The 121,896-nt window shown below is 37.8% G+C and overlaps 3 protein-coding genes across 3 annotated transcripts; 1 reads left to right on the top strand and 2 right to left on the bottom strand.

The window, feature by feature from the left end:
• Positions 1-15,902: 15,902 nt before the first annotated feature.
• ACADSB (acyl-CoA dehydrogenase short/branched chain) lies at positions 15,903-70,763 on the bottom strand. The gene is made up of 11 exons (XM_036734300.1): positions 69,938-70,763; positions 61,803-61,962; positions 59,251-59,351; positions 45,255-45,461; positions 37,794-37,964; positions 32,388-32,513; positions 31,250-31,342; positions 23,857-23,946; positions 19,815-19,952; positions 18,971-19,070; positions 15,903-17,697 (listed from the first exon to the last, which is right to left on the bottom strand). The coding sequence occupies exons 1-11, from the start codon at positions 69,983-69,985 to the stop codon at positions 17,627-17,629; spliced, it is 1,305 nt and encodes a 434-aa protein (XP_036590195.1). The 5' UTR covers positions 69,986-70,763; the 3' UTR covers positions 15,903-17,626.
• On the top strand, positions 70,324-106,524 carry IKZF5 (IKAROS family zinc finger 5). The gene is made up of 5 exons (XM_036734301.1): positions 70,324-70,483; positions 76,122-76,270; positions 96,593-96,756; positions 97,629-97,811; positions 101,548-106,524. The coding sequence occupies exons 3-5, from the start codon at positions 96,624-96,626 to the stop codon at positions 102,489-102,491; spliced, it is 1,260 nt and encodes a 419-aa protein (XP_036590196.1). The 5' UTR covers positions 70,324-70,483; positions 76,122-76,270; positions 96,593-96,623; the 3' UTR covers positions 102,492-106,524.
• A 120-nt stretch (positions 106,525-106,644) lies between these two features.
• On the bottom strand, positions 106,645-119,040 carry PSTK (phosphoseryl-tRNA kinase). Its single transcript, XM_036734302.1, has 6 exons — positions 118,755-119,040; positions 117,545-117,833; positions 116,854-117,052; positions 108,705-108,780; positions 108,043-108,136; positions 106,645-106,862 (listed from the first exon to the last, which is right to left on the bottom strand). Exons 1-6 carry the CDS (start codon positions 118,968-118,970, stop codon positions 106,663-106,665), a joined length of 1,074 nt encoding a protein of 357 aa, XP_036590197.1. The 5' UTR covers positions 118,971-119,040; the 3' UTR covers positions 106,645-106,662.
• Positions 119,041-121,896: the final 2,856 nt, after the last annotated feature.

Consider the following 121,896-nt stretch of genomic DNA (forward strand, 5'->3'; position numbering starts at 1 on the left):
AGAGACACAAGGCCAGTTACTTATTTTTAATTACCCCTTTAGTTATCCATTTATGCTTCGTTATAGTTAATTTTTAAGGGCATTATAGATGAAGTCTACAGATTGGAGGGTGGGAGGGAAACCAACCAACAGATTTCTTGGACCTCTCAGTAGTGCTGGGAGAAATTCACTCTGGCAGAGACAAAACATGCATATCCTTCAGGCAGATGCTCTATCTTTTTCTTTTCTTGGATTAAAAGTCCTATGTTAAAGATACCCTAGCAATGGCTCAAAGTAGTTGATGAATCCAATTTTATTCAACAGGGCACAGGAGAGCAGAAAATTCCTAAACAAAAAGTGGATGGAAACAGGTCGTTTCTCTCTTCTGCCTTCTGTGTGTGAGAAGTATTTGACCCAATAGTCTCTGGCTACAGAGAAAATGAAACTAACCCATGAAAATAAATTAGGATCTGTGATTTCTTGTGTCTGGACAAGTTTAGGGCTGTAGCTAGAATCATTGTCAATAGATAGACTGACCTAAATGTCATACAGATCATCTTGGAATACACAGAACAAAAGTCTTTGAAAAGGCTCAACATTTTCTGCCTGCAATATGGCTGGAAGCAGCAGTGGCTTTGATGTCCAACCTTTACCGTCGAAGGTCAGTGTGTTTCACCCCTTTGCTGAGGGGGTTACTATCGTCTGAGAAAAAAGGTTTTTTTACTTTTTTTCTGATCTGATAGAAGAGGTACAGGGAAAAATGAGCACCCAGCCTGTGTTCATTGTATGATAAGGGTTGGTTGGTTGGTTGGTTTTCAAAGGCCAGGTTATAGGGTTTAAAAGACTAGGAGTTTTGCCCTAAAAAGTCACGTATAGAGATGAAACTGATATTAGGGCACTGGGCCTAAAGAGACTGACCAGTAGAAATAATACCTCAAAATGTAGTGAAGCCAAGATTTACTTGACCCAACATGGGTTTCCTGATGCTGTTTAAGCCAGCTGCACAGGGCTTTCAAATTGTAGTTTTCCCTCTTCAGGAGACTTAAAAACTAGGCTGACTTAATAGATATTTGTCTTCTTGACAGATGGCCAAGCAGTACAGTAGGCTGTCACATAGACTGGTAGACCTAGAAGGCTCCTTAAGAGATTTAATCCAATGCCCTCCTTTCTAAAATGGAGACTCTGAAGCATAAAGTTAATGGAATTTGCCAGGGAAAGATAACTTGCAGATGGCAGGGGCCAGGAAGTGGATGAGGTCTTCTGACTCCAAGTCGTGGGTTCCTTCTTAACATCTTGGATTTCTCCTTAACACAGCAAAGATTTGGACCCAAAAGGTGCATTTTTGCATTAGTTGGGCTTTTGTTTTCTATCACACTTGGGATTAAGGGATGATTTGAACGTAAGGAAGCCAATAAAGAAAAGGGAGCAGAGAGTAAGGAGAGCAACGACCAATGATATGCTGTTGGTTTACAGGTCAGGCGTGTGTCAGGTAATATGGTGTAAGGAAAGAATCCTAGATCTGGAGTTGGAGATCTGGGTCTGAATGCTGACTTGGTCACTTCATAGCCGTGTGACTATGGATAAGTCCCTTCATCTACCCAAGCCTCAGTTTTCTCACCTGAAAAGTAGGGGTATTACTATTTGTAATACCTATTCTCTCTTGATGTAGGATTTTTGTTCAGTCATTTATCAGTAGTATCTGACTTCTCATGATCCCACTTGGGGTTTTTGTGGCAAAGATACTGGATCGGTTTGCCATTTCCTTCTTCAGCTCATTTTACAGATGACACTGAGGCAGACAAGGTTAAGTGACTTGCCTAGGGTCACACCACTAGTGAGCATCTAAGGACAGATTTTAACTCAGGAAGGGAAGGCTTCCTGACTCCAGCCCTGGCACTGTATCCACTGAGCCAACGAGGACTAAAGACTATTTAATATTTTTATTTGTTTCATATATTTATTTATTCCAGTGACTCTATAGTTGCAAACCATGAATCATCATCATCATCTCAGAAGAATCATAATGGCAAAGCAATGAGAAGATGCATGTAGATGTTAAGTAGGATCTAACATATTGCCAAGGATAATTTGCACAAGAGAAGTATAATAAAAATATAATTAATAGCTAACATTTACATTGTGCTTTAGGTTACATATGTTAGTTTACTCATTCAATTCTTGATGACCAGTAAAGGAGGGCAGGTCATGTAGTAAGATTAAATAGATGGACATACTGAGTGCTGAGCTGGTATCCACAGGATAGTAGGAGGTATAAAGGAAGACTGTGTGACTTGTCAGATCTTCTATGAATTATTTCTCAGAGGGCAAGGGCTAAGAATCACAGAGGATGATCGGGTATAGATGGGTTGCCATTTGTACCAACTTAGCGAGTACCCATACTGTTAAGCTATTAAAGCTTAAAACCACCCAAAGACTTTTTGGGCACCCTCTATTCTTTCTCAATACAGGGAGGGTCTAATGGGTGGTCTGAGTTTGAGCCTTGGGTAGAAGTTGACAAAGAGGTGGCCCTTTTTGCCAAGGGCAATCCTCTGTGGTGTGCACTTGAGCCCATCTCCTCCATTCTTCTTCAGCAGATCGCAGCCTTGTTTATTTACACCTCCTCATCCTCTCCCTTGAATCTTCAACCTCTCCTTATCTACTAGTTCCTTCCCTACTACCTTCAAAGATGCCCAATTCTCTCCCATCCTTAAAAAACCTTCAGTAAACCTATCATCCCTTTAAGCTATTCTCCAATATCTTTTTTTTTTGTTTTTTTTTTTGCTTTTTTTTTTGGCAGGGCAATTGGGGTTAAGTGACTTGCCCAAGGTCACACAGCTAGTACATGTGTCAAGTGTCTGAGGCCGGATTTGAACTCAGGTCCTCCTGACTCCAGGGCTGGTGCTCTACTCACTGCGCCACCTAGCTGCCCCCTATTCTCCAATATCTTTTGGATCGTTTTCTTATCCAAACTCCTGGAAAAAGTTGTTTATATTACGATGCCACTTCCTTTCCACTCACTCACTTATTTACCCTTTGCAATCTGGCTTCCAACCTCATCACTAAACTGAAACTCCTTTTTCTAAAGTAACCATTGAACTCTTAACTGCCAGATATGATGGTCCTTTCTCAACCTATCTGTTGTATCTGATACTGTTGAGCCCCTTCTCCTGGGCTTTTGTGAACACTATTTCCTTCTGTCTGACTGTTCCTTCTCATTCTCTTTTCCTGCCTCATCACCTATACAACACTACCTAATTGTGGTATTCCCCCAAGAACAACTGTGAGCAGTCTATCCTGGGCCTTTGCTCTTCTCCCTCTATGCCTTCTCTCTTGGTAACCTCATCAACTCTCAAGGGTTTAATGAACCTCTTTTGCAGATGACAAATACACATGTGTATGTGTGTGTGTTTATTAGAATATCTGATAGGCAGTTGGTGATTTGGAACTTACACTCCAGTCTCTTCCATTGAACCTTCCAAACGTCCCGATTTCTCTTGAAGGCATCCAGTCTCCCAGGTTTGTAACATTAGCATTATCCTTGACTTGTCACTCTGTTTTACTCCACATAGCCAATCAATCACTTGTCAAATCTTGCCTTTTTAATGTCTCTCGCATCTGATTTCTCTCTCCTCAGTTACCACTTTAGTTTATGCCCCGATCACCTCTTGCATAGATTATTACAAAATTTCCTCATTGTGCTCCCTGCTTAAGTCTCTCACCACTTCAGTCCTTTCGGCCTTGGTCCACATGTCCTTTCCCAAGTGTTTTCTTTTCCCATACTGGGACTACTGAGGGCTCCAACTGTGCCATTCAGTTTGCATTTGCTTTGTTGTCACATTAAAATACTGATACTACTCTGGAAAAACCGATGTGACACCTAGGATTCAGTGCCACAGGGGAAAACCTCCCTGTGCTCTGAGATCTACTGTCCTCCTGTACCCCTAACTTAAGAATCACTCATTTACTTTGAACAAAAAATTGATTGGAGGGATCTGTACCCAGAGCCCCAAAACATACCCTTGAATTGCCCAGGGACCTATACCCAAATACCCTACTTCGGATTCATTCCTGCTCCTTTGTGATACTGCACATATCACCTATTTGAGGTTTTACCCTAATTTTACATTTGTTTGTTTTAACTATAGCTTCCTTTATGGTATCTTCCACTGTTCTAGAGAGGTTTCCCTAGCCAGGGTTGCCTGAGCCCAACTGGGAAGCAGAAGATTCCTTTAGGGTCCAATAGTTTGGCTGTTCAGTAAGTCACAAAACTGGTGACCTTTTATCATCATGATAATAATAAACACTGACTAGTCCTTAGCCAGGAGTTTAGACTACTCAGTTTTCTGTGTAAGCCATGTTCCCTTGAACTAGAGTTGAATCCTGGCTTTAGTGGACCTTGAAAACAAGAGACTATACAACTTAGTGCAGTGGTATTTGGCTTCTTTCTCAGTATGTCAGCTTTGACTCACAGGCTTGTAAGATTGAAGCTTAAGGTCATTTGGCCAAAACTTACAGATTATCATCACCATCATCCCTGTGTATTTTTACTAAAGAAGACGTGTTTTCCTGAGGTCTCAAATTTCATCCTAAATTCACATCTTTTTTATTTTTTATTTTGGGCGTGGGAAATCTGAGCCTACTTTCCAATTTTTCATTCTCTGGGCAGTCTTTCCAGTTTTTGGCGGGCTTTCAGGCCCATTTTGCCTTGAACACTGATGGCTGCCAGGTGCCCTCCTATTCTATCTGAATATACCCTTGTATTCCTTCTGCTCTGAGTCTCTACATCAGCCTGCCAAAGTGCCTAAGATTCTCACCATTATCATGACTCCTTTGGGTTGAAATTGTCTCTGGGAAATCCCTATTAAAGTTGAAAGTTGGCTGCTTGACAAGGGAAACACATTAATTGATTAGAATTTTAGCATAATAGAATGTTAGAGAGACTTAAGAGATCATCCAGTCTAATGCCATCATTTTGAAGAGAAAAAAAACCAAGGACTCCAGAGGTGTGGTGAGTTGTGCAAAGTCTTACAGCAGTTGTTTGTTGTTATTCAGTCATTTCAGTCGTGTTTGACTCTTTGTGACATTTGCGGTTTTCTTGGCTGAGATACTGGAGTGGTTTGCCCTTCTTTTTCCAGCTCATTTTACAGATGAGGAAACCAAGGCAAACAAGGTTGAGTGACTTGCCCAGTGTCACACATCTAGTAAATATCTGAGGCTGGACTTAAACTCAGATCTTCCTGACTCTAAGCATGGTACTCTATCCTCTTCACTACCTAGCTGCCCCTATATCTCACAGCAAGCTATTGATAAAGATGACTATAACCTGCTTTCTGATTCTCATTCTGAAGCTTTATTTTTCACCACAACATACTGTGTTTCACGGCGTTTGCCTCAGAAAGGAGGGCAAGAGAGCTAAGTGGGGTGGTAATTGGGAAAAAAAGAGAAGAAAAAAGTCCAGAGCATAATGTCTCTGTCAGCCTAGCTCACAGAGAAGGAATTAAAATTGGGCAGCAGTGCCTGGGTAGCAAAAGTCTGAAGTTCCTCGACTACAGAGGGGATTCCTGATGGATCCTGCTGGTAAAAGCCGATACTGCTTATAGGTAGAAATTTCATAGTTTGCGTTTGAAATAGGTGAATCTGCAAATCCCAAACCTTTTTCCTTTTAGTTGACAAAACGTAGACCATTTTCCTATCTTAATTCCTATGGTAATATTTAAGTAAATGATTTCTTCTCTCTCTCGTTAGTAGAAAAAAAACCCCTCTAAACTCTGCTAGCGGCTTTTAGGCTTGTAGGCACAGATTTCGATTTGGAAGGAATCTTAGCCATTAATTCTAATCTCACTTTACAAATGAGGAAACTGAGGCACAGAGAAGTTAAGTGACTTGCTCAGGGTTATACAATATGTATTTGAGGAAAGACTTGAACTCAGGTCTTCCTGACTCCAGGTCCAGTACCCTAACCACTCTAGGAAGCTGCCTCCTTTACTAACAGTTGACTATTTACAAAGTCCAGCAGTCCGTCTCCTGCTTCCCTGGCTTGTTTCCCATGTCTGAAATGTACACCTTCTCTACTTCTACCTCTTACAATCTCTAGATTCCTTCAAGGCTCAGTTCACATACTAACTCCTACAAAAAGTTTTTCCTGATCCCCTTGGTTTAACAACCAAGTGTTCTCTCCCTTCTCCCCAAATCATCACGCTAAAATGTTTTATCCCTTAGAAGAATGTAACTTCTTTGAGGGTAGGGACTCATTTTTGTTTTGTGTTGGTACCCCAGAGCCTAGAGGAATGTCTAAGGGCAACTACATAGAGCAGCAGATAGTGTGTGGGACCTGGAGTCAGGAAGACCTGAGTTTGAATCCTGCCTCAGACACCTACTAACTGCATAACCCTAGCCAACTCACTTTGGTGTAGCTCCCTTTCCTCATCTGTAATAATGGAATAATAATAGCACCTATCTCCCAGGGTAGGTTGGAAGGCTAAAATGAGGTAACATTTGCAAAATGCTTTGTAAACTTTGAAGTGCCATGTAAACGCTAGCTATTAATTATTCTACATCGTATGCATTTAATAAATACTTCTTCAATTGAATTTAAGGCATCACATAATTAACCTGCAGCATTTATTGAGGTTCTACCAAAGTGGGGAGACAGTGAGAAGTCATTTCCCCTTTTCTGGTACCTTCATTTGTAGTATAGACTAACAATGATACCAGGTGGCAGTCAACAAGCGTTTTTTAAAAGAAATTTTATTTTTTAAATCGATGAAAATATGATTTCTCTCCCACCTACCTCCTCTCCTCCCATCCTCATTCCCTCAGCCACTCCAGAAAGAAAGAAAAAGAAAACCCCTTTTACAAACATGTGTAGTTAAGGAAAAAAAAATCCCAAATTGGCTGTGTCAAAAAAAAAACCGTATCACTTATCTGTCAGGAGGTGAGTGGCAACTGTCTTCCCAAGTTCTCCTGAATCAAGGTTAGTCATTGCATGGATCAGAGAGTTCTTAAGCCTTTCAAAGTCATTTATCTCTACGATATTGTTCATTCAACATGAGTTTGTTATGTGTTAATCACATGTAGGATACTGTGTGGGATGTTGAAGGAGATTCAAAGCTAAATAATATCTGTGTCCTATCCCTCAGAAAAATTTAATCTAGTACTCAAACAAACACTAAGCATCTCCTATTATCCCATGCCTAGGAAAAACAAGTACGAAATCAAGCCAGACTTTGCCTTCCAGAAGCTTATATTCTCCTGATTTGGGGTGAGTGGATGGGTCGAGAGGTATACAGAAAAACACAACATAGGAGAATATGATAAATCCACAGAGTATAAAGCACTATGAAATGATGAGTGAAAATCCAGCTATAATTCATCTGTTTAGTAAAAGAGCATTAAGCAAACAAGTTCTCCTAATCAAAGGCAGAAAAGAACTTGAGAACTTTAACCTTTCTATTCTGTTTCGTTCTCTCCCTCAAGTCACAGAGTATTTGAACTAGAAGAGACTTTAGACATCTGGTTCAATCCCTCATTTTAGAGATGAATAAAATGAGAGCACCAGGCTGTTCCCAATGAGTGAAAGTTACCAGGCGAGAATGAACTACATCTGAAGGGACTGAAAGAATCGGCATCCGTCATCACTGATGTTACTGATGATATCTGAAAGACTGTGGAGAGTGGGTTATTTTGGTTAGGGCTTGAAAGGAATCTTCAATGATTATGATGGATGGGGAAAGAGTAGCACTTTTTTCTACGGAAACCATTGTCTTTTTATTATCAATCAGAAAGAACATTGGGATCTTCCTATATTCTCTACAGCAATAGTTCTCAAGGTGCGGTCTGTGGATCCATGGGGGTCCTCAAGACCCTTTCAGGGGCTGTGCAGGGTCAGAACCATTTTCATAATAGTGGGACATTATTTGATTATTAAAATACTTTTTCCTTGTCTACCTACATATCCATATGTGGCTGGATTTTCTTCTTTTACTTCAACCAAACCAATATATTGCAGTGGATTAAATGCAGGCACAGATAAGATAATCCAACTTTCTTCTATTAAACCATTTTGTAAAAATACACAAAAAAGCCTTCCTAATTTTTTGTTTTGAAAAATATAATTTTTCACAAACATGTTAACATGTAGTGGGTTTATTATGGTTATTTTAAAATGAATGAATGAATATTTTAAAATCTATCCATTTAAATTTCTAAGATGGTTCTAAAATGGTAACTACTGCTAAATATAACAGACACAAACAAAAGCTCTTTTGGGTCTTCAATAATTTTTAAGAAAAAAACTCATCTTTTCAATGCCAACAGCATTCTACCAGTATTGCTATGAGATATGGGAGAAAAGAGACTTTGGAAAATTAAAACTTAATACCAAACAGAAGGTAATGGAGAGGCACATGGGGAGTGTGACCAGGCTGTAAGTTATAACCAATGAGGAACTTTGAAGGAGAGTAGGAAAAGATGTCATCAGATAATATACATTAGGAAGAGATGATGGGCCGCGCATGTGGCAAGAGCCAGGGATGATGAGGGAGGTAGCCAGAGTGTTCCACTAAGTGAGGAAGGACTCTAACATGTTGGGTGAATCCTTTGCGATGAAATTATGGGAAGACATGGACAAGAGTTGCAGAGGATGTGCAGGTATGGACAGGTTGCTATAGGCATCATTGGGAGGAACTGCCAGATCCATCTGAATAGCTGAGTAAGAGGAAAGAGGTGATGTGGAACTGGAGACAAAACCGATTTTTTTAATGGAAGAGGGTGCATCTACAAACTATGGGTTTGTGAGCTTAACTTTGATTCCTGATGAATAGAATATGTTGTTAAAGGATTCTAGAATACCTTGTTAAAGGATTTTTTTAAAAAAAAAGAATTTAGAATGGAAAATGAGATTACTGAAACACAGGAGAGCTTCAACAAGAAGGAATTAGCAGACTAACCTTAATTCCTTTTTTTGCTGAAGTAGTCACTATACTTGAATGTCAAAGGAATTCTATATTCATCAATAAAAACTTAAGTGCTTCCTATGTGCAAGGCTTTACACTATACCTAAATTTTAGCAGAGCATTTGGTTGTATTTCTTCATACAATCCCTGTGAACAAGAGGGAGAGCTGAAAGCTGGACGGTAGTAGAGTTTAAAATATTCTGAAATGGATGAATAAATGAATCCAAGTAGTAGTCATTAATGGGTCAATGGCAACTTAGCAGACTCCATTGGAGTATCCCAGGGATCTATGCTTCATTAAACTATCAAGATACACATAACCAATGACTTTGATGAAAGTGTAGATGATTTTCTTATCAAATTTTCAGATGACACAAAGTTTGGAGGGATGTCAAAGATCTCAAAGTCTAAAATATAATAAAATGAAATTTAATAAGAGATAAATACAAAATCCTACACTTTATAAAGAAATCAGCTTCACAAATATAAGACAAGGGAGGCACAACTAGAAAAGGATTCATTTTAAGGATATGTAAGGGCTTAGTGCCCTACAGTCTCAATGAGCTAACAGTGAGACACGGCAGCCAAAACAATCATACAACTTTTGGCTGCTCTGAGAGGATCAAAACACATCTAGATCCCAGCGTTCGGTTCTGGACTCTGTGTTTTAGAAAGGACATTGACAGCACACACCTAGAAGCTAATTCACTAAGTTGGTGAAGGCCCTGAAGACCATGTTATACAAGAAATGGTGTGAACTGGGAATATACACTCCTGACTCAGTCTTTCCCAAATGGCTCATTTTCCTCCAAACTCATTTCCCCCTCCAAATTTCTCTATTTCTGTTGGCACCACTAGCCCTTTCCAAGTGATTCAGGCGTGCAATTTCTTAATCACCCATGTCTGTTCCCTTTCCTTACACCACGATCTCCTAGTTGCCTTCAAAACACAGCTCAGGTGCTGCCTTGTTCAAGTGGCCTCCTTCCCTGGCCTGGCTGGCTGGTGCTCACTTCATACATGGATTACTACATAGCAGCTGCACTTGTCTGTGCACATGTTCTATCTCAAGTAGGATGTAAATTTCTTAAGCACAAAGCGCTCAGCACAGGGCTTGGCACATATGAGGTGCCTGATAAATGTGTGCTGAATTAGAGGATAGCTGGTGAGGTATAATGAAGGGCTGTCATACAGAAGAGGGAAGAAGGATTACATGATCTGTGAGGGCAATAATTAGGATCACATTTGTATATTTTAAGAAAAATAAATTTAAAAGCAAAAAAAATCAAGGCATCTTGACTGTCCTTATCATGTTCCCCTTTGCTTCCCCTAGTCCACAGGGCTGACTTATAGTAATAATTAAGCGCCTGAGAAAATGAAGCCTCCTGGGGAAATAAAGTTGTGATATACCTGGTAAGAAAGTAGATGCAAATAAGCAGGATGCCCTGACGAATCAAATGAGTTTATGGGCAACCAGATCTAAGGGTCTGGGCAGAAGGCAGGAGAGGAGTTCTTGGCAGCAAGGCAAAATCAGTGATATCCCCAAGGAGTCAGCTAGAACATATTTTCCAAGGGAGGCAACAGGTCCTTGTTTCACTCAACACCCCTACTTTTATTCCTTTCTCCATACTTCTTCCCAGACTTCCCTCACCTCACATTGTAACAGTGTTGTCATGAGGCAAAATTATTTCCCCCAATCAGACCTGATTCTGACTATCTGATTTTTAAAGGCTTTTGGTCCCTACGTGCCTCAGTTTCCCTAATTTTAAAATGGATTAAAAATAAAAATAGGAAAATAGGAACTGATACTTTACTACAGTACTTTAAAGTCTGCAAACTGCTTTATACACATTAACTTATTTGGGCCTCACAATTATCCTTTTAATTAGGAATTATAGGTATCACTGTTCCTATTTTACAAGAAAAACTGAAGAGAGGTTAGCTGATTCATACACACTCATACAGAGGAAGGCTAGGCGCACACAGTGCTTTTCAATTCCACGTCCAGTGGTCAATCCACTATTTCACACTGCTATACCAGTGGAACACAAAGAGCCCTCCCTGGATTTGGGGTGTGATGACCTGGATTCTAGCCCTAGCTTTGCCACTTAGTATGTGATGTTAGACAAATCACTTTACCTCTATGGGCCTCAGTTTCCTCATCTGTAAAAAAAAGGGGGAGTTGGACTAAGAAAATTTTTGCCTCCAAAATCCTATGATCCTCAACCCGAACACCCACCCACACAATACTTGTTCCTTTCCTCCATAAAAATGCTTTGTCATCTTCAGGTTTCGCAATTTCCACTATATTAAAGAATCCAAATTCAACATTTTGAAGTTGAATGCATCCAATTACCACGTAAAACTGCATCAGAGCTAGGAGCAGGGCAATCTGATTGCATCTCAAGGAGGAAGCTGGCATTATGTCAGAACTCATGGTTTTAGCGAATTTTCTTTTACCTACATTTGATTCACCAGGGGAGGCGGAAGAAAGGAAAGAAGGTAACAATTTTAGCACATCTGCACGGTGCTTCAAAGTTTACAAAGCACCTGCCTCACGACAATCCTGTCCTATTATCCCATAAACTGAAGCTAAGTTAGACAACTTGCTTAGATTCACAAAGTTAGAGTCAGAGCCAGGACTCACAGGAATGTATCATTTTAGAGTTGGAAAGAGATTCATCCAGTCAGACCTTCGGATTTTACAGAGAAGGAAGCTGGAGTCAAGAGTAGGAAAGTCAAACGAGTGGCAAAGCAAAGGTTCACAACCATTATTTGTGCCACGACTATTAGGTAGTGCAGCGGAGAGAACACTGGGCCTGCAGTCAGGAGACCTCAGATACTAACTAGGTATGGGACTCTGGGTGAGTTACTTAACTATTTGCCTCAGTTTCCCCATCTGTAGAATGGGAATGGTAGGACCTACCTCCCATGGCTGTTGTGAGAATAAAATGAGAATGTTTATAAAGCACCTAGCACAAAGTTTGGTTGTTTGGTCATTTTTCAGTCATGTCCAACTCTTGGTGACCCACTTGGGGTTTTCTTGGCAAAGATGTTAGAGTGGTTTGCCATTTCCTCCTCTAGCTCATTTTACAGATGAAGAAATGAGGCAAACAGGGGTAAGTGACTCACCCAAGGTCACACAGCTAGTTAGTGTCTGAGGCCAGATTTGCACTCCGGAAGATGAGTCTTCCTGACTCTAGGCACAGTACTTTATCTACTGTCCCATTTAGCTGCCTGAGCAGATTAGGAACCTAATAAATGCTTGTTTACTTCCTTCGTGGACCTGTTTGGTGGTCTGGTGGTCCCCTTCTCAGAACAACACTGTTAAGTGAATAAAAACCAATTATACTGAAATATAATTATCAAAAGAGCTAAAAAAAAAAATAAACCTAGTTCATGGACCCCAGGTTAAGAATTCCTAGTGCTGAGGATATTGGAGAAATGAAGGGATGTAAAGGAGATGTTTGTGTCATATATAAAGGCATGTAAAAGGAGGAGGAAATATAAGATGTTTATGTGAATTGAGACTATATTTGAAAAGGAACTGAAAGATGAGGCAGAATGCAGGAGGCCACATTATAGCTTCCCCCATATTTTATTTAAGATATGTCTTCCAGATGCTAGTAGAATGCTTTAGTCACAATTAGGAATTTTAACCTTGGGTGCACCTGACCTGGCAGAAGGGAGGTGGGCCCTTGGAAAGAGGTGTCATGGCACTAAGACCTTGGGACTGGGTGAGAAAATGGCACTGCGTTACACAGCTAAGGCCAAAGGAGGTAACAGGGAAGTGTTGCCTTATGTCTATGCCTTGGGGATCAAGGCCCAGTTACTGTCTCTATGCTGAGAAAATGAAATGCAGCATTAGGATGCTACAGAAAGTTCCTAAGACATTTCATTAATGAAGTAGTAGTGTCTGACTTGACAGAATATCTTGGACCTTTTATGATTTCTATTGTAAATTAGAAAAGAAGTATAGGAAACTGTCCCTGGATTGCTACAAGTGGAAATTTATTTTTTTTTAATTTGTTGGAATCAGGAAAACACGTATATTAGTTAATTAACTTAACATCTGTCTGCCTCAGTTTCCTCATCTGTAAAATGGGGATAATAACAGGGCCTGTCTCCAAGAATTGTTGTGAGATACAAATGAGAGATTTGTAAATACGTTGCTATCCATAAAGTGCTATGTAAATGCTGGCCATCCTCTATCCAAAAGGATTCAAGTCTGGTTGCACTGTCAGACACAGCCCTGGAATTCCTTTCTGTTCAATTCTATACTGAAAAAATCTTGCCTATAAGAAAAAACATTTTATTTTTAAAAAACCAAGTCCATTGAAATGTAAGCTCTTTACCTTTCTCTTTCCAGAGATGTAATAACTCTCTTGCTAGTAAAGGCAAAATTTCATTATAGCCAACTCTCTACATTCTCTGAGTCTGAGTGAACAGTGCATGAAGATCTGCTGGAAAAGGGTATTCTGGTATCTGCCAGAGAACAAACTAAGCATAGCAAAATTGTCCTTCAGCGAAAACCCTGCTTCTGAGTTGATTCAGGTTACCTGGCTCCTGCTGTGACATTTTCACCCTTGCTCCAGTTTTTGGATTCATATGGGCTCTCCTGCTAAAGATGTGGTCAACATTCCAATCCACTCTCACTGCTGTCACCTCTTGGCATGAAGATTAGACATAGTGACTCCTCAGAACTGAACTCTAGTGTTTGGCTTCTGGGCCCTCTCCTGAAGGATGCCAGCTGATGGGGATGTGATACTTTTAATTATTTTGTTGTAGTGAAATCAATTGTGGGCAATCACATTGTATATGTGCAGAACTAGGAAGCAATTTATGCCTCAGCTATACAGTGAATTAGTATTTTTAATTACATTAGTTCATGGCACAGTATTTTGCACATAGTGAACACTCTATAAATGTTCATTGAAGTAAATGAAATTAGCTCCCTGACATAAACTGCTTTGGGGAGGACAAGGACAAGAGTCCCATAGAAACGGCAGGCATGGACAGTATAATCTGTATTGCAAGAGGAAGTACCTATGTGGATGAGATCACAGATCCAGTATTAAAACAGAAACCAGGAGTTAAAAGAGGAAGATATTATGGCCAAAGGCATTCATTCCTTTCCTACAGATAAAAAGACTAGGACTTAGGCCTGACAAAAAATCTAATGCCTGTGTAGGATGTCTTCTGAATGTGCCTTATCTCTTTCAGCTGGAAATGTAACTCCTGAGCTGGTGTCATGTGTGACTTCGGTTCAGCTTGTGAGTATTCTGGTCTTCAGAAATTACAGTCAAGAACTCCCCGTCTTTTACCACCATCATCTCCTGTATGCATTAGCATAAGTCCTCATGCCTGGAATGCCCTCCCTCCTCCTCCCCTCTCTCTGTATACTGGTCTTTCTTCAAGGCTTACCTCTGCTACCATCAACAAAAGCCACAAAATCTTTCCCTATTTCCCTCTCAGTTTCCTCTCTCTCTCTCTCTTTCTCTCTCTCTCCAACTTACTTTCTTTAATATTTATTTGTATATATGCTGTCTCCTCCCCAGGGGAAAATTAGTTAAGGACCAGGGCCATTTTATTTTTGACTTGAGGGCTTGGAACAAAGTAGGTGCTCAAACCTATCTTCTCGTATCAAATCATGTAGATAACTGATTAGTCCTATGGCCAGATCAGCTTGCAAATAAAATGACATAGCAAATGAAGGGACAGCTGGGATAATGACACAAGAAAAAAGAAGGCCCCAATATAATTTAGAAGAAAAGGTAAAAAAAGTTAGATCTACTTTCAGATATAGAGTGACAAACTGTTAAGCAATGAGTATGAAACAGTATACCAGAGGCAGCAAACATTAATGGACAAAAAGCCAGTTGGGAATCAGAACAACTTGGCTTCAAGTACTACCTCTGACTCCATGCTGCCTGACAAGTCAATTTAACTTTCAGTGCTTCAGCCAGCTCTCTTAAGACTACAGTTAAAGCTCAGTTGGTGGCTGATCTCCATTCATGGAAAAGGAAGTTCTCTACATTAACAAAATCAGAAATCACCTATGTGATCCAAAACAAAATCACTACAGTTTTATGAATACAACTCTGATATATGTACTATCTGCATTGCAAACAAGGAGACCTTTCTTGCTGGGGATCTCTTAGTTTGAAACTAATGAAAGGGACAAGAATATTTTCTGTAACAGCTTTGCCTCGAGACCCAGAATGTAAAATTATAACCACTACTTAAGAATCTTATCCGAAAAATTGACAGAAATGGGTTAAATCAAGTATTAATTATTACTTAAAAAAAGCAGGGATCACAGATTTTTTTCTTAAAGTCACTAATATGGACAATAATAAACAATTCTGCATTTATCGGACTATTGACGCCTTAGGATATTTAGCCCTTGATTTTTCCACTTTCCATAGAGTTCTGATTTATAACTGTATCAACAATCCAGCTAGCAGCTTCTGTGGGGGTGTAGATCCACCAACAACCAGCACCCAGAAAGCTGCCAACACAGGTCCTTTTGAGCTGCTTTACTTAAGGAAAGCAACGTTAAGGGGTTAACAATCTTACTGTAATCCAGCATACAAATATCATTTGCTTAGTTCAGTGGAAAAAACCAGCACCCTGAATTACAGACCAAATACAATTCAACATCTGGGTGTACAGCTGGCCCAGAGTCACGCGCCACTGCTGCTCTGGCTCAGAGCTCTGAGTGAGAAAGCTTATATAACCTGTTCAGGGTCGGAGGGGCCTGGTCTCACCCTGGCTGGGTGTGGAGAAGTTCCCCACCTCCAATATCACATCAGATACAAATCAATGGCTCCCAATTGTCTCAGTGCTGAGAAATACAAAAACATCCCACTTTATCTGCCCCATTCAAACAAAGGCCAGAATCATTAAAGGTCAACAGCAAGAAGTCCCACCTTCATTACTATTAAAATAACACAGAATGGCACAGATGGATATTGTTTAGAAAGCAAAATTCATTTATGAAATAATTCAATGGCAATATTTATTAAAATACATTGTAATCACATGTCCATATGATAATACATAGTAATACTCATTTTTGACATAGGCCTAGTACTCCAGATCTCTCCAAGTGGCCGATGGATTTGACAAATGTTAAGATACGTAAGTCAAAATAATGCTGAATTAGCATATTCTTAATACTTCAGCATGCTGCTTGGAACATAGTAAGTGTTTAATATGTGTTTTATCAATCTACTTTTGACAGGAACCAGATTAATTCCTTATCAGTTAAGCTTAATATAATGCCGATAATATCACAAGCTACCCAGTGGTAAGAATAAAAGTTCTGACACCAATTAATTTCCTGTGTTCTAAAAACAAATCTCTAACGTCACTAATCCAATGATTAAGGAGACTGAAAACATTACTTTTGGGCATCAATCCCTTCCTCCCCAGACCAGCAAGGGTTGACACTATTGTGTATATAATTCTTTGGCACTATTAACAGCCCCTCTTCGATTCCTCGAGCATCTTAACTGGTAAATTGAAATACGATTGTAATGCCTTCTTTTTCAGGTTGCTCTGACTTCTTGCTCTGAAGGACTGAATGTTGGGACTTTCGTCACTAACTTTTTTATAGTACAGTAGATTGCTATCTTTTTTGAACTACATTTTTCTTTATTTCTCTCTCCATCAGTCAAAGATGGTTCCTCCCTTTAGGCTGTATTTATATATTTCAAATGCTTAACTATTATTGCATTAGAAAAGTTATTTTGAAAATGTACCTGTATACCAAATGTCAAAGTTCTCTGATTTGCAGCATAACCCTTTTAAAATAGAGTAGTAAAACATTCATATTTCACCATGGACTTGATTTAAAGTGTATGTTTTCTTTAAAAAATACAATTTTGAATTTTTTTCATGATAAGGCTCAACAAATTAATTAGGGTTAACAACATGCAATTTAGATTCAGAAAGATATAGAGATACTGAAAAACAGTGCCTCGTGGAGATCTTTAGTTTTACAAAATTAACTGATTTAAAAATATTTTACTAAGTTTCTTAACCACAGAACTTGAAAAGTGATACTGAGACTTTACAATCTGCTGACATGATTAGACCATTTATAATTTTTAAGTGAACTCAACAACAAACCACATTTTGTTCTAATTAAAACAATTAAATATAAATTAAACAGTTCCTTTAATTGACTTGCACTATTATGCTATGCAAATTTTTTGACATTTAAAATGACTCTCTTAGCTTTTCTTGATGAATTTCTATCAATTTCTGAATTTACCAGCATTAAATCTTTCAATAAACATGTGCAAAATAGATATGATACTAGGCACTGGTGAATCTGCAAAGGTATTGAATACAAATAACCTACTCTGATACCAATTTCTCTGATCTGTATTAGAAATATGATAGATTTTAAAATGAAGCTGAAATGACAATTTTTGTAATAATTACCTCAAAAGAAGTATCTTAATTTTGCCAGATGCTGGGAAAAAGTAACCTCTGTACCATGAAGAAAAGTTACCTGCTCTGAATCACTGGTGAGAAGCAAGAAGCAGAGAGACCCAATATGTTCCAAGAGAATGTAATGTAGAAAACTATTCCAGCTTGAAAGTACCCCACTGTTTCCCATCTAAGGCACTCGATTTATGTTTTACAAAGTGGCTGCAGTAACAGTCGTCATGTTCTTGTGACCCTCAGTATTCTTGACCTAACAATTTTGCTATGGTATTTAACTGGATATTTGATGTTCCTTCATATATTGTACCTAAAACACAGGGCAGGGTGGAAGGGAGAAACAGAAACAAGAGTAAGTAAACATACAGTGTCAAGAGTGTTAGGCAAATTTTGAGCAAAAAGCTTTACTTGCCAATTTTCTGCCTTACTACTGAAAATCAATGACGGAAAGAACAAACATGAAGACTTTAAGGTTATCTTTTAGTTATTGTCTATTAAAAATGAACGTGTAGAAAAAGTGTTCTACTGACGACAAAAATCCCATCTTAATTTTAAAAAGTCACAAACTGATAAAGGCTAGTATATGGTTAAGGATAAATAGTACAAAACTGATTTTAAATATCAAATTGCATTGTCAAAGAGAGAACTGTGGATGGCAACGGAAGGATTCTATTTTTGCCATGACACTTCTCTAAAGCATAACAGGGGGTTACTTTAGCTACATGAGAGCCGGTTCAAACAGTAAGGAAAGTAATAATGGCAGGAGTCAAAAATGTAGGAAGAAACAAAAATTTGGGCAACCTGCCGATCTTGATGCACCCTCTTGTTGAATTTTACTAATTTCAAACATTAAATACTTCTCTATTTGGCTTAAAGATTTTTAGAGTCAACATTGGAAACTGCAAGTTTCCATCTTTGAAGTCACAGAGAAGATGTAGAAACCTAGAGGAAGGCCTCCAGAACTCCGGACAGATATTCTGTGGGGGATTTGTGGGAAACCAAGGACAATAAGAGTACTGGGTGAGGAAGCATGATGGGTTGCCATCTTTATCAATCGAAGGAACACATATGGATGAAACTGAAAGATTCAATGAAGTATTCAAGTATAAATAAGAGTTGGCTCTATTATTATGGAATAGGTCATTATGAAGACACTGGAATTTTACCTGTTTAATTAGCAGGGAGAAGTCCAGAACTAGTCAGGCTCTATTAAACAACTAACTTCTAAAATTATAGTCATACATCAACAACTAAATTAAGCCACACCAATCATTAAAGAAATGCAAAGAAATAAAGATAAAATTAGAGTTCCTACTTGCCATTAAATTTGTTTTCATATTTAGGCTGTTATATAAACTATATGTATGCCATCTTAAGAATCTAAGTGCTAGTGATGCATTTTAAAGGTATGTTGATGCTTTAAAATTAATGTGAATTTTTTAAAGGAATAGGAAGGGGAAAAACCCTAATTAGTTCTCAAAATATGTTCTCAATATATGCAATATTCTCAATATATACAATGTATGCTAAGTAGAAGGTAATTTCTTATGATTAATTAAGAATCTAAGAATAAGCCAACTTACCAATCTTTGCATCTCGGAAGTATTTTTCCATTGGAAAATCTTTGGTATACCCAACTCCACCCATCCACTCTATGCATTTACTAGTTGTCAATCCAGCAATCTAGGAAAAAAGTAAAATATTACATAATAATTTCATCTTACACAATGGAATTAAACATTTTTACTATGAAAAACACTTGAAAAGGATGACATTTTAAAATATGTATCATTTTGTTTCTGTCCCCTGCTTCCCTTAAAATGTCTTGCCAGTCTGCAGTATTTCTTGGGCTCCAGAAAGCTCTTTCCTTCAGCTAACCAGGCCAAAGTTATGGTTAGCTTTCTGCTCTTGATTACTGGACAAACAGCCAGGATTAGCTGTTAAAATAATAACTATGTCATCCTCTAAGCCCCCCAAAAGGCCTCAAGTGTTAAATGTCTCATTTATGACATATATCAGAACAAAGGTTTTTTTTCCTTTGAGCACCATTAATATGTAATATGAGAAATAGTTTCTTTGTTGCTCCCTTAGATACTAAATAAAAACTCTCCATGTACTTTTATACATCCTGCCAAACTGAAAACTCTGAACTTGATCTCATCATTAATAAGTACCGAAACTGACTTGTGACTGAAGTGTTAATTCTATCAAACAAGTGAGTTTTAATTTAAGGATCCTGCAAGAGGCAACTCACTAAATTGACACGCTGTGCCCACAAAAATATCAAAATGTCCTGATCACGTTCAATTACCAAGGGCTGTCTATTTGAGTCAGTAGATTTACTTAGTAATTTTGGGTAAAAGTCTTTATAAACCAGTTACATGCACAATGAAAAAAAACTATTTGGAAATAGATTTCTATTCTTACCTCTGATGTAAAATATTTTGCCATGGAAGCTTCTTTTACAAATGGTTTCCCAGTTTCTGAAAGTCTGGCAGCATTGTAAGTCAGCAATCTTGCAGCCTCGAGCTGCGTGGCCACTTGAGCTACTTGATGTTGAATTCCCTACAATATTCAGACCCAGCATTAAAGTTATAATTGTAGTCTGCAAGAACATCTCTCATCCTTAAAGGAATGCCTTGCTAGGGAAAACTGCCAGACTCAGAATGTAGCAAAAGGAAATTCATGTGCATTACTTTTTAAATACTGCTTAATCTACATTCTAAAATGAAATATGATACCATATGCATTGTTAAAATCCTCTTTTCTTAGAGCATTTCAAAGTTCAAATAATTCCTCACAATAAATATTCAAGATAATAAAATATAAGATAGCACAAATTTAAATAAAAAACTTTTTAAACTTAATTATAATTTCTAATTCTTAAATAAAAGAGAGTTCATGGTAAATTCTAGTAAGGCCAAAATTTGGTTATATCCATTAATTTCATTATTTGAAAAAAACTTGGTTCTGAAATTTCCCAAAGCACTAAAAATTTCAAATATAAGAGTGCTAAAAACATTTTAAAACATTCATTATTCTCCTTGCAAGCAATAATAAAGTATGACTATCAAGCAATATAAATGAACAACAACAGTTTTCTTCCCAGGATGGAAGAATCCAGTAAAAGCTATTTTGTTTTGCATACTGCACTTAAAAGAACTGCTCGACCTGCATGAGAAGGTCACTATGAAAGCTGAATCATAAAAATTACAGGAAAAGATAAATCCTTGGAAATGTTGGCCAGAAATATTAATTGAAAACTGAAAGACTTCTGATGCCTGAACTCAATGACATAATTACCCATTCAACTAAGAGCTAGTCTTCCGTAATCAGACAGAGACTAGTGGAAGAGTGTTAGCCCTGAAAGTGACATACCTGAGAAACATAGAATACTGGGTGTTTAGAACATAAGAACCTCATTCAATGACGAATCAAAATTTCATATAAAACAGAAGAACAAATAGTTATAAATGAATAAAACAATAGTAGTGAAGAAAAAAGCAATCTTATTTTATAACCTCACCTGAAAACCTAAAATCCTCCAAAACAATGCTAAAATGTTTTTGTTTTGTTTTTTTTACAGGGGGGAAGGCAGGGCAATTGGGGTTAAGTGACTTGCCCAAGGTCACATAGCTAGTAAGTATGTCAAGTGTCTGAGGTCGGGTTTGAACTCAGGTCCTCCTGACTCCAGGGCTGGTGTTCTACTCACTGTACCACCTACCTGCCCCTAAAATGGTTTTTTTAATTTTTAAAATTATAGCATATAAACAGTTTTGCCTAAATAAAATATTTTAAAGAATTATGACTATTTTCATAAAGTGTTTTACCATTTTACATATGACTGAGTTTGATTCTCCCTACTACACAGAAACACCTCTTTCCTATGGTGTAAAAGAGAAAAGAACCTTGCTTCACACTCTTCCCTTCTCTGGTACTCTAGGACGTGACACCAATGGCTCTGTGGAAATAGTCCAGCAAAAAGAGCAGTGGACACCAAGAGTTTTAAGTCTGCTGGATAGCTGTGAAAGCACAGAAAACTCAAGACTTCTCTATTTTGCAGACAGTGATAAGGGGACATCATCATTAGCCTACTGATCTCATGATGTTGTTGAAAGAACTAATAAGGTTATGGATGTGAAAGCCCTTTGATAATGCACAGAGGCAGGGTGGTATAGTGGCAGGCAGTTCTGGGTTGGGGGCCCTGGGTTTGAATTCTAACTCCAACTCTTACTAGTACTAAGTACTACATAGAGTAATCACTGAACCTTTCTGAGCTTTAGTTTCCTCATCTGTACAATGGAGACAACACTCAGGTTATCTGCCTTGAAGTGTTGTTGAGAGTGGGGTAGTACCTTATAAATGTGAGCCAATATATCAATTATATATTTTGGGGGTTCCTATCTTATAAAGACCTGCTGATAGGTTCTTTAAGGACTGTTGTTCTGTCCCAAGAAAAATGCCAAGGGACTCACATGACTTGACTCATTCCTTGTGAAAGGGGGGTACTGTTATCCATTCACGCGAACAATATTTGTCAAATGCTTAGTCTTTAAAGAACATTATGATACACTTAACACACTGGCTAAGTTCACAAAAAAGGGAAATGACAAATGCTGGAGGGGCTGTAAGAAAAGATTCTTTTTTAAGTTAATGAATTAATTTATTTTTAGTTTTCAACATTCACTTCCATAAGATTTTGAGTTTCAAATTTCCTACTGCTGCCAACCCCAAGATAGCTTACAATCTGATATAGGCTCTATATATATTCATATCAAATGAATATCAGTATCTTCATATCAATATCTACATATTCATATCAAACATATTTTCACATTAGTCATGTTGTAAAAAAGAATTAGAAAATGGGAGGAACCATGAGAAAGAAGAAACAAAACCAAAAAAAGACAGCAAATAGTATGCTTCCATCTGCATTCAGAGTCCATAGTTCTTTTTCTGGATGTGGACAGCATTTTCCATCATGAGTCTTTTGAAGCTGTATTACATCTTTGTATTGCTGAGAAGAGCTAAGTTTATCAAAGGTAGTCATCGCACAATGTTGCTGTTACTGTGTAAAATGTTCTCCTGGCTCTGCTCACTTCACTCAGCATCAATTAATTTAAGTCTTTCCTGGTTTTTCTGAAGACCACTTGCTCATCATTTCTTAAAGCACAATAGTATTCCATGACATTCATATATCCCAACTTGTCAGCCATTCCCCAATCGATGGGCATCCCCTCAATTTCCAATTCTTGGACACCACAAAAGAGCTGCTATAAATATTTTTGTACATGTGGGTCTTTTTCCCATTTTTACGATCTCTTTGGGATACAGATCTAGAAGTGGTATTGCTGGGTCAAGTTTTATAGTTTTACAGCCCTTTGGGGCATAGTTCGAATTGCTCTCCAGAATGGCTGGATCACTTCACAACTTGAACAAAACCGCATTAGTGTTCCAATTTTCCTGTATCTTCTCCAACATTTATCATTTTCCTGTTTTGTCATGTTAGCCAATCTGATAGGTGTGATGTGGTACCTCAGAGTTGTTTTGATTTGCATTTCTCTAATCAACAGTGATTTAGAGCATTTGAGAAAATAGATTCTTTAATGAACTGTTGGTGTAGCTGAACTAGTCCAACTATTATGGAACAGCAATCTGGAACTATGCTCAAAAAGCTATAAAACTATGCATTCTCTTTGACCAAGCAAAATTGGGTCTATGTCCTAGAGATGTCAAAGAGGAAAAGGATTCATAGGTAGAAAAATATTTATAACCACTCCTTTTGTAAGTAGTAAGGAATTGAAAACTAAGGGGATCCTCATCAAATGGGCAATGACTAAGCAAGTTATGATACATGAATGTAATGGAATACTACTGTGCTGTAAGAAATAATGAAGAGGATGGTTTCAGAAAAACCAAGAAATACCTGTACGAACTGGTGCAGAGTGAAGAGAGCAGAATCAGGAGAACAACTTATACGATAACAATTTTGTTGTAAGAACAATCAATTCTGAAAGACTTAGGAACTCTGACTAACCACAATTCCAAAGAACTCATGATAAAACATGGTATCTACCTCCAGAGAGAGAAGTGATGGACTCAAGATGTAGATCAGAGAATGTTATTTTCTTTCTTTTTCTTTTCTTTTTTGGGCTTGAGCAATGGGGAACTTTGAATGACTACATATTTATAATGCAAGCCTTGTTCTTCTTGTCTTCTCATATTGGTGGGGAAGAGGAAAAGGGAGATTTTGGAACTGAAAATAAAAAGGGGGGAAAAGAACATTGTGGTAGACAATGACTAAAATACAAATTTTTAGATGAGATTTTTAGATATGGCTTCCATTTTAGTAAGGAACTTCTGATTCTTGATACCCTTACTGCTGCCCCATTTAAATCCTTTATAAATATATGAGGGATTTCTCTGATAATACAAATGATTAGGGTTAAATGATCATTATAAGTTTTACCTGAAAAGAAAATATTCTTTCACCAAACTGCATTCTTTCTTTAAGATAGGGAATGGTGTGGTCAAAACATCCCTGTGCCAGTCCTAACATCTGTAGATGATAAGAAAGAAAGTCAGATTGGCTTACATGCTCATATTTTAATTTGTCCACAGTGGTAGTCTTTTTCTTGGCAGATGTAATAGTCATTTTTGGAAACAATAATAGTTTTTGAGGCCGGGGGGGTTACTTTTAAAAATAGGAATGGTATAAAATGGCCTAGCCAAAACCCCAGTGACTGCAGGAAATATTATTGAAGACATATTGAACTATGTACAGGAAAATAAATCTTTCTGCACAGCAGAGCATCAAAAGATTTTATAATCAACCCTCTTAATTTCCGATTTTCTGATCCCCCAAATGTCCCAGTCAGATTGGTCTAAGGGGGTTGTCAGATTCTCCTCTCCTCTCAGTATCCTTCAAATCCTCACTTGGGAAGTCACTTTTGAATGTTCTGTCTTTGGACCCAGTCTGTCTTTAGCTTCTCTTTTGAATCACATGTGATTATGATTAATAGGATTATTAATGCTTTGGTGAAAGGGGCATTAGAGCATATAAGATGTACAGTAAAAGCACTAATCACCTCTAATTCACACCACTGAAGCTTTGGTGAGGAAAAATGTATTAAAATTTTAAATCTATTTTTTCCATACTGTCTCCAAGTGCTGAGCCAATTAAATTGTGACAAAATTTTATCTTGTGTATCCAAAAGTACGGTATAAGAGTACTAGATGTAGAGTCAGAAGACCTGAGTTCAAATCTCACCTCTGCCATATACTACCATATACTCTCTGAGCCTTGGTTTTCTCATCTATAAAGTGAGGAATTTAAACTGGACTGAAAGGTCCCTTTCAGCTCTAAATCTGTGAGCTCAATTAAATTATTATCCAATGACTCCACCAATTTTGAGTTGTCTGCTTTTTAAAGGGAAAAAATAAGAGTTAAACAAAACATTTTGGTAGAAATACCCTCAAACTCATCAATGTTCCATTAGTATTCCTTTATGTTTTCCTTTCATTTCTTGCTTTCCAAGGTACACGTAATATACAAATAATGTCAAATATAAAATACAAATAATGTCAAAAGCAGCATTGTCAATGAGATAGCAGGGTTATTCCATACTCTTATTATTAAAGTTTGCATAGAGGTAAATGGTATTTTGATTGATGTAGAAACTGATAAAAATCAGTTATCAATCAAAATTACAATCTATGGAAGTAAAAAAAAAGCCTTTAACTGTAAATATTGCAAAGCTAAATCCTCTACATGTAAAGTTTCAAGGACTGACTCTGTGACACATCCTCTCTCGCTAAAAGGTACCCAAAGTATTTAACCAAGATATAACTACATGACCTTAACTTTTAATTAGGTTATAAGAGTAACTTAGAGTAATTAAGAGTAAAGCCAGGGCAGTGTATTTTACTGCCAGAACACCTATATTATTTATATCCCTGGGAACAATGAGATCCAGTGCTGCAGTTTTTAATGCCATATCTGACAAAGTTTAATCATAGATAAGCTTTAAAAAGGATAGAAAAGCCAGTATCATACAGAAGCATATTATGTTGCCTTCTGGGAAGCCTGGGTTTAAGTCTTTATCTAAAACTAGCTGGCTACTTGGGTAACATAAGTTGAAAAAGGGGGGAAATCATCAGTTCTATAATAATGATTCACAAATTACAAGATACCTTTATTTTTGGACTTCAATGAATCTGTGATCTTATTGATGTGGTTACATCCTCTAATGATCAGATATCAAGCAATTCTCATATGCCTCCCCACCCTGTGGGAATCTTGTCCATGGTCTCTTTGTCATCTGCTGTAGGGGTCCAACTGATTGCCCCTCTTGTTCTGATATTACATGGAAACCAATGATGTGCATCAGTTATGTGGACTGACATTAGTTACCCTTCACTGAACCAGCCTGCCTTATTCTAGTCAAACACTTATTTGATGACAGCCTTCACATTACTTCTGCAAAATTCCTTGTTTTTAATGTGTTTACAATCTCTTCAAACTAGGGAGAAGCTCATGGTGATTAAAATAATTCAGCAATTTCCCTAAAACACAGTTTTCAGTTCTTTTTAGTTCTGGACCTAGCACTGTTCATAGGTAACCTATGTATTGATGATGATGGTGTATATTCCAATGGACTATCTCTACCACAGTATGAAAACCAGATATTCTTCATCTGTCTGGTTTTTCCTTTTTGGATAATTAGGCCAAACTTTTAAAAGTGATTATGGATCTCATTTAGAAGACTAGGCAACATTCGGGGACTTGATGTAATCAGGACTGCGTCATCTGAAGGAATTCATCATCTAAAAGCAATCAACTCTTCCATTTGGATTTTGCTCCGATTATCAACCAATTAAATGACAAGTATTTGTGAAGTGCTTACTGTTTCCTAGGTACTGTGGATATAAGTACAAAGAATGAAACAATTCTTAATGGGGGAGACAAACACCTTTAAAATATATACCCACAGCATAAATATAAAGTTTATAAAGACAAACATATTAAAAGTAATTAAAATACAAGTAGTTTGGGAGGAAGGGTACTAGTATTTGGGGGAGAAAAGGAAAGGATTTGTGTAGAAGATGGTGCTTAAAGTGCTTCTGAAAGGAAAAGACACCTTAAATGACAGTGAAAAACACCCCTGGGAAGCATACATCTTCCTGTTTTAGATTTCACTTGCTACTTATAGTCACAGAGTCATCCGGATTTAGAGTTGAAAGGGACCTTGATGTTTATCTAGTTCAAACTCCTTGTTTTTCAGAAGACTAAGACCCAGAGAAGTTAGATGATTCCATCAGTCATTTGGGAGTGGCAGAGCTGGAATCTGAGGGCATAGCATCTGGCTCCAAATCCAGCCTTCCTTCCTCTGTACCACACTGTCTCAAAGTTCTCTCTGCTGTTAAGGAATTCTAGGGACTCTCTTGTTTTCCTAGGATCAAATATAATTTCCTTTTTGGCATTTAACTAACTTTACAACCTGGACCCTTCTCTCTTTCCTCCTTTCCACATATGCTACAGTCCAGACTACATAGTCGATTACAGGGATAGGGAAACTTTTCATGTTGGAAGGCCACATTAATGCTTAGCTGTAATCAAATAGGCCACGTTCAAGAAACTTCAATTAGATATACTTCAAAGTGTACGTTATTTTGTAAAAATTTAACTATGTACTTAATAATTTTTTAAAAATGAACACTATTTGTTCATTTTAAAGTTAACTAATCCTTTAACAATTTTGTTTTGTCTACTTTTTTGTTGAAAAGCATTTAAATATTTGGTTGCAGCATGGAGGTCTGCAATTTCAGTTGATCCACTAGATGGGTACCAGTGATTTGTGACCTTAAGGGTGTCTTGATTTGGGTTAGGTAAGAGAATGTAGATTTGCCACAATAAGTGGTTGAAAAGCAAGAAAGCATTTTTGGGCATGTTACCAAGGGCGTGGGTATTCGACTGCATTTTTCCATATTTCAACTGGATCTTTAAAATGTCATCTACTGAGAGCTCAATCAATTACATCTGTAGTTCTTTAGGTACCTTGGTAATATCAACTAAGTGAGGCTGAAATGCCCATTTGAATGTGATATCATGGTTCTCAAAGTCAGTGAATCTTTCATCGTATTCTCCAATTAATAGGTTTATAACAGCTGCTATTCTTCAGATGATTCGCATATATCATCCTGCTCATCAACAACCTTTGCTAACTGGGGAAAATGTTCATCCAAAATTTCCTTTTGAAGAAGAAGTTTTTTGAAAAATGCTTGGATTTTTTGCCACATCATATATAGACTTAGTTTTACCTTGCAAAGAAATATTCAAGTCATTTTGATTTGACATGATATCACCCAGAAATGTAACATTCTTATAGAAATCTTCTTTCAGTAATTCACATTGCTGATTCTGTTCTTCATAAAATTTAACCACCTGTTCTTGCAGAGATAAAATTTTGGCAAATATTTATTCTTGTGATAACCAACCTGTTTTAGAATGATACAGCAAATCCACACTGAATACCTCATTATTTGACTCCAGTATGTTATAAAACTGATGATGCCATATTGTATTTGCATGAATATAGTTAACAAAACTTATAACTTGTTGCAAAGTGTCACTTAAAATAGTAGCTTTAGCACAGAGATTTTGCTAGTGCAAGATACAATGAAAAGAAAAGCATCTGGATCTAATATTTTTTTATCTGTGCAATAAACCCTTCATGTTTTTTCTGTCGTGGAAGGTCTATACATACACTCACTAAATTTATCAAATTCAGTCCAACTTCATGACATTTATTTTGAAAGCTATTGAAGCTATCTATTCCCCATGTTCTGTTCGCAAGAGTGCCCAAAGTGAGTTAACTGTTCATAGCAAAGAAAATCTTTGTTATGACCCAAATGAAGTATAAAACCTGTGCCAAGTCTGTAGTATCAGTTGATTCATCCAAACAAGTGAATAATATATATTTTCCTTTTGAAGTATTCCATGAAGCTGTTCTGTTAAGTTGAAGGCTAATTCATGCTGCTAATCAGTTATGGTTCTCCATGAAAGAGGCAGTTGTGTGTACTTGGAAACCTTATCGGACTCCAAGCATCCTACACTTTCAACAATTCATTCGTTCACAGTTTCTACATCACTGAATGGCTTCCCTTTTTCCCAAGTATATAAGCTATTTTACAAGTTGCTTCAGTGGCATTATTTCTAGGTCTCGTTGTTGCTTGAAAGAACTGTCTTTGCTTTTGTTTTTCATCTTTTAATTTCTTCAATACAACCTTTTGTGCTGCTCCCTATAATTTAAAATATTTGTGGTTCTTACGAGTGTTATAATGCTGATGAGCACTGAATTTCTTTAATAATGATATTGCAGTATCACAAAGCAGAATCTTTAGCAGAAACAAGATAATATTGCAATTCCAAATCCTCATTAAAAAAAAAAAACAAGACAGGCTGTGAAGCAGACAGAATTAAAAAATACTGTCAAACCATGAAACTATTCACAAATTCCACTTCAAACAGAGACACAGTACACTGCTGCCAAAAGTTTATGACAGACTAGTGTACTCAACCCCCATAAACTCTTGCCAACTAGCCTCGTGCAACAGTAGCAACAGTCAAGTGGAGAAAGTTAGAATTAAATTATGAGTGTAGCAGCCGTTAATTTAGCCCTTATGGGTTATTAATGTTCTAATTGTGCTGGTCAATCTGGGAGAATTATTTCATTGAAACTTTATTCTTTGGTATTTTAAATATAATCATTTTAAAAATAAAATTATATAAGATAAAAATGTATTAATAAAAATAAAAGGATTTGTTCTGTAAAATGTGGATTCAGTCAAAAGGGGGCACTTAAGGACCTACAAGACCACATGTGGCCTTAAGGCTGCAGGTTCCCCACCCCTGGTCTATTAAATTATTTGCTGTTCTGTAGAGAAGACATTCCATCTCCTATTCCTGTGCCTTTTCACTGGCTATCTCATGCCTGGAACACCCTAGCCCTCTGCATCTAGACCTCCCGGAATCCTTGGTTTCTTTCGATGTTCAGCTTAAGTGCCACCTTTTACATGATTTCACAGATGCTTGTACTCTCCCTCCTAAAACCACCTTATATTCATTTTGCATACATTTTATATATGCTGATATATGTACATGCTGTCTCCCCCATTAGAAATTAAGTCAGTTGAGGACAGAGATGGTTTCACTGTAGCACTGGCATTCCTACTATCTCACATCTCACATAATACTTGGCACAAAGTAGGCATTTAATAGATGCCTGCCAATTAATTTTGTCTCATTTTGAAATATGCATGAAGTCAACTCTATGTAGGAGAGTTTTGAAGATGGCATTCTGTTCTATTGAATCAAATATATCCTATACTCAACAAATAAGCCTAATGGGATATTATATTCTTTAGTCAATTCTGTATAAAGATTCAGTCTATTTAGAACATTATTGCAAAATCCTGCTTCTTTCTACTCTTTTCATACCTTCAAGGTACACTCTTGATGTGTATGTAGATTACTCTCATAAAATTTTGCAAAAATGAAAAAGAAGGAAAATAGGCCTTAGTTTTGATCCTGGTGATATGTCTAATATTCTTCTCCATCTTGGGAATACTCCCTTCTTTCAAATCCTTTGAGAATCAATAGCTTAATAGCCTCAAAACAGTGTTGCCTGCAGCATGAATCTCCTCTGTGTATATTTACTCTAGTTCAGCTTCTTTTCTCATTTTCGTTTACTTCAGTTTCACTCCCCCTTCCTTATGAAGCACATCAGGGACTGTGTTAGGGTCCAGATGTGGTGGCTCCCCTGACCTCACTGGTGAAAAGAATTTGTTAAAAAACATTCTTTGGGTCACTATACTCCCTGCCAAGATTTTATGCAAACAGAATAAGATGTTGGAACAGAGTATCAACGGAAGCTTCATTTACTTAACTGAGAAAAACAGCCATCTTCTATAAAAAGCAGTCACAATAGGAATCCTTGAGAGGTATATGGGGTAGGATATAGAGAACCGATCTCAGAGTTAGGCAAGCCTGACTTCAAGTCTTACTTCTGACATATTTTATCTGTCTGACCTTGAGGCACTTAAACCCTCAGTGTCTCAGACAACTCTCTAAGATTATAGATAGCAGAGCAGCTGCCTGGTGTTCTGCATTGGGAAAGGAGGGAATTCTTTACATTGAAGAACTATTGAAAGAACTCTTTTTACACTGAAGACATACAGGTCTGGACCAAAAAAAGAAAAGAATTCTTAGGGGCCAGTCTGATCAATTTTTAAATAGGACATTTTACATGCTTATTTAATTCTGATAATTTTATTTTATATGCCCATGTAAAATAATAGGTTCAACTTGTTCTTGTTAAAACTAAGCAAAGTAGCTCAAGAGTCCCAAAGGACCAGTGATATCTAGTGCCATATCTTAACATAGCTGATATTATTCATACTTGACCTTCCAACTTCTTTTTTTAAAGGTTGTTCAGTAAGAATTTTATGTTTTGAAAAGTTTTTTTAAGCCAAATTTAATTTTAGGATACATTTTAGAAGTATCAACATAGATATTATTATTTTGGTGCTCTTAAAATGGAGAAAAACTGCTGGTACTGAGATAACAGTTCTCCCCCCACCCTGGATATTTCTGCTTTCTTGCCCTTAATTTTAAATAAAGATTTTCTTTAAATAGCCATTTTCTTACCATTAGGTAAAAGAAGTGTGACATCTAGTGGCAGTAAGCTTTTCTAGAGGTCTGACTTGACGATAGTTCTAGTCTTATAGCCTTCCTAACTGCCAGAGCTTCACTGATTCAAGCGCAAATGATCTAAGTTTGAACATCAGAGGGTGCTACTCACCTGTGCAGCAATTCCTATTCTGCCTGCATTAAGCATTCCAATGGCATATTTGTACCCATGGCCAAGCTGTCCTAGGATATTAGTTTCTGGTACCTGAAGAATAAAGATATTCCACTATTTTTCATTTTATTTTCTCAAGATATATAACATACACTTTTTATATTCTAATTTTAAAATATAAATGTATCTGCACTATGAGAGCAGCCCAATACACTGTAGTGGGCATTGGATTTATCTCCTCTCTCGGCCTTAGCTTCTTCATCTGTAAAATGAAAGGATTGAATAAGATTATCTGTAAAGTCTCTAACCCAGGAGCATTACATAAAAAACTATAGGTAAGGAGGAAGTACTACTTAATATTTTTTTGATCTTGTACATAAAAATGAATACACTGCCTCTTAATTCATATTTCATATTACTATAATGTGAATAATAAACAGTGAAATGCTTACTGAAATTTAATTAAACACTGAATATATTTATCAGAGTGAATATGTAAGAAAGCAAGAGTGAGAAACTTTTCTTCTGAGGATCACTAATCAACAATAACAAAAAAATCAATTTAGGACCACATAAATAAAAAACATTTATTTTGGGGTTTATGTGACATGGAGAGATAAATCTAAGATATTTTATTCATTAGCTTTTAAAACTGAGAATAGGGAATATAAAATTTTATTTCATTTTCAATGAAGACCCTAACTCCTTTTGAATGCATTTTATAGGGAAAAGGTAAAACTTTCATAGAATAACATCGCCACCTTATGGCCCTCTATGATAATGCTGCAATGGATTTTTAATGCCACATTACATGTGAATTCAAAAAATCAACTTCATAATAATTGCATTTTCACAACTAGAAGCAAAATTGGGGCTACCTGGTAACTATCGCATGAGAAGGATATTAAGGTGTAGGCTAGGACCAAAGTTACAAGTTTAATCTTAAAGAAGTATACATTCAGGATCAGATTAAATTATTATTATTATTATTATTATTATTATTCATGAGCTTCATACACATAATTTGACATAACAAAATCTTACCACTGAAACCACTGTTTTTCATTATTCCTTATATCAAGTCTAACCAAAGCCTACTTTCACATTATGGTTTTATGGAAAATAGGGTCACACCCACCTTAACATTATCAAACATCAATGAATTGGTAGAAGATGCTCTGAGTCCTAATTTGTTTTCTTTCTTTCCTATCTGAAGTCCCTCTGTGTCACGATCTATTATGAAACAAGTAATTCCTCTGTAATCCTAGGAAAGCAGATTTTAAAAGCACAATTAGCACCTTGGGTTTCTTAAAATTTTGTCTCCAGAGACTTAAAGGCAAAAAAGAAACAAAAAACTTCTGCAGTAAACATTAATGGACTTCAAACTTTGACTTAACTATCATGATGAGAGAATGACTGCCATATATTGCATCACTTCCCTCATTTTCTTTTTTTAAATGACATTATTTTAAAAATATATTTAATATTTCATTTCCCCCAGTTACATGTAAAAACAATTTTTATTGTTCGGTTTTTAAAATTTTGAGTTCCAAATTCTCTCCCACCATCTCTCCTCTCTCTCCTCATTGAGAAGTCAAGCAATTTGATATAGGTTATACATGTGCAGTTATGTAAAACACATTTCATATTAGTCATGTTGTGAGAGAAAACATAAACAAAAAACAAGAAAAATAAAGTTTTTTTTTAAAAAGTATGCTTCAGTCTGCAGTCAGACTATCAGTTCTTTTTCTGGAAGTAGACAGCATTTTTCATCACAAGTCCTTTGGAATTGTCTTGGATCATTGTATTGCTGAGAATAACTAAGTCAGTCACAGCTGATCATCATACTGGTTGTGCTCATTTTACTTTTCATCAGTTCATGTAAGTCTTTCCAGGTTTTTCTGAGAGCATCCTGTTCATCATTTCTTATAGTACAACAATATTCCATCATAATCATATATTTACTTCAACTTGTTCAGCGATTCCCCATTTAATGGACATCCCCTCAATTTCAGATTCTTTGCCACCACTAAAAGAGAGGCTATAAATATTTTTGTACATATAGTCCTTTTCCTTTTTGATCTCTATGGATATAGACCTAGGAGTGGCATTGCTGGATCAAAAGAGCTCTCTGAGCATAGTTCCAAATTGCTCTCCAGAATGGCTGAATCAATTCACAACTCTACCAGTAGTGTTATGTCCCGGTTTTTCCACATCTCCTCCAACATTTGTCAGGCTCCTTTTCTGTCATATTAACCAATCTGATAGGAGTGGAATGGTACCCCAGGTTGTTTTAATTTGCATTTCTCTAATCAATTGTGACTTGGAGCATTTTTTGTATGACTACAGATAGCTTGATTATGTTGTCTGAAAACTATCTGTTCGTATCCTTTGACCATTTATCAATTGGGGAATGCCTCTCATTTTTATAAATTTGACTCAGTTTTCTATATATTTGAGAAATGAAGCCTTTAGCAGAAAAAACTTGCTGTAAAATTTTTTTCAGTTATGATTACTGGGTATTTCCTTCTATGCTATTTCCCCTCGTTTATCCTACTCTCCTTTTCCCCAACCATCCTTAAGAGTTTTGCTTTGGACTACTGCTTCCCCCAATCCACCCTCCATTCTATCAGTACCCTGCTCTCTTTTCTTATTCCCTCCCCCTCTTACTTTCCTGTAGGTAAGACACATTTCTATACCCAAATGAGTGTGTATGTTATTCCCTCTTTAGGCCAATTCTGATGAGACTAAGGTTCAAACACTGCCCCTGACCCCAATCCTCCATATTTCCCTCCCATTGTAAAAGCTCTTTTGTTCCTCTTTTATGTGAGATAATTTACTCCATTCTACCTCTCCCTTTCTCCTTCTTCCAGTGCATTAGTTCTATTATTATACTGTTTTAATTTATTTGTTAAATATACTAAGTCTTTTAAAGTTTTTAAAATTTCATTCAATTAATTTGTTAAATGGCTTAAGTTGAAGGTTAAAAAAAAATCACAATTTTCCATTTTCCCAAAGAAATAGAATAAGTATACTGCAACTAACACAACATTCTACATATAATAGGAAGTGACTATTAGTTGAAAGCTGAAATTTAATGAAAGATGATAAGCTAAACAGTTTCTTAAATCCTTAATTTTCAAATTTAAGTATGTTATACCTTTTCTCTGCTTCTATATTATTTGTTTCTTATGAGTCACAGATTAACTTAAATAGTCCCTTAGAAAATGCTATTTTAAATAGTCTGCTTTGAATAATATGGATTTTATGAGAGTGATACTGGGAAAGTATAGGGTACAAATTTATACACAATAAACTCTCATGTCAGCAATATAAATGTGACTGAATTTAAGAAATATATGTGGATAGTTTGTTACATAGCTCACATAAAGCAAAGCTCAGAAAGGTGAAATGACCAGCCTCCAATTCCCAAAGCTGATAAATGACAGTCTGGATTTGAATTCAGGACCTCTGACTTCTAGTACAGTTCCTTCTGAACTATGATACTCAACTGCCTCTACCCTTCTTTGATAGCATTTTCCTTGTAAGGCTGGAATTGACCTCAAATAGCATTTATTTTATAACTCTCAAAAACATTGGTGATGTTACATTGTGCTTCACGGTTATGTGTTGTGTCTTCTCCCTCTGTTGGACTGTGAGCTCCAGAAAGGCAGAGACAATGTTTCACTAGACTCCGTCTACTGTACCAAACACAGGGCTCAGTCTACAGTGGGGACTTGTTAAACGTTTATGAAATGGGTGCCAAAAGGACAAGCAGGAGCTGAAAAGTGGGTGGTACAGACCAGGAGGTCAAATGGCAGGGTCCTTGAAGTACAGAGGAGGCCAAGTGATATACCGTATTTCCCCATGTATAAAACGCCCCCTTTTTCGAAAAATTTGGGGTCTAAAAACTGGGTGCATCTTATACAATGGTTGTAGATTTTTTTACTTGTATTTCCTGCTTGAAAGCTATGAGCAGATGAAAAATCTTGAATTCAATAATTTTACGTAATGCTTTTTTTTTCTCAAATTTCAGGCCCCAAAATTAAGGTGCATCTTATACATGGGGAAATACAGTATCTAGGAGATCAGCACCTTTTTATAGGGCTGGTGGCTTATCAAGGAAGTTTCTGAAGCTTTTCAGGGGGCAACCCTGAGCTCGGCATCCAAGAGCTTCAATAAAATAGGAGGTAACATAAAAGGAAAACTTTTAGACAAGATGCCAAGATGTCTTATGGGGCTTAACGCAGACAGTCCAAGAAGCTGAAACGGCTCCAGTACTCTCTCCTCTGGCTTTAGACTTCTTCCTGCTGGTGGGCACACAAGGCTGAGGGAAGGATGCTGGCATCCAAAGAAGGCAAAACCTAACCATGTTATTTCCCCACAGAAGTCAAAGACCTGGATTGTGGCCATGAAGTTTGGGTCCCCCTACATTTCTAGGAGACAGTAGTAATAATCTCTATTTTATTTGTTTTTTAAAGAATTTATTGGGGGGGGGGCAGCGCAATTGGGGTTAAGTGACTTGCCCAAGGTCAAGTGTCTGAGGGCAGATTTGAACTCAGGTCCTCCTGACTCCAGGGCCAGTGCTCTACTCACTGTACTACCTAGCTGCCCCATCTCTATTTATTTCTAATGAGCCTTAGAGCTCATAAAGCACCTTCCTCACAAACTTCTGTGGGAGATACAGAAAATACTAGATCATGCTCAGGAAAGTTGTGACTATTTTGTGGTTTTCACAGCTGGTAAGAGTCAGAACAGAAATTTGAACCTGGATCTCCCAATTCTGAGTTCAGGATTCTTTCTGCTAAACCAAGTTTCCTGAAATGAGACTGGCAAGCATTTTTCCACTAAATGGAAAACGGACTTGCAGAAGTGGAAGGGAACATGCATGTGTCATTCATCTAATCTTCCTTGCTGATGGGTGGTGAGATACCCAGGATCACAAGATTGTGAGATGAAAGGTTGCTGAGATGCACCTAGTCCAAATACCACCATTTTATAGAAGAAGAAACTAAGACCTGGAGTGAGTGGGAAAGTGGCTTATTTGGATTCCAAATCTAGTTCTCTTGGGCCAGAATCCCAACTACTGAGATGTGATGTCTTATCACCTTGGGGAATGATGGTTGAAGGGCTATCTTCCTTAGTTACCTTCTCTATCTGGGACTGGCTCCAGCCGCACTTCACTTTACTTCTAGGCCATCTTATGCTGCCTATAACAGAAACCAAGCCCTGGAGGACTTAACCGTTTCATCCCTGGGAACTCCTACCCAGGGGAGTGACTCCTCACTGGGGATTGCTTCAGGTGTCCATGACATACAAGAACAACTCGAGCTATGTTTTACTTTACTCCTGGATTATGCCATATCTCCCTTGTCTGCCTCACATATTTCTAACTTTCCAAGCCAGAATAAATCTCCCTGGAGACCATTCCTCTATATATGTTTTCTCTAGTAGACTGTAAGCTCCTTTAGTCAAGAGACAGTCTTAACTTTTGTATATGTAACCAGCACTTATCTCAGTGCTTGGCACATAGTAAGAATTTAATAAATGCTTTTTCATTTATTCATTCATCTGATCCTCATAAACCTCTGTTGGGTATTCCTAAAACCACTTTAGAGGTAATAAAACTAAAGCTCCCTTTCCAAACACTGAACAGCTCACAGACAGGACTTAAAACAGACTATTCAACCTATAATAGTGGAAAGACATTAGATCTGGAGTCATTGGTTCAAATCCTGGTTCTCCTACTTACTACCTATGTTATTTACATTAGAAACATCTCTACTCCAAATGTTTATATGAACTATTTGTGCCTAACTTGTGGTAGAGCTTTCTGGGTTTGTACTGATCTCATCAGCCACAGTCGAACACACTGTACCTTGACCCCAACATAGCTATGATATTTAGGTCCTCTTCAAGCATGAAGGACAACAACCAACCATGATCCAAATTGATTCCAAAAGACTCATGACACATCCAGAGAACCACATCCAAAGAAAGAACTATGGAGTCTGAATGCAGATGGAAGCATACTATTCTAACTTTTTGTTTTTTCTTTATCATGGTTTTTTCTTTTTGTTCTGATTCTTCTTTTACAACGTGACTAATGTGGAAATGTGTTGAACATGACTGTACATGTATAACCGATATCAGACTGCTTGCTGTCTTGGGGAGGGGGAAGGAGGAAGGGAGGGAGAAAAATCTGGAACTCAAAATTTTACAAAAATGAGTGCAGAAAACTATGTTTACATGTAACGGGTAAAATACCATTAAGACAAAGGTATGCTCAATATCCATTTTGCTTAAAATGTGATTTCAATGATAAAAACTTTAATATATCCAAAACATGAATTTAATACCAAATCATGTAACAAAGGTGATTGAAGGAAAAAAAGGAATTGGATTTGATGACCTCTCAGGTAACTTCCACTTCTAGATGTTGTCTCTCTATTTAAGAATAAACCATACAACTGCCACAGGGTTTCAATGGAAAAAAAATTTTAAATGAAAAAAGGGAAGAAAGAATTTTCATTTTTAAACTTACCATACCAGGGTTAGCATTTGCCATCACCAGAAAGACTCCTGCGTATTCTGCGTTGCTAATCCACATTTTGGAGCCATTGATGATATAATAGTCTCCCTTCTTCTCAGCTTTAGTCTTTAAAGCAAATGCATCACTGCCAGCCTGAGCCTCAGAAAGGCAAAAACTTCCTATCTACATGTTCAAGAAAACAAAGACTCAGATTGTAGATGTATTTATATTTTTACGTAAATTTATGAGAAGTTTGTATTTATAAGAAAAGTTTGGAAAGTCATATTTCAGTCATTTTTAAAAGTATGCAGAAATTATTTTTAAAACAATGTTATTACTTCTGATAATTATTTTTCACATTTTACCATAATAAATATCCATGAGAATCTTAATGGGAACAAAAACTAGATGAATTTAAAATGAATATAACTATGGTTGTTACAAAAAAATGGATAAAAATTTATATTAGAAGTTACTACCTAATGGCATTGGAAAATGGTTTTCACTAAAAATACAATGATTATGATATTTAATGTATATTCAAACTAAATCAACATATACTTTAACATTTGGAGATTTTCATGCAGAAGTGGGAATAGAAGAGAATAGTGAAAATGTGTTGAAAAATACGGTTCAGGATGTTAAGAAATAATAGATCACAGGCTCGAAGACTATACACAGAAGCTTCATACCTATATAACATGAATAGCTTCCACAAAAAGGGAGCTGAGAGGTGCTGAACTATGTAAACATTATCACAATGTGAATATCACAAGAAATGTAATTGATTATATTTTAACATACAGGTAACATCTGGTTACTGATATGGAAGTCATTACTCAATCAGCTATTTGTTATAGTCAAACTATTCACTTTTTAGAACAAAAAAGCAAAGCAGAAAAATAAAAAAGCATATATAATACCCAAGCAGGAAAATATAAAAAAAGCCAAGACAATGATATGCAAGCAAATGAGGAAACTATTATTTAACTTACTCAAACAAGTTGTTAACGAGAAAAAAGGAAAGTGAATAATTGAACAGACTTGACACAGATGATCATCACTTTTCCAAGTAAGTTTATTCAATGTAAATCAATTTCCATAACAAGGTGGCCAAAAGAAACCACATCAGCCAGCATATTATTGCAAATAAAAAGTGAACAAGAAAATATTAACTACTGACCCATATGCTTCTGTTTTCCCATAGCTCTAGTAAATCTTTATGAGAATGATCTACATGAGCATTGAGGACACCTTTGATCAAGACATGAGAAAGCAATAGGTAGGCTTTTTACAAACAATATTTTAGAGAAGAATATATCTTTAGAGTTGCACAATCCACTAAAATGTAAAGAGAATACAAAATCCCAATAGAGTTGATTGTTTATGACAAAAATAATGTGATTTGCTAAAGAAAAATACTGTCTCAAAGGTTCTCTTTTAAAGTCCCCTTTGCATGTCAAAACTGTTCAAGATTCCTTAAAGATAAAATGAAAGATAACTTTGTTCAATTACATTAATTCTGCTCATTTCACTTTTCATTATTTCATGCAAAGCTATGTTTTTCTATAATCATCAAACTCATCACTTCTTATGTAGCACAATAATATTCCATCACAATCATATACACAGCTTGTTCAGCCAATCCTCAGTTGACTAGTAGTGGTATTGCTGGGTCAATGAGGAGGCATGGTTTTATAGCCCTTTGGGTATAGTTCTAAATTGTTCTCCAGAATGGTTGGACAATTCACAACTCCACCAACAGTACATTATTGTCTCATTTTTTCCATATCCCCTTCAGCATTTGTTATTTTCCTTTTCTTTCATGTTAGACAATATGAGCGATGTGAAGTGGTATCTCAGAGTATTTTTTAAATTTGCATTTCTCTAATGAGTAATAATTTAAAGCATTTTTATGTGACTATAGATAGCTTTGGTTTCTCCTTCTGAAAACTGCCTCTTCATATTCTTTTATCAACTCGGAAAAGGCTTATTTTTATAAATTTGGCTCAATTCCCTATATATTTGAGAAATAAGGCCTTTATCAGGATAATTTGCTATAAAATTTCCCAGCTTCCTGTTTTCCTCCTGATTTTGGATACATTAATTTTGCTTACATAAAACCTTTAAAATTTCCATTTTATCCAAAATTATCCAATTTATTTCTTGTGATCCTTTCTATTTCTTGTTTGGTCACAAACTCTTCCCTTATTCACAGATCTGAGAGGTATATTTTTGCATGCTCCCCTAATTTACGTATAATATCACCCTTTATGTCTAAATACTTTACCTACTTGACTTATATTTATAAATTGTTCTATTTGATTTTCTCTTGCTATACAGTGTGAGGTGATGGTATATTCCTATTTCCTACCAAACTGCTTTCCAGTTTTCCCAGCAATTTTTGTCAAATAGTGAGTTCTTACCACAAAAGTTTGGCTCTTTGGGTTTATCAAATACTAGATTACCATGGTTATTTACTACTGTTTATTATGTATCTAATCTATTCCACTGACCCACCACTCTATTTCTTTGGAATACCAGATTGTTTTGATAATTAGTACTTGGCAATATAGTTTGAAATCAGGTACTACCTTCTTTCATACTTTTTTTCATTGATTCCCTTAATATTCTTGACATTTTTTTATCCAGATGAGTTTTATTATTATTTTCTCCTAGCTCTATAAAATAATTTTTGTAAGTTTGATTCTTATGGTGCTGAGTGATTAAATTTACTTAGGAAGAATTGTCATTTTTGTTATATTTGTTCAGCCTACTCATGAGCAATTAGTATTTCTCCAATTGTTTAGATCTGTTGTTATTCTTGTGGAAGATGTTTTGTAATTGTGTTTATATAGTCCCTGGGGTTGTCTTGGCAGGTAGACACCTAAGAATTTTAAGTTGTCTTTTATTTTTTTTCCTTAGCCCAACCCCTCTATTTATTAATTTTTACATTCCTTTTAAAAATTATTTTGTTTTGTTTTTAATTTATGGAATAAAACAAGCATTTCCATAACATAGTATAATAAAAAAGATGATTGCACATGAAATTGCAACTCTATCATGTATAACTTGCTATTCCTTTTAAATATATAATAGTTATCATATAACTTTTTTTTCCTTCCCTCCCCCCACCCTAGAGATGGCTACCATTAGACATAAATACGTGTGTATGTATACAAACACACACACACATATATATGTAAGATCACTGTATACATATTATCAGTTCTTTTACTCTGGATGCATACAGCATCTTCCTTCATACGTCCTTTGTAGTTAATTTGGGTATTTATGATAGTCAAAATGACTTAGTCACTCAAAGTTGTTCTTAATACTGTTGTTACTGTAGTGTGCAATGTTGTCTTGGTTCTGCTCATTTCACTTTTCATTATTTCATGCAAGTCTATGTTTTCTATAATCATCAAGCTCATTACTTCTTATAGCGCAATAATATTCCATCACAATCATATACCACAACTTGTCCAGTCATTCCTCAACTGACAGACATCCCCATAATTCCCAGTTCTTTGACACTACAAAGAGAACTACTAAAAATATTTTAAAACCTCTAGGTTCTTTTCCTTTTTTCCTAATCATCTTTGGAAAACAGACCTAGCAGTGATATTGCTCAGTCAGAGTATATAGGTGGTTTAATAACTCTTTGGGCATCATTCCAAGTTGCTCTCCAAAATGATTGGATCAGTTCATAATTTCAATGAATTAGTGTCCCAATTATTCCACATCCCCTCCAATACTTGCCGTTTTCCCCTTCAATCATTTTAGCCAATCTGATAGGTATAAAATATCTCAAGATTGTTTTAATTTGCATTTCTCTAATCAATAATGATTTAGATCATTTTTTCATATGACTATAAACTGTTTTGACTTCTTCATTGGAAAGCTGCCTGTTCATATCCTTTGACTATTTATCAATTGGGGAGTAACTCATATTCTTATAGATTTGACAGAGTTCTTTATATATTTGATATGAGACCTTTGTCTGAGAAACTGTTTATAAAAATCTTTCCCCCAATTTTCTGCTTTCCTTCTGATCTTGGCTATATGTATTTGATTTGTACAAAACCTTTTTAATGTGATCAAAATTATCCATTTTATGCCTCATTCTGCTCTCTATCCCTGTTTATTCATAAATTGTTCACCTATTCGTAAGGACTATGTTCCATGTTCTTCAAATGATCTTCTAATATCTATTTTTATATCTAGGTCATGTATCCACTTTGACCTTATCTTAGTAAATGGTATAAGGTCTATGCCTAATTTTTGCCATACTGCTTTCCAGTTTTCCCAACAGTTTTTATGGTTATTTTAAATGGAATTTCTCTATCTCTTGCTGTTGGGTTTTGTTGGTAGTACACAGAAAAGCTGATGATTTATGTGGGTTATTTTATATCCTGCAACTTTGCTAAAGTTGTTAATTGATATTTCAACTAGTTCTTTTTAGTTGATTCTCTAGAGTTCTCCAGCCCCTGGAGATTCTGCTCCAGCCCCTTATTTCAACTCTTTTTGTGTTTCTCTGTTTTGTTTCTTGTAAACAATATGTTGTTGGATTCTGGTTTCTAATTGATTCTGCTATCCAGTTCTATTTTATGGGTGAGTTCATTCCATTCACATAAATAATTATGATTACTAACTGTGCATTTCTATCTCTTTTTATCCTGTTTCTCATCTAAAGTCTGCTGTTTCTGACCAGTGTCTTCTTTTCCTCTTCTCTTCCTACTTCTTCATTGGGTAAGACAGATTTCTATACCAAATTGTGTGCATGTGTGTATACATACACACGTACATGTATATATGTATGTATGTATGTTCCCTCTCTGAACCAATTTAGAGAGTGAATTTCAAGACTTAACCACTTCCCTACCATTTTCCCTTCTATTGTAAAAGCTCTTCCTTGAACACCTCTTTTATATAAAATAATTTCCCCCAATCTTTCTCTCCTTTCCCCCTTCTCCCAGGTTATCCATGTTTCTCCTCTATCCATTAAAAGAAAAAAAAATCACCTCAATATAATCAATTCACTCCTATATCCTCTATGTAGAATCCTTCTAACTGCCCTAATAATGATAAAAGTTCTTAAAGGGAGTTACATATATCATCTTCCCAGATAGAAAGGTAAACAGTTTAACCTGATAGAGTCCTTTATGATTTCTCTTTCATGTTTATCTTTTTCTGCTTCTCTTGAGTCTTGTATTTGAAAGTCAAATTTCCTATTCAGCTCTGGTCTTTTCATCAGACAAACCTGACAGTCCTCTATTTCATTATTCATTTTTTTTCTTTGCACGATTATACTTAGTTTTGCTGGACAGGTTACTCTTGGCTGTAATCCAAGCTCTTTTGCTTTCTGGATTATCATACTCTTAAGCCCTTTACTCCTTTAATGTGGCAGCTGCTAAATCTTGTGTGATCTTGACTGTGGCTCTAAGTATTTGAATGGGTTCTTTATGACTGCTTGAAGTATTTCCTTTTTGACCTAGGAGCTTTGGAATTTGGCTATAGTATTCTTGGGAGTTTTCATTTTGGGATCTCTTTCACATGGTGACTGGTAGATTCTTCCAATTTATATTTTACCCTCTAATTCTAGGCTATCAAGGCAGTTTTCCTTGATAATTTCTTGAAATATGTTCTAGGCTCTCTCTTTGATCATGGCTTTCAGGTAGTCCAATAATTCTTAAATTATTAATTCTTAATCTATTTTCCAGGCCAGTAATTTTTCCCAATGAGGTATTCACACTTTCTTCTGTTATTTTTTTCATTATTTTGCCTTTATTTTTATTGCTTCTGGATGTCTCATGGAGTCATTGGTTTCTACTTGCCCAACTCTAATTTTTAAGGAATTATTTTCTTCAGTGAGCTTTTTCCCTCTTTTTCTATTTGGCCAATTCTGATTTTTAAAGTGTTATTTTCTTTAGTATTTTTTGTACTTCTTCCAATAAGTTGTCTTTTCATAATTTTCTCTTTCACTCTCATCTCTTGACCCAATTTTACCTCTATCACTCTTACTTGATTATAAAAATATTTCTTTCAGCACTCCTAGGAATTTTGGGGGGGCTTGTTTCCAATTCACATTTTCCCTTGAGATCTGCTTGTAGCTGTTTTGACTTGTCTTCTGAGTTTGTGCACTGATCTTGCCTGTCACCATAGTAGCTTTTTTGTAGATTCTTTTTTTGTTGCTTGCTTATTTTTTCACCCTATTTCTTGATTTTGAACTTTATATTACAGTTGGGTTCTATTCTTGGTGTGGGGTAGAAAGGGAGGGGCACTGTTGTCCCAAACTTCAGGCTTTTCCCATACTGCTGTTTTCGGAACTAGTTCTGAGGGTTTGGAAGTTTTCAGTGCTTCCAGGGTGGTATGATCTGGAGAGAGGTGTGGTCACTCTTCTCCTGGGCTGTACTCTGGTCCTTACCTAGGAAGGGCCCAAGATCTCTTGGGATTGCAATCAATACTGCTCCTTAGGGTTCCTGCTCCCTTGGGACCAGAAATAATACTGTTCCTCAGGCCCCCTGCTCCCTCTTGACCAAAAGCGCTCTTCTCTGTCATTGAATAGTGACCCAAAAGTGGGTATAGGTGATGGACTTTCTAAACAGCATCCAATCCTGTGTCCAGTGCTAGCATAGGGGCCTGCTACAATCTCTATATGACCAGTTGCCAGGTCCCATTATTTGGCATATCATATCTCTTGAAGCTACTGCTTCTTCTATTGCCACCAGCTACTGCTACCACCAGTGTTTTATCCGCATGAACTCTGAATCAGCCTGTGTCACAGATCTCATCTTCCAAACTCCGAAGTTTTATCTGATTGGAAGAATGTCTCATCCTGAACTTCTGTTGGCTCTGCTGCTCCAGAATTAGGTTTGAAGAGATATTTTAAAGTTGTTTGGAAGGGAATGTTGAGAGAGCTTGGCTGAGTGCTTCCTCTGTCATCTTGGCTCTGCCTCAGAAGATTTAAAGTAACTTATTGAACATAATCAATTTCAGTATAGACACTTCTTGTTTTATGTAAATTCACCTCATGCAGACTGTGGGGAGGTAAGGGACAGGGCAGTAGGACCCTACACAAGTCTTGGCTCTGGCTCCCCACAGGAAGGGGCAGCTTTAGACAAAGGCCCTGAAGCCTCTCTGGCTTGAGGGGCTATAGAGCCACAGATGTGGAAGTACTAGCAGGCCCCATAAGGGGAGTTCTTCAGAATGGTCCACTTGCGTTAAGTGAGAACTTAATATTCAGAAAAGTCCTTTGATTAATTCTCTAACTAGAAATGGTATTTATATAGAAAACAGATAATTAAACTGTTGAATCACAAGAAAATATTTCAGATTAAAAATTAGCTTATTGCTTAGTTTTTTAAAAGTCCCTCACACATAATGCATATACTATTAGTATTTGTTAATTTTGAAAAATAGAAATAGTCTTAATTTTTGAAAAAGCTAAACTGAAAAATTGTCTTAACTCACTGTGTCTTTAGCCAGCTTGGTCAAGTAGGTTGTCTTTTGTTCTTCTGTCCCGAATTTTCTAATCAGTTTATTGATTAATGTATTCTGGATGTCACAGAAAATAGATACAGATGCATCAACCTTTGCTAATTCCTCTACTGCTAGGATACAGGAAAAAAATGAAGCTCCTGTCCCTCCATACTTTGTTTCAGTTTCAATACTCATCAACTGGAGAAGAAAGAAAAATAAATTAATAGGTTAAGATGTGAGGAACTATTTTACAAAAGGAATAAGCTTTAGAAGTAAATTTTAACCATTCATGTATTTATATTCTAGAGTTTATACTAAAACATAGTGAGGCATTTTCACTCCACGCTATTTTGCATAACATAAAGTACAAAAGCCTCAATATCAGTTACGAGACATGTGCCTTTTAAGAGGATGCAATGACATAATAAACTCTGATTACGCTCTATTTCTTGGCTTGGTTCAAAAAACCAAGAGGAGACATGAAAATGCCTTCATAAGAAGACAGCAGTATAATACCTTTAAAATATATTCAGATAGCAACGTAATAAATTATAATTGGATTACCTTGTCTGTTGAAACATTCTTAATTCCGATGAAAATGTTTAATAATTTTTAATCAACACATTCCCTTAAAGTATAGAACTGAAACTATATGGAGTGAATCTCTCTCTAGGGAAAATTTACTTTAACAATCTTTGCTAGATGCACTCTTCAACTTTAACAGTTTGATTCTCCCAAGACGGCAACTGATCAAAATGAGTATGACTTTGCAGGGTCCAGGTTGTTTATTGCCTGATGTAATATGCTATACGGAGTTGTGTACCGGACTGCCGCTAATCAAGTCATTGTTTAGTAATGTTTAGTTTTTCCACTGTCTTAGTTTCATCATAAAGGGGATTTACCGTACTATGTTCTTAGCATGCCAGCAATTTTTAAGTATAAGTAGAGTTAGATTGTTCTTCCTTTTCTCTCCACCAGGTATCAAGACTTAGATGTTTAGCAAATTATCAAAAATGTTTTAAAAGAACTGAGGCCTGACACATAGAAAGAAGTGTTGAAATTAGCATACTAAAAGTCATTTCTGATTAAACTCCAGTTGTCACTTCGGAAAACTGACAACTAAAAATAAATCATATATAAATTGAGATCTTTTGATTCTACAGGAAAATGATCAGCCTCAAAATTCTAAGGCATCATAATAAACAAAAATCTTTTCTTGAATGAACTTACTTGGAAGCAAAAGCCTCACATTTGCCTTATTATTTCAGTACTCCTCAGAGAGCAGCACAACCATAAAATGAAGGTATCAAGTTAGTAAATTCTATTTCCAATTTACTTGTTTCTCTATCACCTTTATAATACTGCAGTGGTATAGTGGATAGTGTTGGGCTTAGAGTCAGGAAGAGCCAGGCTTAAATTTCTCCTCTAACATATAATAGCTGTACAACCTTGAGCAAGTCATCCAACTACTATGTGCCTGAGGGAACTCCAAGAACTTATATGCTGCCACAGAAGGGAAAGGAACTTCCTTGGTAGAAGGACCTTCCACATGAGAAGCTCCTTATAATGATGAAATCCTAGATTTTTTGCATGCTCTTGCATTTCTATCAGACCTAACCACAGTCTAGGGGTCATAAACTTAGGATTAGAAGGGCCTTAGTTATACTCATGTAATTCATACATTTTACATAGTCCACAGTTATTTTAAATAGGGAATCTCGTACTATCTCTTCTTGCAGGGTCTTATTGTGATATACAGAAATGCTGTTGATTTAGGTGGGTTTATTTCATATCCTGCTACATTGCTAAAATTATTGTTTCCACTAACTTTGTAGTTTAATCTTTAGGATTTTCCAAGTATGTCATCTTATCATCTGCAAAAAGATAGTTTTATTGCCCATTCTGACACTTTCAGTTTCTTTTTCTTCTTATATTGCTATTGCTAGCATTTCTAATACCATATTGAATAATGGTGACAATGGGCATCCTTGTTTCACTCCTGGTCTTATTGGGAAGGTTTCTAACTCATCCCCAATATACATAATGCTTGCTGATGGTTTTAGGTAGATGCTTCATATCATTTTAAGGAAAAATCCCTTTACATTTATGTTTACAAGTGTTTTTAATAGGAATGAGTGTTATGTTTTATCAAAAGCTTGTTCTACTTCTATTGACATAATCATATGATCTGTCGCTTTTGTTGCTGATATAATCAATTATGTTAATAGTTTTCCTTAAGTTAAAACATTCCTGCATTCCTGGTATAAAAACCACTCGGTCACAATGTATAATCTTTGTAACATACTGTTGTACTCTCCCAGCTAGTATTTTATTTAGGATTTTTGCATCCATATTTATTAATGAAATGGGTCTACAAGGTTTGTTCTCTGTTTTTGCTCTTCCTAGTTTAGGTATCAGTACCATATTTGTTTCACAGAAGCAGTTTGGTAGGACTCCTTCTTTGTCTATTATTCCAAATAATTTATTTGATATTGGAATTAGTTGATCTTTAAATGTTGGGTAGAATTCACTTGTAAATCCATTTGGTCCTGATGCTTTTTTTCTTAGGAAGCTCATTTATGGCCTGTTCAATTGCTTTTCTAAAATAGGTTTATTTAGACTTTCTATTTCCTTTTCTATTAATCTAGACAGTTTATATTTTTGTAAATATTCTTCCATTTCCCTTAAATTGTTAAATTTATTGGCACATAATTGAGCAAAATAACTCTTTATAATTGTTTTTATTTCATCTTCATTTATGGTATATACATCCTTTTTCATTTTTAATACTAGTGATTTGGTTTTCTCTCTTTAATCACATTAACCAATGATTTATTTTTATTGATTTTTTCATAAAACCAACTTCTAGTTTTACTTACTAATTAAATGGTTTTCTTACACTCAATTTTATTTATCTCACCTTTAATTTTTAAGATTTCTAAGTTGGTGTTGAATTGGGGATTTTTCATTACTTCTTTTTCTAGTTTTGCATACCCAATTCATTGGTCTGCTCTTTCTCTATTTTAATATAAGCATTTAAGAGATATAAATTTTCTTCTGATTATTACTTTTGCTGCATCTCTTAGGTTTTAATATGTTGTCTCATTACTGTCATTCTCTTTAATGAAATTATGGTTTCTATGATTTATTCTTTAATGCACTCATTCCTTAGGATTAGATTGTTTAGTCTCCAATTGGTTTTTAATATGTTTCCATGGTCCCTTACTGAATATAATTTTTATTGCCTTGTGATCTCAAAAGGATGTATTTAATATTTCTGCTTTTCTGCACTTGGTTTTCATGGCTTGACATATGGTCAATTTTTGTAAAGATACCATGTACTGCTCAGAAAAAGGTGCATTCCTTTCTACTTCCATTCAATTCTCTCCAGATAGCAATCATATCTAGCTTATCTGAGATTCCATTCACCTCCTTAACTTCTTGTTTTTTGTTTATATTTATCTAATTCCGAGAGGGGAAGGTTGAAGCCTCCTCCCCACCCCCATTATAGTATTAGTATCTATTTCCACCTGTTATTCATTTAACTTTTCCTTTAAAAATTTAGATGCTATAGCATTTGATGCATATAGGTTTGGTATTGATATTGCTTCACTTTTCTCTGGCAACTTTTATCATAATGTAGCTTCCCTATTTATCCCTTTTAATTAAATCTATTTTAGCTTTAACTTTGTCTCAGATCATGATTGCTCCTCCTGCTTTTTTTAATCTCAGCTGAAGCATAATAAATTCTACTCCAGCCCTTTATATTAACTATGTATATGTGTTTCTTGTAAGCAACATATTGCCAGATTTTTAATCCATTCTGCTATCTGTTTCTATTTTATGGGTGAGTTCATTCCACTCGCATTCAAAATTATAATTACCAGCTGTATACTTTCTTTCATCCTATTTTTTCCTCATTATTATCTGTCTCACCCTCCTTTTTTTACTCTACCCCTCCTCATAAGTCTGGTTTGCTTCTAACCACTACCTCCCTACTTGGCTCCCTTTAAAAGAATCCCTCCCTTATTCTCTCATCTCATCTTCTTATTCTTTAGTCTACCTACCCCTCTAAGAATCCCTCCTGTATGCCCTCCCCCCACCTTCCTAATTCTAGAGCTACACACCCTTCTAAGAGTCCCTCCCTCATCTTGTTCCCTCACCCTCCTATTTCTTTATATGTTTACAAGACTTTTGTACCCTGTCTAGATGTAGGTGATTCTCTCTTTAACCCTGTTCAGATGAGAACAAGGTTCCAGCACTACCAGCCCTCCACTCCAACTCTTCCATTCACACCTCTTTTGTATGAGATAACTGCTCTATTTTACCTCTCCCTACCAACTGTATTTTTTAAGAACCATCACATCATACTAGACTCAACTCCAAGTCTTCTATCTACACATATTTAAACTACTCAAGTAATGATAACATCCTTAACAGTGCAGACATTTTCACATATAACAAGTAAATAGTTTGACCTCATTGAGTCCCTTATAATTGGTATTTAATGTTTATCGAATGTTTCTCCTAGATCTTAAATGTCAAATTTTCCATTGAGTTCTGGTCTTTTTGTCACAGATACCTAAAAGGCTTTCAATTCCTTAAATATCCCATTTTATTTTTTCCATTCCAGGATTATACTTAGCTTTGGTAGGTAAGTTATTCTTAATTGCAAAGCCAGTTCTTTTGCTTTTTGAAATACAATGTTCCAAGACCTTTGGTCTTTTAATGTAGAAGCTGCTAGATCTTGTTTTATCCTAACTGTAGCTCTGATGAGGTCAGAGAACCGTATGTTTTTAGGGGTGCTTGAGACCCCTAAATAACAACACACCAGGTCCTGCTTGAATGAATTCAACTCAAGCCTTCTCACAACCGAAGAAAAACGAAGTTTATTACAGGTTCACCATATTGGGTTATCTTAGAAATCTCACCATTTGTGCCGCTCATTTTCACAAGTGGGTCAGATTCAATCTGAGGTAGATGGAATCTGAGCACCGTTATGGAGGCAGGATAAAACATATACAGAAAGATTGTGGGAGGGATCTAGGGTAGTCCTGGGGTGATGGAAGGAGGCGTTCAGGGAGGGTCTTGAGGAGGAATCTAAGGAGGAGCTTGATGGGACTGGGGTGAGGTCAGACTCCAAGAACCAAGAGAAGGGGATTAAAGGTGGGAAGTAGCTGAAGGCTACCTGGAGATAACAGACAATGTAGGGCTAGGCTAGTTTAAGGGTAACAGATTTGGGCATAGACACTTTGATAGGATCAAGGGTGGAAACTAGTCAGACAATATTAGGTCTAGGCTAAATTAAGAGTAACCTAGTCTAGCTATTAGGGCCTAGCAATAATGAAAGGCTTATAGCCTCAGGCAAAGGCCTCATCTAGTGGGACAATTCAAGGGGAGTCTAAACCCCATCAACTCCACAGTATTTTAATTGTATGTTAAATTTTTTTGTTTGCCTATTGCTTGTAGTATTTTCTCCTTAACCTGGGAGATTCAAAACTTGGCTATGATGTTCCTATGAGTGTTCATCTTGGGAGCTCTTTCAAGTGGTGATCGATGGGTATTTTCTATTTCTATTTTGCCCCCTAGTTCTAGAACTTCAGAGTAATTATCCTTAATAATTTCTTATAATATTGCAACTTGACTTTTTATCATAACTTTCAGGTAGTCCAACAATCCTCACATTGTTTCTCCTTGATCAGTTCCCTAGATCAGTTTTTCTAATCAGATATTTTACATTCTCCTGATTTATTATTATTATTTCTTGATGTCTTATAACAGCATTAATTTCCCCTTGCCCAATTCTAGTTTTTAAGGAGTTATACTCTTCCTTAAGTTTTTAGATCTCTTTTTCCAATTAATTGACTTTCTTTTCATAATTTTCTTCATTTTCTTGGATTGCTTGTATTTTTTCCCTAATTTTTCCTCAAGCTTTCTTATTTATTTTTTAAAGTCCTTTTTAAGCTCTTCCAAGAACTCTTTTTGGGCTTGATATTTTTCTTTGAAGTAGGAGTGGCTTTTTTAACTTCACTATCTTTTTCTAAGTATGAACTAAGACCTTTTCTATCCCCACTGTAACGATCTATGATTGAGTTCTCTCTCCTTTGCTTACTCATCATCCTTTTTTGGAGGCTTATTTATTATAGTCAGGTTCCACTCTTGAAGTGTGGGGAGATGATGTCTCAAGCTTCAGGGTTTTTTTAATAATGTTGTTTTCTGAACTCTGTCTCGGGGTCTGACCGCAGGCACTCCTGTCTGCTCCTGAGCCATGGCTGGAACTCTCAGCCATGCTGTCCCCACAAACACTCTTGCTCCATGCAGTCCCTCCCGAGACTGCAAATTTCACTTTGCCCCTCTGCCCCGGGAACCAAAACCTGGAACTCTGCTCTCCTGAAAATGCCCACAGCCAGCAAGGTCCCTGGCCCTCTGCTACTGCACTCACCAGGTGTGTCCTCACTCCTCCTCAGCAACAGTCAGAGCCCAGGACTGTATCTGGTTGGGACAACTGGGCCTGGTGTTCTGCAACAGTGGAAGGTCCTTCAATTTTCCCAGGCTCAGCTGTCTAACCCTTGACACTGTTCAGAAGGTGGAAGTTCCTGAAGGTGAGGCCAACCCTGGTCCCCTAGGACTTGTTGTTTGCAGATTCAGCAGTCTGCCTAGAGGTGTTTGATTTCACCCAGGCCAAACCTCTGCCCCGGGAGATTGATCTTTCCTGAGGTCTTCTCAAGTTGTTTTAGGAGAATAATTCCTTTACCCAGACCTTTGATTATTTCTGCCTCTCCGAGTTCCACTTTGAGGTGATATTTTCTCTTGTCCTGTCTTATTCCACCATCTTCCCAGAAACCTCTGCCAATGTTTTATTCTTTCTAGTTTTGGGGTGCTGTGGTTGGTTGCTATTGTGGTTTTTAAAGAAGGCCCTCAGTCCTCACATCCTTTACAAAGGTCCTAGATTTAGAGCTGGAAGAAACCATGCCATTTCCTTCTCCAGCTCATTTTACAGATGACCAAACTGGGGCAAACGGGTTAAGTAGTGTGGAACATTTTATACCGTTTTATATCATTTTTGTAATTTCAATAAGACTCAGAGCCTGAACTAATTAACCAGAAGAAAAGCCTGATCCTAACAGTCTCTTTGTTCTCTGAGTAAGCTCAGAGATGCCTCTTCTTATGTCAACACACCCAGATAGAGCATTCCTTTCTCTGTTCATGGCCATTAAGGATAAAAACCTTGACGGCAGACACTATCTTGAATTATGTGACTTTTCCTTATCCTAATATTTTATGAGCATATACTATGTTATGGAATGTTAATGCAAATTAAACACAGAGATCCTGGGTTGTAATTTCAATTGATACTTTGTCAACTATCTGACTTATTGTATTTACAATCTATTCCATTAAGGAAAATCCTTGTCTTGTATTATAATTAACATACATGGGGGTCATAAAAGTGATATAGCGCAGGCTGCTGTGTTGGGACCAAAAAAAATATATTTAAGCTTACTCATTTCTTTGTTCAGGGAGTCAGACTTAGTCTGGCCCCCATGCATGCATGTATCTGCTAAGTTTAAAGGGAATGAATAAATAAATAAATAAATAATGTGAATTTTTCTATCGCCTAGTTTGTTTGTTTCCTTCAACCAACTTTCAGGTTTAATAGTAACTTGCCCAGCTTTGACACAGCTAGTTGTCTAACTCAGGAAGCTGAGTCTTTCTGACTCCAGGAGCAGAGCTGTATCTATTGCAACTGAGGAACATTTAATACCATTTTATAACATTTTTGTAATTTCAGTAAGGGCCACAGCCTGAATTAATGATCAACTGGAAGAAGGGCCTGGACCTGGGCTTCTTTGTTCTTTGAAGTTTGCTCAGAAAATACCTTTTTCTCTGTCAACAAGGCCAGATCGGGCTGACCTAAGAACATTCCTTCCCCTGTTAAACATTAAAGGATGAGATTCTAATCCTGAGAAACTACCTCGCTTAATATTTTATGGGCATATACTATGTTATGGAATGTTAATGGTAAATTAAACACAGAAACGCTGGGTTGTAGTTTTAACTGTCCCTTGTCAACACTCTTATCTTATTGTATTTACACACCTATTCCATTAAGGAAAATCTTTGTCTTGCATCATGGTTAAACATACATGGGGATCATAAAATTGAGTAACAAAAACATGCTGAATTGTGCCTGTTCTAAAACGTAAAAACCTGTTCACTCTTCTGTACAAGTCAGTCAGACTCTGTCTGGCTCAATACATGATCATGTCTGTCTGCTATGCTTAAGGGGATAAATAAATAAGTAATATGGATTTTTCTATCACCTAGCTTGTTTGCCTTGTTTAACCAACTTTCAGGTTTAACACAACTAAAGGAGTTTTATCAATAAAAGTTAAAAGACAACTCTTTTTCTAGAGTGCTCTCCTGCTTAGTCAGCTGTTCTCATAGGAAAGGCAGGTTGAAACTTGTAGCCAATATCATGACTGTGTTGCTTTAATTCACAGACAACATATGTCTGAAGTAGGTGAGGATATCATCAACGACAAACATTTATTGAATTCCTAGTGGCTAAAGGGCACCACATAAGGAAATGAGGTATTGGTGGGTAAAAATAAATAAGAATAGGGGCACAACAGGGGTCTTCCTATGACAATTTGAGAAGATCGGAAGAAAAATCCCAGGACAAGGTTTGGTCCCAGTGAAGAGTAAACACCTCCAGGCTAGGGTCTGCTTTAACAATAAGCTGCAAGACCTGGGGTTAGTGGTTTGAGAAGCTGCCTGGGCCCCATCCACAGGAACTTTCACATCGCCTCCCCACCCCCAGTGAGGGGAATTAGGCATCTGAGCAGGGGGAAGATAGAGCAAACCTCTGCTGATGCCAGACCCTGCTGTGCTACGAAGAGCAACAGGAGCTAGAAGGAACCAGCACAAGCCTGGTGAGTGCAGAAGCAGTGGGCTTTCTAGAAAGCCCCTGGTTGTGGGCACTTACAGGAAGTTGGAGGTTTGGCTTTGGTTCCAGGCTAGAGCAAAGAACTGAAGATTTGGGGCAAGAGGCACCATCCCCATACCCCAGGGCTAGAGGGGATTACAGAAATTAAGTTATTATCACAAAATATGCACAGCAAAGGAGAAAGAATCCAACTATAGAAAGCTATTATAAGAAAAGAGAAGACCAGGGCTCATCTTCAGAGGAGGATATTAAAGAAAAGAAACCCCCTTCTAGGCAGGAGGGATAGGAAACAAGAGATATGCACAAACATAAAAACAAAGATCAGGAGTAGAATGTGTTTGGGAAAGTATATGTCTACATATGTATTGTGGAACATTTTATACCATTTTATATCATTTTTAATTTCAACCAGACCCAGAGCCTGAATTAATGAGTAACTGGAAGAAGATCCAGGACCTGGGCTTCTTTGTTCTCTAGAGTTTGCTCAGGAAATACCCTTACCTCTGTCAACAAAGCCAGATCAGACTGACCTAAGGACGTTCTTACCCCTGTTTGCCATTAAAGGATGAGACCCTAATACTGAGAAGACGACTTCGCTTACAATTCTGCGGGTATATACTTTAACTGACCTTTGTCTACACTCTTGTCTTTACAAACCTATTCCATTAAGGAAAATCCTCTTCTTGTATCATGGTTAAACATACATGGGGATCATAAAATTGAGTAACATGCTGAATTGTGATTGTTCTAAAAAATATAAAACTGTTCATGTTTCTGTACAAGTCAGTCAAACTCTGTCTGGCTCAATCCACTATCATGTCTGTCTGCTATGTTTAAAGGGAATGAATAAATCAATAAGTAATATGAATTTTTCTATCACCTAGCTCTGTTGTTTCCTTCAACCAAATTTTCAGGTTTAACAGTATGTATATATGTATATGTATATGTATGCATCTATAGCTGTAGAGAAATACATTTGCACTTAATTGTAGCCTGGGGGGGAGGAAGGAAAGAAGAATTCATAGAATTCACAGAAGAGTTTAAAAAAGATTTTAAAAATCAAATGACAGAGATGGAAAAAAACTAAGAAAAAAATGAGAATAATGCAAGACAAACAAGAAGATTATGAAAGGAAAGTCAATCAATCAGAAAAGGAGATCTAGAATCTTAAGGAACAAAATGACACCTTGAAAATTAAAATTGGGCAAGGCAAAGCCAGTAAAATCATAAGAGAACAGGAAATAATTAAACAAAATATGAATAATGAAAAAATAGAAGAGAAAGTGAAACATCAGAAAAACAACAGATCTGGAGAATAGATCAAGAAGAGAAAACATAAAAATAATCAGACTAACTGAAAGCTATAATCAAAAAACAATCTTGATGAAATAATTAAAGAAAATTGTCCTAAAGCATTAGAACAAGGGGGGGAAAGTAGAAACAGAAAAAAATCCATCGAGAAAACTCATGGAATGTTATAGTCAAATTCCGAAATCCCCAGCTCAGGGATAAAATATTAAAAGCAACAAGAAAAAACAATTTAAATATGATGGTGCCACAATTAGAATCACACAAGACTTAGCAGCAGAGACATTAAAGGACCACGGGTCTTAGAATACTATATATCAAAGAGCAAAAGAACTAGGGCTCTGGCTGAAAATATCATACCCAGCAAAGTTAAGCACAATGCTGATTGGAAAAAAAAATGGAAATTTCATCAGCTGTCACACTTTCAAGATTTTGTTAGAAAAAAAAAACCAAACAACAAAAAAACCTAAACCTAACAGAAGATTTGATATACAAGAGCCAAGAGAAACATAAGATACATATCAAAGATTGGTTACAAGGGATTCAACAAGGACAGAACATTTACTTTTTATATATGTAAAATGCAAAACGTATGTCTAAGATTCTTATTAATAACTGGTTAGCTCATAAGAAAGATTGGGGTAAACCTGAGTATGATATGAATTTTAAAAGTAAAACCATTTAGGAACAGCTAAGAAGAGTAATTATTTTATACAAATGAGGTGCAAAAGGAAGAATAGATACACAGGAATTAGACAGGGGAGGAGGGCTGGTAGTTCTGGTAACCTACTTTACTCAGGAATCAGGGAAAGAAGGAACAATACATATATATTTAGAGGGAATATTTAGATACAATAAATATATATTTAGAGGGAATATATTTAGAGGCAACAATACATATATATTTATATAGTGAGGAAAGAGGGAACAATACATATATATTTAGAAGAGTATAAAAGTCTTCTAAATTCTGAAGGGATAAAACGGTAGGGGCATAGGGAGGGGGTAGAGAAAATAGGTAAAAGGGGGGTATAGAATGGTGTTTAGATTAATGGGAATGAGAGGATAAGGGAGGGATCTTTAGAGTGTAGGGTGAGGGAATAGGTTATAGGGGACTATAGAAGGGTGTTTAGATTTATGGTAATGGGAAGATAGGGTAGGGATTCTTGGAGGGGAGTAGGTAGGCAAGTAAAAGGAGGGCAAGGTAGCAGGTAGAAATAAAGTAGAGGAGGCAAGAGGGATAGGAAATGAGATATGCACAAACAAAACAAAGATCAGGAGTAGAACGTGTTTGGGAAAGTATGTGACCATATATACATATGTGTGTATATATGTATATGTGTATGCATATATCTATAGCTATAGAGAAATATATCCACACTTAATTGTAGCCTTGGGGGGGGAGGGGAAAAAAATAACAAAGTAAAAAAGTACACAGCAGAAAACAAAAGAAAACTTACAAGAAAGCAAAGACGGACAGCTCTCAACACAAAGTGTATTATTTATCATACAGGCTTTCTTGAAATGAAAATGTTACATATTTTGAATCCTCTCTTATGTTCTGCTATGCACATGACATGCTTTATCCCCCCTTTCTTACTTTGTATTTAAGTTTATGATATGTTTTTGTTTCTTTTCTCTATTCTATATTTGTGTCTTGGTGTTTGAGTCTAAAATAAAATTTTAAAAAAAGAAATGAGGTATTAGGGATAAAAAGAAGCATTCTTCTCAAAGGACTTATAATCTAATTTGGTATATTGGACATAAAAAGAAAATTAATGCAAAATCTCATGTTAATTGTCAAAAGATGCCAGAAAAATTCACAGTAGTTCCCTGAGGACTGAAATATCTGAGGAAAGCTTCTAGGAGATGACTCATGATAATACTGATAAAAGTGATTAACCCAGCATTAACCCAGATGCTTGAAACTAAAAATGAAGTGAATATAATGATTTAAATGAAAGATTTGAGTTTTCTGAGCCATTAGGTTTTTGGGTCAAAGTTGTAAACCCAATATTCTCAGCACAAATCAAAGTGGAAACAAACTAAATATTTTCTCAATTATCGTTTGTAGATTAGGTCTGATAGGGACACTACATTAAAACAAAATCTACTAATAATCTTACATGTTACAGAAATTAATATATTGGAGATTTGATACATACTTTTTATATTTGGTCCTGGAATTATTTAGCAAAGAAGAAAGAAGGGATAAAGGGAAACTCTCTTTGTGACTGACAGTATATTTCATGTTTTTTAATCTACCATCAGCTATGTGGGAAATGGCTACTAATACTACATTATAATCACGTATACTATAGAGAAAAAATGAGATGGCAAGTCAGTATGAAGTGACATTCCATTTAAATGTTGATTTTATGGCCAAACCATTGTTCTACACAATGAAGTCTTCACTTTAATAGGGCTTGTGATGCTCTACAATTTTCCTATTGAATATTTGAGAACTAAGGCAGATATGAAAAGTCTAACCTCTATTTTCCCAAAATAACAGATGGTACTTAAATTGGAATGACAAACTTTTTGTATGTTACTTACAAAACCACTGCTAGTTCTTATGACATTAGCTCTGCAAAACTTGCCAAAACAACTAGCGTGATAGCTCAGCTCTAGATGTGAACCCCTCTGTTCTATACTGAGAAATTTCTATAGTTATTGGCTTTGACTGTTCTCTATACGTGCTAGTAAAGAATGGATTCACAAGAGACTACTCAATGACCCATATAAGAGACACAAGAACACAGAGAGTTCTAGCTTTATGTAAATGAACCATGGATGTGGGGAAGGAGAAGGGAAAAGTGCCTGTGGAGGGAGGGAGCAGGAACACCATTCAAGGACATATGGGGGCCAGGGTCAGAGAAAGAAGAACAGTAGGAGGAATAAGCAGGGCCAGGCCAACAATGTCAGGACCTGGCCACAACCTAGAGGAAGAACATAAGAAGGCGGCAGACACATGGGGGCCTGCTGTGGACAAAGATATGAGAGGATGGGCAACACACAGGGTGACAGGCAGTACCCAAGCAATGACAGATGGAAGACAGATGTGTGAGGCCCAACAAGTAGATGGAGCGGAGCAAAGATCTCTTCTCTTAGTACCAGAGGTCTTAAGCCAAGCCCCCAGGTAGTCTTTTGCATACAGTCTTCTACTTTCACTTGGAGGGGTTTTTATTTTATGGTTTTCTTGGGGGGGAGGCTATGGAGCACCAACCTGAGGGGCAGGAATGGAGAGAGGGAGCACAGGATTGTAAAGTTAACAAAGATATTTTTTGGAATGCAGATTTCTTTCTGAATTCTTTATGTAAAGTTCAATTTGCATAATACAAATTTATGTAAAGTGAGAACTGTCTGTACATTATTTTATTAAGGTAAGAAGGGAATCACCAATGTCTAAAAATCTCAGAAAATTCCTAAAGAAATTACATTCCTTCTCCTTCAGTTAAATATTTATAGTGCAGAATTATTTCTACTCACATGATCATTCTGATTTTTAAAAGTTTTTGTTGAGGAGGACAACATAAGGCAGGACTTTGGACTTAAAGAGAATGAAAATAATTTTAGCTAAGGAATGTAATAATGTTAAGTAAATTATTGCTAAATTTCCTGATTTTAAAAATATACCTCTATTTTCATAGTAGAATGAGTTTAGCTTTGAAACAAAACAGAATATGAAAAATATACATATGTGTCATATGTGTGTGTACATGCACATACCCCTTGTTGAAATAATCCATCTATTACTGATTTGTCCATTTTTGAATTTTCATCCATTGAGGCCACGAAAGGAGCAACTTGTTTCTCTGCAAACTTTTTAACTGTAAGGAGGAAAAAAAAGAAAATCTACTCATTTCTTAAGAGACTATCCTATTAATAGAAAAAAATGAAGATTATAATGCACTATCTAGATGAATCTAATATTAGTGGGATTCCCGCCCCCCTCCAAAAATGTTTCAAACTATTTCATGCTACTGGCCACTTCTTGCTGTATGTTCTATCCTTTCTGTTGTTTTCATGATACTACTCTGTAGCGCTTAGCTTCTAACCTGTTATTAATCCTTCTTGGTTTCTACATTCGGGTGTATCCAGGACTCTGTCCTGACCCCCTTCCACTTCTTTCTTAGTAGTCAATCTCATCAGTTCCCATGGGGGTTCAGCTTTCACGTCTATATGGATGATTCCCAAATCTAGAGATCTAGTCTTCTTCTTTCCTAAGCTACAGTCTTATCTGCTGAAACGATCTACTGGACATCTCTACCTGGCTGTCTCATAGGCATCTCAAACTCAACATACCCAAAGAGAACTCCTTATTTTTCCCCAAACTCGTCCTTCCTCCTAATTTCTCTCTGTTCAGGACACCCCCATTCTTGCTCTCACCTTCCAGTTTGTAACCTACGAATCACCACTTACCCTTCCTATCTTAGTTGCCAAGTCTTGATTCAATCACTTCAATAGCTCTCAAATCTGTCCTCTTCTAAATGTTCACATCACAAACACTCTAGATCAAACACTCATCATCTCTTACCTGGAATAGCCTCCTAATTACACTGTCTCCAATCTCTTGCTTCTCTAATCTCTCCTTTACATAGCTGACAAACTGGTATTGTGAAAACAGAGATCTGACTATATTGTTCTCCTGCGCCAGAAGATTCCATAGTTCCCCACTACCTTTTGGATTGACTTCTGTTTGGCATTTACATACCATTCACAATCTGATTCAAGCCTAGAGAGTGGAGAGGATACATTCTACTCTCCAGTCAAAATGACCTACCTACTGTGCCCTGTATCCTGCATTCTTTCTCTGGCTTCTGTGTCTTTCCACAGGCTGTCACCCATTCTTGCAAAATTCTTCTTCACCCTTGCCTTGTAAAGCACCCTGCCTCCTTCAAGGCTCAGCTCAAGTGCTGCCCCCCTTTATCAGCCACTTCCAGGTTCCCCCAGTTATGACCCCTCCCCCTCCCCCTAGTGCCTGTATATTTATTTTATACATACCCTATATTAACTTATCTGTGAATATGTAGTATCACCCTAGAACTGAAGGGCAGGGCCTCTCACTTTCAGATGTGCATCCCAGGGTCTAGCCCAGCACCAGGCACATTGCAGATACTTAATAAATGTTTGGTGATTGCTTGATACAGTCTCCTTTTGACTTACAGAAATCATGATACAAAGTGGTAGAAATGGGAGAAAATTCAAACTATAATAACTTGAAACTTCACAGTACGATAAAAGATAAGGACATCAGCATATCTTGAGGAAATAATTGCCCTCAAAATTCACCTCCTTGAAGAAACACATTACCATATGAAAGAGAATCAAGGAAGAAAAAAATCTACCTACTGGTAAACTTGCCCAACAGAAATTTTGACATTGTATGTTCTATGGACTACTAAATACACTGTAGTTTCTTAAATATAAACTAATTGGAGTTCTAGCATAAAACTACACAAACCTCTGGTTTTAGAATGCATATCCCAATAAACCTTTGCTATCTAGCTTGATAATAGCATGTTATTGCCTGGAGGCCTAGGACCACCAAATTCATTTCAGTTCTGAGCAAAAAACATTTTTAAAATTTTTGTTTCCAAGATTTTAAAAACCAGCCCACAACACCTAAGTTAACATAACTACTGGTAATACTGTATAAAGTTTAATTATAAAATTAACTTATACAATGTGTGGAACATTTTATACCATTTTATATCATTTTTAATTTCAACCAGACCCAGAGCCTGAATTAATGAGTAACTGGAAGAAGATCCAGGACCTGGGCTTCTTTGTTCTCTAGAGTTTGCTCAGGAAACACCCTTACCTCTGTCAACAAGGCCAGATCAGACTGACCTAAGGACATTCTTACCCCTGTTAGCCATTAAGGGATTAGATCCTAATCCTGAGAAGGCCACCTCACTTAATATTCTACGGGGATATACTTTAACTGACCTTTGTCTACACTCTTGTCTTTACAAACCTATTCCGTTAAGGAAAATCCTCTTCTTGTATCATGGTTAAACATACATGGGGGTCATAAAAGTGAGGTAACATAGGCTTGCGGGGCCTGCTAAAATAACTTATATAAGTTTTCTCCTTCCTTTGTTCAGACAGCCAGAGCTTATGCTCTGACTCCTTGTACGTACAAGTAAGCTAGCCTAGCTATGCTTTAAGGGAAAATATAATAAACAACATGGATTTTTTCTGTCACCTAGCTTGTTTGCCTCCTTCAACCAAACTTTCGGGTTTAACAAATGGAAAGTTTAAAAGCAAATACTTACCCATATTTTTAATCATCATTTCCTCTTCTGTAAATGTCTGAAGTGGAGCAAATGTTACTCCATTATTTGACATATTATATGAAGCTTCTGGCTGGGAAGATTTTAAGAAACAAGGAGGAGTTTTCCAAGAGGACAGACAAGTCAAGAAGTTTCTTCTTAGCTGTTGGCACCCCCACAAAACAAAACAAAACATCTTAAATTAAAAAAAAAATTTTTATTAAAGGAGTTCAAGTACACATTTCCTTAAGAATGTTTTTCCTCCTTTGACTAACCCATTTCTCAACATAGCAATGAGGGGGCAAAAATGCAGTACTTCTTTTACAATGTTTTGAACAGAAACACCATTTTTACTCAAACTAGTATGTTATTTAATAGCTGAAAAATATTAAACATTTTACATCCATCGTTTTTTGCTTTCTATCATGTGTTATAAGTATGATGGTGGAATAACTAATTACCGGTAAGTAAACTTTTCTATAATAAGTGAATGTTTCAGGAAATAAGTTTCAAAACTTTATAGTCATTTGGCATGCAAAATGTCTATTTACAAAAAATTTCTCTGTCATCTTGCATAGTTCAACTTTTTGCTGATGATTTAGCCTTTTCATATAGTAGAAAGTATACTGAATTTGTTGTAAAATAATCTGAGTTCAAATTTCAATTCTGAACTTAAAAACCAGTGTGACCTTCGATAGGTCACTTCACTTTCTAAGCCCCAGCAATATAGTGATGCCTTCGGGAGGTACTGAGCTGTGTGGTGGAAAACAATAGTAAGTTTATATATTTAACTAAAAATACGCCAGATGACAGACTGAGGCAGGCTAGGTGGCACAGTAGATAAGAGTGCTGGGCCCAGAGTCAGGAAGACCTGAGTTCAAATGTGACCTCAGACACTTACTAGCTGTGTGACCTGGGCAAGTGACTTAACCCTTATTTCCTCAGCTCCTCATCTCTAAAATGGGAACAAAATGGAGAAGAAAATGGCAAACTACCCCAGCATATTTGCCAAGAAAACCCCATGGACAAAAGTGCTGGAGTCACATAGAGTCAGACATGACTGAACAACTAAACAACAAAAACAACAAAATGCTGAACCTGGATTTTTTTCCTCCCACACAATTTTGTCCTAATTAGTGAACATCTGCCACATACTAAGAATATAAAAAAGAAATGTAACACATGTTGTCCTCTATCTAGGACTACATTATCTAGTTGGGAAGACAAGATATATACAAATGAAAACAATTAAGTAACAATATAAAGCAATACATAATCAAGTACCAAACTGAAAACGTGATTTTATTTATTATACCATGTAAAAGAAATGTCTAAATATCTCTGGGTGAGATGACAGCAGCGGTTTGATGGCCCCAGTTAACTATTATTCCACCTGGCCATCCAATGGCCATGAACATATGGTACTACCTCTGCTACTGTCTCTGTTGTATGTATTCCTGCCTGTTGGTGAATGAATATTGGAGATGGAACAGACAAGGTTACAGCATTGTGGGTTTTTAAAAGATGGAAGATCCAGCAGAGGTCCAGAAATTGGTGTCCAAAGCAGAGACTACTGGTAGTTGTAGTAGCTGAGTCTGATGAGCAGCTGGTCTTGAGGAGTGACCTGCTTGAGCTAGCCCTGAAGCGACTGGATCCGCCAGCCAAGACACCATGCCCTATAACCAAAAGGATAACTTGTCCTTTGGCTATGCACCACCCAGAAGTCAATTTGGTGAAAGGGAATCTTTAGTCACTACTTTGTTGACTTTCTCCAAGGACAAAGAGGTGGAGGAGAGAACACTCCTGGTTTCCGAGGTTTTTGTACTTCGGTTATTTGCTTTCTCAGTATATATCCCTTTGTAAAAGCTAACTGATATTAACTGATCGATATTGGGGAGATGGTAAGTGATTGATACTGGAGACTAGATGGGGGCTTGTGAGCAACAGTTAAAAGAAATTCCCCTCCCCAAGCCCATCACAGTTATCCCTAAAACCCTGAGCAGTAGCTAGCTGAACTCTGGAGACCCAATCTGTTAATTCAATTGTGGGTTGGGAGAGCGGACTAAAACCCTACGTAGTACGGCTACATATATGTGTTATCTCCCCAATTACTGTTGTTGTTCATCCTTCATTTTCAAAGAGGACCAATGACATCATGGGGTGATGTCTTAACTTTCGAGTGAACTGGACTTAAGTAAGACAGAGTGGTACAAAGTCATCAGCTTCACTCTCTCTTCCAGTCATCGAAGTACAGTAGAAAGACAAAAATGACTGGTGATGGCCTGGGATGACATCTTCAATGTCTGACCAAGCACTAAGTACTCTACAGAACCTGCTTCAGCCACCTTCAGTGCCACTGGAACTGTTCTTGTCTGCCCATTCTGCCTGGGGAAGTCTTCACATGCTTGGGGTAGATGTCCCCCTAACTCACTGACGGGTCTGAGGCCCACTGGTTACCTTCAACCTGGTGTAGCCCATTTGCCAAAATGGTTTTACTGGGACGTGGCTGCTGAGCATGGTATAGTTAGCTGGAGCCACAGGTGAGAGTTTGTAGTTAGCTCCTTGAGGGCGGGACAATGTTTATGCCTTTTTTGGTATTCCTAGCCTGTATGCCTAGAACATAGTTAAGTGCTTTATAAACACTTGATGACTAGCTGATAATAAAGGAATTAAACTGAAATCACTGTGTTCAAAAGTTAAGAACCATCAGTGTTTGCTATATCATGGTCTTTGTGAAGATATGGTTAAGAGTTAATGCGTTTTAGATCTGGTCTGAGAAAACGACTCTGCCCAGTCAGTAGACACATATACTTGTTTCTATCTCTCTAAATGCTTTCCTGGTCAGCATTACAAAACACATTCTTTATGACAAAGTTGGACAATCATAGGCTGAAAGGTAATGAGAAGAAACATGAAGTAAAGCCTTCACATATAAGAGAAAAGAATTGTAGGGAGGCTATAGGAACTGAGGTATGAGGAGAGACTAACAGAAGAGTCCCCAAGGAGAAAGTACATAAAGTAGAGAGCCAAAGAGGAAGTGTATGTGGTAAGTGGCAGCAGGGCAGAGAAGGAAGAGAGAAGAGAGAAAGAACAGAGGCTGTTTAGAAAAGACTGATCACAACCATCAAGTCTCTAGCCCCCTGAATCTGGTGACAGGCTGCTGGGTCATGTTACCTTCCCTGCTCATTAGAGCTCTGTAGCATGCTTCCATCTGGTCACACAATATGGAACGAATACACTGTACTTAGGAGTTAGGCAACAGAAACAATGAAACCTCTTAAAGATTTACAGCTATAGAGAGACATTTAACCCTTCGCCCCCACAATTTTACAGATAAGGGAACTGAGGCCAAGGGAGGTTCAATGACTTGCCTGGGGTCACATAGATTATAAAAAGCAGAGCAAGAATTTAAATTCATCACTCACTCCAAATCCAAGGCTCTTCCCACCTACCATGTTCACCACTGGGGAGGCTCACTGGTTGATTTCACTAGTAAATGTGGGAAGCAAGACTATCTACTAGATTCTTTGCTAGTTGCATTGCTCCTCTGGTTTCCATTTACCCTGAAAAAACACCATCACTATGTAGTTTCCTCTTCTGTTGTTTTTTTTTTAAGAGCTGCCTTTTTCCAATGACACAAGCATGATTTCCTTTTTACAAATATTTTTAAAAGATTAATATTTTCACTGTGTAGAAATTTAGCATTCATATTAGTGAGATAATGTATGTGGAAGTCCTTTAAAACTAAAATAGTACACAAGTGTAAAAGTTATTTTATTAAAATAGAATATTCATAGTAAAATATATCAGATTTGTGCCAAGTAAATGGAATTAATTTTTAACAAAAGTATTAGGCAAAATTCTTGACATCAACATTCAGAGAACTTTTTGTCATTTATTCCAGTATGATTTTCTAAGAGACCTTACAATTTTGTGGTCTATCATTTAATTTTTTTACTTTCAGCAGTCAAATATTTAGATAATAGTTCACTATTTTTTTCTGAACTTTAATAGCAGGCCCAGCATTTGTAGTTTCAGCATCTACATCATCAAAATGATTTTCCCCAGTTCTAACACATTGTATTGCACAATTTGTTTTTGCAGAGGTGGGGGGTGTGTGGAGGGGAGTAGTACAGAGCAACCTTGGAGTAAATCATTATTTTTTATGTTGCCAAAACTTTTGTTTGTTAGCAATGAACTTGCTGGTTTCTGATGAACTTGGAAAAAAAGACACTGAACCTTCTCATGGATTTCTGACTTGAGCAACAGGAACCAGTAGTTAACTTTCGTACTGTTGTGGCCCAGCAGAAGCGTTAGAGTGGTTATTTGTTCAGTGCTTGATTCCTGAGAGGGTAGGTGCAAAAAGGGCTGTCCACAGAGCTGAAGTTCTACACCAATGACAAATAATACTTTCTCTATATGAATAATAACAGCTCAGATGTTCTTTAACTTTTTCTGCACAAAAACCCTATGAGGCAGATAGTGTAAGTATTATTATGACCATTTTACAGAATTTGAAGTTCTAGAACATTAAGTTATTTGCCGTGGTCATATGAGACATGGACTGGACTTAGATCTCTAACTACTGTCACAACTTATTTACCTAATATTTAGAAAACTGGAATACTTGAGGAGCTAGCACCTGGGCCAATCTTGAAGTACAGGAGTCCTAATATCTCTAAGAAGGGTCCACTTAACTATAAAATACTGTAATTTACTACGTCATGAAGTTAGCTATGAAAAACAAGGCCTGTGGCTCACATAATTGGAAAATGGGGGCACAGATGAATAGTGGAAGAGAAAAAAGCAGAGAAGAAATAGCAATGGAGAGAAAGAACACAGAAGCAGCATCAAAAGGGGGTGAGGTGGTTGTTGAGTCACTTCTCAAAAAAGGAAACTAATGGAGAAGTGAGGTGCTTTTCAATAATTTGTATATTCAATAAATTGTATATATGTTGGTAAGGGGCAGCTAGGTGGAGCAGGGGAGAGAGCGATGGAACGAACGTCAGGAAGACCTCAGTTCAAATGTTGCCTTAGACATTAGTTGGTGATGTTTGTTGAGTTGTTTCAATTATGTCTGACTCTTGGCAAAGATATGGGAGTGGTTTACAATTTCCTTCTCTCGATCATTTTACAGATGAGGAAACTACATAATTGTACTAGCTACATTATAATGTATGACTTTGAAAATTCTTATATTGAAAGATGAGGGAGTGATGCTTAAGATAATGATGCCAATCTTAGAGTCAGAACATAGAAAATGTTCTGTGCATCGTTTGAAAATAATGATTAGTGGAAAACTGTCAAAGAACAACATTATGTTGGCTCAGCCATATTATAATACCAGCCTTCAGAGAGAGAACAGTTGTTCAAATCCTTTGCTTAGCCTGAATCAAAGAAAGTGGTAAACACTGCCACCATACCTATGGCTAAATAAACCCACTGAATTTTGTGACCAATTCTCAGTGAGACATGGCAGTTAAGGAAGGTTTACATCTCTGCAGTGCCCCTACTATGTCCTAACATATACTGAAAAAGCAAAAGACTTTCACAAGCAGATATAATTACCCCAATGATGGGTACTGCCTGAAGAGCGGCCTTGCTCTCTAGCTTAAAATCCTAGATGGCACTAAAAGACATGACAACACAAAACAATTTGAATTCCTTGGCTGAGGAAGCTGGTTTATTTTGGCAAGACTTGTCAAATTCTATCCTACCAGGTACAAATGAAGCAAGAGCCTCTGATTTCCAGCAGATAAAAAGACAGGCTGCCAGTTGTTAAATGTAGTAACTCTGTAGGAGGAGGGGGAGGAGTCCAGAAGTGTGATTTTTAATCTTCGTAGGGAGCTCTAGATGAGAAAACTGAACAATACTGACAGGCAATTAATTATTCTGCTACTAAACAGTAGCTGGGTTATTAAAGTAAACTACCTAAGGTGAAACAACTGGTATCGGAGGAATTTTAACCTTTGGTGTCCTTGCCAGAGGCATGGCAGGAGGACTGAATTTGGGGTTATGGGATCTGGGTCCCAATCCCAAACTATCACTTATTGGTGGTGTGATGTTGGGCAAGTCACTTCTGGTTGTTTTGGCAGATAGGCGACCATTAAAAGAGGACAGGAAAAAAAAATAAAAGAGGACAGGAAATGAAGGTCTAAACTATGTTGCTAGAGACAGACCGTGGGAGCTAGGTGGTGAAGTGAACAGAGCGCTAGGCCTGGAGTCAGGAAGACTCATCTTCACAAGTTCAAATCTGACCTCAGGCACTTACTAGCTGTGGGAGCCTGGGCAAGTCACTTAACCTTCCTTGCCTCGGTTTCCTCATCTGTAAAATGAACTGGAGAAAGAAATGGCAAACCACCCCAATATCTTTGCCAAGAAAATCCCAAAGGAGGTCATTAGGAATCAGACACAGCTGAATTACAAGAGGCATTTGGAGAGATCTTAGAAGTAATACCACAGGCAACTTGGAGGAGGTATGGTAGAAAGAAAGTATCTAAAAATAATCTTGAAAGTTAGGAGCCTGGGAGTACAGTGGTATCATTAACAATATGCAAGTTAAGGAGAGGAGCAGGTTTAAGGAGGCTAAGGGAAGATGTGTTTTGGACTGGTTGAGTTTTAGATGCTGGAGTGGTTCATATTCATGTACTGCTTTTTAAAGTTTACACAATGCTTTCCTCACAAGCAGTCAGTAAAATATGCTGCACCATGAAGCTGCAAATAAGGAAACTAAGATTCAGAGATCATGTTTTCAAGCCAAAAGGAATTTCTGAGTTCAATCCAAACTCTTAATTTTATAGATGAAGAAATGAAGGCGAGAGAGGACACAAGGTTAAAAAGGCAGGAAAATGCCAGACTCAAGATTCAAACACAGGCCTCTCAGACCCCAGGACAGTTCTCTTTTCCGGGACACCAATTTGCCAGCACGAGGGGGAAAATGCTTTGCTGGAAAGATGTTGGAAATCAAATACTCTGGGCACCTGACAGAAGAAGACTGAACCTCAAGAAGTCATTTCTGTCTAGACAAAACTGAAGTCATCTGAGAAAAAAGGGGTAGCAAATTGTCAGTAATTATGGGGATTCCTTTCTTTCTAGGAACTGGAGGCATCAATTTCCTCATCCTAATACCTGGAGAAGTAAAACAAACAGTGATTCTGTAACTTGTAAAAGAAAGGAGAAAGCTCTTTCTCACCCCTGGTAATAACAGGAAGGCTGTGAGAGGGAGAAATCCTCCCAACAGGCACCGCAATAATTTCTCCTTATAATAAAGTGCTTATCGGTAAGCAACCATTTTCAAATCATTGTGAAAACTCCAGGCTCTTGTAGAAGTCTGCCTGCTGGGCGTGCTTGTTTTCGCAAGCACTGCAACGACTCAGAAACACCAACCAGCCCTCCCTGTTCTGCTTGAAGTAAATGGAGATACTAGAACTGTCAAAAACTCAATGCTGGGCCCACGAATGCTGTTGGAACATGCAAGAATGGATCCAAGGAAATTCCGGGCGCACCCCAACGCCTCACATATGGGTCTGCTGTGGCAGTCACCTGTGGTGGGGCAGCAGGCAGGGAGAGTTAGGCAGCCTGAACCCTTTCCAGGTCTTAAATAGGGGGGAAAAGAAGGCATCGAGTCCTGGTTTCAAAAGGTGGTGGGAGAGTTTGGGATTTGTTGGGGTGGGGGCGGGAGGTGATATTTTGAGGAGGGTAGAGGAGGTGGTGGTTTTGGGGGGAAGGGAAGTGTTTTAGGGGGAGGCAGGTGGTGTTTTGAGGGGGAGAGGAGGTAGTATTTTAGTATTTTGGGGAGGGATGTAATTTTTGGTGTTTTGGGGAGTCGTGGTGTTCTGGCATTTTGGGGCGAAGGGAGGCAGATTTCGGGGGGTCGTGGCGTTGACTGGGTGGTGACCAAGGGATGAATGTCGCGGCCAGAAAATGAAGGTCCGTTTCTTTGGCGGGAGTGGGGGGCGGTGTCCGGGGATGGGGCAGCCCGGCCCGGCATCGCGGGAGGCAGGAGCAGGGAGAAGGGTCCCGAGGTCTCTGGGGAGGCTGGCGGCGCGCTCCGACGCGAGTCCGTTAGTTTCGGGGCAGGCTAGAAAAAGTAACGGTGACCCACCGCCCTCTCCTCGGCCTGCACGGGGGAAACTCACCAGGCCACCGCCTCCGGAGCGCAGGAGCTGCGCCGCCGCCAGCTCCATCTCGGCTCCCCTCCAGTTAGACTGTGCTCCAGCTTCGAGCCAGCCCCCGTAGCCCAAGGCAAGGTGGAAGGGAGGGCAGGGGGCGGGGCGAGGGGCGGGGCAGGCAGAAACGCCCCGCACACACCCCCCTACGGCCGCTCCCCCACCCACCCGCGGCTCCTACGGGAGGCCCGAATGGACATTTAAGGGAAGAAAGAGGAGGAGGTGGGAGGGAGGAGGGAAAGCTAGCCGGGCATGTTTTTCTCCCGGAGTAGTTCTCCCTACTGCCCCTCCTGAGGAGTCTCGGGGCGCGAGCGGCCGCCGTTCACGCGAGACTTGAAGAAAGAAGGAGGGGGAAAGGGGGTGCGGGGGGAGGGGGAGGGAAGCGGAGACACAACAAACATGGCGGCTGCGGCGGCGGCGACGACGACGGTGACGAAGACATCGACGGCGGCGGAGGTGGAGGCGGCGGCGGCGACGGAGACGACGACGGTGCTTGTTCGAGGCGGTTGTCAAGAGGTGGGCGAACAAGATTGAGCCTGGGGGCGGGGGGCCGCGAGTGCGTGCGCGCGTGCGACGGGGTGGGGGTCAGGGAGGCTCGGGGTCTCCCCGGGGACTGGGGCGGGGAGGGCGGAGAGTCTGGCCTTTCGCCTTCTTTTCCGAGGGAGGGGGCCGAGGTGAGAGGTCACGACCCGGCGCTGGGGGCTGCGCTCCGCCTCGGTGCGGCCGGGGAGCGGAGCGCGGCGCGGAGAGCGCCCAGATTGGTGGACGGAGCCGGAGCATCCCGGGCGGCGGCCGCGGACGGAGGAGAGGAGGGGCTGCCGGGCCGTCCAACAGGTGGCTGCTGCGAGAGTCCGCCCGGCCTCTGGCTCCGCGCGCTCCGTGGGGGAAACGTCAAACCCTCCCGGGCCCTCCGGCTTTGAATGTTTCTGAAATGTGGCGTGTGGAACACCCTTTGCGAGCAGAGCCTCGCGCCCTCTTCTTCCGGGAAAGCAGCCCCTCGTAATAAAGAATAAAAAGGAAAGTAGTTCGGCTGACAGCATATAGGGAACGTTCCGTTCTACTTGTGCAAAGAGAGGAGGGGGCCCTCTTACCCCCCCCCCCTCCGCCTGAAGCACCGTTTTTATTTGCCTGTCAAGTCAGTAACCATTTATTAAACTCCTCTGTGCCAGGCACTGTGCTAAACCCTGGGAATGCAAAGATGAAAGTCTGTTCTCAAAGAGCTCCCAGGCCTATGGGGGAAACCCCATCCAAACAACTACGTACAAATAAGCTACACAGGATAAATTGGATGTGGAGGGAATGCTATTTTTTTTTTAAATCCTCTTCTGTAAACTGAGTGTAATAATAGCACCTGTTGTTGTGAAGAGAAGAAAATGAGGTAATGTTTGTAAAGCGCTTTGTAAACTTTAAAACTATATAAATGCTACCTCTTTTTATTTGCCCAGCGAAACATTAGAGTTTGCGGAAGATTAAAATCTCCAGATAAATAAATGATTTGTGACTTCTGTATACTTGGCTTTAAATAAATAAATGCCGGTTTGACTTAAAGACAGGCTAGCAGGAACTACTGTCTGCCATTTAGTAGTTAGGTATTCCCACATGTGCCAGAGCCTGAAAGGAAGGAGGAATGGGAATATGAGGGAGAAACGAGGGACCGCTTTGGGGTCCAGACAACTTCTGTATAGAAGAAATAAAGCTTCCTTAAAACTGCGCCTTGTGTTTTTAGCTACTTGTGTGTCTCCTTTCCTTTTCCTATAATATTTTGTCTTTCAGTTGGCTCTAACCTGTAAATTGGTACTGGAGTGGAGAAAGGTAAAATTAAATATAAAATGAATTAAATAGGCATTGTGACCATGCAGTCCAAAATGTTTTTCAGCAGTGGTGTATTGTTATTTGGACTTGAACTGAGGCAGAGAGGGCCAATGAAGTGATATCAAATGTGTTTTGTTACCCTTTTTTCTTCCATTGCTGTTGAGAAATAGTTTCGGTTTTACTGTTCATATTCCAAGTGTTTCTGAGTATGGAGCTGACCCTAAAGTCCTGCCATTTCCTCGTTATGGCTAGAGGATATGCCAGGAGAATGAAAACTCTGGCAGACACTGTTGAGCTGGAAAGGCAGTGGGGTTGGAGATGTCTCTTTTCTGATTTCTACCCCTAGGGTAGAGTATGTAGGTCAATAGGTTGACCAAAGAGTGATGAATTTTTCTTCCACATAAGTCTCAGAGACCATGTATCTACTACGTGTAAAAGAATTGCACTTTACATCGTGGAGGGGGTACTTAAATCAAGGAAATCAGATTTATTTCAGTTCAACAAGCATTAATTAAATACTATGTGACAGGTAGTATGACAGTCCCTGCCCCAAGGAGCTCTTATTCTCTTTATTGGGAGAAAACTACAGGTACTTAGAAATTTAAATACAGAATCTTTTCAAAATAATTTTGAGGGAGAGAGTAGTAGAGCCGAGGGAAGGATCTGAACGACAAGGGATGGGGATTGGAGGTGGAGGAGAGGAGTTAGCAGCTAGGCAAGGAAGTTTCAGTGTAGGCAGCCTGTGACTCAGAATCACAGGAAATTAGATCGGAGCTGTAGGACAGTAGTTTGTCATAACCCTTCACAGGATCTGTGGAGAGCACTGAAGTTTTGAGGATGGATGTTATGCTTTGCCTTTTTGATAGTTTTTGGATAACTTTTGAGGAGCCAATCTCAAAACTGACCTTTTAAAAAGTGAGATGTGGACAAATTTTATAATCTAAAATTCAAAAGGCGATTTTATATTTTGGGTGGGTGACTCATCAATTTAATTGATAGTGGAAGAATTTAATTTTAAATAACACTTTCCTTCAGTTTTACATTATAGTTGAGTACTTTTACACACCCTACAAATAGGACAAACTAAAATTCATTTTCCAAAACATTGTTGATGGAAAGCATTACCATTAAGTAGGTAAATAAGTGAATCAGGAATACATGGTTCATTTTACATAGGCAGTCCCACATGCTCAAAACAAACATATCTTAAGTACTTACCGTTTGTATGGCACTTAATAAAGTGCAAAGGATAAAAAGAAAAGCAAAAATGGTCTCTACTCTCCAGAAGCTGACATTCTAGTTGAGGAGACAACAGGTTAACAATTAGGTGCCAGCAGAGTAGATAAAAGGTAACCTTAAAGGGGAAGGCTCTAGCATCTAGGGGATCCAGGGAAGGCTTTCAGCAGAAGGTGGTATTTGAACAGAGCCTTGAAGGAGGTCATTATCTATTTCTCTGTTTGAAATTCTTCTCTTCCCCCATAACCATCTCAGGTGCCAGTCCCTCCATGAAAATATTGTGTTCTCTCCTCTAGATAGATGTATTTCTTCCTAGTTCTCAATATGACACCCTCCCTCTACCTTTATGTACTTACCTCAGATTCTAACTTATTTTAATGTTATTTGTATACATCTTATTATTCTCCTATTTGATTGTCAGGTTTTTGAGTACAAGGACTTTTGTTTTTCATTATATAACACTATATAGTGTGAGAGGCAGTGTGGTGTTACAAGACTGAGGGTACGGGACTTGAAGTAAGGAAAAGCTGGGTGGTAGGGAACTTGTGGCCTTCTAGGTCCTTGGGTGAGGCCTTTTGGCTAAGTCCAAGTTTTACAGAACAAATCCTTTTATTAAGGGGATTTGTTTTGTAAAGTTTGGCTTCAGTCAAAGGGCTGCACTTGAGGACCTGGGGGCTATAGATTCCCCACCATTGGCTTTAGACCTTGCCATCACCATTTGCTTGCTAGCGGTGTGACCATGGTCAGCTCAATCTCTCTGTGTTAGTTTCTTCATTTATAGAAGAGACCTATAGTACCTGTGTTATAAGATTGGGCCTAGTAGTCTTGAGACCACCAGGACAGTTCACCCTTAAGGGAGGCCTTATGGAGTCTATGCATGGAAACCATTGTTATAAGATTAGGTTTGATAGTCTTGAGGCCATCATGATAGTCTCCCCTTAAGAGAGGCTGTGAGATTATAGAACATTTTCATGTAAAAATACTGACAATATTTATCTAGGTTAGTATAGCTCTGTGTCCCAAAATAATAGTTTGTCAGCTATCAGTTTGTTTTTCTCCCTGATATGCAACAGCCCCCCTCCAAATCCCTTGTGTGCTCTGACCTTAGATATGCAAATTGGCTAGTTTCGGGGAGCACCCAAAAATAGTATAAGAACCCCTTTCTCACAAGGGCATCTTGGAGCATGCCTTTCCTGCAGAATGGACAAGTGACTGCTCCCCAACACATGGCTGCCCTTATGTAGTTATGCTCTATGTTGGTATGTATGCCAGAGTTGTATATCAGGTCCTCTTTTCTCTCTCTTCTTCCCCCTCTTCCCTATTGCTTGTAACAAGGCTTTGCATTGAACTGATTTCCATTGTTTTACCTGTTATTCTCAATATCCAAACCCATTAAGGGGCTGCTTTCCCAGATGTCTCCAGCTGGCCCACTGCCCTTTCCTTAGGCATAAACAAGGTACCTGGACAAGGACTGAATTTGTTGAGAGCTGCACCCAAGCTGGGAGATTATGACTCTGTGAGAGCCCAGTTGTAGAAAACAAGGGACACCAGGGGATCCCTACCTTCTTCCAGGAAAGACTTCCTTATGCAAGAGGATGGTTACAAAACAATCTACTTCTTACAGTTGGAGTGAGATTCAAAACTGTGTAAAGAGTATTATGTGTTTTAAAGCATCATTTAAATACTAACTGTTATTGACAAGTAAGTTTGCTACTTGGCAATAACTGGAAGAAATCATATTTGATAAATGAAATAAAGGACTATGGAGATAGATGTGATTTTATCTATACAATAAATCTTTATTAAACGTAAGCTAGAGAGCTCTGTACCTGGAGGCAGGAATATGTGAGTTCAAATTTGGCTTCAGACAGTTACTGGCTGTGTAACGGGGAAAATCACTTAACCTTTGCCCCTCTTTTTGGACCTTCTGACTACAGAGTAGAGTCATAACCTACAGTGTCTCTGGCTTAATACAGTCTTCCTACTATTTCCCACTGGACTGCTTTTAGACGTTTTTGGACTTCAGCCTGCCTACCTTACCGAGGAAATTCATCATTGGAATTCAATCTGCCTCAGTACTTACATTTCATTAGTCCCCATTGCCTATCTGATTTCTGGAGGGTAGGTCCGAGAGCTGTAGGGCCTCCATTTAAGGAGGGAACATAGCACTGTCTTCTCCCCACTTCCCCACAGATACTCTGTTTTTGGATTTCTCCATCATTACCCTACATTGGGTTTCCCCCATATGTTGTCTTCCCTGTTAGACTATAAACTCTTTGAGGGCAGAGACTGCCTTTATTTGTATTGCCAGCAGTTAGCAAATTGCCTGGCATGTAGTAGGTATTTAATAAATGTTTATTGATTGCTCTTAGTTTGCCTCAGTTTTCTCTTCTGTAAAACAGGGATAATAAGAGCAACTACCTCTCAAGAGCTGTGAAGATCAAATGAGATAATATTTGTTAATTGCTTAGGTGGTGCAGTGGATGGAGTTCAGAGCCTGGAGTTGGGAATATGCATCTTCCTGAGTTCAAATCCAGCCTCAGACACTTAAAAGCTCTGTGACCCTGGGCAAGTCACTTAACCTTGTTTGCCTCAGTTCCTAGTGGGAAGGTGGGGGAAAGGTGGATTAGAAACAATTGTTTCCTTGGATCTGAGTGGTTTCCCATGACAAGCCCACAAGGTACAGGTGTTCTGGAGTCCTGCAAGAAAGTATTGTTTCAGGTCCTTGGAGGTCATTACTTGGTGGGTCACAGAACCAGAGTTTTGTAACAGGAACAGGTTCTACAATCATTGATTTGCTTCACTTAAGGTACACAGGCACAAGAATACAATGATTGTGAGAGCATTGTCAGGGGTTTGATTGATCATTTCAAGCTGCATTGTAAGTTTCTGACTTGCAAGCCAGAAGAGGCAATTCTGAAAAATCTCAATTATTAGTATATTCATTACACATATGTCAATTAATATAAAAATCATAATTCCCTTCACTCTGTAAAGCATTATGAAGATATATTAGACCTAAAAATGCTTATTAAGGTGTTTGTGCATATATTAGAACTGTGTTTTGGCTACACCTATCTTAATTTTTGGTTGCTTTCTTTTGCAGACCTCTGTAGGGCTTTTCAATTTTAGTTGAAAGTCTCTCGATGGCCTTTTGGAGTCAATTAGCATATTTCCAGAGTGGATTTCAGTTACTCTACATTTCATCAATGTTGGAGTGGAAAGAAAAAAGTGGAATTGATTTGGGTTGAAAAGGTAGGTTTATGTCTATCTTTTTATTACTATTAAAATCTTTAAAATTTGTTGTACACTTAAAAACAATCAAATGTTAGTGCATGATGAGAAACAAAGCTTTCTTAAGACATCAGTATCTTAAAAAGTAGAACCAAATGACTTAAACATCTAACAAGCAAAATATGCTTTCCTCTAAATCTTTTTCCAGATGTATCTGGAGCTCTTTTGACTTTTTTTCCTAAGATAGTGGAAGTTATTAAATATGCAGTTCCAATTCTATTAATCTCACTTTCCATCTTTCATATAGGTCTTTCTATCTCTTTTAAAAATACCATAATATGTCATATCGTACTAACATCCTATAATTTATCAGGCATTTTCCAGCTGTACTTAAAGATTGTTCCCAAAATATAGTTCTTTGTTATCATAAATAGAGCACCTCTAACTATTCATATACATATAAGTTTTATGATTTTTTAAGGATAAAGTCCTAGTAAGTGGAATTGCTAGGTCAAAAGGTATGATTAGTTTTGCTACTGTTGTATGCTTCTTTATTGTTCTCCAAACATCAGCAGTGTATTAGTTAAATAGTAATGTCACCAACATTGGATTTTATAATTTTGGGGGTATTTTTCTCTATTCTGATTTCTTTGGTATGTATTTCTCTGATTGTTATGGAATTTGAGTATCTTTTCATTTAGTCATGAACAGTTTGTATTCTCTCCATAAACTGGTTATGTCTTTGAACTATTGACACACTGGAGAGTTTGTATTATTAGTTTTATAGATATGTATCCCTTCCTTACACATTCTGAATGTTGGACATTTATCTTAGATTATTTTTGTTATATAAAATCCTTTTTTGTTTTTTTCAAATCTATTGATTTTTATCTCCAATTATTCTCTGATGAAAATGTTCCCATTCTCCACAGTTAAAACAAGTACGTTACTCTTTTTTGTAACAGCTTTTTAATGACTTAAAATATTTAGGCCACCAATCTACTCGGTTTATATTGGTGTATGTTGGATTTATGGGTTCAAACCCATCTGGTGCCATACAGCTATGCCATCTTCACAACAGTTTTTTATTGACTAGTGATACAATTCCCTAGTGTTTAAGTGTGGGTTTAACAAGCACTAACATTTAATATACATTAGGTTTTATTTTCTGGTTTTCATTTCTTATCTGTATCTCTGTTGTTTTTCTTCTTTTTCCTAATTCAAGTTTTTTTTTCAGGAATTATTGCTTGATAATACTTTCTATGATTTGGGAGTACTTAGCTGTGCTTTGATGGTTTTATTTTTCATAGATCTTATGAATATCCTTGCCTGTATGTTTTTCCATGGGGATTTTATTGTAACTTTATTTAATCCTATGAAATAACCTGTTATATTTTGATTAGTATTGCATTAAATTGGTAAGCTAGTGGAGAAATAGTAACATTTTTTTTCACTATATCTGTTTGAGGTAACTATGAACAGACTATCCATATATTTAGTTTTTCCTTGATTTTGGTTAATACTTTTTTGAAAGTTGACTTTATATAGGTCTCTTGTATATCTTTATAGAATATTTATTTGATTAGGACCTATAATTTCAGTGGTGTGGAAATTCCTTTTACCATCAAAGATTCCTCTATTAACTTAGTCTTAAAGAACCTGTAGTTCTGAGAAGGTGACTTGTCTGTGGTCATACCACTCATATATTCCAGAAGCAAAACCTTAACCTTGGTTATCTTTATTCCAAAGCTTAGCCATCCCTGTATTAGGAGGGCAGAGTTTATAATCTCAAAGAGGATCATAAACATGTCTGAAACGTTCGGAATCGCCGGATATAAGAAACTCTCAAAGTAGAAGGCAAAAGAATCAAAACATATATTTAGGCTCCACAGTAACCAACCCATGAACCAGCAACCCCATTTTGATATATTGATCAAAGGCTTCCAGGCCCAATAAGTACGCCTTGAAAGAGTAACCAGGAGGCTACAGAGAAGCATGATTGCGTAAAGCAAAATCATGCTTCCCCCTCTATGGTAATAAGATTACCCACTGGCCTGAAGTCTGTGTTCAGCTTCCTCCCGTAGGTCAGCTCTGCTACTGGCAGCTCCTGCTTCAGCTGTGGCTGTGGCTGTGACTGTAACTGTAACTGTAACTGTAGCTGTAACTGTAGCTGTAACTGTAGCTGTAACTGCCTCTGGCTCCAACGGGAGCTGCTTTTAACCATCCAGCTTCTGCGGGGGTGTAAGGTACGCCGGGGAAAGCACAGGTTCTTTCAATCTGCTTAAGCAAGGTGAAGGGGTTGACCAGAAAAGCACAGGTTCTTTCCATCAGCTTAAGCAAGGGAAGCGAGGTGAAGGGGCCGACAAGCTTACTCCAGTCCAAGATACAAACAGCATTCAGTTCAGGGGAAAAAGCCAAACTAGTCAAGGGCACTTGTTGACTAAGTGCTAAGGAGCCCATTTTTGGTTGCCAATACAATCTGTCAACTACACTATGATGCCTCCCTTCATAGATTAATAACCCAAATATTTGATTCACTTTGTCATTGTAAAAGTATTCTTATCTCTATCAATTTCCTTTGTTTTTTGTTAGTCATGTGTGGGAATGCAGATGGTTTTTGAGAGGGTTTTTTTTTAGCATGTCTGTCTTCTACTTTACTAAAGTAATTTGTTACCTCAATTAATTATCTTGGGTTTCCTGGTTATATAATCATCTTCTCTACAAAAGGAAGTGTTTTAACTTCTTCAGTGTTGATGTTTTCTCTATTATTTTTTTTTCATAATTTGTTTCTGTTGTTTAGATTTCAAAAATATAATATTAAATAATAATGACAAGCGTAATCATGCAGATGAGGAGAGAATTCCAGGCTTGGGCATGGGGGGCAGAGGACATCCAGTAAAGATGCACAGAAGTGGAAAGAGTGTCAAGTTTTAAAGGGCTTTAAAAGCCAAATAAATGGTTTTATATTTTATTCTGGGGGTAATAGGGAGTCACAGGAGTTGATTGAGTAGGGAGGTGACATAGACTTACGCTTTAGGAACATCAGTTTGGCAGCTGAGTGGAGGGTGGACTGGAAAGGGGGAGAGACCCGAGGCAGGGAGAACAACCTGAAGGCCATTGTAATAAAACAGGTGTGAGGAGGGCCTGCATTTGGTTTGTGGCAGTGTCAAAATTGAAATCTAGCCTCAGACATTTACTAGATGTGTGACCCTCAATGAATTACTTAACCCTCTTTGTCTCAGTTTCCTCATCTATAAAAAGAGCTGGAGAAGGAAATGGCAAACCACTCCAGTATCTTTGCCAAGAAAACCCCAAATGGGGCCTTTAAGAGTCAGACATGACTGAAAAAATGACTGAACAGCAACAACAAAGTATCAAAATAGAGAAAGGAGCTTATAGGTCATTTGTTGAGAATCGACAGGATCTGGAAACATTGAATTTGGGGGATTAGAAAGAGTGAGGAGTCTAGGATGACATCTAAATCTTGCAAGCCTAGGTAACTGGGAGGATGGTGGTACCCCTCCAAAGTAAATAGGGAAGATAGGAAGAGAGGAGAGTTTAAAGAGAAAGATAAATCAGTTTAGTTTTAGACATGTTGAATTTAAATTATCTGTCTCTGGGATATCCAGTTTGAGATTTCCAAGTTGCAGTTGGAGATGTGAGACTGGAGGTTGAGAGAAGGGTTGGGGCTAGATTATATATAAATATTTACACATATACACACACATCTTACACATATGTTAATGTGTGAAACTTTTCACAACCTGACCTCAAGCCACCTTTTTTAGGTATCACTTCCTTCCATCTACCCTCGAGTCTAGCAAAAGTGAACTTCTTACTGTGAAACTCTTCCCTTTTCCGTGCTTTTGCATTGGCCTTTTCCTCATGTTTGGAGCACACAGTTATAATTTCTGACTCTTAGAATCCCCAGTTTGCTTCAAGATTCAACTCATCCATTACTTTGTACATGAAGGCTTTCTTTATCCTCCCAGCTGCTAGTGCTCTCTTCTTCCTCCAAATTTCCTTCCCATCTATTTTCTTTTTAATATATAATTTGTATATAGATACATTTTCTCGCCTGATAGAATGCAAGCTTCTGGAGGTCAGGTACTGCTTCACTTTTGTCTTTCTAGCATAGTGCCTGGTATAGAGTTGGCACTTAATGCTTTTTGAATGATTAGTTGTCTTGAATTATAAGAGATACACCATAGGTACTCTATGAATGTTCTTAAATTTTGTAGCTTAGAGTTGTGTATAAAAATCTGATTGATTCTTTGATTTCTTTTGCCTTCATATCTCCTTTCTAATTTTTGTAATTTGATTTTTTCTTTTTTTTTTAAATTAGACTTGTTACTAGTTTTATTAGTCTTTTAGAAATAGCTTTTGAATTTCTTTATCAACTTCATTACTTTTTTCTTTTTCCTCTAGATCTCTACTCTGCCATTGGTTATTTCTCTGTGTTTTTGTTTGTTTTATTGTTGGCTTGTTGTTTTCATCTTTTACATTTTTTTGAGTACAGATTCAGCTAATTTCCCTATAATAGCTAGTAGTTAACATATATTATAGCATTCACTATGTGCCAGGCACTGTGCTAATTGCTTTACAATTATTATCTCATTTGATCTTTACAACAGCCCTGGGAAATAGGTGCTGTTATTATCCCCATTTTTACAGGTGAGGAAACTGAGGCAAACAGAGGTTAAGTGATTTGCCCAGGGTTATGCTGCTTTAGGTGTCCAAGGCTGGATTTGAACTCAGTAAATCAGGTCTTCCTGACTTCATATCTGGCTCTCTATCCACTGCACCACCCAGCGGCTTATTAATATAGGTATTTAACATTATAAACTTGCTTCCAAATATTGCTTTGACTGTGTAAGATAGATTTTATTAATATCTTTTATTTTTTGTTTTTTATATCACCTAGATATGCACCTTTATCCTATTTTTCCCCTACCTACAGATTTTTATATATAATGTTTATATAAAAATTGTAATTTTATATAATCTATCATTTTCATAATTTAATCTTTCACCTGGACATTTACTTACTATGTTTTTCATAGTTTCCTCATGAAACTGTACTTTTTATTCCTAGAATTATTATTTACTACTGGTTTATTGTAATTTGGTCTCTAATTGTACTATGTTTTTCTGTATTTGCCTTTATCTTTTTTTCTTTTTGCAACTTAGTATGTGCATAGTTTTTATGTAGGTTCCATGAATACTAGAGGGGGAAAAAGCACATTTAAAAATTTTTTCCCCATTAAGCTCTATGTATATCTGTCAGATTTTAGTTTATTTAATATTTTGTTTAGTTTTGTGATTTCTTATCTTCTTTTGGATTTATCCTTATCTTTCTATTAGTTTCAAAGGATTGCTTTGTCCATATACAGTAGAGCTCTTATGGTTAGTTTGCTATCATAGACTTTATTTGAAAGATACACAAAAATTGAAGTCCTCTTGATTGAAGATTGAAGGCTCTTGCCTTGATGTTCCTAAGCAATCATAACTACATTTTTAATAATCCTTCTGGCCCAGTCAATACTGAGAGCTGGAAATTCAATGGCTGACATTGGAATTTTGCTCTCTGTGGATTGGGACTTCTGTTAGAGCTTTATGACCTGCCCTTTGGTTGGACATTTGTGACCTACTTTGGATCTCTGGGCTATGAATCATGAGTAAAGGGTGTTTGCTTAGCTCTGCCATGGGTGGTAGTTACCAGAAAGACAATTTTCTCTTTTCTGGGATCAGGTACTGGACATAGTCCCAGTGTAGTACAGTACAGGGGTAGGGTGCTATGCAAAGACCTGGGCAAACTATATATAATGCCAAACCTGCTTCCATAACAATCATTTTTATGGTTGTGTTAAAATTTCCCCTGGTGGTTGATATTTTTTCTCTTTCTTGCGAAAGTGTAACGTTTTATTTTACATGCTTTGTGATAGAAGGATTAGTTGCATATATACTTAAGACTAATATACTATCATTTTGTTTAGAACCTTTTAGTATAAATGTCCTTTTATGTCTTTAATGATTTCTTGTTTGAATTTGACATTTTGTAATATTATTAGCACCCATTAACCTTTTCTTGATTTGGCAGTAGCATAATAACTTAAATCATCATTTTATTTTAAATCTTTTTAGATCTTTCTGGATTGAATGTACTTCTTCTAAGCAGCAGATTGTTAGAGTCTGCTTTTTAATTATATTACTCTTTGTACCGGAGCCAGTTTGGTGTGGTAGTTAGAATACCAGAAGACCTAAGTTCAAATCCTGCCCCAGAAGCTTGCCACATGTATGATCAAGAGCAAGTCGTTTAACTGAACCTTAGTTTTCTCATCTGCAAAATGTGACCAGTAGAAACATTCATCAAGTACCTCTCGTGTGCTTGGTGCTATGCTAAATGCTCAATCACAAAGCATTTATTAAGTGAAACAGTCCCTGATCTTGTATATTGTCAAGGGAGATTACATATATTCCAGAGCAAAGCCTTTATGATTGAGAAAAATGGAGTCCAAGTTAAAAAAAATTACATGGCTATCAAAAGTAGATATGACTTTTCTTGGAGTGGATGAATAATATTAGTAAAAAGAATAAGAGTGTATATTTCCTACCAAAAGAATGATTAAAAGACAGGCCAAAACAATTATAACACAAAATGTAAATGGACTAAATATTGATAATAATTCTTTGCATTTATATATTTCTACGTAGGTATTATTTTATTTGATCTTCACAACTTGATTTCCTTCTGAGACTTTTTAAAAACTCTTCCCAAAAGCTCTTATTCAGTCTTACACTTTTCATACCAGTCCAGATTCTTAACTAATTTGCGCATGTTGAGGTTGTCTTTTACATGGTTTCTTGTTTCTTCTGTGTTGTTTCTGGTTCGTGTTCACCTGAATCATTAGTGTTTTATTATATTCAAACTCTGCTTTTTAAAAATTTTGGCTGGTTTTAATTTTAATATGTGTTTCTTTTTTCTTTGGTATTTCTATTTATTTATTTCTGAGGTGTTAGCATCTTAGCTGTCTTTGAAGCTCTCATTCTGCTAGATTGGATTATTCCCTTATTGGTATTTATCTTTCAGTATTTCCTGTAAGCTAGCCATGTCATGGGTTATTTTATGCTTTCTGAACTCTCAGAGGTTCATATTATCCAAGGTTTTTTTCTCTTTTTCATATTCTAAAGAGTAGAATGTTTAAAAAATTAATCCCCTTTGAAGGTTCAAGTTGGTTTTATCCTCTATCATTAACTTAGCCATATCTACCTGTAGTATGAGAACCAGACCATGGAATGATGTGTTCATTTTGGTTACTCTCACCATTGATATATGTTGCTATGGTAAAATTAATCTTTAAATGACCATATTTGATCATTCTTTAGGAATTAGTAAATTGCCTTCACTGCAGTCTGTTGATTTTACATACATAGACATGTGTAGCTGTTCTGCTTTTGAAAAATTACTAATTCTTGCTAGCTAGGAGTTAAATGATTCTTGAGTAAAATGTTAGGTGTGTTGCATAGTCTTCCTTTTGGGGGTACTTTTAAAATTCTTTTAAAGTGAGTAAGTAAGCAAAACTCATTAAAAGAAAGTAGTATGCTACATTTTGCACTATTGTTGTACTCTAACCTTATCCATACTTGAAAGTAAGAAAAATATAGATGTCTGATCATCGTATGTAAACTCCTTAAGGGCAGAGAACATATATTTGTTATATTTGTTTGCATCTTCCCTAGTGCCCAACAGAATACATTAAAACATATTATGTTTTAAAATCATTGTTGAATATTACTGTTGAATTGTTACTTGTCACTATTGCATGAACTCTACTATATATAGTTATGATTGTCTCTCTTCAGGGCTGTGACTAGAATGGAGTAAATGAATCTTTGTCCTTGGGTATGGACATCCAGACGCGTATGCTTCCTCCCCATAGCATGTTGCCATGTGGCACAACAGCCTCCAGGCCATCGACCCTTGGGTCTCATCACCATGGCACCCTTCTCCTGGTGCCTACAGTCCCCTACAATCCCTGTGAGTCAGGGGTTGGACTTCTAGGGCAACAGGCTGCCCCCTTTCCTTGTGTGACTATATCTGCGGTCTGACTACTCATCTGGCACACCACAGAAACCTGCACAACTCCCCCTACAATCCCTGTGAGTCAGGGGTTGGACTTCTAGGGCAACAGGCTGCCCCCTTTCCTTGTGTGACTATATCTGCGGTCTGACTACTCATTTGGCACACCACAGAAACCTGCACAACTCCCTAACAGCTGTTTTTCCTCAGGTGAAAAAATCCCTAGTTTGGACTCTACATTGGAAGAGATTGATTTTTACTAGTTTTAGCACCTAGATAGCACCAGGTACTTTTCATTTTAATTTAATACTACATAATTATAATACTACAAAAATCATACATATTTATATTTCCTTATTATTATAATCCATAAATTACATTTTTCAAGTGGAAAGGAGGAAGATGACTGTAAAAGGTTTTTTTTTTCCTTTATTCACACATCTGATTAGCAAGACTAAGACTCCTTAACAAATGAGCAGGGAGTAATGGAGATGAAGCTGTATGTTCTTTGTTCTCCCCCTGAAGCTGGATGATGTTATGTTCTTAATTGTTACCTACAGTGAGTTCTAAAGTACCAAATTTTCATTGTAGTAATCATCTTTGAGCTATGCTTGGATAATATGGAAGGAAGAATTTATAATTTGTTACTATTATTTAAAGATTTGGCACACATTCTTACCACATGTTGAAGTTTTTTACAACTCTCCTATGCAAAGTAGGTATAGTTCACCTTTATCCAGTATAGGCAGAAGGAGGACCCTTCAGGAATATTACATTTTTGCTATATTTCAAATTATGTGAGTCATTTCCTTCCTGATTGGAATTTCCAAATGACTTTTTTTTAAAAAAGTAAATCTGATTTTGAATCCAATACCCAAATTCATAATTTGAGGTGTTAAATATGTTAACATTTCATTTTGTGCACTTAAATTTTTGGGTTGTGTTGAATGAATTTTGGCTAATATTTGTACTGTAACCTGGTTTATGTGATCACTACAAGACAACATGAGTTTATCAATGACAAATTATACTAGACTAACCTTATTTCCTTTTTTGACAGGGTTACTAGACTGGTAGATCAGGGGAGTACCATAGACCTGGATTTCAGCAAGGCATTTTGGCAAGGTCTTTCATGCTATCCTTGTGGACAAGATGGAGAAATGTGGACTGGATGGTAGTATGGTCAGGTGGATTTGGAACTGTTTGAGCGAACAAGCCCAAAGAGTGGTGATTAATGGATTGATGTCGTCCTGGAGGATGGTCTCTAGGGGAAGGTCCCATGGCTATCTTTGGTCCTATTTTGTTTCATTTTTGTCAGTGGTTTGGATGATGACATGTTTATTAAATTGTAGGTAATAAGAAACTAGGAGGGATCACTAATACATTAGATAACAGAATTGGAATCTAAAACCAGGCTGGAATGATGGGCCAAATTTAATAAGATGAAATTAAATAGGAATTAATGTAAAGTCTTGTAGTTGGGTTCACAAAATCAATTCCACAGGTATAGGATGGGGAAAACATGATAAGACAACAGTTTGTGCAAAAAAGATGCAGGAGTTTTAGTGGAACTTAATCCACTAACATGGGTCAGTAGTGGGATATTGTAGCCCAAAAACCTAGCTGACCTGATCTTAGGCAGCAGCAAAGAAGCTTAGTGTCCAGGATAAAGTGCAGTAGAACAATAGTCTTAATGAAACCTGGCCAGACCACATGTGGAATAATGTGCTCTGTTCTGGGAACCATATTTTGAGAATTGGGCTTATGCTGTGTTCCAGGCGCTGTGCTTGGTGTCAAGGATACAAAGACATAAATGAAACATTCCCTGCCCTCAAGGAGTTTACATCCTGTTGGGAAGGTAGCATGTACACATAGAGGTTTATCCAAAAATAAATATGATTTTAGTGGGGAGGTGCTCATCTGAGGGTCAGGAGGCAAGAAGGTCTCACATAGGAGTTAGAACTTGAGCTGTGCTTCAAAGAAAACTAAGATTCTAGGAAGTGGAAGGGAAGAGGGAGTGCATTCCAAGCTATTGTATGAGGAATATCAAGTAGGACATCTTGACTGGATTGGACAGTGAGTGGAACAATTATGTTTGGAAAGATAGTTGGAGCCATGTTGTGAAAGATACTGACAAAACTAATGACCAGGAATGATGAAGCTTGAAATCATGTCATATAATTTCAGTTGATCAACTAAAAGGGCTAGGGATATTTAGCTTAGTGACTCAAGAGGGACATTATAGTGGTCTGTGTGTATACATACACACATACACAGTCAGATCTGCTGGCATTTTGTGAATCTCCATCCATCTTGACCTCTCTTCAGCATTTAACAGTGCTGACCATTCTGCTTTTCCTGTGATTTTTCTCCTCTTTGGTTTTTCTCTTGGTTCTCTTCCTTCTCAGTCTCCCTTGCTAGATCATCATTTCTATCATACCCTTAATCCCAAGATGTGGCTGTATCCTGGAGTACCTCTCTCAAGTGGTGATCCCATCATTTTCCATGGTCTTAATTTTCATCTTCATGTAGATCACTCTCAGGTCTGTATATCCAGATCTTTTCTCTTTCCTGAGTTCCAGTTCTACAATTCCAGCTTCCTGTTGGACATTTCATTTCAAACTCGACATATTAAAAATTCATCATCTTTCCCCACGAAACTACCCATCTTCTGAACTTTCTTATTTCTTTTCATCACCCAGGTTTACAACCTTGGTTTCCATTTTGATTCCTCATTCTCATACCACAATCACTTAGCTGCCAAATTTTATTTTTTCTACCTCTGCAAGAATATCTCTTATCCTTCCCCTTCTCTTTGCCCTAGACCAGTCCCTTATCTTGCCTACACTGTTATAATAGCTTCCTAATTGGTTTCTTTGCTTCAAGTCTCCTAACTTCATTCCATTCTGTACAAAAAATTCAAGTTTTGCTCTGTCATTCCCTTACTCAATAAATTCCAATGGCTCCCTATTACCTTTGGACTCAAATACAGACTCCTTTGGCATTCAAAGTTCTTCACCACCAGGCCCTAACCTACCTTTCTAGCCTTTAGATTTATTCCCTTTTGTGCACACTACCATCCAGCCACAGTGATGACCGTCTTACTTTTTTCAATACATGCCATTCCCTCCTTACCTTCTTTCTCAGAATTTTAATGTTTCCTTTGAAGGCTCAGCTCAAGCTCCATTTTCTACATGAGGCCTTTTTTGGTCTTCCTGGCTGCTAATACCATCCTAAAATAAGTCATCCATTCTCTGTTTAGTGCAAATTTTGTATACGCTTGTATATGTGTACACATATATGTATATACACACACATGTTGTCTCCCCTATAGAATGTAAGCTTCTTGAGAGCAGGAGCACTCTGCCTTTTATCTTTGTATTCTCTGTGCCTAAAACAGTATTTGTCCCTTAGTAGATATTTAATAAATGCTTGCTTATTTACTTTCATGTTGTTCCCCTTCATGCAGACTCCTACAAGAAATCCTCTTCCTAGTTGTTCTTCCTCTTGAAATTATTTTACTTTGTATATACTCTGTATTTACTTTGTATGTATTGTATCCACTCAATAGAATGTAAGCTTTTTGAAGACAGATTGTTTCATTTTGGTTTTTGTATCTACAGTTCATTGCACACAGTGGGTAACTAATAAATGTTTTATTGAATTGAATAAGACTGCATTATGTATGTTCAGTTGTAACCCCTGGGAAATATAGAAAGAAAATGGAGAAAAATAGCATTCAGTACTCCTTCCGAAGGGGTGAACAGTTAGGAAAAGGGACTAAGAGACACTGAACCCAAGGGCTTATCAAAACATTTTTTTTACTTGTCTCCTTTCTACTTCCACTACAACCACCCTAGTTCAAGTCCTTGTCTTTTTATCCTAGATTATTTCAATATCCTTCTCATTTACTTCATTCTAAGGCTCCTCCAATTAATTCTCCACACACCACTTCATCTATATATAGGTATTCTTAATATGTTTCTATATTATTCCTTCAGAGATTCTTCTGCCCTCTGAAATTTAGAAGTTTCCCAATAAAGTTTAAATTCCTTACTGTGGTGTTTGAGGTCCTTGATGATTTGGCCTTAACATATCTTTCCAGCTTTTTGATTCAAAAAATAATAGGTATCTGCAACATGCAGAATACTGTGCTTGACACTGGAGGGGATACAGAGTTTAGATAAGGCATGCTTTTCAGCCTAATGGAATTTGCTATTTTGTCTGGATGATGTGACACTAATAAAATTGTACATGATAATTGTACAAGAGATGCAAAACAGAGAAAGGTGTAAAACAGTGATTTGTATAGTTTACAGGGTGGGGGGTAGGAGGGACCGTGGAGGAAGCTCGTTGAGGGAGATCAAGAGTGTTCATGGAAAAGGTAGCATTTGGCTTGGACTTTAAAGGGAATTCAACAGCCATGATGGGAAGAACGGTGGGCATCCTTTTAGTAGTAAGGAAAGTATTTGTTTTTTGTTTTGTTTTGTTTGGGGGGGGTTGGGTTTTTTTGGCAGTGCAGTTGGGATTAAGTGACTTGCCTAAGGTCACACAGCTAGTACATATGTCAAGTGTCTGAGGTCGAATTTGAACTCAGGTCCTCCTGACTCCAGGGCCAGTGCTGTATTCACTGCGCCACCTAGCTGCCCCCAAGTATTTGTCCTGTTATTCATACTTCCCTGAAAAATACAGGAAGCCATTTCCAGGGCCTCATTTAGACAGTGCAGCAGATTAGAAGTAACTAACATTTGAAGACAACACAATTGCAAAAGCAGAACCATCTGGGATCATTTATTGTGAGGAAAAAAAAAATTTCAACACTAGATTACTCCCTGAGGCTAATATAGTGCCGTGTAACACATTAAGTTGGTCATCAAAGTTATGTTCATTATGGTCCACTTAAGAAGTATATACTACATTTTAGAAAGATTTCACTCAAAAATGGTTGAAACATAAATGGGTAATCTTCCTTTCTTAAAATTTTGTATAGTGAGAATACTTAATTCTCCAATAATACTGTTTTCAATGAATTGTTGTACTGTGAGGAGCTATCCACTCCCATTGGAAGGGTAATTGACAAAGCTATCTTACATTCTATTTTGATCTATGAACCAAAAGTTTTCCTAATATTCCAGTGGATCTGTGATCTCATTGAAGTCAGTATACCCTCCAGTGAAGCAGATCAAAAACTTACCATAACCTGCCCATGGCTTGTTACATTTTTCATGTTGTCCCTTAAATTTGCCCCCAGGGAGTGAGGTAGGGAGGGAGAGTACCCAATTTGCTGAGGGCATGCCTCAATTTTACTTGATTCTTTGAAAGATACTAATTAAGTATCCACAAGTTATCTTAATATGTGAACAGCCCAACTTCTTTTTTGTTTGTACATTTCTTTAATTTATATTTGTCACTTTTCCACATCTGTAATATGTTACCATCTTTAAAATAACTTAAAAAAATGAAGAAAGTTTTGTTTTTCTTGTTGCAGATCACTATCCATTGAATCTTTGTTTAGATGGTAAACTACCTATTTATTAAATAGCTTTTGATGAGGAAAAAACCCTTTAGTCTAAAGAGGATTTAAAGGCAGTTTAAACAAATAGTATTATTATTCAGATTATACAGTTTTTTATTCCTTTTATGCTGATTGATTTCTTTATATTCTTGACTTCATGGTGGGGATAGGGGGAGAAAAAGGATGGGGGGCATGGGGGAGAAGCATACTGATAAATGCAATGGCTTTTATTTGGGGATTTAAAAAAAATACCAAGATGTAAAGTAGCTAAGTATAAGAAGATTTTGACCATTTTGAGAATTTTATGGAAACGTTAATTCTGTGAAAACTCACATTGGACTAATGGAATTTTTTGGCTAATATGATAGTATAAAAAGAGATGATAATAAGTGAGCATTTCGAATGCCTACTATCCTGCCCAGCTAGGCAGTGAGCGAAAGGAGGTAGAATATAGTAGAAGTATGAGATACAGTCTCTACTGAAAAAAAGCAACTTCTGATCGGCGACATAAAACTTAAACACATGACATAGCTTTTGAAGTATAATTGGACTTGACAGTTCTTGTTAAATGGAGTTATTTTAGACTTTTAGCCATAGGCATAGGGTGATGTGATAAAAGTACTATTTTGAGATTCATCTTGTAGAAGTATGTGTGTAGGCTGGAGGTGGGGAAGAAAAACAACTAAAACACTTTGTAAACCTTAAAAAGTTAAGCTGATACTGATGAGGGTTTGGGGTGAGGGGTGCTCGACACCCCAAAGTACCGACACACCGGGTCCTGCCGAAAGAATTCGACTCAAGCTTTCTCAGCCAAGGGAAAAGATAAAGTTTGTTAAGAGTTAGCCAAATAGGCCTGCCCCAAGAGATCCCACCCCTTGTGGTGCCTGTAAGGAAAGCGGGCCAGACCCATCTGAGCTAGATTGGATCTGACCAACTTCATGGAGGCAAAATGGAGATTATACACACAAAGATTGTGGGAGGGATTGAGGGGTGGTCTGGGGTGACCAGAGGAGGGGTCTAGGGAGAGACTTAAGGAGGAGTCTAAGGAGGAGCTTGAAGGGACTGGGATGAGGTCAGACTCCAGGGTGGGGGAAATAGCTGAAGGCTATATGGAAATGACAGACCATAAAGGGCTGGGGTAACAGAGCTAGGGTATAGATATTTTGATCAGGATTGGGGATGGGAAACAGCTGGACAATAGAGGACTGGGCAAGGTAGGCATTTGGGCTTAATGGTTATAGCCTCAGGCCAAGGCTAGATCAAGTGGGAAGATTCAAGGAGAGTACAAGGGTTCAAGGGGTTCCCAGAGACTGTGGCCTCGTCAATACTATCTTGGTGATGATGAAGACCTTGGTTAAGATTAATAACTGTGAGAAGGAGGCTGAAGAGGAGAGTGTGAGATACATCTTGAAAAAAAATTATATGGCTTAGTAACAGGTTGACTGTGGGATTGGAGGGACAGAGGATCAGCAGGTGAATTTGGTTTCCAGGATGGAACAAGCCAAGAGTATCATGAACAGAAATCAGGGTGTGTGGGGGGGGGAGTAAGAGTAAAATAAAATTGTGGAAGGGCTGATTTTCATCTTCTTATTTTGTCTAAAAGGTATTGTTAACCATCTGATCTTAGTAAAAATGTCTGGCCACCATTTTATCTTGAAGGTAGAACTGAGGGTTAGACAGAAATAATGGGATAACTTTCATAATTTTATATTTTTAGTAGATAGCCTTGCTGGGCTGTGGAGATCAGGATGGTCTCTGACATAATCAAAAACCTTTCACAACTCTGACCAACATGTGATAGCATGGGAAGCTGTCTATAAGAAGTTACTTTTTTGAATATTATTCAAAGAAATTACTTTTTTAATGTTACCCAACAGAAGATATTTTCTCGTCTTGTGCAGCTTTGATTAGTCATTTTCCTTTGTGGAAGGAAAGTCTCACCCTTCTCAGTATAAAGGAAATGTTAGACAGAAGAGAACAGCTGGTTTTAGCAGCAACAGTGGTGGAAAGTAGCCTTCCCTCTGCTGGTGGTGAGCAAGAGATCTAAGGGAGGAGAGACAGTAGAAGAGCTGAGCCCTCTGGCAACTAAAGCCTCCTCTATCTCAGTAACCTCTGAAGGAAGTAGGAGTGGGTGGGAGATGGGGACAGATCAGGGTCCAAACAGCTATCTATCCCTTTGTAACTCTTGGAATCATAGAATACCTTTGGTCTGTATGCATATGCCTATAGATGTGGCAAGTTCCAACAGTGGCAGCCTGTGAAGGCATGGGACTCTTCCCTGAATATTAACAAAGGGAAATAAAACAGCCCCTTGTAACTCGTTATGTTGAACTTTAGATACAGAATACTGTTGAATCGTAGCATGAAACTCTTGTGCTGTACAGTAATGCATCACAATAGAGAGAGCTGTGACAACAAGCATTCATAACATAGAGATTTCCAGTCTTTTGGAAGGCAAAGGGAAGATGTATAAAAACTTTGTACTAAAGAAATTAGTAACTTGACAAGAATAAGCAGGGAAAAATAGGGATTCATCAATTAGTATGTTATTGGTTTTTATATCTTTTGTGACTTCAGAACTCAGAAAGGGAAGCAATGAAATTCTTCACAGATTTTGAGTCATGACATGAATAATACCATATGATTAATCAGTCAGCCAGGCACAGGGCTAGGCATTAGGAATACAAAGAATGAGGCAATTTCTACTCATTCTTTCAGGGGAAATAATCTGTGCATGTGTAAATATGGATGTAATAAATACAAAATCAATTACAGGGGACAGAGAAGGGCACTAGGAGTTGTGGAAGGGCTCAGGAAAGGATTCATGTACAAGGTGGTATGCAGAGTCTCTTGTGTAGCCTCCCCTTTCTTCCCCACTACTTGCATTCACTATCCCCCACCCCAACTCCCAGCACCAAGACCTAGATGGAAAATCTTTATCCCCCTCCTCATTATTATGCGCACCATCAACTCATATAAAATATCATTTATGGAATTACAAACCACTACCAGGAACCTCCCATAAGTTAGAAATGAGAGAAAGCTCCCCTGTTAGGTCCGTTGAAAAGATTTGTGGATGTCTCTACCTCTTTCTCAGTGATCATTGAAAAAGCAAAGGATTTTTATGAAGTCAGCTAAAATGTTTATTTTCAGAAGAGTGATTTTGCTGTTTCAGAGTTAGATACAGCATTAGAGGATTAGAAAGAGCTGATATGAGTGAATCATGATGCTGTGGAAAAATATTTATGACCTGCCAAAGAACTCATTTCTGAGAACAGTCCGATGAAACACTTCAGTTTTGCTGGATGCTTGCTTTGCCCATAGTCAGCTCTAATGTTTGTCCAGGTCTTGAATTGAGTTTCCAACAGGGCAAGAGTAAGTGAGTAAGATCATATGCATCTGAGAAGTCCTGTTCTTCTTCATTCAGATTTCTTATGAGTTTTGCAATTAAACTATTTTATTTGAACTAGACTTTTTATTTAATTTCATAAAATAACTTTTTATGTCTATATAGATCTTGGGATACTTACACAACCAGTGTATGTCATAAGCAGGACTTGAACCCAGGTTTTCTTGCCTTGGAGACCTAGCTATCTTTTCACTATATTAAGATGCCTCTCACAAGTTAAATCATACACTCCCTTATTTTACTCCTTCATCTATGTATGTTTTGTTTTCTTTCTCACCCCCCCCAAAAAAATTAGAAGTATCATTTGTGGAAAATATTATACTATTTTATATCATTTCTAATTCTCAACCAGACCCAGAGCCTGATTTAATGAGTAACTGGATGAAGATCCAGGACCTGGGCTTCTTTGTTCTCTCTAAAAGTTTGCTCAGGCAATACCCTTACCTCTGTCAACAAGGCCAGATCATTAAGGATGTACCCTAACCCCAAAGAGATTACCTTGCTTAATATTCTACAGGTATATACTATGTTATGGAATGTAATGAGACACAGAGACGCTGGGCTGTAGTTTCAACTGACTTTTGTCAACATCCTTTACAACTGTATTCCATTAAGGAAAATCCTCTTGTTGTATCATGGTTAAACATACATGAGGGTCATAAAAAATGAGGTAATACAGGCTTGCTAGGTCTGCTAAAATAACATATATAAGTTTTCTCATTGCTTTGTTCAGGCAGCCAGAGTTTATATTCTGACTCCTTGTACGTACAAGTAAGCTAGCTTCACTATGCTTTAAGGGAAAATAATAAACAACATGGATTTTTCTATCACCTAGCTCTGTTGTTTCCTTCAACCAAATTTTCAGGTTTAACACATTCCAGTGCCTACCACATACTGGTCCCTGAAGGAAAGTAAAGATTGTAAAACACAGGAGCGCATGGTGGTGGGGGAGAGGGAGGGGGAAGGGAGGAAAGGTGCAACTCTTGTGAAGAGAAACAGAATGTCAGGTTCGTGGAACAGCTAGTGGGCTGTAGCTGGAAATGTAGTGTGTGAGATGGGATAATGTGAAGAAAGGCTAGAAAAGTTGGTTGGAACAAGGTTGTGGAGGGACTTTAGATCGTAGGCTGAAGAGTTTGCGTTTTATCCTACTACAAGTAATAGGGGGTACAGAAGTTTTTGAGCCAGTGAGTGACATGGTCAGAATATTTTGGCAACTGTGCAGTGGCTAGATTGGATAGGAGAGACACTGGAAGAAAGGAAATCAATTAGGCATTTATTATAATGACTTCTGGCAAGAGGCAGTCACAACCTGAACTAGGATGGTCGAGATCAGTGGACTAATGTGAGAGAATTAGAGGTTTAAAAATTTGGAAAACTTGAAAAATAACTGCAGAGGTAGGGAACTTTGCAGGAGCGAGGTGAGTTTGGGTTTTGTCTTTGTATCCCCAGCACCTAGTGTAGTGCTTTATTAGGTATTTAATAAATACTTGTGGAATTGAATTTGTTGAATTTAGTTATTCAGTTAAGAATAGTCTTCACTGTTCATTGAAGAAGATCCAGGTGTTTCTTGGGATAGTGTCAAAAAGAGACATCCTGTACTATAATGAAACTGAGTTTTACAAAAACTGAAACATTATTCAGTCTTATTGTAGTTAGTTGAAATAATATCTTAACAGGAGATTGGAGGTCTGGTCTGCATAGATTCTAGAAATAGGAGAGCCAAAAGATTTGTGGATGTTTATTCAGTAATATCTAGGGGTGAGGACACTCTTGTTTTATTAAAAAAAAAAACTTATTGATACTTTTCTTGACATAATAGACACTTCCTCACTAAACAGCCTCAGAAACTCCCCTACAGAGTACATTCCCACCCCTCCCCCCCACCCCGTTTAATGGTTGTAACAGAAAGGAAGGATATATTGTTTAACTTTGATGATATATTAATAGTGACCAAAGTTTTGTTGCCTATCAGTGTTGGGTTTTTTTTTTTATATTATCGCATATATTTGAGTGTATTGGGTTTTTTGGCTTAGCTTTCTTCTCTGTTCACTATTTCATGTCTTCCTATGCTTCTTAGAATTTTTCGTATTTGTCATTCCTTATAACACACGAATGTCCCATTATATATGTATGGTTTATATGTAGATATAATATTTATTTAATTATTACTCTACCAATGGGTGCATATTTTGCTTTTAGTTTTTTTGTTATCACAAGGATGTTATGACAGATTATTACTATTATTTTTATTTTGCTGTCAATAGCCTCCTTAGTTGTATAGTCCCAGTAATGGAATTGCTAAATTTAAAATGATGAACAATTTGGTAACTTTTATTGCATAATTCAAAATTGTTTTCCATTACCATCCACTGGTAATAAATTAACATGTCTGTTTTCACATAGCCTGCCTAGCAATTAATTTTCCCATTTTTTGTCAATTTTGCTGTCTTGATGGGCATGAGATAATCCCTCATGGGATGGAGTACTCTTTCTTAAGAACATCCAGTTCCTTTTTGTGGTGTGGTGAGAAGCAGTGTGGATCTAGAGTCAGAGGACCAAGATTCCAATTCTGATTCTTCCACTTACTACTTGTATGACTTTGGAAAAGCCATGTAACTAATTTGGGCTATAATTACCCCATCTGTAAATTGGGGGAGAGGGAGTTGGAGATGATCTCTAAGTTTCCTTAGCTGTAAATCAGACATTCTTAACCTTTCTTGGACTCCTTTGGCAATCTGATGAAGCCTGTGGACTTCTTCTCAGAATGACATTTTAAAATGCATAAAATGTATGCATGATGAAAACTAATTACATCAAAATATGGTTATCAGAATATTTTTTGAAAACAAGTTTATGGATCCTGGTTAAGAATGCCTGCTCTAAATCTATGATCCTTCTTCTATGGTTCGTTGGCTGAATTCTCACAAAGCAACCTTACAGTATTGTTATTTGGACTCTTGAATGAGCATACCCATCCAAAGCAAGAGTGTCATGTGTAGATACATAACTGGTAGGTAGATAACTTTCTAGGCATGTATCCTTAAATTAGCATACTGTTTTCTAAATCAGTCTGTTTTTAATTTGATTAGTAAAAATTGCCTTCCTAGAGCCTAACCAACTCTTTCTGGGCTCATGAAACTGACTTTCTGAGTATACAAAGGTCAAGACTAACCCTTGTTCTGGATACAACCACTATGAGAGATCCATCTTATAAATCTAGGCAACCTGTATTCTGCCACTGTTTAACTTTTAATTGCAAAGCTGTTCACATTGTAGGTACCTAATATTTGTCTGGTTGGCCTGAATGGTATAAAGTTGTAATTTAGTTTTATTTTCCAGGTATAAGAAATCATAAACTCAGAAGGTGAATATGGGTGAAAAGAAACCAGAGCCTCTGGACTTCGTGAAGGATTTTCAGGAATATCTCACTCAACAGACCCACCATGTGAACATGATCTCTGGATCAGTTAGTGGGGACAAAGAAGCAGAAGCTCTTCAGGGAGGTAGATTAATTTTTAAATATTATTACATATTTCATTTATGTAAGCAGCGTTGTAAACACTTATTATGAAGAACAAACATTATTATATGAATTGTTTGCTTTTTTTTGAAAAGTAAAATATTTTATTCATTACCATTAATTAGTAATAGAGAATGGAGTTTGTGGGGAGGAGCAGACAGAGTTCTAAAGATGTAATTTACTAAATTGTAGGAAAATAGTATAGTGAGCAGCTTTCCTAGAAATCTGAAGGCCTGAGTTGTCTCTGTCATTTGGTAAACTGTGACCACCTTCAGCCAACTACTTGGATTCTCTGGGCCTGTTTCCTCATCAGTAAAATAAAGGGGTCAGATTAGATGGTTGCTAATGCCTCTTTTAGGACTATAGTTCTATGATTCTTAATGCTGATTGGTGCCAAACCTTTAAATTTTATCTTGGGAGCTTAATAACAAAGTTAAGAAATTGAAGATCCTGTTAGACAAATACTACTTAGAATTCAAGTGTACAGTACTTTGAATTAGATGGAAAAGTGAAAAGTCTATTAATTCTTTTAGACCGAAGTAACAAAAATCTGATCTACAAGTCATAATGTAATGACCATGCATATTTGGGGGAATTGATTAAGTGTTTAAATTCACAGACACCTGTGTTCTATTATACCAGTAAGTTTAAAGTAAATTTTTATAACATATGCATATACATGTTTTCCCTTATGTGAAATAAGGATATTGAGGAATACTAAATAAGTGAACTGAATGAATCTCAGTGTGATTAATTAAGTTATCATTTATAAATGATTCTGTACCACCTTGGACCAAAATATAAAATTGTAGTAATTCTAGAGACTTGGTTTCTATTGCCATACTTTGATTATAGCTGGGACAGATGGTGATCAAAATGGACTTGATCATCCATCTGTTGAAGTGTCCTTGGATGAAAACTCAGGAATGCTGGTGGATGGATTCGAAAGGACATTTGATGGAAAACTAAAATGTCGATACTGCAACTATGCCAGCAAAGGAACAGCACGACTCATTGAGCATATTAGAATTCACACAGGTAATGAGGTAATTTCTTGGTGTGTTTGTGTGGATGCTTGCAGTAATTTAAAAATGAAGGATAACACAGGGTTTATATTAATGAAGAAATTCTACTCTCTATCAGAAATATCATATAAAGGAGAGGTACAAATTAAAAATTATCGGAGTTTCAGAGCACTGCCTCTTTGGTAGAGAACATTGTTTTCTACAGACCTTCCCATCCCAGAGGGTGAATAGTGAAAAGAGGGTGAATAGCCCCCATGCCCAGTTTCCTGCTGGCCCCTTAGCATTTGCCTGGTGCTGCTTTATATCATGCTGATCGGCCCTGGAGTTTTGCATTTTGAATTTGGTAATCATGTTTTTATTGGCAGTAGGGTGTGGCAGGGGGCAATAGTGGGGAAATAACCCTATGTCTAGGTACCATATATATTTTAGTAATCAGATGTTTCCAGATTACAGTCTCATAGGATTTGGCAATGATCTCCTCAAAAATGTTATGGCAGTTTTTATGCATGATATACTTTCAAAAATAACCTGGAAACATGACAATGGGAAAAGTATATGCTGCCAGCTATGTGAATTTTGAAGTAGAACTGTCTAATTATATACAAAGGACAAGAACACCACTTACAATGAAGGTTTTAGTGCAGTTTTAAGCCATTCAAGCTTAGTTTTAAGCTAATAAAGTTTAAGACAGCACTTAAGACTTTTTTTGGATTTTTAAAATTTTTATTTAATATTTTTAGTTTTCAGCATTGATTTTCACAAGAGTTTGAATTACAAATTTTCTCCCCATTTCTACCCTCCCCCCACTCCAAGATGGCATATATTCTGATTGACCCATTCCCCAGTCAGCCCTCCCTTCTGTCACCCCACTCCCCCCATCCCCTTTTCCCTTACTTTCTTGTAGGGCAAGATAGATTTCTATGCCCCATTGCCTGTATATCTTATTTCCTAGTTGCATGCAAAAACTTTTTTTTTTAACCTCTGCTTTTAAAACTTTGAGTTCCAAATTCGTTCCCCTCTTCCCTCCCCACCCACCCTCCCTAAGAAGGCAAGCAATTCAACATAGGCTACATGTGTATCATTATGCAAAACCCTTCCACAATACTCATGTTGTGAAAGACTAACTATATTTTGCTCCTTCCTAGCCTATCCCCCTTTGTCCAATTTTCTCCCTTGACCCTGTCCCTTTTCAAAAGTGTTTGCTTTTAATTACCTCTTCCTCCATCTGCCCTCCCTTCTATCGTCCCCCCTTTTTTATCTCCTTTCTCCTTTCCTGTGGAGTAAGATACCCAGTTGAGTGTGTATGTTATTCCCTCCTCAGGTCAAATCTGATGAGAGCAAGATTCACTCATTTCCCCTCACCAGCCCCCTCTTTCCTTCCTACAGAACTGCTTTTTCTTGCCACTTTTATGTGAGATAATTTACCCCATTCTATTTCTCCCTCTCTTAATATATTCCTCTCTCTTGCCTTAATGTGATTTTATTGTTTTAGATATCATCCCTTCATATTCAACTCACCTTGTGCCCTCTGTCTATATGTGTGTGTGTGTGTGTGTGTGTGTATGTATGTATGTATGTATGTATATTCCCTTCAGCTACCCTAATACTGAGGTCTCATGAATTATACACATCATCTTTTCATGTAGGAATGTAAACAAGACAGTTCAATTTTAGTAAGTCCCTTATGATTTCTCTTTCTTGTTTACCTTTTCATGCTTCTCTTGATTCTTGTGTTTGAAAGTCACATTTTCTATTCAGCTCTGGTCTTTTCACTGAGAAAGCTTGAAAGTCCTCTATTTTATTGAAAATCCATATTTTGCCTTGGAGTATGATACTCAGTTTTGCTGGGTAGGTTATTCCTAGTTTTAATCCTAGCTCCATTGACCTCCAGAGTATCATATTCCAAGCCCTTTCATCCCTTAATGTAGAAGCTGCTAGATCTTGTGTTATCCTGACTGTGTTTCCACAATACTCAAATTGTTTCTTTCTGGCTGTTTGCAGTATTTTTTCCTTGAACTGAGAGCTCTGGAATTTGGCAACAATGTTCCTAGGAGTCTTCTTTTTGGGATCTTTTTCAGGAGGTGATCTGTGGATTCTTTCAATTTCTATTTTACCCTCCTCTGGCTGTAGAATATCAGGGCAGTTTTCCTTGATAATTTCTTGAAAGATGATATCTAGGCTCTTTTTTTGATCATGGCTTTCAGGTAGTCCAATAATTTTTAAATTATCTCTTCTGGATCTATTTTCCAGGTCAGTGGTTTTTCCAATGAGATATTTCTCATTGTCTTCCACTTTTTCATTCCTTTGGTTCTGTTTTATAACATCTTGATTTCTCATAAAATCACTCTGACTGCTTGTGGAGTATAGAATACTTTGTCCCAACCTTGAAGGACTGCACTGTTGTTTTCAGAGCTTTTTCTACACAGCAAGCTCTGCCACACTAGCGCTCCTTCTCCCCCAAGAACCACCAACCTGGACTGCGACTCAGATCTGAGCAGGCTCTGCACTCCCACTCTGATCCGCCACTTAATTCCTCCCACCAGGTGGGCCTGGGGCCGGAAGCAACTGCAGCTGTAGTTTTGTAGCTGCACCACCTCTGCTGCCCCCGGAGCAGTGGCCAAACCAGTTTTTTCCCACTAACCCTCTCTGTTGTCTTTGGTGTTTGTGGGTTGAGAAGTCTAGTAACTATCACAGCTCACTGATTCAGGGCGCTAGCGTCTGTTCCACCTGGCTGCCGGGTCTGGTTGGTCTGGGCGCAACCCACGCTGGGCTCTGCTCTGCTTCCAGCTTCTTGTGATAGACCTTACCCAGTGACCATCCAGGCTGTCCTGGGCTGGAGCCCTGCTTCCCTCTGCTATTCCGTGGGTTCTGCAGTTCTAGAATTTGTTCAGAGCCATTTTTATAGGTGTTTGGAGGGTCCTGGGGGAGAGCTTTAGGCCAGTCCCTGCTTTCTAGCCGCCATCTAGCACTTAACAACTTTTGAAACACCCTATACACACACACATATACATCTGATACATTATGGTATAGATTATTTACATTATGTACATTATATACATTAGTAGCTTCTCTGCAACTAGAGTCTTAGGTGCCTAGGGCACAAAGATTACAGACCTTCCCGAGGTCCCATAGCCAGGAGGTGTCAGAAGCAGGATTTGAGGCCTTGTCTTCCTAGTTTTGATGTCAGCTCTCAGAATCCATCACAACATTTCTACGTTATAAAGTAGGGAATATCATTATTAATCAGATATTGTGATTGCTCCACTGTTTCCTCTTATCTACAAGAGTGCTGATTATGGCTAAAAGAAAATTTATAACAGTATGCCCTTTGATAGACCTGGACATCACAAATTTTGTGCTGACAAGAATAATTTACTTTAAATTATTTGTGTACGTTTGTGAGATCTCTTTGTTTCTTGGATTTCTTGTCACTTGGAATGGACCTCACTTTTATACTTGTGATCTAGTTTGTATTATAATTATTTGTGTTAAGTGCCTTACTTCCTTTGCTCTTTGAAGGCAAGGACCATTTCATCTCATTTTTGTATCCCTGGTGATTAGCTTTCTTAGAACTAAGTAAATTTTTTGTTAATTTAAATAATCTTTAGTAATGTTTAGATTTGTATTCAATGTATCACTTTTCTGTGCTTATCAAGATAGTTCTACATCTCTAAACTCAATGAACATGAGATCATGAAATTTTCTATTAAATGTGCTCCTGTTATCATACCTTTCCTTTATTTTTACAGGTGAAAAACCTCATAGATGTCACTTATGTCCATTTGCATCAGCTTATGAGCGTCATCTGGAAGCCCACATGCGTTCCCATACTGGTGAAAAACCATACAAATGTGAATTATGTTCCTTCCGCTGCAGTGATAGAAGTAATCTTTCCCATCATCGTAGACGTAAACATAAAATGGTACCAATTAAAGGTACTAGGTCTTCCTTAAGCAGCAAGAAAATGTGGGGGGTTTTACAAAAGAAGACTAGTAATCTAGGGTACAGCAGGAGAGCACTAATCAATTTGAGTCCACCTTCCATGGTGGTTCAGAAACCAGACTACCTGAATGATTTTACCCATGAAATCCCAAATATCCAGACTGATACATATGAAAGCATGGGAAAAACGACACAGACTGGTGGCCTGCCAAGGGACCCACAAGAACTCATGGTTGACAACCCATTAAATCAGCTATCCACTCTAGCAGGACAGTTATCTAGCTTGCCACCTGAGAATCAAAACCCTGCATCCCCTGATGTTGTTCCATGCCCTGATGAAAAGCCTTTTATGATTCAGCAGCCCACCACCCCGGCAGTTGTTTCTGCTGTTTCAACAAGTATTCCTCAGAGCTCATCTCCTACAAGTCCCGAACCTCGGCCATCCCATAGTCAGAGGAACTATAGCCCTGTGGCAGGCCCAAGCAGTGAGCGCAGTGCTCACACTAGTACTCCCAGCATAAGTAACAGCCAGCCCAGCACGCCAGCCCCAGCCCTGCCAGTTCAGGACCCTCAGCTTCTGCATCACTGCCAGCACTGTGATATGTACTTTGCAGACAACATCCTTTATACTATTCACATGGGATGTCATGGGTTTGAAAACCCTTTTCAGTGTAATATATGTGGATGCAAATGTAAAAACAAGTATGATTTTGCCTGTCATTTTGCAAGAGGGCAACATAACCAGCACTGATACAAAACAATCATATCGTGATTTTTTTGGTCTTGCTTTTCTAAAACTTCATGTTTCTGTCATCCTTAATGAGGTATTTACTAATTTAAGAGATCATATCTTATGTTTCTAAATTGTAAATTTGACAATGGAGACAAATTTTTCTTGTCTGGTCAGGGTCATTTATGTGTTGGTGATAAGGTAGATGGTATTTAATTTAGTTTGAAGTCTTTTTTTTCTCTTTGTCCAGTAGATAAGAATTGGAGTGCAATTTTATGTCTTATGAGCCTTCATTTAATTTTCCTACATTTAATACCCATAAATACTTTATATTGCTCATTCAGTCTTCTTAGTATTTCTATTTACATGTTAATTTCAGCTTGTAGAAGTGATTTTGGTACCTTGTAGCTTCTACCATGTTCTAAAATGGTGATTTGTAAAAAAAAAAAAAAGTTACTAAACCAAACCACTTAAAACATTTAGTGGGAGGGTTATTTTAAAATAACTTTTAATTGACAACGTTATTCCCATGTTTTGAATTCAAGCACTTCTATCAGCTAAACTAACAGTGGCTTTAACTGGTTTCGGTTTAGGAAATTGCCTTTTTGCCAAGGAAAAAAAATAATACGCAGTTTCTGATGTTAAAAAAAAAGTTATGAAAAAATTCAAATACCATTTTCTTGAAAAGAAAAAAAACCCAGCATCTAAAATTAGTTTGAAAATACACTGTTCACTTCCATGATATAAAATAAATAAAATTCCATATTTTTATCTCTTTTTATTGTTTTGGCATGGGTGAAAAGGTGGTGTCCAATTTCTATTGCATTCACACTGTTGCACTTTCAGTCTATTAAAAAAAATTGAGCTAAGCAAAATAAGTATTTGTTGGAGTGGGAGTACCTGCTATTTCACAGAAGTGTCCCTGAAAATGTTTTCTTTTAACATTGTACTTTTTCATTTGAAATTTGTCCTGGTGTTATAGGCATCAGACAGACCAGATAACTAATAGGAGTTGCAATTTCCTCCTGATAATTTGATTACCAAAGACGAACATCAGAATGTCATCCTTTCCAATTACTTTTTTAGTCCTGGGAAATATGCTTCAAAAAGTTTTGGAGTTTTCTGCCCTTTCTTCTGTCCCTTACCTGACAATCTTTTCTGAGAAAGTTACAGAAACTTGGATGTGTATAAAAAAATTTAATTTGAAAAAGTGGTCTAACATAAATCAGAGCTTATTTAAAACCAGCCTTAAACTCTAGTGTAAATTGTAGTTTAGTGCCAATATTTTCTTTGGATTCAAGTTGTCATGTTCATTTGCAGGTTTGCCAAACAGCAAATAATAATGATGATAATAATAATTATGCACACACACACATCTGTGAAGGGCATCTACATCAGTTTGGTAATAAAGACAGAAGGGTAACAATGGGGATAAATTTTCCTAAATTTGACATTTGATACTGTAAAGATTATAAGAACTATATAAAAGTAGAGTGAATTCACTTAGAAGAGAAGGCTACTCTTTTCCAATCACATAATTTAAAAAAAGAAATTAGGTTGGTTAAACAATTATTGATAATTTTAAAATGTAGTTTGGATCTGAAAATTGTACTACATAGTCTTACATAGAAAATCTTAATTTTTAAAATATACTTATTAACCAAAAAGGACCTTTAGACCAGAATGGAAAATATTGATGCCATTAGCTAACAATAAAGCTCTCTGATTGTGTAAGGTTAATGGACTCTCCAGTCCCCACTGAGCTGGGAATGGCTGGAAAACCATTAAAATGTGCTTTTGTGTTTAGCATAAATTATAAATTCATCTCAATCAAAATATTTCCCCAAAATAATTATAAATGCCTCTTCCTCTTAAAATTTAAAGGTTTAAAGCCTCAGATACAAAGATTCTATTTTGCAGTATTACTTAAATCTCTTATTCTGAAAATCATTCTTTCTATAGGAACCTAAATGTAAGGCTTGTTTCTAGTAACTTATTTTAGTGTAAGAGGGAAGAAAATTATTTGAAACATTTTTGAATTTTAAAAAAATTCACCCTTGTATGTCCCAAAATATAAAATGGAATTTTTAACTTCAAAAAAATTGCTTGTGAAATTCAGAATATCTATATTATGTTGTCTGTGCCAAACAATGACTTGAATGTTTTTCTGACAACTAAAAGTAGATTTTTAATGTGCATTTAAAAATTAAATGAATGGTAGTTTTCCAGTTTTATACTAGTATATATACAAATACTAATATTTGCTATAACCTAAAATAAAGAGCACAATTGGTATTCCAAAGTTATTGCCTGCTTACAAGCTAAATTTAATTCTACATGTGTTAAATGCACTAAATTGTTAAAGGTCAATCTGTTAACTTTTTTTGTATTAGTCTTAAAATTTAGGAATTTATTTAAATTCTATACTTGGAAGAATGTTAATTCCTGCACTTAAGTATAAAACACACATTTTCCTCCCACTTTATTTTTAAAATGTCAAACATTTTATAAACAAAATTTGTTGGAAAAAAAATTTAACATGCACTATTTATAGTACTTTATTGTTAACAGGCATTTTAATGTTCTGAGACTAAATTTATTTTTGTTCAGTGAACATAACAGTTTAGACTTTAAAGTTGGTAGATAGCTTATCTCCACTAATATTTTTTTAAGAAACTGTGAAGATTAACAGGGAAAAATTGTATTTCAGATTTTACAAATGCAGTGTATAAATACAGCTTCTTGAAATTCAAGCAATGAAATTTCTGTTAGATAGTCCCATAGGATATTTTCCCCTGCTGTTTCAATACAGAAATAGATATGTTGCCATAAAGGTGCAGGATTTATGACAAAGGGAATGTTAAATTACCAAGAAATTTTCATAGTCAGACTACATGACTAATTCAGGTTCTGAGAAAAATGTGTATCAAAATGATATCCTATTACAGAAAAACATTCCCTGCTAAATATTTTTTTCATTGAGCAGTCTTAAGAGTCTATATGTGTTGTGTTCACTTTTGTTAATATGTATTTCAATGTAAAGAGCATATTTTGTATTCAAAAGATGAAACATGAGTTATGGATGTAAGATACATTATATTGTGTAGTGATTACAGAAAAATTTAATGCTGAACTCAACTTTAGCGCAGTTCATGTTGTGAAGCTTTGCTTTTGTAAAATACGAATAAAATAACGCTTTGTAATGACGAATATCCTTTTTAAAAAAAAAAAACTAACCCAATTTATAGTTAATTAAGCTCTAATATAGTGTGAATCAGTAAAAGCAGCTTTACTAAGCAACAATGTAGCGAAAATACACTGTTCTGATGTCTGCAAAGCACTTTAAGCACATTGTTTTACTTGAGCCCCTCTGAGGGAGGTATTCAGGTGATGAAACTGAGGTTCAGAGGGGTTAAATGAATTGTTCATGGTGACAGTGTCAAAGGCAAGAGTGAACCAATCAATAAAGTTTTATTAAGTGCCTCCTATGTGCCAGACACTGTGCTAAGCCCTGGGGATACAAAGAAAAACAAGACAGTTTACAAAGATACAAAGAAAACAAGACCTCCTCCCTGGAGGAGCTCGAAGTGTAATTCTCCTTTTGAATCTAAAATCCTTTCCAGTATCCCATACTGCCTCAAAGTGACCTAAGTTCGTGGATAAGTAGATTGTTCTGGCTCTTCCCTTCCCCAAAACTAGCTAGATGCTGACAGAATCAAGAATCCATTGCATTCTGGTTCTCTATAAAAATCTGTCTTCCCTTTATGTTTATTATCTTTGTCCACCTCATCTCTACTTTAATTTGGGCAACTTAGGGGCCAATGAGCATCATGGACAGACACTCCCACTAATTTCCTAGGCTGCATTTTATTTATATATCTTAATTTTATTTTGTGCAAGGCACTCCAGTGTTATTATCCTGGGCTGCTTACCCAGAGCAGAGCACTGTGCTATTTAAAAAGCAACCCAGTTCCCCAAACCCTCAGTTGCTTGGCTGAGTTCACTGAAAAGCTCATGATGTATTTTAAACAAATTTTTCCTTCCTGATACCCTGATCTTTTAGGATTGAGTTCATTTACCTCATCTTTGCCAATCTGCCTGGGTAATTCAGTCATTTTAAACTGTTGATCTTTAACTAGTTTGTGAATGTTTGCTTGAAGAAATAGACAATTCATCCAAGATGCAAATCAATTTAATACTCCTTTGGAATATATTTCTGCACAATGTTATCTCTCTCATACTGAAATAAGCGAATGACATCTGAAATGCTATTTTGATGGAAATGTGAAATTCTTTTACTATTTCCTTGTCGTAGATCTTCCAAAAAGTCTGCCTTAAGCTTGTTAAGTTCTTCTGCTAGAAGTTTCAGCTTGGAGGCAATCACTTTTTCATCTAAAAGAAAAATATAATCTTAAAAATTTTTTACAAATTATGGGCTGATTACATGTCACCAGAACAATTTAGCTATGTAACCTCCAGAGGGAAAAATGTAGTTATTTGGAAAAGACTAAATAATGATAATAGTCAATCGTCTGTTATCATGGAGACACAGAAACGAAAATGTTAAATAGGATGCAGTCATATTAACTGAAATTATTCAAGCAAAAGAAATCTGCTTAAATAATAGTTCATAATTTCACTGTTACCAAATGGAAACAAAGCTAGACAAAAGAAATCCTTATTTTGGCAAGAGTTAATGTAGGTGCTTCATTATCTTATTGGTATAAAACGTAGTAATGGACAAGAAATTCCCATTTGGAGGAAAATTTCTGAAAAACGGACTACCTGAAGGTTATCAGTGATCAAGATAGTCTGACTAGTGTTGTTCTGTTGTGGCCTGGGCCGGCCCATAAATCACCTGGAAAACTATTTTGGTACATATTCCTGTTATACCCTTTCCTGGTACAATTTCATCTTTACTTTAGAAACAACAAAAAATGTAAACTACTAATAAAAGTGCCCAGAAATTCAATGTGGTGATTTCACCTTTTCTGTTTCACTCCACTGTACATTTTCCTATACTCTGGGACGTTGAATTTGGCATTATTTTTATCTTGCAAGCTAAATCAACATAATTATGCTTCACTTTTTCTTTAATGTTTTTGAAAACATGGTTTTTCCAAAACAAACCACCCCCAATTTACCTGTCAGATCCTGTGTGGAGAATTTATGGAAAGGCACTGACAAGAATTTCAGAGAATGAAAAGACACGGATGGATTATAAATTGTAGGTAGAAGCACCCACATTGAAAATATCAGAAATTCTTTGGAGTAATTTATTTATATTATAAATTCAGACTTGTAGGACATAATGTTTGAGGCTTGCATTGGTAATTTGAAAATCTGCAATTCAAAGTTATAGTTGGAATTTATGTGAAAATACAGCTAAGTTATATTCATTGCGAAGTTACTTGGATTTTGGCAGATATTCTTGGAGATGCAATCAAAATGAAAATGAGAAGTCACAAAATTTATATTAAAATATATGGTTCATTTTTAGTTGGCTGATTTATTATATTCATACATATTAAACAGCTGATGAACATATATGCATATACATATATATATATACCTTTGGCTTTCTTCATTGTCTGAGAGATAACTCCTCTGAATTTCTGATCAGCTTGATGAAGAATATTAGTTGAACAAATAATTCGGTCAGTTTCCTATGTAATATAAAATATTAATTCATTCAGCGTACATTTAAATGCCACCTGTGTGCTACATGCTATAGATCTAAGCCAGTTTGATGAGGCATTCATTCAAAAAATACTGCTCATAATCAATGAACTTGTCCCAATATAATTTTTAAAAATCAAAATATACCAGTAATGAAAGGATTCTATAAGTAAATCTATAAACAACACAGGCGATGTTAGTTACTCCTGGGTCACTGGATGTCATTAGTTCTGCCTAGATCTGGAGAGAGAGATGAGGGGGGAGAGGGGAAAGGGGAAAGGTGAAGAACTAAAGAGAATTCAAGGTAAGTACTTTTTGGACTAATTTAGATTATGCAAAATAAGGTAAGCTGTAAATTATGTACCTGAACATACTCTTATAAAGTGACTGCTGTAAATGGAATGTTTAAAAATACTATATGAATAAATATACATTTTTACTTAGTACTTGATGTCAATATCTTATTTACGGTCCACTTATACAACCTGGAACAAAGCAAAACCATAAAAAGTTGTTCCTTCTAATCAAGACTAAGTTGTATAAAGAAAGAATTACCTTTTGTTCCATATTTTCCTCAAAACATTTTACTGGATTCTTCAAAGCAGAAGTCAGTAAAGCAGTCACTTCTATGCTGTAAAAGAATTCACTATTAAAAAAAAACAAACTTGAAACATTTGTGCTTTTTAAAGAACTAATATTTAGTGACAATGAAGTTCAGTTTTAGGGAAAAAAAAGTTGTAGTCCAAGCTTCTACAACTATTTTTTTTGGTGGTAACTTTCTAAGTTAAAGCCCCCAAATACTGAGTCTCAAAGTCATGAAACTATATTTTAAATCAAAATCTTCAAAACTATCTTCCTCAATTCTGAAATCAAAAAACCAATAGTTAATTGCCTACTTGACATGAAACACTTTCAATATATAATAATACTTTAAATAATATATATTGATTGATATATATTAAGTACCTACTAGTTAACACTTGTGTAGAGGACCCCATGTTCTTGCCCTATATAAACAAAACAAAAAGGCAAAAAAGTTCCTCTCCTTGATTTCTGAAAATGAGGTATGAGTTATCAATATCTCTAATTGGAATGGGGGAGTGGGCAGGCTATAGATTTTTCTCAGTATAAAAAAAATAAAATTGAGGTATCCTTGATACTAAAGATACACTCTGTAATTCATTGAGAAATCTCCTAGTGGGAAGGTCTTGGAGGTCACTCAGACCAACTCTTGTAATCTGACAGAAGAAGAAACTGAAGGATAAAGTGACTTGCCTGAAGTTACAGTGAGAGATTGTGGGAGAGCCAGGACTAGGACCCAGGTTTCCTGATTCCTAGCTTAGTGTTCTTTCTACTACATGATATTCAGCTTCTAGCACAGCCTGTTTTACTGGAACACAGAAATTCAAATAGTCCCACCCACAGCAGGTAGATAAGCACAAATGCTGCTCAACTGTTTAGTGGTTCATTTGTTTCTGAGAGCTGTCAAATTGGTATCTCAAGGCTACGGGACTCAAAGATTTAACTGAGGATCACAGTAAGAGCTGGGGGGAATGACCTTGGGCAAGTCATTTAACCCCAATTGCCCTGCCTTCCCCCTTCCAAAAAAAAAAAGCTGGGGCGGAGCACCACAAATTGACATAGCACAATGGATAGCACAACAGGCCTGTAATCAGGAGGATGTGGGTTCAAATCCAGGCTCAGACACTAACCAGCTATCTGACCCTGAGCAAGTCACTAATCTGTTTGCCTCAGTTTCCTCATCTGTAAAATGGGGATAATAATAGCCCTCACCTCTCAATATTGTTTCCAGGACCAAATGAGATAATAATTGTAAAACATTTAGTACAGTGTATATTATAGTACGATGCGTAGCACAAAGTGAGCCTATGTAAAAGTTATTATTATTGCTTTTATTATTTGCCCTTGCTTCTAGTCAAGGATGTTTATCCTATCCTGAATGACCACCTTGGTACATCAAAGGATCTCTGAATCTGAACTAAACAAAATTTATGCATTTTTCTGAGAACAGGCAACCAGTTAATTCTGCTGAAATTTTTGAAACCATATTAATAGTCTGAATATACATCACATTCTCCTCCTGTCCTGATTCTAGTTTATATAAAATCTTCACCTATATTTGACATTTGTGCATAGCTATAGCTATATGCATATCTCTATATATAATCCTTTGACAGATATCTCATTTTAGGAGGGTGGACTATATTCAGAGATGATCTATATTCAGATCAATACGGAATTAATTTGGGTTAACATCTGCAAAGCCTATCACTTGTGATGCTTCCTTTGTGTAATGTCAAGATAATGAAAAGTTTAGGAAGTGTCTTCATCTCAACAGCCCTATAAAGTAGTATTATCATACCCACTTTACAGACAATAGAATAAAAGTGGTGAGGTAAAGTGAGCTTGCCCAGAATCACATGGATGGGAAGTGTTACAGCTGGGATTCCACCCTAGCTCCTTGGTATGGGTTAGCAATGGGTTAGTCCCTTGTTGGAATAGGGGATGGTGGGCTACAGAAGTGAGTTTCAGCAAAATACAATAGATAAGTAAGCCTGAGGTATTCCTCATTTAAGATAGAGTCTGAGGCTCATCCTGTATTTCACAGAAACTAGAGAAAACCTCTTTTGATTTCAAGCCCAATGTTCTTTGAAACAAATACTACTGCTGCACATAGATTTTACAAAATGTATTGGCAAGTTATCCAGTGATTATTCTCTATTTGATTTTACATATTCTAAGATCTCTATTTACTTGGTATCCCCTTGCCCTGTATTTAGCAAATTCCAACCACCATTTCCCTAATCATCCCCTATCATTTAGAGTTACCACCAGCCTAACTAAAAATCCCTCCATTTTCCTACCTCTCCCCCTCCCCTTCTGTTTACTGCCTTCAGGCCACCTCCTCTGCTATCCCCCTTCTCTTCTGCCCCAGTCTCCTAGCTCTGACTCAAGAGTTGACCAGCTTCCTTTCATATCCAGTGTCTTCTTTCAGCACTGCTTCCACATCCTGCAACTAAGAGAAATAGTGCTAAAACCACAGCTTTCGTCCCTGCCAATATCCCCAGGCAGAGTCGAGAGGGAGGGTCACTCCTTGATCCCCACTCTTCTAAACCCCTGTGATCAGGAGAGGAGAGCAGATCTGGAGTCAGAATAACTCAATTCAGATCCAAGTCACTTCAAATATTTGGGCTTCAAGCTCCTCACCTGAAAAATGAAGGCGCTGGAAGGGAGGATTCCCACAGTTCAGTTCTGGCTGTCCATTTTATGGACTTATGCTTAGCTGCCATCACTCAGAATGACCCTCTCTCAAGTCCATACCATGTCCTACAACCCTGCTCTGATGCTGCTGTTGCTCTCTGCTGTCCTTCCGGCCCTTCTCCTCCTTTCCTCAATGACCTCAGCTGCTGACATACAAGCTTCCACACCCCAACACCTAAGCTCATCCTTGACCACATCAATATTCTCCCTGAGGAGCCCTGGAACACTTAGGTCTCCCAGGTTAGCAGCTTCCTCAACTCTCATGATATCCAACTGTATCACTCTAGTGTGACGTCAGGACAGGCGACCCCCTTCTAGACCTTACCACAACTTCTCACTGCTCCCTTCTAAGAGCCCCAACTATGACCTTCTCTACTTGTCACTTTGTCTTTTCTCCTTTCCAAAGGGACCCTTTTCATGGATCTGCTCTTCATTAGCATTACAACCTTTGGTCTCTCAGTCCTTCCCTATTCTTCTAGTCCATCCTTCTTACTCTAGTTTCACCTCACTTCCTTCACAATCTTGATCCTGAAATTAGCTTTTTTTAACAAAGCAATAATGTTCACTCTTGAATACCTCCCCTATCCCACTACTTCCAACTTGCTAATCACCAACTCTGGGTATGACTCACCATCTTTCCTTTCCACTTCCACTCCAGAGTAACATTTCTGGAGGAAATCAGTAAACTAAGCTAAGGGGTGGTGAGTTTGAATCCTGCTTCAAAAACCCTGTAGCCACCACATACCAAGATAAGGTGCGAATGGGTACGTGATTTAGACATAAAGGGTGATACCATAAGCAAATTAGGAGTGCAAGGAATAGTCTACCTGTCAGATCTATGGAGAAGAATTTATAAAGAAACAAGAGATAGAGAACATTATGAAATGCAAAATGGGTAATTTTAATTATATTAAATTTAAAAGTTTTGCAAAAACGAAACCAAGATCAGAAGGAAAGCAGAAATCTGGGAAACAAATTTTATAGCCAGTGTTTCCGATAAAGGCCTCATTTCTCAAATATATAGAGAACTGAGACAAATTTATAAGAATACAAGTCATTCCCCAATTGATAAATGGTCAAAGGATACAGGCTGTTTTTTGATGAAGAAATTAAAGCTATAGAGTTATATGAAAAAATGCTCTAAATCACTATGCATTAGAGAAATACAAATTAAAACTCTGAGGTACCACCTCATACCAATCAGACTGGCTAAGATGACAGAAAATGATAAATATTGGAGAAGATGTGGGAAAATCAGCAGCTCTCTTTGTGGTAGCCGAGATTTGGAAATTGTAGGGATGGCCATCAACTAAGGAATGGCTGAACAAGTTGTGGTATGTGAATATAATTGTAGTATTATTGTGCTATAAGAAAATGACAAGCAGGTAGATTTCTGAAAAACCTGGAAAGGTTTACATGAACTGATGCTGAGTGAAATGAGAAGCACCTGGAGAACATTACACACAGTAACAGCAATATTTTGCCAATGATCAACTATGACAGACTTAGATCCTCTCAGAATATAACGATCCAAGACAATTCCAAAGGACCTATGATGGAAAATACTATCCACATCCAGAGAAAGAACTATGGAGTCTGAATGCAGATCAAAGCATACTATTTTCACTTAGTTTTTTTTGTTTCTTCTTTCTCATGGTTTTTCCTTTTTGTTCTGATTTTGTTCTTTCACAACAAGACTAATGTAGAAGACTAATGTTTGACAGGACTGCACATGTATAACCTATGTCAGATAGCTTGCTGTCTTGGGGTGGGGGAAGGGAGGGAGAAAAATACAGAACTCAAAATCTTTTTAAAAAATTAATGTTGGAAACTATCTTTACATGTAATTGGAAAAAACAAAATACTATTTATCAAAAAAAAAAAAAACACACGCAACCACCTTGTAGCCATGTGACCCTGGGGGCAAGTCACTTACCTTCTCAAGCTGGTCTCCTCATTTGTAAAATGAGGTCAGTAACTGCACCTACCTCACAGAGTTATAGAGGATCAAATGAGATAATGTAGACAAGGCCTTGGCAAACATTAAAGTCCTCCATCAATACTACTGGTTATCATTGTGTTTGTTATCAGCATCACTACACATTTGTGCTACTTCACTTTAACTACTCCTATGAATGCATAACAATCTTTATAGGCAACAGATTCTCTCCATGCTGCTGTCGTCATTTAGTCATGTCCAATCCTCCATGATCTCATGGACATGTCCGTGGAGTTTTCTTAGCAAAGGTAGTGGAGTAGTTTGTCATTTCCTTCTCCAGTGTGTCCCCATTTTATAGATGAGAAACTGAGGCAAACAGAGGTTAAGTGTCTTGCCCAGGGTCACAGAGCTAGTAAGTGCCTGAGGCTGGATTTGAACTCAGATATTCCTGACATAAGGCCCAATGCTATATCTACTGCACCACCTTAAACTGTTCCAAATCTCTTTTTTTAAAATTTATTTTTAGTTTACAACACTCAGTTTCACAAGTCTTTGAGTTCCAAATTTTCTTGCCTTCCCTTTCCTCCTCCCTCCCCCCACCCAAGATGGCATGTAATCTGATATAGGTTCTACATATACCTTCATATTAAACTTATTTTCACAATAGTCAAGTTGTAAAGAAGAATCATAACCAATGGGATGAACCATGAGAAAGAAGAAACTAAACCAAAAAAGAGCAAATAGTTTGCTTCAATCTGCACTCAAACTCTATAACTCTTTCTCTGGACATGCATAGCTTTTTCCACCATGAGTCTTTTGGAGCTATCTTAGAACCTTGCATTGCTGAGAAGAGCCAAGTGTATCACAGCTAGTCTTCACAGATAGCGTGTCTGTAAATGTGTATAATGTTCTCCTGGTTCTGCTCCCCTCACTCAGCATCAGATCATGTAAGTCTTTCCAGGTTATCATGAAGTCAGTCTGCTCCTCCTTTCTTATAGCACAATAGTATTCCACTACATTCATATACTACAATTTGTTTAGCCACTCCCCATTTGATGGGCAATGCCTTGATTTCCTATTCTTTGCCACCACAAAAAGAGCTGCTATAAATATTTTTGTACATATCGGTCTTTTTCCCACTTAAATACCACCCTAAAGGTGGTATTGCTGGGTCAAAGGATATGCACATTTTTATAGCCCTTTAGGCATAGTTCCAAATTGCTCTCCAGAATGGCTGGATCAGTTCACAACTCCACCAACACTGCAATATTGTTCTAATTTTCCTGCATCTTGTCCAGCATTTTTAATTTTCCTGTTTTGTCATGTTAGCCAATCTGACAGGAGAGATGTGGTACTTAATAGTTGTTTTGTTTGCACTTCTCTAAACAATAGTGATTTAGAGCATTTTTTCATATGACTATAGATACCTTTAATTTCTTCCTCTGAAAACTGCCTGTTCACATCCTTTGGTCATTTATCAACTGGGGAACAAATCTCCTTTTCCACTAGCCATTCATTACTCAATCCACTACAGTCTGGCTTCTGTCCACAGTTCTGTTACACTGTTCTCTTCAAGGTCTCCAAAGACCAAGTCTTAGTTACCAGATCTGATGGCCTTTTGTTCATTTTCATCCCCAACCTCTCTGCAGCATTTGATGTTTGATGACTCCGCCTTCTTTATATTCCCACCTTGGTTTTTTTCCTCTCTGCATGACAACTCCATTTGGTCTTCATTTTTATCATCTTTCTTCTCTTCCCTAAGGATGGGTATTCCTGAGGGCTCTCTCCTTGATCACAATCTCTTTCTAAATTCTCTACTTCAGTGGTGGTATCTTCTTCCTATCCACTAAGATCACACACACACACACGCACGCGCGCGTGTGTGTGTGTGTCCATCTCCAGCTGATTTCTTGCCTTAATTCCAAGTCTGTATTTTAATATAGACACCTTTCCCTGGATTTCCCTCCAACACAAGCTAACATATCTGCAAATAAACTCGTTTGCCCAAAATGTATCTCTTTCCTCAACTTCCCTATTTTTGTTTATGGCACCAAAATGTTCCTTGCCACACGAGCTTGAAACCTCAAAGTCATCTTCAGCTTTTCTCTCTCCCCCAGGCCTGATATCCAACCACCTCACAAGTCTTATTCACACTCTATCAACACTCTATTCACACCCTAGCTGACATTTATGTAGTGATTTAAGGTTCATAAAGTACTCAACATACATATCTCATTTGTCCCTCATGACAACTGGACATATTACCTCCATCTTACAGATGAGGAAGCTGAGTGACAGAAAGATTCAGCGACTTGTTGGTGCTCATCTCGCTCAGCGTTTCTTAAACTGTGGGTCACGACCCCACGTAGGGCCACATGACCCACCGTTTAAGAAGCACCAAAGGGGTTACAAGAGGAAAACGTTTAAGGAGCCCTGACTAGTAAATCTCAAAAGCTTTCATTCACCTCTATGGTATCTCTCCCAAAGTTCCCATCCTCTCGAACGCACACTGATATCAGCCTCCTTCAGGCCTTTGCTACATCTCACTGGTACTACTGAAATCAACTCCAATCCTTTCGCAGAGCTGCCAAAATCTCCCTGATGCCAGAGCCCCCTCAAAAGTCCTCCCTAGCTCTCCTTACTCTCCTTACTCCTTAAATACACATTAGTGGCTCTGGCCTCACCAATCTTGGCTCACCCTACAACCTTGGATATACTCCTAGATCTCATCCTGTCCTCTTTTTCACCCCATACAATCATGTAGAGCAGGTGTGCCAAGCAAATAGAAACAGATTCTTATAAGCATATTAACTGAGAAAACCACAAATGAACATCATCTACATTGTACTATATTTTTGTTTCGTTAAGCATTTCTCAATTACATTGAATCTGGTTCCCTCCTTATGCTGCTGAGTTTGACACTCCTGGTGTAGGGTACCAGTATGCCTCACATATTGCTTTAAATCTCTGCCTGATGAAATAATTCTCTTCCTTCAAGGTTACCTTTAGGTGCTCCTTCTTCCACTAAAACCTTTCCTACTCCCCTCCCTGATGAAAGGGGTAATTTCCCTTTTTATATTTCTTGTATCACATTATCTACACCCTCACATTCTAACTTATTTGCATACGTCTTACCTCCTCCATTAACTTGCAGTTTCTATTCAATAAGCACATAAATGTTTGTTTAGTGAATTGTGGGGGGAAAAAGTGTTTACCCAATGCTAACTGGGGGGGGGACCCACAGGCTGCGGTAGGCAAGAAACCCACAACTGTCACAATGCTTGAGTGCATAAATATGAAACCCTAGAGCTGTCCTGTAATGTGTATACAGGTTTCAGCAGATTTTTAAACGAATTGGTATCAACTCCACTGTTTGTTACAAGTCCTTTTATAGGCAATCACTACAGGGTATCTCAAGGTTGCATTTAGAGATGTAATATCTAATAGTGTATTCTAGCAAAAGCCTTGACCCTCAGAACATACTTGTCCTCAGAACCAGATCCTGTACTCTTAACAGTGAGACTGTTGTGTTCCCATGCATTTTTCTGAATGTTCGGAGATTCTATCTTTCTTGCCATCAGCTGTATGATCTCATCAGGAACTGGTTTACTTCTCTGCCGATTCCTTTCCAGACAGGACTCAAGTGGACAATCTAAAAATAACTGGCAAAAGCCTGCGGAATCTGTGGAGTTAAAAGAAAAATATTCATAAATAAATGCTTTAAAATCAGAAAATAACGATGCATAATTTTAAGAAGATCTGTGCGATAACTACAAGATTTGAAAAATTATCTTAGCTTCCAAAAAAGTCATTACTTCCAACTTTGATCTCTGGGAATTTAACAAACTTCTTAAGAGAAATAAAGCATTGCCAGAGATGAAGGAATTCAATTTACTGCCTAATATCACCACCATCTTCATAAAGGCTAACATTCATATTGAACTTTTGGGTTTACAAAGTGCTTCACATGTATCATCTTAGTGATTTTCACCAGAACAAGGTTGCTGCTATTATTAACTACAGACGAGGAAAATGAAGCTGAGAGAGTTTACATGACTTGCTCAGGAAATATCCCTGGCAGGCTGTGGACTCAAGTCTTCCTGATTCCAAGCTCAGCCCTTTGCCCACTACATCACCCAGCTACCCGGATATATGAAAAAGTACATTAAATTACATTTCCGAGCCAGCTGGTAGACTTCATATCTCATGCTCTGGTAATAAAAATTGTCATCCAAGATTAGATACAAAGGTTGAGACAGAGTTGCATTGGTTAAGCAATAACCCTGGGCCTCTCCTGTTCCAGAAGATACAAGATCTTGATCTTTCAAGCAGTTGACAAAACTTTCCCACAGGACTTCAGTCCTTGAGGTTGGGGCAGATAACTTGTATCCATTGATGATGGCCATCAAGAAACGTTCAAGGTATGTCAAAAGTTCATGTCGGAATGATTTCCACTGGGATGGCTACAAAAGAGGAAACATGTGACATTCACTAATAGGTGAAGAGCTTTAAACCGGGTTATAGTGAGCAAAGACACCAAGTTCGGGGAAATTTGTTCTTTACCACTGCTCTGTCTATCACAAGTTCAGGCAAGAGGCAGACTCAAAGACTTTCCGAGATTAATAATACAACTATGGTGAGGGAGCCCAGGAGGGATTATGCAAATACGATGAGTTGTGCCTGCCTAAAATACTCTCCAAACTGAAAAAGAGAGAACTGGCATTTACAAAACAAGATGGGGAAAAACACATGGCTAGGAAAAACCACCAATAATTCTGAGGCTGTCTATCCCAGGGATGAAGGGCACACTGGCAAAGCTATTTCATAAGCCTTGGGAAGAGGGAGCGGTAAGAGAAGGACCAAGGTACACCATCCACACCCTGGTCCAAGGGTTATGGCGAATCCAACATGACACCTCCTACGGAGTACACCTGTGTGCCCACTCGGCTAAACTCTCTCTCTAAATGGGCAGGCAGTAACCACCCGCTAAGAGATCAGGGACCCAGCTTGTAAAGGACAAATAACCCAGAGCCACAGCAAATGGCATAGAAGAGAATGAACAGGGAAGAAGATGTCTGTAAAAGGCAAAGACCTTAACATCTTTTAGGAGCTAGAAGGGGTCATGGCTCACAGGGCACCCACCCGCCCAGAGGTGGAAAGACCCAGTCCCATCTCCAGCCTCAGACGCGGCTAGCTGTACCCTGCCAAGCCACTTCATCTGTTTGCCTCAGTTTCTTAATGATGGGGGATAATAATAGCACCCGCTTCCCAGGGTTACTGTGAGGATCAAACCAACCCAAAGCCCCCTGAGAACCCGAAGGCGGCCGGTCAGTGGTCCACTGGGACCGCGTGCCCGCCCACCTCGGGACACGGCCTCTACAAACCAGCAGCTGAGCATTCTCGCCCTCGAGAAACGGGTCTGGGATGATGTCATCGTAAGTTATGACAGCAACGTGCCAGCCCTGCTTCCTCCTCAGGTGGTCGCTAAGAGAGCTGGCGAGGCTAGATTTTCCCGAGCCTGGCAGGCCACAGAGGACGCAGAATCCCAGCTGAATGTGCCCCTCACTTCCGGTCTCCCCCGGGGATTCTCCGTTCTGCATGATGACCGGGCCAAGAGAAGCCCAGCGGCCCCCTCTGCCTGGAACGCATGCGCGCGGTTTACTGCCTAGCCTCTGCGTAGAGAGCTTGATGGACAGGCCTTTCATCCAATCACAAAACTGCGTCTTGTATACATTTTCTCAAGCCCTCCCCCACGCGCAGACCGCGCGTGCTCCGTCCTGCGGGTGGAGGCAAGAACTTATTTGTTCCAAGTTTTTCCATTGTTTTCCCCCGTGACTCCCAAAAGCTGGGTTTTCCCGTCATGGGGGATTTCTTCTTCTTTGCACTTTGCCCACGCCAGCCCGGATTCGTACCTTCATTTCTCCGGGAAATAGGGGAGCACCAAAGCGCACATGTTATTATTGGATGGAACAGAAGGCGGGGCAGCCGCAGGGTAGGGGACCCAGTGCCACGTGGAGGGGGAATTCCGGAGTGGAAGCAGCCCTCCCAGCCGCTGGCAGCGCCAGGAAACCAAAGGCAGCAATCTCTAATAATGAGGCAAGCGAGGGAGTCCCCAAGACCTGACTTCAAGTTCTGTATCGGACGTTTCATCGCTGGGCTTCACTTCTGCGTGCCTCAGTTTCCTCAGCCATGAAATGGGGATGGTAATAGCACCTCCCTTCGGGTGGTTGTGTGAATCAAATGACATAATTATAAAATGCTTGGCACCGTGCCTGGGCTTGATCATTATTTAAATGTTAGCTGCTGTAGTTAGCTATCAAAATGAGGTATTTGTAAAGCCCTTTACCAGCCTCTAAGCGATTATCGTCATTATTTACTTTTATTAAAGCGCGTGCGTGCCTTTTGCCAGTTAGGCTGGGTGCCTCAGTTTGCCTAGAAGAGCTCCGGCCGTCCCAGGGGCGAGATCGGTGTTAGCGATGACAACTTCACACCACCACGGGGCGATAGCAGATAGCGCTTTGGCCGGTGCAGGCTGCCGAAGTAGCGCCTGTAAGACGCCCACGGAGTAATTTTAAGTAGTTGTGGATCTTTGTGTGTGGAGGGTTTTCAAGAGCAACGTGTTCCTCCCCTATACAGATAAACTAGGAGTGAAGAAATGGAAGCAGGTTGCAACTTCCAAAACACCCGCATAAAGGATTTTTCTGCTTTAAAGAGACCAAGTTAAAAATTGATTTCACTGAAGATGAATTATAGTAAATATTTCTTTACAAAATTATGTGTTATTTTGTAGGGTCACATTGTGGTGTATTGTAGGTAAAAAGGCTGGATTTGGTGTCGAGAAGACTTGGGTTCAAATCCTTCCTTAGACACTTAGCTGTGTGACTCTGACCCCCTCACTTACCCTCACAGCCTGTTTCCTCATCTGTAAAATTGGGGATAATAGCACCTACCCCACAATGTTGTTGTGAGGATCAAGCGAGATGACATATGTTTGTGTTTTGCAAACCTTAAAGAATTACACCTTAAATGCTAGCTTTTAAAAATTATATTTGTGAGTGTGAAAATACCATTATGGTATCAAATCTTTTCTCATTCCATCTTTTTTTATACCTCAAGGAATACCTTATGGCTTACCCTGTTTGTCTTCCTTACTGTGACCTCTATTCCCCCACTCTTCAGTTCTTTTCCCAGCCCAATACTCCTCCAAAAGCCTACAACTGTCCTCTCTTGCCTATCTCAACCCTTGGGTGAACAATTAAACTTTACGCTGTCTTGAATCCCTTGCCCATTGACTGCCAGTCATTGCCAGACCCTGATGCCTGGGAAAACTTGAGGTGGTGAAGGGAGAGACCTTGGAGAAAGTGGCGCCACTACTCACAGATGCCACAGCCTCCATACCTAAGCAGCTTCAAAGGAGAGGCCGGTGAGAGCAAAGGGCAGAGGACGCTGTGACTGATGTTGGGACTGTGTGGTGGAGGCGGAGCCTAAGCCAGCCAGAACAATGCAGAGATTGTCATCCATTATATTGAAGAAGCAGAACCTCGAAAAGTCTACATTGTATCCTCTGCCTCTTCCCTCCACCACCTCCTCTGTCGGAAGAGAGGAATCTACTTTACTAATCCCTGTTTGTTTTGTTTTTAAGACTGCTTCTCTTATCACCCAGGCTGGAAGCACAGGCGCTACTACTTGTGGACTTGACCCCACTTCTCACTAGCACAGGAGTTTTGACCTGCTCCTTTTTTAACCTGGGCCGGTTCACCCCTTCTTTAGCTCCCTTCCACCCTTGCTGAAGGCTTATCATACTGATTTCGAGCTTAGTGCACGCAGCCAGTCAGCATAGCCCACTGAAGATCAGAACTCCAAGCTCAAGATGTCCCTCAGCCTCAGTCTCCCAACTTGTTTGGTTATAGGTGTGCACCACCGGATCCGGCACTAATCTTTTCTCTTTAGGTCTGTTTGCTTTCTATTTTATCATTTGCTTTAAGGAAACAGATTTTTCTCTAACACTGTGTGGTTATTACTGTACTGATTTCTGCGAACGTACTAGGGGAGTAAATAGGTAGTAAGGTACCCATGGGGAAAGATAGATTTAGTAATTTTGGGGAACATCTCCAGTATTGGGGCTCAGAGTTGGACAGAAAAGAGATTTTTATTGATGAATATTTTTATGGCTTCTCCAAATCAGAGTGAGCCTGTAAGTCCAGACCAAGATCTAGACTTAATGAACTTGAGCCAATCCTGGCTGAGAGAAGGGCTGAAAATTAGCTGGAGTTAGTTTTTGGAGCCTGTTGCCTGAGACAGTTTCTTTTTCTCATCCTTTCTTCCTGACTGTTGAAAGGAGGAAACGTTTGTCCCTGAGCTGTGGGCCTAATGGTGTCGACTAATGAGAAAGCCACTCCTCAATGTAGAGGAGCTTTGGAATGAGTGGTACCACTTCACAAAGTGAGCCAAGCAAAGAGGAAGTAACTAGTTCTCCTTAGCTGTTAGATATACCAAATTTTTTTTTTTAGCCTTTCCTCAACTGCT

This window comes from Trichosurus vulpecula, chromosome 8 (assembly GCF_011100635.1).
Source record: "Trichosurus vulpecula isolate mTriVul1 chromosome 8, mTriVul1.pri, whole genome shotgun sequence".
Taxonomy (NCBI): domain Eukaryota; kingdom Metazoa; phylum Chordata; class Mammalia; order Diprotodontia; family Phalangeridae; genus Trichosurus; species Trichosurus vulpecula.

Coding starts and splice junctions, on each gene's coding strand:
- ACADSB (XM_036734300.1), bottom strand. CDS start 69,985: ATGGAGCTGGCGGCGGCGCAGCTCCTGCGCTCCGGAGGCGGTGGCCTG. Junction 61,963..69,937: donor GCTCCGGAGGCGGTGGCCTG/GTGAGTTTCCCC, acceptor GGGTGCCAACAG/CTAAGAAGAAACTTCTTGAC. Junction 45,462..59,250: donor ATGGATTATTTCAACAAGGG/GTATGTGCATGT, acceptor TTTCTTCTCCAG/TTGATGAGTATTGAAACTGA.
- IKZF5 (XM_036734301.1), top strand. CDS start 96,624: ATGGGTGAAAAGAAACCAGAGCCTCTGGACTTCGTGAAGGATTTTCAG. Junction 96,757..97,628: donor AGCAGAAGCTCTTCAGGGAG/GTAGATTAATTT, acceptor CTTTGATTATAG/CTGGGACAGATGGTGATCAA. Junction 97,812..101,547: donor GCATATTAGAATTCACACAG/GTAATGAGGTAA, acceptor TTATTTTTACAG/GTGAAAAACCTCATAGATGT.
- PSTK (XM_036734302.1), bottom strand. CDS start 118,970: ATGCAGAACGGAGAATCCCCGGGGGAGACCGGAAGTGAGGGGCACATT. Junction 117,834..118,754: donor GCGAGAATGCTCAGCTGCTG/GTTTGTAGAGGC, acceptor CCTCTTTTGTAG/CCATCCCAGTGGAAATCATT. Junction 108,137..108,704: donor AGGAAAATATGGAACAAAAG/GTAATTCTTTCT, acceptor TATATTACATAG/GAAACTGACCGAATTATTTG.